Below are 121,896 nucleotides of genomic sequence, written 5' to 3'. Positions count from 1 at the left end.
GAGTGAAAAATATTGCTTCAGTAAATTTGGAGCATTGAATAACAATATCTAGTTACTGTCTTAGAATGTATACTGTAGTCGTGGATTAGCCTGGATGGACCCAGTGTAGCAGTATTTTAATCCAGATTAAGTTTTTTCTCTTTCTTATTAAATTGCTGCTGTGAAATGTACTGGGGCATTTTACTGCAGGAAGGGAACGATATATTTGTATTGGTTGTTCGTGGAATGTGGGTATTTCTGCCTAGGTCAATATTTATTGACCATGCCTAATTGCAGTGAACTGCCTGCTGGAACCGATACCGTCATGTTGTGCAAAGACCCTCACAGTGTTATTAGGAGGGAGTTCAAAAGGGTTTGGACATAACGTCAGCGAAAGAAAAGCCAATATATTTCTCCAGCCAGAATGATGTGAGTTGTTATAGTTCATGGGTCCTAGACGGTTTACTCTGCAGACAATGTAGCAAACACAGTGATACCAAGGTCAGATCACCAGACACAATGTGACAGATCGAAAACGCACTGCATTTTTGCAACATTGAACACAGAATTTTGACTCGAACCAACAACTATTCCTGGGAATAACTCGATAAGATCTGCGGAGCCACAAGTGAGGCTGTGTCTCTCTGGTTCAAAAAGGTCCCTATAGGGGGCCCACATCTCGCTTTCTGCACAGGCAAGCAGATTTATTGCCGTTTTAAGGAGAGCCTAGGCTGGGGCGCGTCCGCCTGCGTGATCGCGCTCGCTCCACGGCCGACGGCGCGCGTCTGTGGATCCAGGTGAATGAAGTAGTCGGGCAGGAACACCATGGAACAGAACTCCGCTGGCAAACTGCTGTGGATCCTCACTTTGGGGACAGTTTGTGTATGTAGTGTGGAGCCTACATCCCGCAGGGTAGGTACGGCGGGGGGAATAAACAGCAGCTTTACGGAAAATTGTAACATTGTCATCGTGTCCAGTTGTTGGAAAAAGTATACATGGTACAAGATTAGTACGCGGCTGTAAGACGGAATAAACCAGTGAAGATGCTGTTCATGCAGATAAATGCCACCAGGGAATAATCTTTCCATCTCGTTTTTACAGTATTGACTGTTCTTTGGAAAGCGACTCCTTTGTAAACTTGTGAAAACCGTTTGATGAGTTTTCAAAAGCTCGTTCAGTTTCAGCGAAGCCAATATTCGCGATATTAATCTGTTTCACTTTGAAGCAAAGTTTGTAAATCAACCATTGTGCCTGGGTAAGTAGATATGAGGAGGGAAAGTCATTAAAAAGGTTTGTAAATTCAAACGGAGTTGATGGCATCGCTTGGTCTAATTTATTGAAATGTAAATCTGTCCGCAATCCGCACTCAATTAAAAATAGCGGGGCTTTTAATAACTTCCTTTTTCCGAGGTTACATCAAGTTGAACTTATTTCCCATCCCCATTGAAAGCAGGAATGGAGGAAGGTTTTCATTATTCCCGCAGATTGGTCAGTGTACAACATCTGTTAAATTGTGAGCGTAGACGGTGGGAAGAAAGGAGAGGGATAATGAGAAGGGAGAAATATATCCGCGCCTTTAATGAACTGCTCCTAGAGAAGGAGGGAGCTGACTTTTTCCAAAGGTGTTCTGGACACTTGCCAGTTCCACGGTTTTGCCAACAGGAACATTTTTTTTATTCTGGTTCAAACGCAAACCGGAGCATGTACAACGTATCAAATGGCCACATTTTCAAGGTTTGTTTTGCGTGTTTTTCTAAACCACAGTCCCCTGCTATTCTCTGCCTGAAGCTGTGGGAATAGGCTGGGGAATGGGTCTCTCCTTGCATTAGGTAAAACCCATCATTGTTGTTGCCTTTTTGCTAAATACAAAGATATGTTACATTTCTATCTTGCCTTCATCAGCACTCTTCCACGAATCCCAAATTTCAAACGATCTCAATAACTTACACAAAAAGGTGCAGAATGATTGGAGGGTGATTCTGGTTGATCAAATCATTACTACGGAGACAGTAGGCTCCCCACGCTCAGGCTAATTCAAAACTGGGACACAGTCATTTTGGTTGAAGAAAACGAGTCCTTATGAATACCTGTGTAATATCAAATGAGAATTAATAAGGTTGAGGACAATCCAAACAGATTCTACAAATACATTAAGGGCAAAAGAGTAACAAGGGAGGGAATAGGGTCCCTTAAAGAACAAAGAAAATTACAGCACGGGAACAGGCCCTTTGGCCCTCCAGGCCTGCACCTGCATGTAGCCCATCACAACTAAAACCCCCTACCCTTCCAGGGACTGCATTCTCCTATTCCCGTCCCATCCATGTAAATGTCAAGCTGCCCTTTAAAAGCCACTATAGTATCTGCTGCCACTACCTCCCCCAGCAGCGAAAGATCAACAAGGCTGCCTATGTGTGGGACTGCAGGAGATCGGTGAGATACTAAACAAGTATTTTGCATCAGTACTTATGCTGGAGAATAATATTGAAGCTAGATAACCCAAATAAATAAATAGTCATATCTTGAAAAGTGTCCATTATTACAGAGGAGGAGGTGCTGGATGTCTTAAAATGCTTAAAGGTGGATAAATCCCTGGGACCTGGTCAGGTGTAACATAGAACTTTGTGGGTAGCTAGGGAAGTGATTGCTGGCCCCTTCCTGAGATATTTGTATCATCAATAGCAAAGGGGAAAGTGCCAAAAGACTGGATGGTGGCTAATGTGGTGCCATTATGATGATAAGGAAAAGCCAGGGAACTGTAAACCAGTGAGCCTGACATCGGTGCTGAGCAAATTGTTGGAGGGAATCCAGAGGGACAGGATTTACATGTATTTGGAAAGGAGAGGATTGATCAGGTTTAGTCAACATGGCTTTGTGCATGGGAAATCAAGTCTTTAACTTGATTGAGTTTTTTAAAGAAGTGACAAAGATTGATGAAGGTAGAGAGGTGAGCATTGTCTATATGGACTTCAGCAAGGTGTTTGACAAGGTTCTGCATATTAGACTGATTAAGTGAGGTTAAACCACATGGAATCCAGGAGAGAGAACCATTTGGGTACCAGAGGTAACAAAGTGCAGAGCTGGATGAACACAGCAGGCCAAGCAGCTTCAGAGGAGCAGGAAAGCTGATGTTTCAGGTCTAGATCCTTCTTCATAAAGAAACATTTGGATGCCAAATTGGCTTGAAGTTACGAGACAGAGGGTGATGGTGGTGGCCTGTGACCAGTGGTGTGCCACAAAAATCGTTGCTGGGTCCATTGCTTTTTGTCATTTATATAAATGATTTGGATGTGACTATAGGAGGAATGTTTAGTAAGTTTGCAAATGACACCAAAATTGGTGGTGTAGTTGACAGTGAAGAAGGTTATTTGAGTGAAACAGGACCTTGACCAGATGAACCTATGGGCTAAGGAGTGGCAGATGGGGTTTAATTTGGCGAAGTGTGAGGTTGTGCATTTTGGAATAGCAAATCAGTGCAGGACTTAATGGTAGAACTCTTAGGAGTGTTGCTGAACAAGGAGACCTTGGAGTGCGAGTTCATAAATCTTTGAAAATGGAGTCACAGGGAGACAGGGTAGTGAAGAAAGCATTTGGCACACTTGCCTTTATTGTTCAGTGCATTGAGTATAGGAGTTGGGAGGTCATGTTATAGCTGTACAGGACATCAGTTCGGCCACTTTTAGAATACTGCATGTAATTCTGGCCTCCCTGCTATTGGAAGGGTGTTGTGAAACTTGAAAAGGGTTTAGAAAAGATTTACGAGGATTTTGCCAGGGTTGGAGGGTTTGACCTGTAGGCTGGGGCTATTTTTCATGGAGCATCAGAGGCTGAGCGGTGACCTTTATAGAGGTTTATAAAATCATGATGGGCATGTATAGGGTGAATAGCAAAGGTCTTTTTCCAAGGGTAAGGGGAATCCAAAATTAGAGGGCATAGGTTTAAGTGGGAGGTGTTAGATTTAAAAGCGATCCAAGGGGCAACTTTTTCATACACAGGTTGATGCATGTATGGAATGAGCTGCCAGAAGAAGTGGTGAAGGCTGGTACAGTTACAGCATCAAAAGGCTACTGGATGGGTATACGAATAGGAAGGGTTTTGAGTGATATGGGCCAAATACTGGCAAATGGGACTAGATTTATTTAACGAATCTGGTCATCATGAATGAACTAGACCGAAGGCTCTGTTTCCATGCTGTGCAACTGAATGATTCAATGTTAGGAGCTCAACAGATTATCTTAAATTGTTTGGTAGAGTCTCTTGCAACAGACTCAGGATTGTTTAGCAATTGCTGACCAGTCATAAGGTAGGCAGCTTTAAACAATAGATCAAGCAGGCCGTTTTGTGCTGCTGCTATTGCTTGAGTTACACTTTCCACTAACAGGATGCTGTTATCAGTCCGAAAAGATATTCTGCCTTCCACACAGTTGAGCAATGTTGTGCTTGAATTTCTGAGCTGGTCCAATGCCAGGTACATAGGTCATACATCAAACAGTGAATCAATTAAAATATGAGGCTCTGCCAAGATACGAACACTTTAAATGCCAGGTATTGAGGGGTCTTTTAAGGTCAGGATATTGAGGGTTTTGGAAGCAAAGCAGGTAGATGGAATAAAGATACAGATTAAGCAGAATCTAATTAATGAAAAACCAAAGAGGCTGAACTATTTCCTTTCTTTAATCTCTAGGATCACTTTGCAGAAAAGTGGAAGACAGCAGAGCTCAGTCAGTACTGGGAATATTACGGGAAACTGAGAAAAGGAAAGCAAGCACTTAGTGAAAGCCACAGAGACGTTTTAAGAAATAGTTTGAAATTGCACCTATAAAATCTTTCAAGATGGCTCAATAAAGATGGAACAAATAGTTCTCTTAATGTATAATTATCATGTGACCTTGTGCAGTATAGCAGATTATTTACTGATGTGAGCTGGAACTCTGTCTAACAGCCAGTAGTTGATTCTGCAATCTAACTTCAGAAACCCCAGTCCCCTCCTTCACAATTCTGTCTCCTTCCTGCCAGGAGATAGTGCACACGCGTACAACCAGTATGAATCCTGTCAAAGGTTTTCTCTCCAGTTTGTAATCTCGGGATTGCCCTTCTTATACTCTTAAAAAAGAATTTTCATTTTATACAAAATAAAAAACCAAAAGAACTGAGGCTGCTGGAAATCAGAAGTGAAAACAGAAATTGCTGGAAAAGCTCAGCAGGTCCAGCAGCATCTGTGGAGAGGAATTAGACTTGGTTTTTCAGGTCAAGTGACCCTTCCTCAGAACTGTTCTCTATTTGTCTCTATTTTTCACTCGCCATGGCCAAGCAGGTCTTGGCCATGGCGACCTGAAATGATGTAAAAACCTAGATAATAAAGTGTGAAGCTGGATGAACACAGCAGGCCAAGCAGCATCTCAGGAGCACAAAAGCTGACGTTTCGGGCCTAGACCCTTCATCTGATGAAGGGTCTAGGCCCGAAACGTCAGCTTTTGTGCTCCTGAGATGCTGCTTGGCCTGCTGTGTTCATCCAGCTTCACACTTTATTATCTTGGATTCTCCAGCATCTGCAGTTCCCATTATCTCTGATGTAAAAACCTCTCTGGTTCACTAATGCCCTTTTTAGGGAAGGACATCTGTTGTCCTTCCCTGGTATGACGTATAAGTGATACCAGACCCACAGTGCTCTAGCTGACTCTCAGATGCTCTGAAAGGAAATCAGGAAGTGACAACAAATGTTGGCCTTACCAGTGAAGCTCACATCCCATGGAAGAATAAAGGAAATAAAAGATGCTAAATTAATGCAAGGTGTAGTATATTAATGGATCAGAAGAAAGAGTTTTCTATAAAATATTAAATCTATCACTTGTTACTCGTTCCAACTAAATCAGAATATGACAGAAAAGTATGACCTGACGAGGAATCCCATCGATTTTAAAAAATTGTTTCACTTTAAGAGAAGCCAATGTTGATTGTTTTGTAAAATCTTATTTTAATCAGGACTGTGTTTCTTTTTACAATTGGATCAAAAGAAGCTTGCTATCACTTTAAAAGCTCAGAGCTTGAAAGTTGCTCAAGTTTCCATTCAAACCAGAATTTAGTGAGTGATCTGAGTAAATCTTGTATTGCTTCAATATAAAGTTTTCTTTCTATTTACAGTATTAAAATGTCTGGCTGATGGATTTAAAAGTAACAAGATCTTCATTCTACATTAACAATTCCAATTCACACTTTCCTGGACAGGAGGAGTGAATGTAGATTTGGCAACCGTGGTAGCACCATTTATTGTATTTAGGAATTATTGGACAGAACAGCCAAAAATGTGGCATTCAGTTTTGATTAAAGTAGGGATTTAAGCAGTGTTAATCAGCGCTGAAAATGCAGCATCATTCCAGTTTGTTTTAAAAACTGTAAGCCTCAGTGTGCAGCATTCCCGTGACAATGGACAGGGAAGGAACAAACTTTGTGGCATGGAGTGAGAACAAAGACTTTGGGAATCCCAATGGTTAAATTGGATGAAATTGGGTTTCCTTCAGAAATGGGTGTAGTCTCATATCTCGCAGGCAGTGCAGGGTTCGAGAGAAATGCTGAAGACAACTAGCAGAAGGACGTCAGTTTTCTTGTGGAACCTGCCAATGTGTTTTCGGATAGTGTTGCTCTGGGAGAGACGAGCCGTACTAGAATGGGACTAAGTAAAGGAAGTTCTGCGTGAGTCGGTCAATGCAAGTGAGGATTGGAGGAGGATGATAATAATTGTTTCATACAGTTAGGAACTTCAATTTCCAAATCTAATTCCACCCTCAGCATGTGTTGCACTAATAGCTACCAATGTGTGCAGCCTAACTTACTCAATGTTCCAGCATAGCAAGCCATTTGATGATTTATCTATAAGCTTGTTGACAATTGGGTATCTGCACTAAGACTCAAATCAACTCAAATGTGAATGTTCCTTTAATCTCTCTCAAATCCAATTTGTTGGATTTGATTCTGCTGACAAAGATTCCTCTTCTGATTCTATTTTGTGTAAATGGGAACAACTTCAGTCAGTAGTTTACTCAGTTATGATGTTTTGTTTTTCCAAAATTGCTTGTTTTTCCAGAAGTGGGGTTTCTGTCTTGAAATCTAAGAATAACCATTCTCATTTTTTATGTTTTGTGGGGAGTACATGGTTCATACTCTGCAGGTTTATTGATATCTCCAGTAATAATTCCAGCATTGGAAAATGTTTTCAGTCAATTTAAGAAATGATCCTCTAGTCCTTAAAATGCAAAGATTTACCTACGTCAACATTTTACCCCCCCCCCCCCCCCGACTTTGCTGTCCTCTGCCAAGCCTGAATTCAAGTGTATTATTCAAGGGAGTCCTGATAATTCTGAGGTGACCTGAATAAGACTGACTATCACTCACCTCCAACACAAGTCCTCCTCCTGGACACCACCCCCAGGCCTCCTACCCTCCCTCGACCTCTTCATCTCCAACTGCTGTTGAGACATTGATCGCCTCAAACTCTCCACCCCTCTCACCCACTCCAACCTCTCCTCTGGAGAACGTACAGCCCTCTGCTCCCTCCGCTCCAATCCCAACCTCACCATAAAACCCGTGGACAAGGGAGGCACAGTTGTAGTGTGGTGCACATCATCTCCCAAACCATCCACAACCTCATCACCTCAGGTGACCTCCCAGCCACAGCCTCCATCCTCATTGATCCCCAAACCCTGCACTGCCCGTTTCTATCTCCTTCCCAAATCCACAAACCTGCCTGCCCTGGCCGACCTATTGTCTCCGCCTGCTCCTGCCCCACCGAACTCATCTCCACCTATCTGGACTCCATTTTCTTCCCATTGGTCCAGGAACTCCCTAACTATGTCCGTGACACCACCCATACCCTCCACCTCCTCCAGAATTTCCAATTCCCTGGTCACCAACACCTCATTTTTACCATGGGCGTCCAGTCCCTATACACCTGCATTGCCATGCAGATGGCCTTAAGGCTCTCTGCTTCTTCCTGTCCCGGAGACCCGACCAGTCCCCCTCCACTGACACCCTCCTAGCCGAACTCGTCCTCACCCTCAACAACTTCTCTTTTGATTCCTCCCACTTCCTACAGACAAAGGGGGTGGCCATGAGTACCCGCATGGGCCCAGGCTATGCCTGCCTCTTTGTAGATTACGTGGAGCAGTCCATCTTCTGCACCTACACCGGCCCCAAACCTCACCTCTTCCTCGGTGACTGTATCGGCGCCGCCTCATGCTCCCATGGGGAGTTCAAACAGTTCATCCACTTCACCAACACCTCCCACTTAGTGCTCCCCAGAGGAGCTCGAACAGCTCATCCACTTCACCAACACCTTCCACCCCAACCTCAAGTTCACCTGGGCCATCTCCAACACATCCCTCACCTTCCTTGACCTCTCTGTCTCCATCTCAGGCAACCAGCTAGAAACCGATATCCATTTCAAGCCCACCAACTCCCACAGCTACCTGGAATACACCTCCTCCCACCCACCTTCCTGCAAAAATTCCATCCCCTATTCCCAATTCCTTCGCCTCTGCCACATCTGCTCCCAGGATGAGGCATTCCACTCCCGGACATCCCAGATGTCCTCGTTCTGGACCGCAATATCCCCCCCGCAGTGGTCAAAAACGCCCCCGACTGTGTCTCCCACATTTCCCGCAACTCATCCCTCACGCCTTTACCCCGCAATAAGCGCCAAAAGAGAATCCCCCTCATCCTCACATACCACCCCACCAACCTCCGGATACAACGCATCATCCTCCAACACTTCCGCCATCTACAATCCGATCCCACCACCAAAGACATTTTTCCATCCCCACCCTTGTCTGCCTTCCGGAGAGACCACTCTCTCCATGACTCCCTTGTTTGCTCCACAATGCCCTCCAACCCCACCACTCCCGGCACCTTCCCCTGCAACCGCAGGAAGTGCTACACTTGCCCCCACACCTCCTCCCTCACCCTCCATCCCAGGCCCCAAGATGACTTTCCACATCAAGCAGATGTTCACCTCCCTACCTCCCCACATACACTCAACTCTACAGGCTCCATCCCCGCCCATTTAACTTGTCTGTCTCCTCTCCACCTATCTTCTCCTCTATCCACCTTCGATCCGCCTCCCCCTCTCTCCCTATTTACTTCAGACCCCTCTCCCTTCCCTCTTTTCTGATGAAGGGTCTAGGCCCGAAACGTCAGCTTTTGTGCTCCTGAGATGCTGCTGGGCCTGCTGTGTTCATCCAGCCTCACATTTTATTATCTTGGATTCTCCAGCATCTGCAGTTCCAATTATCTCTGACTACCTAAGACAACTGTTCCTGAATTCATTTTGTTTTGAAGCAGCTTATTTTTAAGCTGAAGATGATTAGAGTCATTTTATTTTAATTTTTTGTTGTGCTATTGTATTAATCGATTGGTCAATACTTTGCCCCAGTTTTGTTTCTGCTGCTCAAGAAGTTGCTGGAGGGAAGCCAACATTAAGAAGGCAATCATTAAAAGAATGTTCATTCTGAAATCAATTTCAAATGGTTAATGGCCCTGTCAAAAATGATACTTCATTGTAAAGTGGCTGGCAAAAATGTTTTGATGTTTAAGCAATTCCTTGTGTAGTTTAAATAATTTCTTCTGCATTACATTTCTTTTACACCTTATGATTCATGATTAGTGTAGACCAAATCTCTGCTGAAGACTGTCATCTAAAGATAATTTTTGGAAAAATACTTTCAAAAGTCCTTCTACATTTGATACTTCTAATTTTTTTTTTCCAAATTACGAATTAAGAAGAGTAGGCCACTTGGCCTTTGATCCCGTTCCACCATTCACTGAGATCATGGCTGATCTCTGGCTAACTCCATAAACCTGCCTTTGGCTCCTATCCCTTACTCTTTTTTTGTTAAGCAAAATGTACCATTTCTGATTTAAAATTAACAACTGATCCATCTGTGGAAGAGAGTTCCAAACCTCTACTGCCCTTTGTGTATGGAAGTGCTTCTTAATATCTCTCCTGAATGGTCTGGCTCTAGTTCTAAAAGCCCCCAGCCAGTGGCATTAGTTTATCTTTATCTACCATTTACTTTCCTGTTAATATATTGAAGACTTCAATCAGGTTACCCCTTAACTATCGAAATTCTAGAGCATATTGGTCCAACTTGTACAATCTCTCCTCATAATTTAACTCCTGAAGTCCAGGTATCATTCTTCTAAATCTATGTTGTACTCTCTCCAAGGCCATTTGCTCCATGGTGCCCTGGTCTGCTCTCAGTGCTCCAAATGGGGTCTAACCAGGGTTTTGTATAGCTGCAATCTAACTTCTGCATTGTTGGACTCCAGTCCTCTAGATATAAGGGCCAGCACTCCATTAGCTTTCTTGATTATTTTCTGCACCTGCTTCTGACGTTTTAATGATCTTTGCACTTGAACCCCCAAGTTTATTTGGACATCCACTGTATTTAACGTCATACCATCTGGACAGTATCCTGATCCATCAGTTTTAGGTCCAATATGGATAACCTCACACTTAAATTGAACCCCATCTGCTACAGTTTTGCACATTCACTTAGTCTATCAATATCCCCTTGTAATTTTATGCTACCATCTACAGTTCTGCCTAACTTTGAGTCATCGGTGCACTTGGAGATATGACTTTTTATGCTGTTATACAAGTTGTTAACAAATAGTGTGAATAATTGAAGCCCTAACACAGACCCTTGTGGGACATCACTGTCACATTCTGCCAACTTGAGTACCTACCCATTACCCCTACTTTCTGTCACTTGCCACTCAACCAATTTCTTGGCCACGTCAGTAATGTGCCCTCAATTCCATGGATTTCTGTCTTAGTTAACCACCTCTTAACATGGGACTTTATGGACTTCCAGAAGACATTTGATATAAACAAGTCCTGCAGACACTACCTTAGGCATGTCTTCAAATATTTCAGTGAAGTATGTCAGGCATGACCTACCTGCCATAAATCCATGCCGGCTATCCCTGATTAGTGGAACATTTTCAAGATTTGGTTCTCCTGACCTCAAGTATAGACCCAGGCATTTTCCCCCCCATTGATATGTGGCTAACAGGTCTATAACTCCATGGATTTTCTCTTCCACCCTTCTTAAAACGTGGAATGATATCTACAAGTTTGTGTGTTTATGTATTTCTAGGAACAGAAGAAGGCCATTCACAGCTTTGAAATATCTAATTAACAAATAGATCAATAGGTGGAAATGGTGACTCTAGCCAACAATTTCCCTAGGAAGTGGGAAGGCAATTAAGTTACTTGGTCTCAGTGAGTGGATATTTTGATGATGTTTTGTAGGCCTTGTGTCAGGAGACCAGCAGGATGCCATCACATTACACTCCTCCCCCTCTCCTCACATTTCAGCATTCCGATGGGGTTGTTTCCTTTGTGTTACACTGGGCCATCTCTTCATTCCTGTCTTCTGACCTTTTTGTTCCTTTTCCAACCTTCTTCCCCATTTCACTTGTCTAAGACACTAAAACCACTTCTCTCTCAGCTGCTGCCTGTCCTCTTGAGTATTTCCAGTGCTTTCTGTTTAGTTCTCCCTGGTGTTCTGGCCAATATTTATCCCTCTGCTGACTCCTCAAACAAGTTATTTCTTCATTCCCCGAGTACTGATAGTGGGAGTTTGTATGCACAAATTGACTGCCATGTTTACTACTTTACCACGGCCATTGCACAATTGAAGTCCTCAATGTCTATAGTTTTAAAGGCAGTACATAAATGTAAGTTTGCTTTTTGTTTTAACTTTTTAATCTGATGTATATCTACCCTCTTGTTACATGAATTCCTATCAGAAGGTCTTGCAATTTTCAGTGAAGTTACTATAAATACAACTGAAGCAAGGATGAATGTTTGGATCCTAAACCCTCCCTCCATTCCAAAGTTCAAGTCAATTAACTTCCTGGTGATGGATCCAGCCAAAGGATCATTTCAGACCTTGCTCCCCTGTGGAGATTTAATATGGAAGTCATTCAGGTATCTCTGCTTCCTGACATCAGACAAGTTGATATTTCCATTTAGGAGAAATCTCTGTTCTCCTGGTCTTCAATTCCTATTATACGTCAACCCAAAGAACCTTTGATATAGAACCCTTTCCATAAGATAGTTTTCCCTTTAGAACATGGAAGGGGACTGTTGATGGTTTTAATTCCATGGGATTTAAATTTGGTACAAATTTCAGACATTGCAGATCAACTTTCACCAATAACATAAACATTTCAGTTGTAACAAATTGAGGTTTTGCAGAAGAACTTCTATTTTCAGTTTGCTTAAATGGTCACAAGTAAGGGATTGTATTTATTTGGAGAGATTTGAGAAGCTTGTGTTCTCTTTGCAGGAGTTTGAAGTCATGAAGGGTTTTAATGGAGTAAATTGTGAGAAAGGAGAAGCTTTTTCTAAGATCAGGAGCCAAAGGATTAAAGATTAAAGATGATTGGCAGAAAGACCAGGGGTGACATGAGAGAAATAAATGTTTAAGCCATGAATGCTTGGAATTTTGAATGCACTGCCTATAAAGTTAGATGATTCCACTGATTCCACTGTAGCTTTTTGAAAGAAATTGGATAATATTGAAGAAGAAGAAATTACAAGTGTAGGGCAAAACTGCCAAGGGTTGGAATAACTTTAGATTCTTTTTGAAAGAGCTGTCCATGATTCAGTGATCTGAATGGCCCCCTCTTTGAGTAAGAGGTGACTTAATTGAACCATATAAGATCCTCAGGGGGTCTTAACAGAGTGGGTAGGGAAAGGATGTTTCCTCTTAGAACATAGAACATAGAACATAGAACAGTACAGCACAGAACAGGCCCTTCAGCCCACAATGTTGTGCCGACCATTGATCCTCATGTATGCACCCTCAAATTTCTGTGACCATATACATGTCCAGCAGTCTCTTAAATGACCCCAATGACATTACTTCCACAACTGCTGCTGGCAACGCATTCCATGCTCTCAACTCTCTGCGTAAAGAACCTGCCTCTGACATCCCCTCGATACTTTCCACCAACCAGCTTAAAACTATGACCCCTCGTGCTAGCCATTTCTGCCCTGGGAAATAGTCTCTGGCTATCAACTCTATCTATGCCTCTCATTATCTTGTATACCTCAATTAGGTCCCCTCTCCTCCTCCTTTTCTCCAATGAAAAGAGACCGAGCTCAGTCAACCTCTCTTCATAAGATAAGCCCTCCAGTCCAGGCAGCATCCTGGTAAACCTCCTCTGAACCCTCTCCAAAGCATCCACATCTTTCCTATAATAGGGCGCCCAGAACTGGACGCAGTATTCCAAGTGCGGTCTAACCAAAGTTTTATAGAGCTGCAACAAGATCTCACGACTCTTAAACTCAATCCCCCTGTTAATGAAAGCCAAAACACCATATGCTTTCTTAACAACCCTGTCCACTTGGGTGGCCATTTTAAGGGATCTATGTATCTGCACACCAAGATCCCTCTGTTCCTCCACGCTGCCAAGAATCCTATCCTTAATCCTGTACTCAGCTTTCAAATTCGACCTTCCAAAATGCATCACCTCGCATTTATCCAGGTTGAACTCCATCTGCCACCTCTCAGCCCATCTCTGCATCCTGTCAATGTCCCGCTGCAGCCTACAACAGCCCTCTACACTGTCAACGACACCTCCGACCTTTGTGTCGTCTGCAAACTTGCTGACCCATCCTTCAATCCCCTCGTCCAAGTCATTAATAAAAATTACAAACAGTAGAGGCCCAAGGACAGAGCCCTGTGGAACTCCACTCACCACTGACTTCCAGGCAGAATATTTTCCTTCTACTACCACTCGCTGTCTTCTGTTGACCAGCCAATTCTGTATCCAAGCAGCTAAGTTCCCCTGTATCCCATTCCTCCTGACCTTCTGAATGAGCCTACCATGGGGAACCTTATCAAATGCCTTACTGAAGTCCATATACACCACATCCACAGCTCGACCTTCATCAACCTTTCTAGTCACATCCTCAAAAAACTCGATAAGGTTTGTAAGGCATGACCTACCCCTCACAAAGCCGTGTTGACTGTATTTGATCAAGCCATGCTCTTCCAGATGGTCATAAATCTTATCCCTCAGAATCCTTTCTAACACCTTGCAGACGACAGACGTGAGACTTACTAGTCTATAATTGCCGGGGATTTCCCTATTTCCTTTCTTGAAGAGAGGAATTACATTTGCCTCTCTCCAGTCCTCAGGTACGACTCCAGTGGAGAGCGAGGATGCAAAGATCTTCGCAAGTGGCGAAGCAATTGCATTTCTCGCTTCCCAAAGCAGCCGAGGACAAATCTGATCCAGGCCTGGAGACTTGTGAATCTTAATGTTTGACAAAATTTTCAGCACATCAGCTCTTATGGGAGAATCCAGAACCAGGGGTCACTGGTTAAAAATATTGTCACCTATTTAAAACAGGGATGAGGCAAAATTCTTTCTGGTAAAGGGTCATGAATCTTTGGAGCTCTGTTCCTGAAAAGATGATGGGAGAGCATCTTTTGAAACTTTTAAAACAGAGCTACATAGATTATGGGAGGCAAAGGATTCTTGGTGTGAATGTCGATTTGGGAATGCAGTCAAATTAGCCATGATCTTATTAAAGTGGGGGATCTGGACAGAGGGGCTGAACAGCCTACTCCAGTTTGTTCTCAATGGCTTCTTTTCTGTCTGAGACTATTCTAGCCAACAGCAGTTATCTTAACTGTCCTGACATTCACCTTTCTGATTACACTTACCATTCCCATTGGTGGCTCTCACACTCTATAACCATTCAGTCCCTCCCCATGTGAAGACGATAGCAGCTTCACCCTCAGTTTCCTTCTTCCTTCTTATGTTGTTCATGTGTTAAAGATTATGAAGCAGGTTGATCGGGTAAATGTAGAGAAGGTGCTTCCATGTGTTGGACATGGAAAATAAGGGTCATAAATATACTGCCTCACTAATAGCAAGAAACTTAGCCAGTGAGTGGTGAAGACTCTGTCACAGTGAACCAAGATGAATAACATCAGTACGTTTGAGGAGAACCTTGTTAAGTGCAAAAAGCAGAAAGTAATAAATTATGTGTTGGTAAGGGTGGATGGTGTGAAGTGGGGAGTCTATATATCAATGTTCGGCTGAATGGCCTGTTTCAGTAACTTCAGTGTAATGCCTGCAGCATAATACCTCAGGGGGCTTGCATCTCGAGGGGGAGGAGTGTGCTTTTGCTGGTATTATTCATCCCCCATTGGCTGCCCCAGAGAATGTAGCTTTACAACATTGATGCCACCAAGGTCACACTGTAGTGCCATTCATACTGCACACACTCTGCTATGAACTTGGCAACATGTAAATACAGTTCCAAGTCATCCTTGTGGAAATACAGCGTTTACTCAACATGCAGCCTTCCTCTCTGATCTCTGCAAGCTTGTGCATAGAACAGAGGAGGTCTTTATAGAAGAATGTTTACACAGTAATTGCAACCTTTGGTGTGAAAAAGCTTTGATCTGGCCTCATTTCACCCGTTTTTAAAATCCAGTATACTGAGCGATCTTCTCCTCCTTTTCTGGCAAACATGATTTTAGTAGAAGCTGCTTTGGTGAAACAGGTTTGCTTTTACTTTCGTAAACCTCCAGAATTGCCACAGGTTCTGTTGGAAACTGATGACATGTTCATGCCATTGAAAGTGAGCCTTAACTCAAGTCAGTTTGTCATTGTACTTATTACATTGTCATTATTTAATCAATTTTATGTAGAGGTTCTTTTCAGGAGCTCTCATGAGATTCATTATTAAATCCATGGCTTATGCAGTTGCAAATTACAGTTTAAATAGGCCAAAAGAGGCATTCCTAATTGATACAAAACAGGCATCAGAGTGTGAAAAGCTGCAAAATTTAAAGATAATGTTGTTAAAAACATTATTTTGCTGGTTTTCCATTTCTAACTGTAACATTCAATTCTATTGACCATTAATGAATAAAAGCTGCTTCTCCTTCATTGATACTTACGGTGTTGAACTAGAAATCTCCTTTTTCCATTTTTGGGTGTTGGCAAGTGGAACTGTTTACAACAATTTACGATGAGGCTATGGGGCCAGGTAATGTGCTAGCATATTCCTGCAATCCAGTCCAGAGGGAACGAGGAGGATGGGATATGACTTGGACACTGCAGCAGTTTCTGCAGAGCATTGTTCAATGTGGCGTCTCTGTGGTCTCTAGGACACCGCAAGTAAGACAGGCTGTGACCAGCAGAGGGATGTTTGCTTTTTGCTGGAGTGACTGACCTGTGGAGATACTGAAGACATTTTCTGAGAGATTTGGGCCTCTCCAGGGGACATATTGTCCTAAAGACATTTCTATTTTCAATAGGATTTGGGTGGTCCTCAATCTACCTCTCACCCAGCACTTGCTTCATCTTTTTTGAACAGGTGGTCATGAGAATCAACCCTTTTGATGTAGGTACATACCCAACTTCATTAAACCAGGCCATACCTTGGTATAAAATTCAGATTCTAACATTGAAATCCTGCAAACCAAAATACAGCAGATGCCAGAAATCTGAAACAAATACAGAAAATATTGAAGAAACTGATCCTCTGTGGAGAGAGAAATAGAGTTAACATTTTGAGTCTGATGTAATGTTACCAGACCTGTTCACTTGCTCCATCATTTTGCTTCAAATCCTGCCATGCTTTCATTCCCTTTATCTCTAACATCTTCCTGCCATACAGCTACTCAGTACCTCTGCTTACTACTGTTTCTGGGCCTCCGTTGTGATGATGTTCAGGGAATTAAGAGACTTGCTTTCAATCTGGGGGAGGCAGTTGCGTAGTGTTAATGTCTATTGCACTGGCTTTTAATTGCTCCAATATCACTGTCCTTCAGCTGCCTGAGTCAGGAGCTCTCCAATTCCCTTCCTAAACCTTTTGTGTCTTTCAGGATAACTCTCCTGTGAAAGAACTTGGGATGAGCAGGTGCAGTATAAATGGAAGTTATTAACAGTAGGTGAGTTCACCCTGAACATACCAACTTCGGTAGGATCAGCAACAAATGTTTGTATTTACTGTGGGAATAACAGGGCTATGGAGTTTTCTTCACTTCCTTCCCCTTCACTCCATGACCATTTCAGCCCAGTGCATCACTTATTACTCTGTTCATTTCAGAGGTGGGGTCACCCTTAAGAGATTTTAAGGGCAGAATGTTGCTCAAAAATGAGAAACAGACCATTCTGGTCTTGTGTTTACATAGCTTGTTTTGGAAATGTAGAGGAATAATTATATCTTGTGATTATCTCTGTTGGATCAGAGAGTGTTTCAATTGTTTGTTGAAGTCAGCTCTTTAGTGTGGTGACAAGTGGTTTAAATTAAAATGGGACTTTGAAGGAACGTGGTATGCTTTAAGACAGAAGATTAAAGTTGACATGCTGGGTTTTGTTCTTCAGGAGATTGCCCAGTACATCCGTCACATCTGGTAGTTGTAAACTTCTTTTAAGTATGGAAAAATGTTAATGGTTTCAAAATGTGTTCTTTTATTGGTTTATGTACTAGTTGACACCTAAGATTGTGGTTTTGATACAGAGTGCACGCTACATCCCTGATGCTATCTGTAATCGTAATGTCAACACTCCTTCAGCTGTAACCATTTCTGTCCAGTCAGTGGTGGCTGGTAGGCTGGAGTGGGGTTGACAGGGTTTTGTGAGCTCAGTTGAAAGGGTTGGAATGGGGAATGAAGTCCGGGCCCAACTCCGCTAGATGTGTTTTTCCCACCAGAAGTCAACAGAGTGTTCGTAGTTGGACGTTCAGCCTGAATGTGTTGAAATATCTGGGACAGGATTCAGACCAAGTACTGTCTGACACAGAGATTGGAATGTTATCACCGAGCCAAAGACTTGTTTCTGTCTATAGGAGATGAGGGCAATTTTAAAAAATATCATGGGATATGGACGTCGCTGGCTAGGCCTAGTGTTGACTGCCTTTCTCCCTGTACCTGAAGGCAGTTAACAGTCACCCACATTGCTGTGGGTCTGGAGTCAGGCCACTGCAGGTAAGGATGGCAGATTCCCTTCTCTAAAGGGCATCCATAAACCAGCTGTCCTTTTTACAGCAATTGATAATGGCACTTGCTTGCTATTAGGCCAGCTTTTAATTTGAGGTTTTTATGGAACTCAGATGTCACCATCTGCCATTGCAGGATTTGAACCCATATCCCTAGAGCATTGTCCTGGGCCTCTGGATTTCCAGTCTAGTGACATAAACACTCTGCCATCACTTCCCTCAATTGGGAGTAAGTCCCTTTAATTCCCTTAACTGCTCCACAACCAGAGACAAAGAACTCAATCTCCAGTGAAACCACTCTGTCTGTCTGACCAGTGAAGACGGTGGGGGAGTGGATGTGGGAGTGGAGAGCTGGGTGAGGAGTGTGGGGGGTGCGGTGGAGGTTTTGGATGTGGGAAGGGAGTTTGGTCATGTCCATTTTACGGTCAATCTTAAGTGAACAATGACACGCCAACCACATAATTCCCGCAACCCTGCGCATCACAATTTATATCCGTTCCACCCAAAACTCTGATCTTCTTGGAGAGGCAAACACCAGGTTTTAAAAATCAACACCAAATTGGGAAGAAAATCTGGAAAGTTCCCCTCTCGAATCCTGCAGACGAACAGAACCAGCCCAGGAAATCATTCCGATTCCTGATCATTCCTTGCTGTCCTAAATTTTTTGTATGAGGTGATCTGTGTCCCAGTTAGAAGAAGGTCCAGCTCTTATTCGGAAGAAATCAGCAAACCTGGGGCCCACCGCCTGAGCTGTTACCTGTTTCAGAAACATTAACCCGTAACCAGCCTTTAGTTGTCAATGCCATTGAGCATATGATCTATACCCAGTATGATCAAACCAGGAAGCAATGATAACTGTCCTCCATGAGTATCTCCAAACTCCCCTCCAGCATGAATATGATTCATTAAAACAAGGGGTGCAAGTGGGAAGGGAAGTAGGAGCTGGAAGTAGTTGACCAATCTTGGGTTATCTTGGTGATTCCCTGCAATATTTTATTTTTAGGTTTATTACACATGTGGAGCTGTTGTTGATTCCGAAGCTCAAGGCATTATCCTCTCACCTGGTTTTCCCACAAGTTACGTTCCAGGCACTCACTGTTTGTGGCAGTTCTTCATCCCCGCTGGTGTTCGTCTTGTTTTGGAAGTTTTTGATTTTGACGTGTTTGAGAGTCAACATAATGCTAAATCTCTACTTGGTGACCAATCAACTCCTGTGATGACAAATGGAGGGAGATCTGTTTCTGGGCCATCAGAAAAAAGGGGAACTGTCCAGAGTCGAGAATCCAATGACTTATATCCTCACGCAAAGGAATATGTTCAAAGTGGAAGAAGAAGGATATTGTTTAATGAGACAAATGTGTCTAATTCGAAACGTTTTGAAGGAGACTACTCTATGACCCATTCCTATAAAGCTAAAGACAAACAAGTAGTGGCACAGGAAGAGTCCGCAACATTAGAAATGGTTAAGATGCCACCATTAAAGCAGGATTTCGTAAGCACAGACTCTTGGCTTGGCAAATTGAACAAGAATGATTCTGAAAAGTCAAATCTGAGTGTTCCACATACAGGTTTTGGCAGTTACCAAGACATGAATGCAGACCCACAACTCAACAGCGAATGGGTCCAAAAAGGTGAAAAGAGGCTTGCAATTGACCAGCGTCAGGAACAGCAAGTAAATGATTTGACTGAGTTCACAGTGACCCCTGTGACAAAAGTGACACCCCTCATCCCTCCAGAGATCTGCCCAAATGATGTTTTATACATTTCGGACCTGATTACATTCTCTGCCCGATTTTGTGGGGCCAATAGCCCCATCAACAAGACGTTGATGTTTGGCTCTTCCCTAGAGATGGTGGAGGTGGTGGTGGAGCTGATCACCACCACAGACCGGGGCCGTGGCTTCCTGCTACTCTACCAGTTTAAAACTGGCACAGACCCTGATCTTCGGACCTTGGTAAAGCACGGGGAACAAGACAACCTCATTCATTTCCTAGTCATTGCTAGCATTGCTATCTTATCGGCAGTTCTTCTGGTTGCGCTCTGCCATACCTGGAGGTAAGTTTAAACTATTAAGTTCTCTCTCGTTTCTCAGCACTTTATGCAAAGTCTGTTCCAGAAACTATTTTTTGTGCTGAAGCGTTAGACAACTCTTACCGTTTGAGGGAGATGTCTTTCAGGATCCAGCTTCAAGACTTGTTCCCAATGGGCATTCTTTAATTGAATAAAACTTCTTCATTTGAAAATAGAAGGAAAAAAAAATTTGCAGTGCCTATATAAAGCCTAAAGTTGCTCCAAAGTGCAAATGAAGTATTTTTGAATTGCAGTCACTCTTGTAGTATAGGAATCGCAGCAAGCTCCCACAAACACTACTGTGACACTCACCAGGTAATCCATGTTAGTAATATTGGTTGAAGGATAACTATTGTCCTCAGATACCATGCGGAACTCCGCTGAAGTTTTTTTCAGATAGTGACATGGCATATAGAACATAGAACATTACAGCACAGTACAGGCCCTTCGGCCCTCGATGTTGTGCTGACCTGTCATACCGATCTCAAGCCCATCTAACCTACACTATTTCATGTACGTCCATATGCTTATCCAATGACGACTTAAATGTACCTAAAGTTGGGGAATCTACTACCGTTGCAGGCAAAGCGTTCCATTCCCTTACTACTCTCTGAGTAAAGAGACTACCTCTGACATCTGTCCTATATCTTTCATCCCTCAATTTAAAGCTATGCCCCCTCATGCTCGCCATCACCATCCTAGGAAAAAGGCTCTCCCTATCCACGATATCTAACCCTCTGATTATTTTATATGTTTCAATTAAGTCACCTCTCAACCTTCTTCTCTCTAATGAAAACAGCCTCCATTCCCTCAGCCTTTCCTCGTAAGACCTTCCCTCCATACCAGGCAACATCCTAGTAAATATCCTCTGCACCCTTTCCAAAGCTTCCACATCCTTCTTATAATGCGGTGACCAGAACTGTACACAATACTCCAAGTGCGGCCACACCAGTGTTTTGTACAGCTTCACTATAACATCTTGGTTCCGGAACTCGATCCCTCTATTAATAAAAGCTAAAACACTGTATGCCTTCTTAACAGCCCTGTCAACCTGGGTGGCAACTTTCAAGGATCTGTGTACATGGACACAGAGAGATCTCTGCTCATCTTCACTACTAAGAATCTTACCATTAGCCCTGTACTTTGCCTTCTGGCTACTCCTTGTATGAAGCAATCAGAGCTTCTTGGAACCAGCCTGCAACCTTCATAAATAGCAAAAGCTGTAACTCAGTTATTGTGCAATTGATTTACAACCAACAAAAAAGGATCTTGTAGTTAGAAGGGTTTAATATACGGAAAATATAATGACAAAAACATTAATCAAATGAAAATAGTAAAGGACAGGCTGAGAGAATAAGTCTTTTGCTGAGGCAGCCAAACATCTTGAGAACGGTTTATGGTAGTTGTAATCTGTAATCATTGGAATCAATATAGTGAGATTAATAAAATTATCCTGTTGATGTTCAAAATGCCAACCATTTAAATACCAACAGCCTATCTGATATTCTGTTAAATGTTTCAACAAATACAAGGACATTATAGAAAGAGATGCTGGAAAAGCAGTTCTGAAGAAGGGTCACTGGACTTGAAATATTACTTTTGCTTTCTCTTCACACATGCTGCCAGAACTGCTGAGCTTCTGTAACAACAAAAAGCCAGCATACACCATTCTTTGTCTAATTTGGGACAATGTAAAGGACCACAAGCTACAACAGGTACATCAGCCTGGAAGAAAGTTTGATGGGAACATGATGAAGTTAATTGGGAACAATTGAAATTAATCAGTTGATTAACTAATCAAATTAATGAAATGTGGGATGAGTATACTCAACATTGAATTTGTACAGAATTTCCAAGTAGCCCAGGCAAAATGCGTTGTGTTATGAGAGAATCTAAAAAGTAACAATCAATCATCCAGGGATATCACTAGTGCTACAGTTGTGAGTTTCCTATCAAATCACAATATAAGAATACTTGACTGCCATTGAAAACAATCAGATACTGGGTGACAGGCACATAGAAAAATGTTTTGATCAGATCAAACCATGGTATATGACTAGGAAACATTGGTTTGCTTATTAATTCACATTTATTTTCCTAAGTGAAGTGGACATCTTATATCTACCTGAAAGGGCATGGATGGGTTAATTCAAACACACTTTCTCCTTTGCAACGGGTTCCTTGATCAGTTTTATTTTCCCAATAAAATGAACAGTGTGGAAAGTCACCACTGTTTAAGCTTACTCTGACTAACCATCATTAAATGCCCTTTATGTTAATTTCTTGGTATGGATGTGAATAAAGACATATCTATGATAAAGTAACTTAAAGTAATATAGTTTTAATTGTTGATGGTAATTGGGTTGTCTTGGGAATCTTAAATGAAGCAATCTTAATTGAATATGGCTTTGATAAATTTACACCGTCAACACCCATTAAGTTTCAAAATAAAACAGACCACCGGCTTTCTTCATTCGTATCTGCACTTAAGGTCTTGTGGTTCTTCTGTTGTATATTAAGAAATCATTTAGGATGAGGCAAGTCTGTGCACTGTGGAACAATAATTGACTTTAGTTTTCAGGCTATCTTCATTCAGTGAGACTGTTCCACAGGTCATCCAACAGGGGAATCCATAACACCACAGGAACAGAAATAGACCATTCAGCCCTTTGAGTCTGCCACACCATTCAACAAGACATAGCTAATCTGATAATCCTCAACTCATTTTCCTGCCTTTTCCCTAAAACCCTTGATACCTTACAGGTTTAAAAATCTCATCTTCTGGGCCTTGAATATATTTAATGACTCAGCCTCAATAACCCTCTATGGTAAAGAATTTCATAGATTCCCAATTCTTGGAGAGAAGAAATTCTTCCTCATTTCTGTCTTAAATGTACAACCCTTTACTCTGAGATAATGCCCTCTGATTCTGGACTGTCCCACAAGGGGAAATAACTTTTCTGCATTTAACCTGCAAAGCCTTTTAAGAATTTTGTATGATGAAGTAAGATCACCTCTCATTCTTCTAAACACCCAGTACAGGCCGATATGTGACTCCAGACCCACAGCAAAGTGGTTGACTCTGAACTGCCCTCTGGGCAATTAGGGATGGGGCAATAAATATTGGCCTATCAAGCTGTGCCCTCATCCCGTTAATGAATATTTTTTAAAAAACTCCAGCATAAACACTCTTTCTGTTAATTGGAGTTTCTCTATGTCTGGCTCACCTTGTGTTGTTGACTACTGCTCTCCCAGAGACAGCACCATCTCCAAGCTTTGGAAATGCCCTCTGGAACCCTGTACAATATGTGTTCTCAGGCCTTTCTGTCAGAACAGGAACCTACATCAGACCCCTCTGCTATCACCTAGGGAATGAGTTGGGCCTGGATTGAATTCTATTTTCCTTATTCCTCCCACCAAGGAGAGCGGACAGCGAGTTTCCAATTGCCTGTCAGCCAGAGTTCGATTAGCTGCACCTCAATTGGTCGGATTTCTGAGGGAGCTCTTTGTGCACTGGGCTGGCCCAGATGATTGAAAGATACCGTGTAGAAATTCTGACCCTTGCAGATGCTTCACTGCTGGCTATTTCTTTGTGGTTTTGGAGTTAGCCCGGGTGCTATATTGAAAACAGGTCCTAGCCCACCCTGAACACAAGAATTTCACATCAGATGTACCGATCAGTTCACAAGGCAATTTCCTGCCAGGAGCAGTGCGTCTAGACCTAGAACTCAAATCATATAACTCTTCTAGTCATTAATTGCCACCAACATCCTGAAAAATTAGGCTTTCAGTTAAGGTTAACTGACTCCAGATGGAATAATCTCACAAACATTGACTTGTGACTGCTTTGACTGACGTTTAGATTCCTGCATTTTTTTCTGTCTCCTGAGCCTTCCCCACTGAAAGCAATATTAATGCGTTAAGATTGTACTTCAGTTAATTGTTAAATGTTTACATCTGACTTTTAAAAATAGCTACAAATTGCACAATAATTATTCGCTCTGATTTAGTCAGTCATAGTCCTAAGATGTTATGATTAAAATGGTCTCAACATAAAATGGAAGCAAATATCCTGCCGTGTCAGTAATCTGTTTTTGTCTCTTCTCTGTGGATTAGGAACAGGAAGAGACTATTCAGCTGCTGAAGCCATCCAGTGAAATCATGGCTGATTATCATAAGCTTATAACATTGAAATGTAAAAGATTTATCATACAGAAGGAGTCCATGCACGGACTCAACCAAGGAGAGGGTAGGGGTGCAGTCCCCATGATGTTGGCAGTCACGGGGGTTACTCAATATGGGCAGGCTTGTGGGTGGCACTGAGCACTACCACAAGGGGAAGTCAGTGCCCCACCTTGCCGGCAGGTCCCTGGAGGTCCTGGTGGTACAGAGAGGGTTGACTTCTTCCAGAGGACTGCCAGGGTAGACCACACTACCAGTAGTGTACAGGGTGCAGGACCCGCTGCCTCAGTCATCTGGCTGCCTCCATGAGCAGGTTGGCAGTTGCCAAGAAGAACCAGCTCCAGTCTGTTCACCAACATGGAAAGGTGGGCCATGAAGCTCAGTGACTGAGTGACAAGTTTGAGAAATTTGAGGCATTTAAACAGCATCAGCATTACACAGACCCCCCCCCCCCCCCAACCCTTTACTGAAGCTCAAACACACGTCCAAGCACTACTGGTGATTCATGGCCGAGGAAGCTGTCATCCCAAGTGTTTTTCTCAACATGCTGAAACATTTTAAACCCCCTACAACGCAGTGTTTCCCCAAAATTCCACTCAATATCTTTACTAATTCTTCTACCAATTATTTCCATCTTGGTCGCACACTGTTCATAAAATATTTTGGAACGACCCATTCAGAAATGTTATGACACACTTCTAGTGCAGGTGGGACTCAAACCCTTCTGGCCCAGAGGTAGGTACTCTACCACTGCATCCTAAGAGCTCCAGGTACCTCAATATCTTTGGTTATCAACACTGTTGATCGCCAGTGATGATACAACCTCTTTGTTTTGGCCCTCTCCCCAGCTGTTTCTTTCTTCTCTCTTCTTCTTTCTTTTTTATCTTTCTTTTTCTTTCGTTCTTTCTTTTGTTTGTTCTTTCTTTCGTTCTTTCTTTCGTTCTTTCTTTCGTTCTTTCTTTCGTTCTTTCTTTCGTTCTTTCTTTCGTTCTTTCTTTCTTTCTTTCGTTCTTTCTTTCTTTTTCTCTCTCTGTTTGTTTTTCTTCTCTGTCCTAATGATTCCTTTATAATTCCCCTAAAATCTCAACTCAAAGCTCCCCTAAAGCTTTTATGTTTTGAGATAATCCATCTATGTAATCTCTGTCTATGAGTTAATCCTTGAAGCCTTCGTAACATTCTGGTCGTTCTGTATTGCACCCTCCCATGACTGAAATATTTAAGCTGTGGTTTCTGGTGATCTGTACATCATGTACCAGAGGGTAGTCTAACCAGGTCTTTGTACAGTAGCAGCAAAACTTCCATACCTTTTACATTCAAGTCCATTAATTATAAAATGTAAAATTCAGTTAACCTTGTTGTTTTTGTACTTGATGACAACTAAATGTAATAAATACACCCCTAAATAATCATGGATCTCTGTTTCTCGTGCTTTGCATCATTTGCAAGAGATTCTAGTTTCTGTTTCTGATCCAAAATAGCTGACATTATTTTACTGTGTCTACTGCAGTCTTGTGCATTGAATTAATCTTTTCATGTCTCTTTATAATTTTATGCTCCACTGTAAACTATTTCCTGTGCCACTGATTATTGTGTCATTAGAACAGCTCTCTATTGTCTTATATAAAAGTATTAATAGATAAAGTAGATAATTAAGGCCTCAGCACAAATCCTTGTGGGACCATTTTCCCCTTTCTGTCAGTTCAAATGCGGTTGGTAATAATGTAAACACCTGTGTAGGTTTGGGAAGTCTTGTCTCCCACACGATTCAGAGGAACAATTTGATCAGTTGTGAATCTTACTGCTCAGCTCCCTCCAGACATCCCTCCAGTCAAATTCCGAACACCTGGAATGGTCCCAGTCGGTGAGTAAGTGGAGCCCAGCTTTATTCTAGTTGGCTGTTTAATTTGGGCTGGGTAAAAGTTCTGCAGCACCCCCTAACTGGACCAGTCCTGTCAGTTTGTCTCACTTCCTACCCTTGTTTCCAAAGTTGAATGGTTCCCACTGGATTGGTCCAAATGTGTGGGCAAAGTGGATACTGCTGCCTCCTGCAGGATGGCTGCCTGCCATCAGGCATATCAGAAAAATGTTTTACAGGCTAATCATCAACTTCAATGGCCAGCATGTCCCAGAACTTCAGGACCAGAGGTAGAATGGCTCTATCCATTGTGCCACAAGGCTGCCTCCTCCTCCTGTCTATACATGGGGGGAACTCCTCACAGGCGTCATATCTGATCACTTTCTCTATTTTTTTTTCTCCTGTCTTAGGAGATCACATTGTTGTGGGCTGTGAGTGAAGTGTCAGTATTATGATGCACAATGGAAAAGAACATTTAAGATTCTGGGGAAAAGAGAAGAATGGCATTGAGTCAGAGAGCCAGTACTGAGACAATGACTGAATGGCACTTTGGGTTTGTGCTATATGGTATGATGGCACTATGGCTTTGAGGTATAATTTGTCCTTTTTTCTAAATGAAGAAAGGTTGAAACAGAAGTCTGAGTGGTCTGCTCAAAGCCAATAAAGTAAACAGCTTGTGAAGCCTTATATAAAAGTTGAAATAACAGAAGCAGCCTGAATGTGTGGCATCAAACTCCCACAGAACCAGGATTTTTAGTTCTGGCTTTCTGTTGTTGCTGGGTTCTTGAAGCTGGATCTGCAAATTCTATCTCTTTTTCTCTCTTACAGATAAAAGCTGGTGTTCTCTTGCTGGTAGAATTGCTTGTGAGACAATCTGTTTTACTGAATTTGCCTTTGCCAAGGTTGTGTTTATGGGGTGTTACTATATTGGAACAATGAATTAGTAGACATTAATATATATAATATGTTGTTAAGCATTTTGATGGAGTTGAGTTAAACCAATTTTATTTTTATTTTCTCTGTATTTTAACTGTAATGTAGAGATGATAAAGTGTGTTTTGTTTAAATTTGTTCAATTTGACCATTTGGATTGCAACTGGAACACAGCACCTTATATTTACCTTTTGAAATAAAAAAAAGTTGGTCTATATTATTTTCTTAATATATTTTGAGGGGGTTTTGTCTGGTTCATTACAATGACACTAATTAGAATGACTAGTTGAACTTTTCCTGCACATTTCCTCTTTAAATTAAAATGTGAGAAAGAAAGAGAGACTTAGATAATTCCTTCAGAATCCTACAGTGTCCCCAAAACACTTTTCTCAGCTAATAAATACTTCTAAATTTTGATTGCTGTTGTAATATAGGTCTGACAAACAGTCCAATGAGATAATGACCAGACTGTCTGCTCTTAATGATGCTGATGGAGGACTGGATGACAGCCAGGAGATTAGGGCAGACACCCCTGCTCCTCTACAGAATAGTGTGATGGGATTATTTTGCCTTCTCCTGAGAGGGAACACCTAGTTTAATTTCTCATCTAAAAATGGTGTATCTGACAGTACTGTATTTGGGTGAGTTTGGAACGTGCTGTTGAAGGAGCCTGCATGAGTTGTGCAGTGTATCTTGTGGACAGTATACACTGCTGCTCCTGAATGGTGTTGGAAGGAGTGAATATTGAAGGTAGTTTTGGTGATCTGGTAGCTGCTTTGTTCTGGATTGTGACATGTGTCTCAAGTGTTGTTGGAACAGCACTCGTCCAAGCAGGTATTTCATCGCATTTCTGACCTGTGCCTTGTATTGGGGTGAGTTATTGGCTGCAGTATTCCTAGCTACTGACCACTCCTCGTAGACATAGTATTTATGCAGCTGGTAAGCCCCATGATGTTGATAGTGAAGTATTCAGTGAGGGGTACCTGAGGAGTAACAAATGGTGTTGAACATTGTACAATCATTGGTGGACATTCTCACTTCTGACTCTGTGATGGAGAGAAGGGCAATAGGAAGCAGCTGAAGATGGTTGGGCCTAGGACACTACCCTGAGGAGGAACTCCTGCAGAGATATCTGGAGCTGAGCTGATTGACCTCCAACAACCACAGCCATCTTCCTATGTACCTGATATGACTGTGCTTTTAAAGGGGGTTCTGCATGACACCCAGTTGGACCCTTTCATAATCTTTAAAAAACTGCTTTGAGCCTTCTCTTATTTACAGGAAAGACTCCCATCCAAGTCTGTGGCTGCCTTACCAGCCTGGAGCTGCATTGCCAATCTCTCACTGTCACTGGGTGGAAATCCCTGAGAATCCCTCTCCAACAGCACTGTTCACTTCTCATGGACTGCAAGGTTCAACAAGGCACCTCACTACCACCACCTTGAGGGTTATTGAGCAACATGCAGCTGCTCAGAGGGTCGTGCTTGGCATGCCCACGTTGTTCCTAGCATTGACCTTCAGTTCCAGAAACCAGTGCCGCACACGGACCTCGGAGGGTGTGCTACAGGGAATGAAGCTGTAGAGGGTGGGCAGTAAGCGTTGGCCTTGCTGGTGATGCCTTCATCCGATGAAGAAATAAAATGGAGGGCATTTCGGTCTTTCCCAACAGTTGTAATCTCTCTTTGATCCAAGTTTTAATAGATTTCTGGGTGAAATATAATTTTGATGGCTGAGTGAGCCCTCTTATCTGTCAATGTTGTTTTCCGTCTAGGATGGGAACTCCACCTCCAAATGCATTAGTGCGTGTGCGTGTGTGTGTGCGTGTGTGTCTCAAACTAATATCACTGAAGCTGATTGTCATCTGATCATTCTTGTATTGCTTAAGAGCTTGCAGTGTTCACATTGGGTGCCATGTTTCCTAAATCAGTGATTAAAAAAGAGCAAACAAAGTAATTAATTGGTGTAACATGCTCAAAAGCACTTTGAGAATGTAAATGCTGCCGTTTAAAGGCAAGACTGTGGTGTAGAATGAATACAGCACTTTGAGTGGAGATCAGCTTTCTGGTTTAGTCTGAGGAAATGTCCCATTGTGAAGGAGAGGTGCTCCAATAAGGTAGTGGTTAAATTTGGCACAAGAGCTTTCATTGCTTGACTAGAACTATTCGTTGCTGGGATAATAATGGAGTAGGAGGACCCCACGGGGGCTAATCGTGTTAATCAAGGAATAAAACAGCAGCACTTGCGGTGAGTTTTTTAAAAAAAGACTCAAATCAATTTGTTATGTTCCATGAGAGAGACTTCCAAGAACAAAATCTGAGAGACCTCTCGCATGCTACTTTGGTTCAAATTGCTTTGCAATACTTTGCATCAAATTTCACATCAAGAAATAAATGGCAGATTGCTGAGAAGTTTACCTAACAATTGGTATCTCTGGCCCATCCCCATGTGAATCGGAGTCAGGCAGTAGTTAGCAAGAGACAGTTAAAATGTTCATGATTTTGATTGATGAACATGCCACCCAGCTGCAAGTGGACAGAGATAGAAGGAACTGCAGATGCTGGAGAATCGGACGTAACAAGGTGTAGACCTGGATGAACACAGCAGGCCAAGCAGCATCTTAGGAGCCGAGAAGCTGACGTTTTTGGCGTAGACCCTTCTTCAGAATAGATTTATTTCCGAAGAAGGGCCTAGGCCTGAAACTTCAGCTTTCCTGCTCCTCTGATGCTGCTTCACCTGCTGTGTTCATCCAGCTCTACACCTTGTTAAATGCAAATGGACAAATGTTGGATAAGGCCAAGGTCAGACCTGCAAGCTCCATGATCCAAAACGCCACCACATGCTCTCGGTCCACTCTCCTACCAATAAGAACCAGTTGGGCAAAGAATTAGAAGGAGATGAAATGAAATCACTGATTTCCAGAAAAATTCAACACTTTTGGGAATGTATGGAAAACTGGCCACAAATGGCTGTGGGTTGATGGGCAGATAGTTCACGCAACTACTATTCCCCAAAGAGGTTTTCCTATATTCCCAATCTATGGGTGTGCCACAGGGCTCTGTTCAGTGATGGGACAGTCTGCCGGACTACAGTTCACCGTTGTCACCCAAGCAAACTCCCCAGCAGCCTGAGCAATGTCCAGTGCACCATTTGCACAGAGAAAAGTAGGCCAATAATGTGAGGCAGTTCTGTTGTTGTGAGCCTGTTCTGCCGTTCAGAAAGCCATAAGACATAGGAGCAGAAGTAAACCATTTGGCCCATCAAATTTGGTCCACCACTGGATGAGTTCATGATTGATCTGATCATCCTCATCTTGACCAAACTGCCTTATTCCCATAACCCTCAATTCCCTTACCAATTAAAAATCAGTCGATTTCAGCCTTGAATATATTTTAATGACCTAGCCTCAACAGCCCTAATTCCTCCTCAGTGCTGTCTTAAATGTGCAGTCCCGCATTGAGATGATGCCTTCTGGTCCTAGATTTTCTCACTAGGGGAGGCAACTTTACTGCATCTACCCTGTCAAATTCACTAAGAAATTAGTATGTTTCAATAAGTGTGCTTGAGGCAGAGTAAAGGTGGGAGTGAACAGGTCATCCTTGAGCTGATCAGAGAGGATAGAATCAGTGAGATTTATCCATGCACAGAGCCTAAACCCTCGGTAGCATTTCTAAAATCTGCTTCCCCATCGCTGCCTGCCCCCCCGCTATATGGGCACTAAGCTGCCTTACCACTGGCCAGGTAAACTTGCAGATTCTCTGTGGAAGGGTCTGCAGCCCTGGGAACTCTGATTCGCCGTGATGTTGCGTGTTCTATGATCAAAGCTGGGTCCTAACACCCTCCACTCATAACTGGGACTTAACTGCATTTTTTTTTTGAAAATATTGCCTTGGGCTATGAATGTCACTGGGCCAGCCCAGTATTTTTGCCCATTCCTTTTTGTCCATGGGGCAGTTAACAGTCAACCACACTACTGTTGGTCTCTGTAGTCCGGACCAGGTAAGAACAGCAGATTTCTCACTTCTGACACACTGTTGGGTGGCACGGTGGCTCAGTGGTTAGCACTGATGCGTCACAACACCTGGGACCTGGGGTTCAATTCCAGCCTCTGGTGACTGTGTGGCATTTGCACATCCCTGTGTTTGCGTGGGTTTCTTCCATGTGCACCGGTTTCCTCCCACAGCCCAAAGATGTGCAGGTTCGGTGGATTGGCCATGCTAAATTGCCCATAGTGTTCAGGCATGTGTACATTAGGTGGGCTATAGGGGGATGGGTCAGTGTGGGCTGAAGGGCCTGTTTCCACATTGTAGGAATTCTTTTAAAAAAAATTTCTTTCCCTAAAGATCACTAGTCAACCAGATGGGTGTTTAAGATAATCAACACTGCCTGCATGGTCACTGTTAGGCTAGCAGCATCTCCCAGACTTTGTACTGTGTTCCTCCATTATTATGGGCTTATGAAAAAGAAAATCAACAGACAGAATGAACCAAATTGACTCCACCTGTACTTTAAACTTTCTCCATTTCTAATCCTGGGTTCTGAACAGTTTTAACCAGTTGGCACCATTACCACGTGCTCTAATAACAGTTTGTAACCATAACAGGCACATTGGAAAAAGTGTGCTGCTCCGGGGGCGGTGTTGGGCGGCCATCTGTTTGTTTGGCGAAAGCCAAAGTTTCCTGAAAGAACTCCAGGTTTTCGATGCGTCTGTCATTTGTTCGCTTACCAGTTTTTTGAATGAAGGACTTGGTAAACTGGACAGAGTCTTCTTGAGCGTATGGTTGTCATAGTGATGATGACACGTGGCCATTGCAAGAACCTGTGCTTTTCTTTAATGTGGGGGGAGCTGCTGTGGCTGAGGAAATATATTTGGCAATATGCCCCCAACCTTGATGGTGTGAAGCTCTTTGGCAGGTTCTAAGTTGCAAATATAATTCATAATTCTGTTCTTTTTTCAAAGATCTGAGATTTCAGATACAAGTCTAAACCAAAGTGTTATATTTTTTATTCAGGAAAAAGGCTCATTGTAAAGGAGGTCATTCCCATTGCTCAAGGAGGCATGAGGTAAATGTAATTTAAGATGTTGGTCTGATTTTATAAATAGTCTGTTTTTAAAAAAGAAATTAATGTTTGCCTATTTCTGCTCAATCAATGATATGAGGGGGAGACTGTTGTTTAGGATTTGGAATATGGTGTGTGATAATATGGTGGTGGATGCAGATTTAATTGTAGCCTTCAGAAAGGAATTGGATAAATACTTAGGAGAAAATATTGCTTGGTGTGGGGTAAAGATTTGGGAGTGTAATCAATGGAATGTTTTACGAAAATGATGGTGCAGACTCGATGTGCTGGATGGGTGTGGCATGAGGTCATCATTTGGGAAGAATTACTGTTGAAGTTGCTCCAACCAATCTGGTGATAGAACAGTCTTTAGATGGAGAGTTGGGTATTCTTGCACTGGGTTCTGATGAATACACATGTCTTCCAGTGCTGCTGCTGATTATAATTATCATAGAATCCCTACGGTGTGGAACCGGGCCCTTCGGCCCAACAAGTCCAAACCAAACCTTGGAACATCCCACCTGGACCCACGCAATCTACACCTCCCTGAACACTACGGGCAATTTAGCATGGCCAATCCACCTAACCTGCACATCTCTGGACTGTGGGAAGAGACTGGAGCAGACCCACGCAGACACGGGGAGAATGTGCAAACTCCACCCCGACAGTTGCCCCAAGGCTGGAATTGAACCCGGGTCCCTCGCACTAACCACTGTGCCACCATAATTATGCATAACTAGTTAATGTTTGTTTTTTCTATTGCTATAATGCCATAAATTACATTTTTTTTTGTAAGACAAGTACGTCTAGTAACACTCTTCAGTGGTTTATCCTCTTTGACCGAAAATTAGACAGACCCTTACATTCAATTTAGAAGGATTGTTGGCAGTGAACTACCACAGTCACAAGCCATCAGCAATCGACAACCAGAGCCTGACAATGGCAGCCTTGAGATGGTGTTTTATTCTATGATTCTAAAGCAAAATGTCATGGATGCTGGACCAGACAGTGGACATTTGATAGCTGTCCAGAATGGACTGGAAATGCTGAACTGGGCAATTAGCACCATGAAGATGGAGGCTTTATTAATGTAGATATCGAGCATAAGAGCAAGGAAGCTATACTGAACCTTTTAGTCTTCAGCTGGAGTATTAAGCGTAGTTCTGGGTACTACATGTCAGGAAGGATGTGAACACATTGGGGTTACAGATAGAACAATACAGCGCAGAACAGGCCCTTCGGCCCTCGATGTTGCGCCGACCTGTGAACTAATGTGACCCCATCCCCCTACACTATCCCGTCATCATCCATATGCTTATCCAAGGACTGTTTAAATGCCCCTGAAGTGGCTGAGTTAACTACATTGGCAGGCAGGGCGTTCCATGCCCTTACCACTCTTTGAGTAAAGAACTTAGAATTATTGCAGAAGCAGTTTGGTGGTTCCAGAGAAGTAAAACTTCTGTTATGAAGATACTTTGGAAAAGTTGGATGCATTTTCCTTGCAGAAGAGAAAGCTAAAACGATGATTTTTTAAAAGGTTTGCAAGTCTAATGGGACAGAATAAACCAGGAGGAACTGTTCCCACTTAGAAAAGGATCACGTAGAAGACCGCACAGATTTTAAAGTAACTTGCAGAAGAAGCAAATGTGATGTGAGCAAAAATGTTAGTTTCTCACATTTGTAGTTTGGGTCTTTTTCTTTCTTTATTCACGGGATGTGGGCATCACTGGCTGGACCAGCATTTATTGCCCAGAAGCAGTTCAGAGTCAACCACATTGCTGTGGGTCTGGAGTCACATGTTAGCCAGACCAGGTAAGGATGGCAGTTTCCTTCCCTAAAGGGCATTAGTGAGCCAGATGGGTTTTTTTCACCTGATAATTGGCAATGGATTAGTGGTCATCATTAAACTCTTAATTCCAGATTATTACTGAATTTAAATTCTGCCAAGTGTCATGGCAGGATTTGAATTCAAGTCCCCAGAATATTACCTGGGGCTCTGGATTAATAGTCTATCGATAATACCACTAGGCCATCACCTGCCCTCTGGAACGCACCTGGTAATAAGACGGAGGCAGATTTGATTGAGAAAGTTGCAGAGGCCGGGAGAGGGGGCATGGAGAAAAGAATGAAAACGAAGTTCTGTGATGTTGGGGTAGAGGAGGCGGGGCAGCAAGATTTAAAAGCACATGAACATCCAAAGCAAAAGGAGAAGGATTCTAAAGAAAGGTCTCGCGTGAAGCATTAACTGTTTCCATCTCCACACAGATGCTGCCTGAGCATTTCCAGTGCTTCCGGCTCGGAGTTCAGAATTCGACTCTTTGCTGCTTTTGCATTTGTACAAAAGGAGGTGGAAATTTGATAAGTACGACACAGAGGATGAACCTGGAAGAGGTGTAAATGATTGGTGCAGAAGAAAATTGGCAAAAGCAGCAGAGCCTCCAGTATCCTGGCAGTGTGATGTGCAAAGTTAGGGAAGAAGAGGGGATACAGACCATGCTGCTCGGCACATTAGCAATAGGTCCTAGTACCAGGATTATTTTCTGTGTTTAGGCTGACACTGAGCATTTCACCAATAATCAGTATAGTCTGGCTTGGAGACTGCAGATGCTGAAAGCTAGAGTCAATAAATGTGGGGCTGGAAAAGCACAGCAGGTCAAACAGCATCCGAGGAGCAGGTAAGTCAGGGTTTTGGACTTAAACCCTTTGTCTTGATGAAGGGTTTTGGCCTGAAACGTTGACTTCCCTGCTCCCTGGATGCTGTCTGACCTGCTGTGCTTTTGTAGCACCACGTTTATTGAATAAAGTCTGAAGCTGTTTGTTATTCAACACCAGCTACTGATGAGAACTTCGGAAAAGCTTGCTGCACCTGTACAGAACGGATAACCTGAATTCTCAAGAATTTAATGGTCTGGAGGGGCAAACTTTGGAAAATGTACAGTAGAATAATCCTTTCGCTGTCTACTTTTTAAAAAATAATTTGACACTTTGACCTTGTACCTCTTGCTCCAAGATACCACCACCACAATCACCAAAACTTTGCAAACATCTCCACTGGACATGGAGCTGGTCTTACTGCTGGGGGGCTTGGACATGTTCTTTAGAGATCTCATCAGCATATCTCCCATCCCCAGTCAATGGCTATTTTTTTCCAGCACCAGTATTTTTGTGGCTAATATTTGAATAAGTCAACAATCAAATACCAACATTATCTTTCATGGCAAGTTTATTTTTCTCTCTAGATTTCCTGCTATCATTTCTAGGAGATTCTGATTTTAATTTCAAGGCCTCAATCTGGATCTCCATTACCTTTATACAGAGGAGAGAGAAATGACCACTCCCCTGCTGTTTTCTTCTCCCTCTCTCTCTCTCTTTTTCTCACTCACCTGCCCCTCATCTCTCTCTCTCTCTCTCCCTCTCCTTTTTTTTCCTTCATCAATAACTCTGGAGGACTGCAGTCATTGTTGTCGCTGCCCATTTCCTCACAGGCCCCAACCACTTCGTCTATTCCCTCAGTCTCCACCCTGACTCATTGGATGGAATAGCAAGGTCATGGGTTCAAATCCCGGATCAGACATTTCAGGGTGACACTGCAGTACTGAGGAGGTGCTGCAGTTTTGGATGTGATGATAGACCAACGGTCTGTCTGCCCCCTCAGGCAGCCAGGGAGGTGTGAACAATTCTATGGCACTACATTGAAAGAGAACAACAGAGGCACCCTCACTGTCCTAGCCAACATTTATCCCTCAATCAAAATCTCAAAACCCATGATCACATTGCTATTTGTGGGGGCTTGCTTTGTGTAAATAGTTGCCCTATTTTCCTAAATTGCAACAGAGACAACACTTAACAGTGCTTCTTTAGTTGTATGCTTTTGGGATATCTCTGTTTTAAAAAAAAACAAGTCTTTTTCTTTTCTGCCTGACCAGAGGGTCAGATGATTAAGATCCCAGTTGAAAAAGGTCCAGTTAAAAGCATCGGCAAATCTGGAAATGTGTGTCTGACCTGCCAGTCCCAAATGGTTTCCTAGTCCAGTTTTTGACTGTTAGACCCAGTGTCTCTATTTGTGAACAATGGTTGTAATCCGTTCAAAAAGGGAGCGTGTCACCCTCTGTTTTGGGAACTGGTCCATTCTGAAATGGCAAGAACAAAGAAACCATTGACTTTCTACTGAAACTCTGTTGAATCACTAAAACAGGCCTTGCTATGTTTCTTGTACATATTCTCAATTCATGGCTGTGTTGGCTAATTCAGCATTTTCTGCCTGCCCCTAGTTGCCCTTGTGGAGGTGGTGGTCAGTTGCCTGTTTGAACCACAGCAGTCCATGTGCTAAGGTAGATGCCCAATGCCTTAGGGAGGGAATTCCATGATTTTTTGACCCAGAGATACTGAAGCAATGGCAACATTTCCAAGTCCGGATGCTGTGCAGCTCCGAGGGGAACTTTGCAGGTGTTAGTGTTCCCATGTATCTGCTGCCCTTGTCCTGCTAGACTGTAGTGGTCATGGATTTAGAAGGTGCTGTCTAAAGAGAGTTGGGCTACTGCATTGTATCAGCGCCCTTCTATATTAGGATTCCAGAGCTGCAGAGGAATGTTGATCCAAATCCGAGTTATAGTTTTTTTTTCATTTTTATAGAATGGGATCCAGAATTCTGCAGTTGATATCGGAGAAATGCAGCTTGTGGCCAACAGGACAAACCAGGAGGTCTCGTTAGAAAATGAAAACAACAATCACAGCATCAGTCTCGGGGGAATGGGTTAGTATGTGTGGAGATTTTTTTCAAAAAGTACTGGAGATCTGGTTAGGGTCCAAGGGAAAGCAAGGGAGGTCCTTTTCTCAAGAGTGGCAGCTGAACCATGAGTCCAAATTAATGTTACCACCACTTACATAAAATATTCTTTTTCTCATTGAATGCAGGAGGCATTCTCCATGTTTGTTTAACTCCTCGTCACACTTGGGAAAACTGACATTCCCAACAGTCAGAAATTTCCATGTGTACAGAAGGAATTCAAGTTTATCTGACTGTGAATTCAGGAATAAATAATATTTCTAATGGAAATGCTAAACTTTTGAGAAGAAATGTGGAACTGGCTTCTGTGAAACTAATGATTTGTAATTGTTTGCTTATTATTAAATTTGAAACCGCAGACTGAGATGCACAGACCTGTCTTCTTAAATAATACCAAACTGAACTTCAATTTATTTTAAGAGTTTAAAGAATTGTTTTAAAGCTCAGCTCTAGTAGAAATGCTGTATGTTAATGAAGTGATTCTGGCTTGTTAGGGTTCTCTTTAATTCCCGATCTGACTTGTTGCAGGTAATTCAAACCGCACTGATGTGGAAATGGCCTCCAGTGAGTCAGCAGTGACAGAGACTGGGAGTGATGAGATCTTTGTGATTTCAACTGGTCTCAGCCTGGGCAATTTACATTTCTCCAGCTTTAAAACAAAGGTACTTTAGAGGTGTTGGATGGAGGATAGAAGTTGAATCGTCAACTTGTGAATTATTGAACTTAACACTCTCCATGTTTGTGAACCACTCTTCTTGGGGTATGGTTTTATCTATGTTTTGGGGATGTTGACCATCATTGGTATGGCCAGCAGTTCCTGTACCTATTTGCCCCTTTGGAAGATGGTGGTGGTCTTGAACCACTGCAGACTTTGGAGTTTCTGGGAGTAATTCAGGAGATGCAGCAAAAATTCATCCCCAGGAAAAAGAAGCATGTTACAGGGAGGATGAGGCAACCATGACTGACTAAGGAAGTCGGGGATAGCTTAAAAGCAAAAAGGAAAGCATATTAATGTGGTGAAAGGCAGTGGGAAACCAGAGGACTGGGAAGCTTACAAAGACCAGCAGAGGGCAACAAAAAAAATGAAACAAGGAGAGAGAAGATTAAATATGAGGATAAGCTAGCCAGTAATATAAATGAAGACTGTAAGAGTTTCTTTAGATATATAAAGGACAAAAGAGAGGCAAAAGTGGACATTGGACCACTGTAAAATGACGGTTGAGAGATAGTGGTGGGGAACAAGGACCTGGCTGAGGAACTGAATAATTACTTTGCATCAGTCTTCATGGTGGAAGACATGAGTACTTTCCCTAAAATTCAAAACAGTTGTGGGCACAGAGATTATGGTGGCCATCACCAAGGAAAAGGTGCTAGTAAAACTGATTGGCGTGAAGGTGGATAAATCGCCTGGACCAGATGGACTACACCCAACAGTTCTAAAGGAGATAGCTGAAGGGATAGTGGAAGCGTTAGTGGTGATCTTCAGGAATCACTAGAGCCAGACAAGGTCCCAGAGGACTGGAAAATTGCTCATGTGACACCCCAGTTTAAAAAGGGAGTAAGGCAAAAGCCAGAAAATTACAGGCAGATCAGCCTAATCTCAGTCGTGGATAGGATTTTGGAGTTCATTGTAAAGGATGAGATTTCTGAATACTTGGAAGTGTATGGTAAAATAGTGCAAAGTCAGCAAGGTTTCATCAAGGGTAGGTCATGCCTGACAAATCTGCTGGAATTGTTTGAGGAAGTAACGAGCAGGGTAGACCAAGGAGGGCCAATGGGTGTTATCAACCTGGACTTCAAGAAGGCCTTTGACAAGTTGCCGCACAGGAGGCTGCTTAATAAGATTAAGGGTCCATGGTGTTAGAGGCAAGGTGCTAGCATGGATACAAGATTGGCTGTCTGGCAGAAAGCAGAGAGTGGGGATAAAAGGGTCTTTCTCAGGATGGCAGCTGATGACAAGTAGTGTTCCACAAGGGTCAGTGTTGGGATCTCAACTTTTCACTTTGTATGTTAATGATCTAGATGAAGGAACTGTGGGCTTTCTGGCTAAGTTTGCAGATGACACAAAGATGGATGGAGGGACAGGTAGTATTGAGGAGGTGGGGAGGCTGCAGAAGGATTTGGACACGTTTGGAGAATGAGCAAAGAAGTGGCAGATGGAGTACAATGTGGGAAAGTATGCGATCATGCACTTTGGTAAAAAGAACAAAAGCATGGACTATTTTCTAAATGAGGAGAAAATTCAGAAGTCTGAAGTGCAAAGATACTTAGGAGTTCTAGTCCAGGATTCTCTCAAGGTAAACTTGCAGGATGAGTCAGTAGTCAGGATGGCAAGTACAATGTTGACTTTTATTTTGAGAGGACATGAATATAAAAGCAGGGATGTACTACTGAGGACTTATAAGGCTCTGGTCAGGCCACTTGTGGAGTATTGTGTGCAGTTTTTGGCCCCATACCTCAGAAAGGATGTACTGACCCTGGAGCGGGTTCAGAGGAGGGTCATGAGAATAGTCCCAGGAATGGAAAGCTTAACATATGAGGAACATTTGAGGGCTCTGGGACTATATTCATTGGAGTTTAGAAGGATAAGGGGGGGATCTAATTGAAACTTACAGGATGCTGAATGGCCTGGACAAAGTGGACGTTGGGAAGATGCTTCCAGTGGTAGGAGAGTCCAGGACCTGAGGGCACAGCCTCAGAGTAAAGGGAAGACCTTTTAGAACAGAGATAAGGAGAAACCTCTTCAACCAGAGCGTGGTGAATCTATGGATTTCACTGCCACAGAAGGCTGTGGAGGCCAGGTCATTGAGTACATTTAAGACGGAGATAGATAGGTCCTTGATTATCAAGAGTTATGGGGAGAAAGCGGGAGAATGGGGATAAGGAACTTGTCAGCCATGATTGAATGGCAGAGAAGACTTGATGGGCTGAATGGCCTAATTTCTGCTCCTATGTCTTATGGGTACAGGCCCCCCCCCCCCCACAGTATTGTTATCAGAGAGTCTTATGGAACCAGGTCAGATTGGGATGTCTGGTTGGTGCAGATGAGTTGAGCTGAAGGGTCTGTTTCGGTGCTGTATGAGTCCGACTCTATAACGCTGATGAACAGAGACATTAACGCCAGGTTGGAATGGTGTGTGGTTTGGAAACAATCTTGCAGGTGCTGTTCCCACATTTCAGCTGCTCTTATCCTTCTCGATGGTAGAGGTTACAGGTTTAGAAGTGGCTATTAAAGGAGCCTTGGTGAGTTGCTGCAGTTTGTTGGTTCTCAGGTTCTTTAACTTGTTCCTCCTGGACTGAAAATGTGCCAATTACACAATGTCCTTGCAGTACTGAAATTCCTCACTTTTAATTAATCACTAGAATACTAACTTCAGAACAGATTAGCTTCATCATCACCACCCTCAACACAAACCTCCCAGTTGCCTTTTCTTCCTAAAGTCTATGAAGGTTTTTCAAACCCAAATGTGGTGCTTTCTGGGTCAGTATTTATTTATCATCTCTCATCTATTATTTAAATTCAGTCTTGGGGTGTGGGAGTCTATGGTAAAGCTGACAAATTAGTCTTAAGATGATGATGTTATGAATGAGTGACTTGCTTGGACATTTAAAGAATCAACCAAACCAGATTGGAACCATAGATAGTAGGAACTGCCAATGCTGGAGTCAGAGATAACAAGGTGTGAAGCTGGAGGAACACAGCAGGCCAGGCAGCATCAGAGGAGCAGGAAAGCTGACGTTTCGGGTCTAGACTCTTCAGAAATGAGGGAGGGAAGGGGGCTCTGGAATAAATAGAGAGGAGGGGGCCGTGATGGAAGGTGGATGGTGAAGCAGATAGATGGGAGAGAAGTCAGACAAGTCAAGGAGGCGGGGATGTAGGGGGGCACTGGTCTTGGAATGAGGTCAGGGCTGGGGAAATTTTGAAGCTGGTAAAGTCCACATTGAGACCATTGGGTTGTAGGTTTCCAAGGCGGAATGAGTTGTTGTTCCTCCAGTTTTCGGGTGGCATTGTTGGGACACTGGAGGAGGCCCAGGGTGGACATGTTGTCCAGGAAGTGGGAGGGGCAGTCAAAGCGGTTCACAACTGGGAGGTGTTGTCACTTGTCACAAACTGAGCATAGATGCTCCACAGAGTGGTCTCTGAGTCTCTGCTTGGTCTACCCGATGTGGAGGATGCCACATCAGGGAGCATAGTCATGTATCAACACAGACCACCTAAGGAGGGCAAACGTCCATCCCTTAAATAATAATAACAGCTCTTTCATGTCTAGATCCTTGAGTTCTTGACCCTTCTCGAGTATTTTGTAGAATAGCAGGACAGTGCAGAGTTGCCTATTGAGTCTATTCCAGCTCAACTAAAGAGCAATCCGGTTATTTCCAGTTGCCCATGAATTTTTGTCAGATCCCATTCAATTTTAACCCTTCAGGATTGATTTGATTCCCTTTTCAAATGCTCCCACTGAGTCTGCATTCATCACCAAATTCCTAGTACTGCCTTTCAAAATTTCATTCATTTTTCCAAAATTGATTGTGAAAGGTTCAATATGAAAATTTAAACCATGTTATAATATTTCTTGAGAATGGAGTAAAGGACAAATCAAATTAAAGTAGAAGAATCAGTCCAGAATCGGGCCAAGTCTAAGGATGGAGGATTTAAAAACTGCTCCCCTGGGAGAGAGCAGATAGGGCCTGGTCTTTACATCATGATTTGTGTTCAAATCCTGGGGTGGGGCTCAAACTCCCAGTCTACACTGGGTTGTTAATCCACGATCACTGTTTCAGGGGCACACCCATTTTGAACATCCTTTCCTCATTTTGCCAACATGGTTCACAACACCATGGATTTTCAACCTTTACCTAAATTCAGTCAATGCTCAGAGAGTCAGGGCAGGCACAATGGAGTTTTTGGTCTCTGGCTGCACCATAGTAATTCCAAGGTTCTGTGAAATTTAACAGAAAACTGTATGCCTCCTCAATGACAGATATTCCTGATTTTTTAAATAGTTTTGTTGTACTTTAAAATATAAAGACACTAAATAATGGAACCTAGATTTCTTTAAAATAATGTAGAATTAGATAGTCTGTTTTTTTTTAAAGAACATTTGTTACAGTCAGAGCAAATGTAGGTCTTTGCCCTAAACAGTGCCAGCTCTAGTTGATACAAAAGTACAAGGTTCTGATGTTGGCATGACAGCTGGTGAATGTTTTGGTTTGTAATAATGTCTAGACGAATAAACTGATGAGATTATCTCATTTTCTGGAAGGAAAACAAAGATTAACAGAGAGTTTCTGTTTGGGATCAGGATTTCCTGCCCAAATGTCACATTACAGTGATTACACTAACAAAAACATGCATTTATATAAAGCTTTTAACATAGCAAAACATTCCAACTCACTTCACAGGCAGGTTATTGCACAAAATTTGACACTTAGGGAGAAATTAAAGTAAGATGATCGTCAACTTGGTCACGAGCTGGGTTTTAACGAGTACCATAAAAGAGGAAAACAAGATTAGTAACATCCCAGAACAGATTGATTAGAGAATCCTAAAGAGATGGGAGTCTGACATCCAGGCAGTTATTTGCCAGATTTTCAATCTGACTGAGGCTCCCAAACATGGCTGCAGGAGGATTGCCCCTGACTTTCTAGCTCATGGATAGGGTCACTGCTGCCCTGTAATATCCTGGGCCCAAGTTTCAGATCTTGGGTTTTAAATTTTTTTAAAAAGAAGCATTATGAAGAAAAATACAGGATTTAATAATTAATTCACGATTTTTTGTGGCCTTTGAAATAGAGCCCCATACAATCATCTACATCTATTAATTATATATTAGATACTGTTATACACTTCATTAAGTCCCTACAGTATCGGAGCAGGCCATTCATCCCATTGAGTCCACATCGACCCTCTGAAGAGCATCATACCACCCCCACTTCCTATAACCTATACCCTATAACCCTGCATTTCCCATGGCTAATCCACCTAACCTGTACATCATGGGCAATTTCCCATGGCCAACCCACCCATCTTTGGACAGTGGGAGGAAAGCCACACAGACACAGGGAGAATGTACAAACTCCACACTGTCGCCTGAGGTTGGAATTGAACCTGTGTCTCTGGGGCAGCAGTGCTAACCACTGGGCTACCATTCTGTCCCATGCTGCATGTTGTTTGGGTTTATTTCCAAATTTTATTTTTTTCAGATGCTTAGTCTCATTTCCAAATATTTCTAAATGTATTTACACCCTTCCTTCTCCAATCAATCAGCTCAGGAGTCAGCGATCTTTCCAACCAGAAAATCCCTTTCAATGAACTTTCCCCTTTGAGCAGGCTAACGGAATGTCAAGGCAGCTTGATTTCACCCAGGTTAGCCAGAAACACACAATCTGGACAATTACCTTTTTAGAGCTGAAATTCAGAACAAACTTTCAAGAGGAAATCTGACTAATAGGAAAGAATGACTCAGCCTCATATAATCTAAACAGCAGTAATAGGGGCTGCTTAAAGCAGCACTGTCTGTTTGCAATCTTTCTCCAGCTGATTTGGTGAGCTGCAAAGGATTCTTGGTTTCCAAACAAAATCGTGATGGTCTCCCTTTTGAAACTAGCTGAGTTTGAAATTCCATTGTAACCTGCACCCTCTGAGATAGAAGGTCAATGTCTTTTATAAAATATTAATTCATGGTGTGTGGGCATCATTGGTTGAGCCAGCATTTATTGCCCATCTCTAACTGCCCTGAGGAAGGTGGTGGTGACCTACCTTTTAAACCTGCTGCAGTCCTTGGTGAGTAGATATTTTGATCCCAAAGCCCTTGAGAAACAGTGAAGTATGAATTAGAAGGGTACTGACCTGCTCTTCCAATTTACCCGAAATTGCCTTAAAAGAACTTGTAGAACCTTGGTTTAATATCTGAACTAAAACAAAAATGCACTTTGCACATCCTAATTATTGTAATGTCAGCCTGGAAGTCACTGGAGTGGGTTTTATACAGTCATAGAGTCATACAGCATGGAAACTGAGACCCTTCAGTCCAATAAGTCCATGCTGACCAGGTATCCAAAACTAAACTGGTCCCATTTGCTTGCTCCTGGTCCATATCCTTCTAAACCTTTCCTATTCATGTACCTTTCCAAACGTCTTTTTAAATGTTTTGACTGTACCCACATCCATCACTGCCTCTGGTAGTTCATTACACGCACTAACCACTCTGTGTAAAACGGTTGCCCCTCATGTCCTATTAAAAACTTTCTCCTCTCACCTTAAAAACATGCCCCCTTGTTTTGAGCTCCCCCACCACAGGGAAAAGACCCTTGCTATTTATGTTTAAATCTCTGTAAGGTCACCTCTCAACCTCATACACTCCAGTGGAAAAAGTCCCACCCTGTCCAGCCTATTTTTATCATTTAAACCCTCCATTCTCAGCCATATCCTGTTAAATCTTGTGTAAACTATCTCAATTGAATATTGAACAGAATTGAATTGAATTAGCTTCAGTGTCACATACTTAAATGAGAACAGTGAAAGGTTTATAGGTTGCCACTTACAGTACCATTTTAGGTGCAAAGATACCCAAGTACAACTTCGACAGTTACAAATTAGTTACAGTATAACAATGACACCTTGTTAGGTACAGGGTACCTAAGTACAATCCTTAGTTACAGTTTAGGGAAACAAAGAAAAAAAAATTACAGAACAGTTATATACAGTATAACCATAGGTCACAAAAACAAGAAGCAAAGTGAAAAAAAAACACAAACATCACAGTCTCTCTCCAGGAGCTCTCCACAGCAGACTAGCGTGTGCAGGACACCTCCACGTGGACTGGCCACTGGCTGCCACTATGCTCCATTATACCCATGCAGATGCCTTTTTAAATGCTGTAATTGTACCCATCTCCACCACTTCCTCTGGCAGCCCATTCTATACCCGCACCACTCTGTGTGTAAACAAAAATGTTCCCACTTAGGTCCCTTTTAAATCTTTCCCCTCCCACTTGAAACCTATGCCCTCTAGTTTTGGACACCTCTACCCCGGGAAAAGACCTTGACTATTCACCGCACCCATATCCCTCATGATTTTATAAACCTCAATAAGGTCACTCCTCAGCCTCTGACGCTCCAGGAAAAATAGCCCCAGCCTATTCAGCTTCTCCCTATAGTTCAAACCCTCCAAACCTGGCAACATCCTTGTAAATCTTTTCTAAGCCCTTTCAAGTTTAACAACATCTTCTCTACAGCAGGGAATGCACTTTTCCAAAAATGGCCTAACCAATGTCCTTACTATAACAGGGCAACCAGAACTGCACACAGTACACTTAGTCGAGGCCTCATCCAATCCTGTACAACCTCATTGTGACATTCCAACTCCTATAGTAACTTCTCTGAGCAATAACGCTGAACCCATAAACTCTGACTCCATGGGACATAGCTGCCAGCCTGAATCCCTATCCTGATTCCCAGGGATGGGATAATACTGGTGGACCTCTGCTGAGCTGGGCAATGTCCGCTGCTCCAGAGACATCCTGAGATGAGTGTGAAGACCTTTCTAAAAAGGATTGGTAGTGTTGTGGAAGAAGAACACAATGATTGCAGTGCATAAGGAGCCCATTTGGTTCATCAGGCCTGCACTTGCTGTCTGTAGGAGTCATTTTGTTTGTTCTCCTACTCTGCTGATTACCTATGGCAATGTTTTTGGGTGGCACTTATCCAGTTCTTTTTTGAAAGCCACAGCTGAATGTGGATCCAGTATTTTCTGAGGAGCTGAATTCCTAATTGTAATCGCTTGCTGTGTTTTAAGAAAATAAAATCCGTGTGTTGGCTCTGGTTAAATTTCCGTCTCTGTAATGGCCCATACTTCTAAAGATTCAAAATCTCTTGTGATCCTGTAGTTCCTGATTTTAATCATTACCACCATCAGTGGCTGAGAGTTCATCGGCTAAGGTCCTAAACACTTTAATTCCCTCCCGAACCTCTCTGCCTTTTTTCTAACAAAATAATTTTGGAATATACCAGTCACTCGGTGCTCTGTTACTGGTGATTCTGTGGCCCTCTCCCAAAACCAGCAATTGGCAAAATCAAAAGATTCGGTAAGAACATGGGTGCATAGAACAGTACGGCCCAGGAGCAGGCCCTTCAGCCATCATGTCTGTGCTGACCATGATGTCATTCTACATATGGTCTGTATCCCTCTATTCCATGCCTGTTAGTGTCTGTCTCTAAATGCCTCAAACATTGCTAATGTATCTTCTTCTATCACCTGCCCTGGCAGCATGTTCCAGGCACCCCTCTATCCACTGTGTTTTGGGGGGGTGGAATTTGCATCAACATTTCGTTTTAAACTTTTCCATCTCACCATCGTCCCCTTTTTTTGCTCTCATTTCTGTTGGAAGCCCCATAAAATGTTACACCTTGCACAAACAGATAGTTAGATTTTTAAGTGTTCTGAATATAAGCCACTGCTGAACAGCCTGTCTGATCCTGAAAAAAGTCTAGTAATTGTGAATATTGCTAAATTTCTACTAAATCAGTTACTGGAATTTTTTTTTAAAAAGTAAGAGTTTATTTACATTTAACTTCCATCATAATCGTACATCTTCGTCCCGATCTTTCAAAAATAATTTGTATATTACAGCTTTCACTTCCTGGTTGATTACCTATGGGAACTCTTTATTACAATTGATTGCTTGGACAGTTTGATATTACTGCAGCTTGACATGGGAATCCCAAATAATGTGGAAAATCATTGCATTTCCAGAAAGTTGAAGATCTGCCTCATTTCACAGCTGACTGCTAAAATCTGGGCAAAGAGCTCTAAATGAGGCCCGATGTCAAAGTTCTAAGATACTTTGAATGTTTTACCACATTTAATGCAAGTGCAATCTTGATGCAAATTGTTGTTGGAAACAGCAAGTTCAGCAATAAACGTAGCTGCACAAGAGAGTACTGTCTTTTTTTTTGCATGTTGGAATTTATCTTGGACTCTCTCTGATTCTCTTCCACAGGTCCCCAAGAGAAGCCCAATGCGTTCATCTCCCACATGTGATTGGCTCGCGCCGGATCTCCTGGTTTCGGAAGGAGAGAAGCCACCGTTGATTAGAAAAGGTGAAAGTGGAGGAGCCTCCCCAACCCAACAATGCGCCTGGAGCATCCGGAACTTCCATGATGCTTTGGGGCCATTGCCGCAGCCACCAAGAGATTGGCGTGACTGGATGAATACAAGTTCATTTACAAAACTGGTGGAGAATTGTGTAAGTAAATCTAAAGTCAGGCCTGTTTCAATTGTGAAATCTGCCAGATATTGAAACTCGACAAAATATGTACATGGGATATAATTCACTACAAATCTGGAAGAGCATGGCTTGATCAAATACAGTCAACACGGCTTTGTGAGGGGTAGGTCATGCCTTACAAACCTTATCGAGTTTTTTGAGGATGTGACTAGAAAAGTTGATGAGGGTCGAGCTGTGGAATGTGGTGTATATGGACTTCAGCAAGGCATTTGATAAGGTTCCCCATGGTAGGCTCATTCAGGAGGAATGGGATACAGGGGAACTTAGCTGCTTGGATACAGAATTGGCTGGCCAACAGAAGACAGCGAGTGGTAGTAGAAGGAAAATATTCTGCCTGGAAGTCAGTGGTGAGTGGGGTTCCACAGGGCTCTGTCCTTGGGCCTCTACTGTTTGTAATTTTTATTAATGACTTGGATGAGGGGATTGAAGGATGGGTCAGCAAGTTTGCAGATGACACAAAGGTCGGAGGTGTCGTTGACAGTGTAGAGGGCTGTTGTAGGCTGCAGCGGGACATTGACAGGATGCAGAGATGGGCTGAGAGGTGGCAGATGGAGTTCAACCTGGATAAATGCGAGGTGATGCATTTTGGAAGGTCGAATTTGAAAGCTGAGTACAGGATTAAGGATAGGATTCTTGGCAGCGTGGAGGAACAGAGGGATCTTGGTGTGCAGATACATAGATCCCTTAAAATGGCCACCCAAGTGGACAGGGTTGTTAAGAAAGCATATGGTGTTTTGGCTTTCATTAACAGGGGGATTGAGTTTAAGAGTCGTGAGATCTTGTTGCAGCTCTATAAAACTTTGGTTAGACCGCACTTGGAATACTGCGTCCAGTTCTGGGTGCCCTATTATAGGAAAGATGTGGATGCTTTGGAGAGGGTTCAGAGGAGGTTTACCAGGATGCTGCCTGGACTGGAGGGCTTATCTTATGAAGAGAGGTTGACTGAGCTCGGTCTCTTTTCATTGGAGAAAAGGAGGAGGAGAGGGGACCTAATTGAGGTATACAAGATAATGAGAGGCATAGATAGAGTTGATAGCCAGAGACTATTTCCCAGGGCAGAAATGGCTAGCACGAGGGGGTCATAGTTTTAAGCTGGTTGGTGGAAAGTATAGAGGGGATGTCAGAGGCAGGTTCTTTACGCAGAGAGTTGTGAGAGCATGGAGTGCGTTGCCAGCAGCAGTTGTGGAAGCAAGGTCATTGGGGTCATTTAAGAGACTGCTGGACATGTATATGGTCACAGAAATTTGAGGGTGCATACATGAGGATCAATGGTCGGCACAACATTGTGGGCTGAAGGGCCTGTTCTGTGCTGTACTGTTCTATGTTCTATATAGAATTGGAGAAATTAAAGTCTTGTAGGTAGGGTGAAGGGCCAGCAATCATTTATGGTAGCTGCAGCTCAGTTGAGTAACAGCACTAGTATGGAGGCAGTATGTGTTCTAATATTGACACAGCAGCATTTGGAGATAAACAACCTTTTCAGAGACGTTGTGAAGCTACACACCCCTCTGAAGGTAGAACTTGACTTAAGCCTCTTGGCTGCACGTTTACGTATAATCCACTTTACAGAGAGCAGTGAGGCTGTGAATTCATTACAAGAGTTAGTGATTGAAGCAAAGGCCAGGTCAATAAGTAAGGTTAGAAAGAGGTTGCAGAAAAGGAAAAAAAAAATGTTTCAATCGAAACAAACATTTAGTTCAAGAGCCGAGGGATCGACAATAAATGCCGGCTTGGCCAGTGTTGTCCACATCCAGCAAATGACTTTTTAATTGGCTTTTTCAGAAAGCAATACAAACTTGACAGCTTGAATGGCCTTTCTGCGCTGTAACCATTGTATGATTTTATCTCTAGCAACTAGATTCCCAAAATACTTTACAGCCAAAGGAATACTTTTGGAAGGCTGTGATCTAAAGTAGGAAATGAGAACCAACTGGTATACAGCAAGTTCTCATGCACAACAGTGAAATAATTAGCAAATATGTATTTTAAAATAATTTTAAATGATGTTGGTTGAGAGATAAATATTAGTCAGGCAAACTCTTTTGTCTCCATTTCAAATGCAACAGCTTTGACAGTGTAGCACTGCCTCAATGCTATACTAGAGTATCAGCCTATATTATACTCAAGTGTCTGGGGTGATTGTGGGGCTGCAAGTAACGGGCAGAGTAGTAGGGCAACCTTCTTACTCCAAGGGAAGTGTTGTATCTTCTGAGACTTGGCTGTCTAATGTTCATCATCGAAGGTCAAGCAATTTTTGTGCAATGCAAGTTTAGTGTGGAATACAAATCTATTTATAAAATCATAAGATGATAACAAAAGTTTGCTTCACTATTGCCCTTCCTTTATTTCATGCTTTGAAATTCATACAGGGCACTGGCAACTCACCAAGTGGCCACCACATTGAGAACAAGCGGAAAGTTGTGTCTGATATGCAGTTGGAAACAGAATTGGAGCAAACATATGATTCTTCAGGAAGTGCTGCTTCTTATCCACTCGCTCAATCTGCACAGAGCCATCGTGGGCTCTTCACAGGCACCAACCTGAGAAAAGCCTGGTTTGGAAGTCCCTGCTTTGGCTTCCGGCCAAACGCACGTCAGCACAACTTGAGCGTAACCACTAACTGTGACAACCGTACATGCCAGCAACCAGATCCACAACCTGTGCCATCCCATCAAGGTCCCAGGTTCTTCACAGACAGCTCTGTGTCCAACAACATCAAGAGTCTCCACTCTGACTCAACCAAAACCAGGCATCTGGCAAATCAGTCAGATCGAAAAACCCTGACAAAGCCAGTTTTTGTCATTTCAGAAGTGAATGAAGATCGACAACCTCTGGTAAAATCTCTACATCCTGCTGGCCTGTCTGGTAATCTAGCCCAGTTTGAAGAAGTTACACTTGACAAAGTTAAGAAAGCTTCAGATGTACAGGAACGGAATCATCCAATTAATGCGGCATCTTTAAAGTAATTCCAACCTACAATTCTATCCGGAGGATAAATTTGCAAGCTTCTCCTATCAACATAATGATGTCTGAGAAGGGCAAAGCTGTATCTTGCTAATTGAGACAACTGGGGCTGACCTACCAGGTCTGAGAAAGGCACCAGCTCTTAAAACAAAGTCATAAAAGTGATGACCTACAGCATAACCTATAGTTACTTGACATCAGTGATAAAATATTGTGTTAAGACAATAGTGCTATAGGAAGTGGTTTCAATCTTTCACTGACAACTGGTTGGATTCTCTCAAAAACAACTATCCATAGATTCTTCTCACCCAGATCCTGAAGATTGGGTCTCATGGCTAAAGTGACAAAATTTCATTAGACTTCTTCGGCTTTCCATTTAAGAAGCAAAGAAGAGGTCAGGATTACAGATCTATATTTAATTTGAGCTAAACAAACTTTACATCTCAACTATATTCTGCACAGCTTCTCCAGCTAGCTGACAATTTTAAAATATAAATAAGTGGACATCATCAAATCTCTTTCTCATGTCTGTGGTAAATGTTTATTCATGAAAATCCTGCCCAATTTATTGAGCAGCAGTAAAATTCTAGAAGAAAGCTGCCACTTCCAGTGCGAGTGATTTTTATTTTTAAATGAGTATTAAGATTTTTTTGAAGAGGTGAAATTCAATAAGAAACAGCAACAAGCAGACAGTTGATAAAAGGAAAACGGATTCAAAATCACCTGTGAACATTCACCAGTAAAAAAAGAGTCAGGTCGGAGAGGTGTGTGCACACTGCTCCACATGGAAATGTTTGTCTCATTTTTCTAGTACTCCTGCACCCTCTTGTCTATCCCGTTGTTTGCCAATCTTTGACAGGTGAAAACCAAATTGTAATAAAGCCACAGGACACGAAGCTAAGGCAAGAATCTAATTAATGATTTGAGGGTCGTCAGTTGGCAACTTATCTTTGAAATTAACTATTATTGCTTGTTTTCATTTTCATTCCAATAAACTGCAACTTATCTCAAAAAATCAAGTATCAAAACTGTGAAATGATTAGATTGTAAACAAGAATTTTATATTTTTACACATGACTGCACTTTTATCCACAGTATTTTCTCCCTCCATGTTGGTTAAAATAGTAAAATTCCACACATGGCACTTCGACTGGGACCAAATCAAAAGTTACTGGGAAATTACTGGCAGCATCTGTGAAGAAAAAGTAGAGTGTTAATATTTCAGGTCCAGTGACCCTTCCTTGGAACTGGAGTGGGACTGGACAGTCATCCAATGAAAAACAGGGTTTGAAACTTTAGACACTTTGCCAGTTATTTGAATCAGTTGTTTAATAGTAGGCTTCCCCCCTCCCCCCCATTGCATGTTTCACTTGCAGTTTAAAGTGAATGGCAGTGAAGAGTTGGCTCATAGACAGCTAAGTCATTTAATCAAATTTTCATTGGCTACGTTAACATGATAGACAAACTGTATTAATAGCCTAGTTCATGTTTTATATTCTCTCTCATAATTCTACACTAGTCCTTGGAATAGAACAATACACAAGGCCGTTCAGCCAGATGGGTCTATCAGCTGTCTATGCTCTGGTTACTTCCATGGCCTACCTTATTTTCCAGGATTTTTCATCCATATTTATCCAGTATCATTTCAAACACTACCACCAAATCTCCATCCAACGTCCTCAGTGGATTTTTAAATAGTATTCAAAAAAAGAAGCTCTCCCAATTTCACCTTTGGTAAAATGAACTTAAACTTAAATTGTGTCATCTGGTTACCATCTCTCCTGTCAGCAGAAACCCTTTCTCCTGATCACTTAAGAAATTACGAAAGGTTTTGATATTCCACAACCCGGTCCTCTCCTCAGTCAGCCAGTCCCAGTAGGAGAAGAAATAGTCAATTTCACTGTGGTGTGCCCTTCATTTAATAACTATTTCATCCTTACAAAACTAGTTTTGGGTCATTCAGATAATAGAAACTATTTCCAGCATGCAATAGGAACCTGGACTTGACAATGAAAATTTATTTGCAGCTCAAGTACCTAGAGACTGTGGCTGGGGTGAGGTACCAGTAAGAAGCTATTATTATGGGCTCTTACATCAATGTGACAACTGATCACCTGTCTTCAACAATGGCAAAGCTACTCAGTTATTGAACAAAAACCTCAGTTCTGGTCACCTTGTTATGAAGAGGATGATTATTAAGCTGGAGAGGGTTCTGAAGCGATTTACCAAGATGGTACTAGGATTGGAGTTATAAAGGAGAGACTGGGACTTATTTTTTCCAACCGAAGCATGGGAGTTTGAAGAGTGACCTTAGACGTTTAGAAAATCAGGACGGGCAGAGATAAAGGGAAATGACCAGGGTATTTTCCCTCAGGTAGGGGAATTCAAGACTAGGGGACATTTTGAAAAGGCATGAGGGGCATTTCTCCACCCCACACCCCCACAGTGTGGTTCACATGTGGCTAGAACTTCCAAAGGAAATGATGGATGCAGGTAGTTATATGTAAAAAGACATTTTGATAAGTACATGAATAAAAAAAAGTTTTGGAAGGAAATGCTCCAAGCACAGGCAGGTGGGATTATGGTAAGCATGGATGGGTTGGACCAAAAGGGTCTGTTTCCATGATGTATGACTTTGACTGTTTCCCATAAAGTCCCAAGATCAACAAAGTCCCTTTGCAATGGTGAAGAAAATATTGCACAGTCCCTTCCTTTTAAGTTCTTTAAAACCCACCAAATGTCTTATTCAAAAGGATACAACTTTCCCCTGTCTTACATAGACAGTGCCTCACCTGTCCAAAAAAAAATCACCCCAGCAACCACTGCTTCCAACAGACACATACTTGCCTAGTTTAATTAGCATGACTGCCAGAGACAGGGTACTAAAGAAATGGTTGAAAAGGACAGTAAATGCAATGCTGTGTACAACTTTGCAGCCTCATTTGAATGCTAATGAAGTAAACAAATCTAAAATATGTCCTTAATAACAGTGATTGTTTTGTGGTAACACTCTAATGGTAATAGGCCCATTTGTTAGTGCTGGAGACCTAGTTATAATTCTATTATCTCTGTGACCTCTAAGTAATTCATGACCTACAGCTAACAAGGACGATTCTGTTGTTAAATTGAGGTCACATTATAACCAATTTGTTCATCAGTCCTGAAATGAATCGTAATTTATAACTTAAACAAAAGCATTTGTAGGAATAAAAGAACTGTCATGCAATGTACTTGTGACTAATGATCAATCTTAAATAAATATAATTAAATAACAATTTGCATTTCAGGTCTTAATGCATCTTAAGTTGTTTTCCTAAGTCAGGAAGGAATTTCAAATTGAGCTGTTGATCTTAAAATAAAATGGAACTAATAAGTATATTGCCAAACTTCAGTGGGATCCTGCTCCCATTTCATGTTATCTTGTACATTTTCAAAAGGAAATATGTTTCTATTAGTTTCCTCAAACCCACACTCAGCACTGTCCAAGCAAATAATTGTTACTTGTCCCAAGAGTTTTAGTAAAAAGTTTATTGTTTTGGATAGCAGCCTTTCAAGTAACACTGCCTTCAGGTCCAGTTGAGGTACCGATCCACTCAACTAAGAACTCAACTCTGTGTACAAGCGATAGGTAAACAATTAGGTAATAGCAGATGTTTTCCTTCACTTTAACATATCCAGAGATTTGAAGAAAATGATAACTAGTTTTTATCTTTTGCTATCTTGTATAAAATGGATAAACAGAGTTTGAGAAATTGGATTTGAAGCACATTAAATATTTGTGTAAAGACAGAGAAGATTGCAACATATGACAATTTAAATTTTCAGCTTTCACAGTAATGCATTGAGCCCATTTCTTCCACAGGTTTCCGGTTGTCTCAATAGTGGACATTGAGAGCATCACTGTCAACAGTAGTTTTTCATAGAATGCCAACAGTGTGGAAACAGGCCCTTTGGCCCAACAAGTCCACGCCGACCCTCACAGCATCCCACTTTAGACCCATCCCCCTATGACCCAACTAATCTACATGTCTCTGAACGCTATACAGGCAACTTCACTTGGCCAAACCACTTAATCTGCACATCGGAGTACCCAGAGGAAACCCACACAGACACAGGGAGAATGTGCAAACTCCACACAGACAGCTGCCCAGTATATAAACAGTTTTTTTTATTCCAATAATTTTGGCAATAAAGGCAGGTTTAACATTTGGAAAGAGGAGAATATAATTTGAAGTGAGTCCAAGAGCCATAAACAGTTTCTGATTAGTCACCTTTGTCCACAATTTCCAAAGAACCGCAAGACTGCAGCACACTTAGAAACTCCTCATTCTGTCACCTCACCTGGAAGCAGTGTTCGAAGTTCTGATAAAACTTAAAACAGTTGTGGAAATGAAGGAATACAGACCGAAAGGAACAGAAGCCAATAGACTGAGCTAAACTAAATTAGCAAACAACCAACAACGTCACAATGATGCCACCCAGAAACTGGGAGGAGTGGCACCTCATATTCCACCTTGGGGCCCTACAGCCCAATAGCCTAAAATGTGAATTATTATCAATTTCAAAATCTCCCCACCCCAGCCTCATCCCATGACCAACCCTCCTCGACCTGACACAACCTGTCCCTCTTCTCTCTCAACTATCCGCTCCTCCCACCTCACTGATCAATCCCCACCACTCCCTACCTGCACTCACCTATCACCATCCCACCTACCTTCCCCAGCCCGACCCTCCCTCCTATTTATTTCTGAGCTCCCCTCCCCCATTTCTGAAGGAGGGTCTCAAACCAAAATGTCAACTTTCCTGCTCTGTTGTTGTCTGGCTTGCTGTATTCGTCCAGCTCTACACTTACATCAACAACATACAGCACTCCACATACAAATTATTCTGTGAAGATGTTTTGCCTGACTTACCTAGTGGACCTATAAAGATGAACACTAATAAGTTTGTCTTGTGGAATCCCTAAATGCAGAAAGAAGCCATTCAACCCATCAAGACTGCAACAACCCACTGAAGAGAGCATCCCACCCATACTAGCCCCCTACCATAACTTGATAACTCTGATCAACCATTCTCCATAACTTGGTTATATTGTATCCTGGACCACACGTGCCAGCCACATGATTTGAAGGCCAAGCTAGTCTACATCCGAAATCAAAGTACACCCTACAATCACCCACTCACAAAAGAGTCTTTAGTCAGAGGGTTACATTTCACAGATGTTTGCTTAGTTGACCATGCTGGAGGGATTACTATCTGAATGCCCTGAAGATATTAAAAAAATGAAATGATATTAAAAAGATGAAATGAAATAAGATGAGATGAGATTTCGGATGTAGACTAGCTTGGCCTTTAAATCATGTGGCTGGCACGTGTGGTCCAGAATACAATATAACCAAGTTATGGAGAATGGTTGATCAGAGTTATCAAGTTATGGTAGGGGGCTAGTATGGGTGGGATGCTCTCTTCAGTGGGTTGTTGCAGTCTTGATGGGTCGAATGGCTTCTTTCTGCATTTAGGGATTCCACAAGACAAACTTATTAGTGTTCATCTTTATAGGTCCACTAGGTAAGTCAGGCAAAACATCTTCACAGAATAATTTGTATGTGGAGTGCTGTATGTTGTTGATGTAAGTGTAGAGCTGGACGAATACAGCAAGCCAGACAACAACAGAGCAGGAAAGTTGACATTTTGGTTTGAGACCCTCCTTCAGAAATGGGGGAGGGGAGCTCAGAAAATGAGATGCAGCCTCTGCAATAATGGCTATTTCTCATGAGGTGAGGCACCATACAGAACACACTTGAACACAAAATACACCACATTATGTCTGAAAAGGCAGTGAAAATAGGTTCAATAATCATTTTCAAAAGAAAGTTTGATGCATATACTTCAAAAGAGAAACTGAGGGTTTATAGAGTAAGAACAGGGGACTGTAATTAAGTGGATAGCTATTGAAGAACCAGCACAGGTACGGTGGTCATATGGCCTCCTGTACTGTAAGGATCTATGAAAATACCAACACAAATGAAGTCAATCAGGGAGGTCGCACCAGATTTTCTGCTTGATTTTGACCACTGATCTTTCGAATGATGGTGCACCAACCTTAGATGCCTATATCCTGCACTAAACTATCATTTGGAACATATCAACCAGCCTGGAAACAAACTGAAAGAAAGACATATCCAAAGTCTGTTGTATGAAGCTTGCTGCCTTTATTATATAAATTCCAGGATTGAGGATTGTCTGTTTCATGGGTACTTACAGAAACAGAAGTCGCACTAGTCATTGAAATAGAGCAGTAAGAGAATAATTTTGTCTTTAAATGATCACAACATGTTTCACAAGTTTTGAAAGAAGTGAAATGTCACAATGCTAATGTTGAACCAATTGAGGTCATTTGCAAATGGTGGATTTATGCATTTAAAAGAATGCAGTTTTAATGTTTAACCAAAGATTAACACAAATTAAATCTGAGCAGAATTCATTATTTTTGGGAGTTTGTCAATAATCAACACCCAAGGTATTCCAGGCTGAAACCAGTGCTCTTTCTTGCTTTTATCCAGCGCTTTTATCCAAATGTACATAGTGACACTTATTTTTATTGAGAAAAAAAGCCACTGTCTCAGCTAAATTTTTGACATTAATATTTTTGAATTTATCATTTGCTGCAGAACCAAAAGAGGATCTGTGCTTCACCTTCAGTTTGAATTTGCTTTTAGGAGGAACAAAAATAAACCAGGTGGTGTACAGTTATTATTACCATCAGGGATGCAAGCTACTTAGTATTGTTAAACTATCTGCAGCCTTGGCCAATAAAAAAATTGTTACGCCTTTGAAACAGTTACATTGACTGCATGATTGTGAGAAAAGAATATGGCTGTGATGGGTTCTTAAACCAGTAGCAGAGAAATCAAGTGCTTTCAGAGATTCCAGCATCATATCCAGAGATAAAGACAACCAAAATGTTTAACTCAACTTCCTTTGGTTGGAATTAAAATGTTAAGAAGCCAACACAGAAAAATATTGGATTTGTCAATTTTAACCCTACACAGTTATGATATCATACCATGTATTGTTCTGATTTCCTCTGACATAGTCAGCTGATTCCAGTTTAAACAACCATGTCAGAAGAAAAATGCAACACAGGATTTAAGATAAGCAATAAACACAGCAATTTATTGAGGCATAAAGTTTGAAAAACTGCAGCCAAAAGCTTATTTGCAATTCCAAGACTGTCAGAATTGTGCTCAGAAATAAATTGACGCAGTAACACATAGTATAGATTTATAGAACACATATCTCCGAGATTGGAATTAAGTCAGATGTGAGTCCCTTTGGAATTGCTGGCCCACATTATTAACCATGCACACTGTCATTGATACAGCTAGTACAAAGGAAATAAATTGCACAATCTTGCTCATTTAAATGATTGCTTTAATTCCAAATTCAAAGGGGGAACTTAAAATTGAAATCTTAATTTGTCTGCCCACACATGCAATTAGGTCAAATTACAGGTCCTTTTATACCAGTTAAATAGGGATTCCATTGTCACAAGCACATACAACCCAATTAAGTGAACCAAAAGACCAGCTATGATCAGGATTAAATGCTTAAAAATCGGGACATGGGTTTTGGTGGGATGATAAAAATAAAACAAAATTCAAATTAGCCCTTCTCAATTTCAGATTTTTAAGTCTAAAGTTACTTTAATGTTAATTTTTTCAGTCAATTGTTAAATCACAGATGAATACAGATTATTTTGAGTTCATACGTATGCAGACACCATCCTAACTTGACACCGCATTCACTATCATGGTCAAAATCTTGTGTCAGCCTCTCTACCAGCATGGAGCATTTACACATGAACTGCAGTGGAAGGCAGCAGCTCGCCTCACCTTCAAGGGCGCATTCAGAAGGGCAATAAATACCCAAATTCCATGAATTAATAAAAACAAAAAACTAAATACAATCTCCCTCAAAACTGGCATTGCTTCCAGAAGGACTAACTACCAGTTCTCAAAGCATGTTTCATGCAACTTTGCAAACAGGTCAATTTCAGAATTGGTGGATATTGCCAAATTTGGCAGTAGGGGGAGGGGGTGGAATACATATAATACGGAGGAAGGCCTTAATAGTGGACATATAGTTGTTAAATAAATTTGGATTTGGTTAAAGCCGAGGTGTACACTTGGAAGAACAAAAAGAACTCAGGACTCATTGAAAATTAAGCATCCAACATGGGTAATGGAGCAGAAAAAACTGAGTATAGGTGTACGAATCATTAGAAGTGGCAACACATTAATAATGCCATAAATGAAATAAACATACCAAGCATTGGGGTTCATATCTACAAGATAACATTGAAAATTAGAAAAATTATGTTAAACCTGTATGGAATTTTGGCTACACTTATACATTTTTCTGTGAACAGTTCTGGTTTCCATTTTATACAAAGACTATAGAAGCACAAAAGAAGGTAAAAAAGTGACTTAGAAATGTGAGGTGACATCCATCAGGAAAGACTGAATAAGTTGGCTCTCTTCAGAAAACAAAAGATTGAGGTGTGACCTGATACAAAGCCATTTGACATCAAGGAAGAGGCTTGACAGAGGCGACATGAACAGGATTTTTCCATATGTAGTCTCCAAAACAAGGGGCTGTCAACAGAAAATAGTCACTAATAAATCCAATTGGGAATTCAGGGGAAAATCCAGAGCCACCACAAGCAGAGGTTGAGGGGAATAGCAGACATATTTAAGAGGAAATCGAGAGAGGGAAAGGAATAGAAAGTTACATTGAAGGGATTAGACGAAGGCTGAGAGAAGGCTCATTTGAAGCAAAAACAATTTGGACCTACTAATAGATCATTTGGCCTCTTTCAGTGCTCTAACTTTGTAACTTTTCTAACCAATGACGTTGCATTGGAAACCAGTTTGAAAGATAAAGGCATAGATTCCTCCAAAATGGTAAGCTAAGACTATGTAATTTAACTGAACTAGTAAGAGCAATTCTACTCTAAACAATTACAAATCGTGAAGCTCTCTAACAAAAGAATGGAAAAAGGAGAGTCAACAGAAGCTATATTATTGAGAAAATGGTTTATAAATCTTCAGCAAAATCTAAAGCAACAACTGGCACAGCATCTAGGGGAAGAAACCAATTGGACAAGAAAGCTTTTATTCAATTTCATCCCATCAAACAATGAGCAAAATTGAATGAGGGCAGTAACTCATTTGGTTCAATCACAGTGTTCCAAACCCAGGTCAGTCATATCAAAGTCACACCACAGGGTTTACAATTGAAGTAGCACTAATTGTCAGTATCATTTGATAGACATTTCCAGACCAAGACACAGAAGCATCTACTCCCAATTCCATGAGGCTCAACTGGTATACAAATTAAATAAATTATGTCCAAAAGAAAATTCTGTTGTGGTTGTAACTGAATCATGTAATAGCTACTTCAGCAATCACCTCTTTGTACCAACCTAGAGTCAAACAGAATTAAAGCAATTGTTTATTACATTCCTGCTTTTCTGTGATCTTTTCACTAAACATCCCAGATATCATACTGTGTTTAACATACCGAAAGCTTCAAAAGGTTTCTTAATTTATTTTTATTAATTTCAACATACCCAGTTTAAAAATAATGTTTTCTGCTTCGGTGGTTGAGGCTGAAATGACTGTTGTCAAGAAGTGAGGAAATTTGGAAGGCCAAAGGGGATGGATTACGTCACTAGACAAAGAACAAAAGTTCAACACTTCTTTATTTCAAGACTAGCTGAAATTTTAGAGAGGATAGGATGATTCATTGCTTTCATTGGCTACAAACTCCCTCGGTAGTTGTGGGAAATGAAGTTTTGATCTTATCTGCTACAAACATTTACTTTTCGTAAAGGGAAAAGTTGCATAGTAAGTTAATACAGATCCTAACAGCAGTTGAGATATGCCAGATCATTTACATGTTAGTGCTCTTGATTTCATTAATTTTATAATCCTCTGACATCCTAAAGAGCACCACAGGCAAAGGAGGACTTTTGATTTGTGCTTAGTGCTACAAAGCAGACAGACAATGTCAGTGATGTACCTGTAATCTCTTGGAATGTTTTTCCAAGTTAGAGACACAACATAAACATTAGCAGCTGTTGCTGGCTGCTAGTATTAGAGATGCTTTGGGAGCAGATCTCGGACATTTAAGACAAAGATAGATAAGTTCTTGATTGTCAAGGAAATCAAGGGTAGATCAAGGGTTACAGGCAGAAAGTGGGAGAATGGGGTTGAAAAACTTATCAGCTGAGACTGAATGGCAGAGCAGACTCGATGGGCCAAATGACCTACCTAACTTCTGCCCATGTGCGCTATGGTCTTATAACTAGTGCTTGCTACCGAGATACTGCAAAAGAAACAATTATGAAAAATCAGCTATGACAGGAACAAAACATTGTAAATCTTCTTTTTGCTTTGGTTTCGAGTACCACTGTGGAATTCCATAAACCAACAGGGAAAACACCACTTAGAAGCACTGATTCAGAACTTTAAAAATATACAAAATAATACAATATTGCATGGATTGAGCTGTTAGTTACAATGCCTACTTTAAATAAAGCTGCTTGTAGCAGCAGGGATATATAGTTGTATTCATTGTGGAACTTTAGATTAATGTTGAACATTGCACTGAAACATGGGCTTGGATTATGTGTGTTGACCACCAGAGCAATGTTTGAGATGCCAATTTGTGGGATACATCCCATATTCTATTTTACATTCCTTTCACCAAATCTCATCAAGCAGGCCAGCTGGTGACAAAATCTCTGCTGTTTGTGAGATCTTTCTGCTGGCAATCCTGCTTGCACAGAACAGTGACCATATAGGAAATGTTGTGCATTGTTGCAAAGCATTTGTATATTCTGACAACATAATAAAGTACTGCATAGATGAAAAGAATAAGAAAACGTGCATGTGACACAAGATTTGCCACGTTTGGCGATATTCCTGGATATTTAACAGTCACAGCACAGTCTTCTTTCAGAGTTTGGATTACATAAATCTAATTCTAATCACAAACAGCTCCTTCAATCCAGGAACCTTCCTTTTGTTTAGAGCATGCAAAATCTGAAACGTATGCCTACTACTTAACTTCACTGATCAACAAAATCAGAAATGGAATATTGGAGGTATGCAGAAAATGGCAGATGACAAAATCCTGGAAACACTCAGCAGGTCACTCATCATTCCTGGAGAAAGAAAGATACAATGTTTCGGGTCAGTAAAGCTTCAAACAATGTTTTTTGATTTATTTGTTTCTATTTCAGATTTCCAGCTTCTGCAACACCTCTGATTTGTTGAGGCAAGTTATGTTACATGCATGTTCTCTTCCCTGGATTGCTGTGGACTTGCAGCATTTTGTAAAAACTTCAGGGATACAAACCATGTACCCTAAAATGAAATGTTTTCTCTATACTTTTTTCCACATTTCCTAAAAATCTTAAATCTGAAGGAGAGGAATATGCAGGGATGTGGGGAGGGGAGGGGTCGGGAGTGGCACAAGGTGAATTCCCCCTAAAAACAGCAGAACAGACATTATGGGGTAAAAATGTCCTTCTGCTGTATTCCAGTTTCCTCGTTTTTTAAACCTGTTAAATCTCCCTATCTCTTTAAAGATGACTGTGAACAAGCTTTCACAAGAGTTTCACAGGAAAATATGCAAGCTGTAAAACCCATGAGACCAAGCAATCTGCAACTCAATGGGGATTAAATGATTGCTCTGAAGTCCAGTTCAAAACAGACTTTACACATTAATCAAATGTACAGCAAGGCGTTATAACTATTACTACTTATTCAGACTGCTTTCAATCAGCATAAAACACATTTTTTCCAAGCAACAGTCATCAGTTTAGCAGTGTCAATGTAGCATCGAAAAATTATTGCAGAGATTTGAGATTTCCTAAACCTCTCTGGAGCCGTGCCTTAGAATCACTAACCCTGTCACCCACAATTCAAAATCCAGCCCAGGTCCATAAATCCAACTTGGTAAATAAGTGTGATACTACTGAATAACAGATGAGGAAAGTGCCAGCAGTTATCCAAATGGATGCAATGTTAGGCCAGCTAGGTTATTTGGTGATGGCCTCAGTGGGAAGATATGATTAACTCAGTAGGAACTGCATAACGTGGGCAGGAGCTCCAACTTACGCAAATAAGATGGAGATCCACCAGACTTCATGGAATCATTACCTAGCTTCATAGCAGTTTTCTAGACAGGAAAGGTAAGGTGTCCAAAATCAAAGGGAACATGGACAAAGAACATACACCCCTAACAAAACAATGAGGAGGACAGCAGTAAACTATAGGAGGACACAGATTGAATGAACTGGGAATACAGATGGTAGGTGACATTTCACGCATAGAAGTGTTCAATGATATATTTGGAAGGAAGACAAGTGGTATTAAAGAAAATGGAACAGTTTATTATGGAGCCCTGAAAGAGAATGCAAGTTTCACATGGGCAAATATTTGTGAAGTTCAGTAGGTTGTTAAAAATGCCAATGGGGTTTTGGGCTTTATAATGACAGGCACAGGATACCAAATCTGGGCACTGTGCTCTAGCAAGGACAAAGCCTTATAGGGTGCAGGTAAGATTCACTACAAAAGTACCAGGGAAGAACAAATACTTATGTGGGGAAACTTTGCCTGTCTTTAGAAGAAATTTGGACAAAAGCATATTAAATGCGTACTTAAAATAAGACAAGATCTATTTATAGAGTTGAGTTTCTAGAGATCACAGGTTTCAGGTAATTGATTAAAGGTAAGAAGCGAGCAGAGAATTTCTTACAAATAAACACGGAATGTTATGGTGCCCTGATACATGCAGCCTGAAAGAATGGGTAAAACAGATTCAACAGAAACAAACTTTCGAAAGAGGCTAGATAAATACTTGAAAGTGAAATGTGCTTGGCTGTGGAGAAACAGCAGAGGAGTGAGGCTAACTGGACTGTCCTTTCAAAAGATCTCGCACAAGGATGATGGTATAAATAAACTTGTTCAGTCTAATATGATTATATGTTGTTTAAAGAAAAAAAGAGATCACTTCAATCCATTTGCATACATCTCTTTCAAAGCTCAGTTTCCAAGGGAATAGGCTGGATTCTATACTCCCTACCAAAGACAATGTATGCCAATTGGTGGAAAGTGAAAACCAACTTAAAACTTGGAAAAATTCATATTAAAATTGTCAATAGTGAAATAGTCTAGGTTCCATCAAGTTTTGCTTAAAATTATAGCAGTCTTAAATCAGACTGTAACGCAGCTATAAAATGTTCACACAAAATGGAACATTCCAGTGGTAAAACACTTGCTCATCTCAAATGATAAAAATACTCAATAGCAATTACAATTTATCCAAATAAAGTGCTTGTACCGGAGACCTAAACTAAGACATGGTTCACCAAGAAGCAACTGTTCCAGAGCAGCACCTCGAGCACTGAACCCGGTTTCTTTTCTGGCTTTTTCTCCCATTAATAAAACATTTATTTATCCCAATAATAATTTACAGATGAAACTGTACTTTAGATTGTTAAAATAAATTATAAACCAGTCTTCATTCCCTGATCCCTAGATTTAGATACAGATCCAAAGGAAATACTTTATTTCCTTGAAAATTGGGACAGCTGTCTAGACTTAAAGTGTTGAATAATGGCTTAAAATTTGCAGCACAGAAACAGCCATTTGGCTTCACTGATCTAAATAAGTGGTCATGCGCCGTAAATTCCATTTACTATCACCAAAAGTTATTTCCTTTTCCTTCTCATGTGCCTATCAATGTAAATGCTTCTATACTGTATTCATTTCATCGCAAGTAGTCCACATGATAGTACATTTCACACTCCCACTACACTCTGGATGAAAGCAGGTGGAAGTTATAATGCACACCTTGCCTAGCAAAAGAAAAATCGGAAATACTGAAAAGTAACTTCCTTTCTCCACCTCAATTTTCTTCCAATATCTCCAGAAATCTCCTCGCTGAATCAAAGATCCACATCTCACTCAGATGATTACTTTTTAATTGAAGACCAGATATCAAGTTAGCAGACTGGCCCAGCATGAAATGGATCGTACTGAACCTCCAGTACTGTCTTAACTGGACTACGAACCAGCAACATGTCAGTGAACAGCAGACACTTTGTCCAGAGTTTTTGAAATCAAGTGCAAAACCCTCCCTTCAGTCTCATACAAAAATCAGCTAACGCTATGAACTGGAAATCTAGCCTGGGACATTACTGCCTTTAGGGTTCAGTGCCTCACAATGAATTTATCCATTTAAGTTCCAGTTGATTGTGCCCATCCACTCTTAGTTTGAACTGCAATGATTTTACTCACACAGAAGATTCACAGCCCCCCCACACTCCAAGAAAAACACCTTATATCCAAAAGTACCCAAGCCACTCAAGTCAGGAAGGTTTCAGTACAGGGCTTCATTCCTGGGTTGTTGCAAATCTTAAAATTAGATTCAGGCTGTTCAGGAGAGGAATTAGGAAGGTTTTGTTTCCCCCACACGAGGGGTAGTATAAATCAAAATTTCCTGAAACCATAGAATTTACAATACCAGATTTTTTTTGATTGGGTAATGTAATCAAGATTCTAAAGCAAAGGCAAACATATAGATTGGAGCTGATCAGCCATGATTTCTCAAAATATTAGAGGAGATTTGATGGCCTAAATGACCTTATCCTATGCCTAAATGTTCTTAATGCCTTGATGTTTGATAAGGAGCAAAATACAAGTCAGCTAGCATTCCTACAGCTGATGTTGCAAAGGTAGTTTCAGGATTGTCTGTTAAGCTCCCAGAGTCAAATTGCCTATTGGCACCCAGTAATATAGCCTCCTCAAATGGAGAACGGTCCTTTGATCTGCATAGAACAGTGACTCAAGTGAAGAACCTCAAAAGAGGCGGCAAGAAAATCTGATAACAACTTCCAATGTTGGAGCAATCCCTGAAAAAATGAAAACTAAATCATTCCAAACGATAAGGCGTGACACTTATTTTTATGAGAAGATTTTGTTTCATCTAATCAACATATTCTAAACCAGCAACCATCACATATACCTGAGACATTTAGCTGCTGGCCCCAGGCCCTTTCAAAAAACCAACACTGCATTAGAAGGAAGTATGCAGTTGAAAGTAAAGGCAGGCTTTCAGTATAAAAACTTAAGGAAGTCTTTCACTTCAGATGCATCTTACTGTAATTTAAATGGTACAATGCTTAACTTCTTAAAAATATTGTTCACTTTAAGGTCAGCTGAGCAAGAAATGCTTCAGAATGTAGAGAATTTTACATTGCAACTCAGTTTCTTCCATGGTCAAGTCACTGAGTTTCCCCAGACAACTGTCCCTCAAAAGCACTTTTTGAGAAATGTTTCAGCTCCAGTTGTTCTAAGGCTTCAATAAAAAAACTATACTCCTACATTGACTGCACAGCAGTAACAAAAGAACATCAAGAATAATCAATTTTATGTGGAAAATGTAATATTACAGCAGTATACAGCAGAGCAAATATTTGCAGGTCTTGCTCTGAAACTGTGCGCACTTTTAAATATAGAATTTTTAAAAAATATCAAAGCACAAGATTTCCACCAAATGGCAGAGAAGGAGATGTACTCTCTCCCAAATGGTTAATCTTGGTTTCAACTTTTTGTCATAATAAACTTGACAACGACCCCTAGACCTCAAAAGGTTGATTGTATAAAAAAATTCCTAAAGACGACTTTTGAAGTTCAAAGTCACTCTAACTTCATCACCAGGGGCTATATGGCTCTGTTGTTCAGAATCTTCAGTTCTTGAAACGCGTTTGCTCACAGATGTGGTTAAATTTCCTGGAAGAAAGAAAGTTAGTAGCAAGATTTCCTTCATTTGACTTATTTCAAAACACACTTTTCATTCTCAAAACTAATTCCAATTCATGATACATGAAGAATCAATTCATATGTACAAGTCCTGTGCAACTTTGTATATAGTTGATGCACGTAACAACTTGCATCTGTAGTGTCTTTAGTGATTTACAATGTTCAAGGCATTGCATCAAACAACATTTAATAGTTAGCCACAAAGACAGGCTATAGGACAGGTGACGTAAAGCTTGGTCAAAAGTGTTTTAAGAAGTGTCTTAAAGGAGGAGAGAGGTGAAGAGATTTAAGGAAGCAATCACATGGTTTGGGTTTTAGGCACCGCAGTCAACCATGGCATGAAGAAAATTGGAGGTGCATAAAAGGCCAGTTGGGATATTTAGGGTTAAAGTATAGAACAGTAAAATACAACCAAATTCAAATTGTTTATTAAAAGGAATTCTTGGCTTCAACTGGAAGGGCTGAGAATTCACATATGAGTTGCCAATTCGAAACATTAGAGAAGCCAATAGTTTTCAGATTAGTCTCAGATGACACATTAGCATTTATTGCTGTTTCAAATTTAGTTTTTAAAGAAACATCCCTCAGCAAAGAGGGCATTTGGATCATTCTCTGCAGCAAATCCATATCTAACCAGACACTTGCTCTGGTTTGGTGAAACCGAGGCCCTAAATGAACAGGCCACAAAAGAGGACCCTCGCAGCTGCAAACAGGTTCCCTGAAGTCAGTATCTTTATGCTGATTAGAAACAGGTTCTCAAAACAAACAGCCTTTTCATAATATACTGACTGGTACATGGCGCAACCACCATTTGGGAATAACACATCTGCTGACTTGAGTAATGCCACTGGGCATTTACTAACTTCTGGATGTGAGTTTGCTCGCTGAGCTGGAAGGTTAGTTTTCAGACGTTTCATCACCATTCTAGGTAACATCATCAGTGAGCCTCTGAGCTGGAAGGTTAGTTTTCAGACGTTTCGTCACCATTCTAGGTAACATCATCAGTGAGCCTCTGACGAAACGTCTGAAAACTAACCTTCCAGCTCAGCGAGCAAACTCACATCCAGAACCTCAACCTGAGCTACAAATCTCAAAACTCGCTTGCACCTATGGGCACAATACACTAAAACTGGCCCGAAGATGGGAAACCAATGCCATCCGACAGAGGGCCACCCGCGAACAGCTGTACTTCCTGCATGAATGCCTAAGGAAACAGGTACTACCCAAATGTCTCAAATACAAACTTCCCCTTAACACCCCGCTAGCCAAAAGAATAGCTGAGCAAAATGGCCGCAGAATGCTTCGAGAAATGATCAATGATGCTCACAACAGACTCCGTAAGTACAACCAGGAAATTTCACGCCAAAAAACTTTACTAACACGACAGACCATGAATGGACAGACACCGTACAACGAGGCATAGACTTCAGACCGCGGCAAACACAGAAAATGGAAAAACTAGACCTGCAGAAAAAAACTAGACAAACTCACAAAATAACAACGCAGACAACACAGAAACATGGATAAAAAAACAACTTCTGACTGACCGTTAACAGACACTGAAAAAGCCGTCCGGACAAGAAAGATTTCTTAGCAGCGTTAGAAGCAACACTGAAAGACAACAAACTCACAGAAGAAACCCAGCAAAACCAGCAGACAGACAGTCGCACCAACACTAAGCAGGAAAAAGGAAGAAAACACACTCAATACACAAGAAAGGAAAGCCCTAAAAGGACTCAAAAAAGCAAACATCGTTATCCTACCTGCTGACAAAGGACGCTTGACAGTCATTTTAAACTGAACAGACTACATTGAGAAAGCGAACGCACTGCTTGCAGATACCGACACTTACCAACAGGTGGCGATAGACCCGACCCCACAACTAGAGAACCAAATCACCGCCTTACTCAAAAAACTTCAAAAATCTGGAGAATTAAACAAGAGAGACTTCCAAAAAATGAAACCAGATGGATCCAACACACCAAGCTTCTACGGACCACCAAAAATTCACAAACCAGGAGCCCCCCTCAGACCCATAGTGTCGCTACCTGGAACACCAACCTACAGATTAGCCAAGGAACTACACCAAAGACTAAAACACCTAGTAGAAGACTCCCACCACTCCATTCGCTCCACCCAAGAATTCCTGAACACCAAAGACACCAAGATAGAAGAGGATGAAATAATGGTCTCCTTTGACGTCACAGCCCTGTTCACATCCAACAACATCAACCTGGCCAAAGAAACACTGACTACACTATTAGAAGAACCGAAGGCACATTCACCAGACACCACCAACCTCATCAGCAAGGACAACATCATCAAGCTAGTGGACCTATGCCTCACCACCCACTTCACTTTCAATAACAAAACCTACAGACAAACCAACGGTACACCCATGGGATCTCCGAAATCAGGGTTCTTAGCAGAGGAGGCTTTGTCGGAGGCTCACTGATGATGTTATCTAGAATGGTGACGAAACGTCTGAAAACTAACCTTCCAGCTCAGCGAGCAAACTCACATCCAGAACCTCAACCTGAGCTACAAATCTTCTCAAAACTCGCCATTTACTAACTTGTAACCCTGGTTCTAAGTAAGTGACAAATAAATGACAACTTTTTTTGTTTCAACAGTACCTCTTTAGATTCCAATTCCATGAAATTTCCTTTCTGTTCCTTTGATAACATTTCTATCCTATGCCTCAGATTTCAACTCTTGCCATGGCATTTTCTCTCCATATCTCCTTTCCCTATTAACTAAACATTTCCCTCCTGGCCCTTCCCCTTTATTCTGAGCAGCATTTCATCTCCATTCATTCCATCTTTCATTCTCACAAGATGTCTCCTTGCTTCCGTCACTCATCTTCCCAAATCTCACTACACCTTCTGCACACTCCTCCCTCCTATACTAGCTCTCAAGCCCTTCTTCCCATCTTACGCCTTTCATTCTGCTCCACATCACCAGCAGTCTCCTCCCTCCCCAATGTCATCTCCTCCCCATACCCTGTCTCATCAAGAACCAACAACCAAGGCAACGGAATGCGAAGTGGCAAGGACTAGGGGACAGTAAGCAAGGCCAGGAGATGGTAAGAGAGAGAACCCTGTTATCGAGGTAGTGAAAGAGAGAGAACTGAAGGCCATTGGCAAATTGCATATTCCAGGCTCTACCTACCAAATCAACACACCGATTAATCAGAAAATGCAGACAGTCACAACTGGCACAGTTACAGATTATGAATCAGCAGTAGCAAAATCACTGATTTCTAGGTAGAGATTAATAGAAACATGCAAAATATTCAAAACTTTCTCAATACTAGAGAAATAATTAACCTGCATTTGATACTTACATAGCATGATGCGCCTTAACCTGAGTGCGACAGTTCCTGCCCCAGTAGCAATCTGGGCGTGCAGTTACAGATCCTACAAGATGAATTGTAATTTAGAAGAGCAATTTTTAAAGAGACAAGAGTATTCTGAATAGCTCTACATCAGTAAAATCCACAGGATAAAACCGAATGCAATAAAGTTAGGCCTATGCAAGTGTCCTGTTGAAAACTAGTGCATAACTAATACAGTGCTTTTAAATATATACATGCAGTCAAATAAGACACTGTACAATCTACACCCAACTTACGGGTGTGCATTTATATCTCTTTACCAGGTGCTCTTTTGTCAGATGAGCATAGATATTTATACCTGTTTAATTGTCACTCCATCCAGCAGAATTTAGTTGCTTTGTCCAGCAGACAAAAATGCCAAATTTCAAAGGGAACAAAAATTTATGCTGCATGAGAAAAGTGTGCTGATCGATTAGCAAAGTAACTATAATTGGTTAAGATATTGTCATGGGGAATACATTAGGGAATTATTGCTTCCCACTCTTTTGTTTTTTTTTAAAAAAAGGCACAATGCCTGAAGAGGAGCGGTTCCGAAGTATGAATACATGTAGCTTCTAGCAAGCGTGTAAGCATGTTGCGAGCCCAGCGACTAAATAATTTAAGATGATCAGTTGACTTCGCAATGTGACTCACTTATGCCTGCTAAAAGCCACATGGATTCACATGTAGCAAATTGAAAATGGAATATATTTGGGCAGTGAGCTTTTTTTTGTGTAATGTTGAAAATTTTGAAAAAAGTATGCTAACTTAATTCAACCTAATCCAAAAAAACTAAAATAGGATTCATGTTTTAAGAAATGTGGATGAAAATCAATTCCATCTTGAAAGAGAATTTACTTCGAAAAATTTTGTCTGATTTGCCACACAGTTCCTAAAGATGCTTAAGAATCAGATTTTTGGAACAGATGAACAAAATTAATTCATTTATGGAGAGATGTTTGTTCATTTATTGATGACCTTCCTTCCATTGTAACAATGGTCATCTTCTTAATCTTGCTCATATGACCACGGTGGCTCAACTTCATTGTTTCTATTGTTCCTCCAGTCCCTTGAGATATCCTGAGGATGAGTGAGAACAAACACAGTGACCAATTTCTCAAAAACTGCTGACCAGTTATTTAATAAGACTAACCTGGAAGTTCTGAGGCAGGAATATTCTGCCTGTACTGATAAGCCAGCTCACGGAAGTTATGCAGTCCACAGCAGTAGCACAGGACAACATTTGTTGTGACATGATAATCTGTTTTAAAAAGAGGTAAAAGCAACACAATAGTCCTTGATGGAATTAAATCCATGTTTTCTAATAAGCTTGTACAATTAAAAATTATTCCAATTTATTAAAGACTGGGCAATATCAAAGCAGGAGCTATTACCACATTTTCCTTTCACTGGAAATTTCCACCTATTGTAATCACCACCCACCACACGGATCAAACACAAGGATCAAGTTTGCTCTTTTATCTAATACATATGACTGCCATTCAGACGGTAAAGTACTGTTGAAAAAGTCAAAGAAAAACATGCATTCCAATATTAAAATAGATCCAATTTAAATGTTGCTGTGGTCACTTACTCCAAGTAATATCACTGCAAAATTGCATTATCGTTGAGTGTCAAGAATGGACCAAAAGGTTAAAGCTCATCTGTTCAGTATGATTACACTATCAGATGAGATGTTAGGACAGAGCAAACCTCAGTTTATCAGATGGAAGCACAAGGTACTGTTGCACATATCGAATAGCAAGGGAAGTTGCTCAAGTTCCTGGCCAATAACCATGCGTAGTGTATGATACCAGAAATAACATTAAAACCAATTATTAAGGCTAACTGGACAACAATAAGCATTTGACAGAGAATAGAAAAGTACGAGAACAGGTTGTCTTGCAAGGTGGCCTTGTGTGGAAACAGTGTTTTCCAGGAACACCTGGACTTGCTTGGGAATAACTCAAGACAGGCAATATAGCACATAACAACAAATCCCATATACTATTAATACCGTACTTCATTGTTGGACTGGGTTCACAACTGGTGCTGTGGTAATTAATACTGAGCTCCTAGTGCTAGCTGTTACAAGGTGCTCTAATATGTGATTCATTTGTTTTGAATATGTCTAAGTGCTTTAAGCAAATCACTAAGCTAATAATTCATTTTTAATATATATATTAAATAATTAAAGCTAACAAATCTTCATTATATCAAAGTGCATGTGTCTCCCTGTATTTGTTTCGATCAGATTGTAACAGACCAATTAAGGCACTTCACTATCCCTCAATCAACATCAATAAAATAGATTACCCAGTCATTATGCCACTACTATTTTTTGTTGGATCTCACCACATGAAAATTGGCTGTTCTAGTTCCTAAATTATAACAGTGGTTACATTTTAAGCATTTCATTTCCTGCAAAGTATTTGCATTCTGGGATTTCCTGAGGTCATGAAAGATGCCACTAAAATTCAAGTCCTTCTTTAAAGTTTTTGTTTACAATATCCCATTAATATTTCAATTACAATTGCACATACCTGTAAGAACAAACTTTTCTCTCTGAAGCGCTAAAAGACATTCTTGCAGCATATCTTTCCAAGTAAGGCCCTTTGATGAAAGGTAATTCTGAAAGGCAATGCCAATCATGAATATACTGCAAGTTTGGAGCGTTCAGTTCTCAACTTATTTTGCTCTGAAAATGCATGAAGTCTGAGATTTCACTTTTGATTGTTCAGCACAGATTACCAGACAAGACAGTAATTTTTTAAAAAGGTGAAACTGTGATTTCATGATGCGAGTTCAAAAGGTGTTAAGTAACACCTATTAGATTAATACAAGTTAAATCTGTTGAAGGGATGCTCTGACCCTCCTGCACTAACTGACTGTCGAATTCTTTAAAAGGAAAGTTAAGCTGGGTTTTGTACATTTGAAAAAAACAAAAATAGGTGGGTTTGTTTGGACAGCCCACAAGGGCAGTCAATGTGATCAGTCAGGTTTACACCATTGAGGGGATATAGACATAGAGCAGCACAGAAGGCCCAGGAGAGCTAACCTGCCTGTTCTCTCAGGTAGGATTGGCATTCTCAGGAGAAAATCTTGAATGCAATGACATATCAAAAAAAGCCAATGTTCTGCTAACTGAACTCACAGCTTAGCCCATTTGGTATCAGTCTCACCACTTGGGTCTGATGGATTCAAATCCAACTGAGGAAATTTAAAGATCCCACAGACCTGTTGGAAGTGTTCCCTGGCCGACCAAAATCTTTTCTTGACTAACGCCTAAAACACATTTTCTGCTGTTTCTCTGAATAGTTGAGAGAGATCATGCAATGCACAAAACTCTGTTCCACTTAGTTTCAAACAATAACTGCCTCTGAATTGCCTTCAGATGTAGGTATACCTAACCTTCTTCATGATTTCAATATTATCACCAAAATTACGATGTAGATCATACAGTAGTTCTTTGCATTAAGAATCCCTAATAACATAGACCCATTATTTTGCCTAACTGAACAGGAAATATCAGAGTCACTCCAGGTCACACTTTAACACCTCTCCACAATATCAGCAATAAAAAGGATGCGAAACAGCAGTCAGTCAATCTGCCTAACTGGAGCATGGAGAATATGCACTCCAGGGTTAACCAAATTCAGGCCTAGAAATTGAATGCATTCAAAAAATTGAAGCTTGTTTATGGAGGGGACCTTACCTTCAGGATATCGGATTCATAGCTGTTGTTGTTTATTATTCCATCCAAACATTTCTCTCCAAAATTTACATCTGTCACAAATATTACACACAATCAGTTTGAAACTCTAAGTTCAGTTATAGATCAAAATACTGAACAATATATTCACATAGGGTTGCCCCTCAAATTAGAGTGGCCTTGCATCAGATTCATTTTTAAAAAATAACTATGGTCACAGGTTATCAAAATGAACAAGACAGTGATTCTAGTTCCATTTTGTTCTATCAAAAATGTTGGCGTGGAAATATGGGCCAAATGGCTCTGTTGTACTGAAAATATCCAAGAGGTTTAGAAATTGGGAAAAGAAAATGTTCCATTTGTCAGCATGGATATCCACAACCAAAAACCACTTCAACCTCAGTCATCATTACAGTTTTCAAATGATACTTGCATTCAATCAGAAAGTAAGTTCCAGATCATTAGCTCCTCTGTCAAAGCGTGTGAAAAATATCTTTTTTCATTGAACACTCAGGAAACTAAGGACATCTTCCAATAAGCTCCCATGGTAAAGCATCCTTGCCATCCAACAAGAATTAAGACCAGTGGTGAGATTCCAGAAAATGTGAATGGTTTTTCCAAATGTTGGGAGACTCCTCTTGATAGAGACAAACACAAACTAAGAAATTCACCATAGGCTCCAATGTGTTTGCTCAGTCTTTTGTTGACTGAGATGAGTATGTTGAGTGCTGGATCTCAAACCTGAGATTAAAGACATGGTTTATCAAGCTGCAGCAATTCCTGTGCTCCTATACACTTCAAAAGCTAGGATTACCAACATCTCAAAGCTGGGGGAAGCAATGCCTTTGCAAAACCTTTCAAATACGAAGGCAAGAAAGGCAACTTAAGCATCCTTTCCAAGCTAACATGCTCAGCTCTGAGGCACTATTCACTCAAAACTAGTTCCACTAGATGGGACACATTATGGTATGCATGATACCAGACTCTCAAAACAAAATGAAAAACACAGAAGAACTGCAGTTGCTGTGAACCAGAAATGAAATCTAAGTTGCTGGAAAAGCTCACAGTTCTGGCAGCATCTGTGAAGGTAAAAACAGAGTTAACGTTTCAGGTCCGGTGACCTTTCCTCAGAACTCAGAACCCTTTGTTATCAGAACAAATTGCTGGGCTTGGGGCTTGGTTATAGCAGGAAATCCCTAGGAGGCCAGGGGAAACATTTTATGTAACTACTTAAAGGATCCCAGATGTGGTCAATGTTACAAGTAGATTCAAATAAAAACAAAATATTGCAAATGCTGGAAATCTGAAATAAAAACCATGAAGTGCCACAGAAACAGATCTGGCAGCATCAGTAGTGAGAAAAACGTAACTGAAGAGGAGTCAGACTGGACACGAAACATTAATTCTGTTCTTCTCTTCTCAAATACCACCAGACTTACAGTTTCTTCAGCATTTAGGTTTATTTAAAAATACAAGCAGATTCATGAAGACCCTGATAACAAAGTGTGAAGCTGGATGAACACAGCAGGCCAAGATGCTGCTGGGCCTGCTGTGTTCATCCAGCTTCACACTTTGTTATCTTGGATTCTCCAGCATCTGCAGTTCCCATTATCATTAAGATCCTGACTGGCTAAGGTGAAAGTGGCTCATTTGAGAAGGCACAAAAGACAAACTTTATCAGGAAGATGCACAGGGGCAAATTTGAGGCATTGGAGGAGGTGGAAAAACTTCCAAACAACTTATCTACTCAACCCTTAAGCACAACTTGCCACATATGTGGCAAATCTAGAAGATTACACACTGGACTGATCAGCCATTTCCAAATTCACTGGAAATGCAAATGAAAAAGACAGTCATCCTCCCAGAGATTGGAGAAAACTCTCAGACAATCATGGTTAGACACATCAAAATTCTACAGTCCTGACAATAACACTGGGGAAAAAAACAAAATCGACAAGTCACCAGTCAAAAATACTGTGTCAGAACTGCAGAATTTAGTGACACAATGATGTTAAACTGTTAGCCGAGGACCAAGTGTTCCTATATCATCAGTCTAAAAAGACTAACCCACTTTACTGTCTCATCTTTGTACTGTACTAAAAGGACTTTCTTAAAATGCAAGAAAGAAAATGTATCTACCACAAAATCTTGCCAAGCAGCCAGAGCATCCCACTCGAGTGCAGCCCCAGTACATGTGGCAGAAAGGCCGCAAACAAATCGTGCCTGGAACGAAGGACACATTTTCAGAATTACTTGTCTATTATGTTATTATAGGTTAACAGTGATATGAAAGGCTGAACAGAGCATTTGTTTAGGCTGAGGCAGTTCCATGAAGCAAGGCTCATTTGCTTTGAAAACAGATTTCACCGTAAACTTCTACACAAAATAACATTCTAGTGTTGAACAGGACCTATGGTTTTAAAACCATAGGCTGATCTGTTTCTTTTCTCACTGTTAGAGATCACAGTTTTGAATTTTTTAAGTGGGAAATGAATGCATTGTACACTTTAGATGTAAGCTTCCGTTATAACAAAGTTACAACGTAAAATGAGTTAGATTTATCCTTTTACTACCCTTTTAAAAATAATCACGTTTAGCAAAAAAGTAGCAAGCTGATGAGGAACGTTCAGGAATTTGCTGCCTTAAAATGACGTAGATCCTATAACAAATTGCAAAATTGAACTGGTTAGAAATTTGAAGAGTAAAAAAAAATTGTAGGATTATGGGGAAAGATCAGGGGTAACTGGTTAGCTTTGTAAAAGAGATTTTCAACAGACACATTGGCTTCTTTTATATTGCATTGTTCTATGATTCCATAAGAAAATGCTACATCACTGTGACCAAACTTTACCTTTTTGTTTTCCCCTTGCTTTACTGTTAATATTAAGTTATCTGTAAATGAACACCCAGTCAAGAATTGTGATCAGAGATAATGGGAACTGCAGATGCTGGAGAATCCGAGATAACAAAGTGTGGAGCTGGATGAACTGAAGGAGGGTCTGGGCCCGAAACGTCAGCTTTTGTGGTCCCGAGATGCTACTTGGCTTGCTGTGTTCATCCAACTTCACACTTTGTTACCCAGTCAGGAATTGTTTGGTTTCAAATGACCTATGATATAACATGACATTGGTCACTGGATCAATGAAGACCAAACAAGCTTAAACAATTCCATTCCAGTGTGAAAACACAATACACGTCCAGATCAGGGAAAAGGTTTACACAAGTTGGAGTACACTAACCACATCATTAAAAATACAACTTTGAATGAAAGATTCAGACCAACTGAAGACCTTGTTTGTGCTCAAGTCCTAGGACCTATTGCTGGTGAGATCATATCTAGAATACTGTGAGCAGTTTTGGTCTCCTTTTTAAGGAAAAATATCATTTCATTCGAGGCAGTTCAGAGAAGATTCACTGGGATGCTTCCTGGCATGGAGACATTGTCTGAACAAAGATTCTACTTATTGGTGGCCAGAAGAATGAGAGGTGATCTAATTGAAAAATATTGGATTGACAACATAAATGCTGAGACGGTATTTCCTCTCATGGGAGAGTCTAAGACCAGAAGGCACAGTCTCAGAATAAAGCGGTGCCAATTTAAGACTGAGATGAGGAGGAATGTCTTCTGAGGTTTGCGTGTCTGTGGAGCCTCTAGCCACAGACAGCTATAGTAGTATAGTCCTTGCGTATATTTAAGGTTGAGATGAAGGAATTCTTGATCAGTAGCGGAAGCACAGGTTACAGGAAAAGGGCAGGAAAGTAGACTTGAAGAATGCCACGTCAGTCATTCATATCAACCTACTGAATGGAGGAGCAGGCTCCTGGGGCCAAGCTACCTGTTCCCTTTTCCTATTTCTTAGTCTTATGGACCCTTAACAAGACCTGGAACTCTATTGAAAAGGGAGCTGAGCCAAAGGTATCAGTGAGTGAGGTCCTATAACCTTTTTTTCAAAACAGCCAGGCAATTCATTAAAAAAAAACTTTAGAATTCTGCAAGATGGCCACTTACATTGCTGAGGTGTAATTGTCGGGTTCTGCTCATGCTCTGCTCTCCGGTCAGGCATAGGCTGAAAACAGCAAGTGCAAATCAAGTGAAGACCTCGAGCAGGGCAGGTGTACTCCTGGACAGCTTAAAAAATTATTTTTTCACAAAGACAAAGATACAGTTAACAAGTTTTGGACATGGACAAAGTAATTCACAGGCAGAGATCAGAAAAATGAGTTCACTGCTGAATACAAAAGTATCTAAAACATAAATGAGAATCTGATTTCATTAACTAGTACAAGGTCAAAAGAGTAATCATTCTGTCATCTGAGCAGCCATTGTTCACAGTTAACGTACAAAGCAAAATAGTGATTGTATTTAAATCAGTTTGTTCATTCACAAGTAATAACAATGTTAGAGAAAGTTAATTAATTTATAGGTATATATCAGGTCAAGTCAAGTCAATCTAGAATTCTGTTTAAATATTATTTAGGATCTACATTTTTGCAACTCTCAACAGTTATGTAAAATGATCACAAATGATTAACATTTTAAAAAGACATTAAGGTGGACAAGTCCCCTGGTCCAGATGGGATCTATCCCAGGTTATTGAGGGAAGAGAGAGAGGAAATAGCTGGGGCCTTAACAGATATCTTTGCAGCATCCTTAGACATGGTCCCGGAGGACTGGAGACTTGCTAATGTTGTCCCCTTGTTTAAAAAGTGTAGCAAGGATAATTCAGGTAATTGTCGACCGGTGAGCCTGACGTCAGCTGGTGAAGATACTGAGGGATAGGATCTATTCCCATTTGGAAGAAAATGGGCTTATCAGTGATAGGCAACAAGGTTTTGTGCAGGGATTTTTCATGTCTTACCAACTTAACAGAATTCTTTGAGGATGTGACAAAGTTGATTGATGAGGGAAAGGCTGTAGATGTCATATACATGGACTTCAGTAAGGCATTTGATAAGGTTCCCCATGGCAGGCTGATGGAGAAAGTGAAGTCACAAGGGGTCCAGGGTATGCTAGCTAGATGGATAAAAAACTGGCTAGGCAACAGGAGACAGAGAGTACTAGTAGAAGGGAGTTTCTCAAATTGGAGACCTGTGACCAGTGGTGTGCCACAGGGATCTGTGCTGGGACCACTGTTGTTTGTGATATATGTAAATGATTTGGAGGAAGGTGTAGGTGTTCTGATCAGCAAGTTTGCAGATGACACTAAGATTGGTGGAGTAGCAGATAGTGAAGGGGACTGTCAGAGATTACAGCAGAATATAGACAGACTGGAGAGCTGGGCAGATAAATAGCAGATGGAGTTCAATCCGGGCAAATGCGAGGTGATGCATTTTGGAAGATCTAATTCAAGGGTGAACTATACAGTAAATGGAAAAGTCCTAGGGAAAATTGATGAACAGAGAGATCTGGGTGTTCAGATCCATTGTTCCCTGAAAGTGGCAACGCAGGTTAATAGGGTGGTCATGAAGGTATATGGCATGCTTCCCTTCATCGGATGGGGTACTGAGTACAAGAGTTGGCAGGTCATGTTACAGTTGTATAAGGCTTTTGTTCAGCCGCATTTAGAGTACTGCGTACAGTTCTGGTCGCCACATTACAAAAAGGATGTGGATGCTTTGGAGAGGGTGCAGAGGAGGTTCACCAGGATGCTGCCTGGTATGGAGGGTGCTAGCTATGAAGAGAGGTTGAGTAGATTATGATTATTTTCATTAGAAAGACAGAGATTGAGGGGGGACTTGATTGAGATCTACAAAATCATGAGGGGTATAGACAGGTTGGATAGCAAGAAGCTTTTTTCCTCCCCAGAGTGGGGGACTCAATTACTAGGGGTCATGAGTTCAAAGTGAGAGGAGGAAAGTTTAAGGGAGATATGCGTGGAAAGTTCTTTACACAGAGGGTGGTGAGTGCCTGGAGCACGTTGCCAGCGGAAGTGGTAGACGCAGACACGTTAGCATCTTTTAAGATATATTTGGACAGGTACATGGATGGGCGGGGAACAAATGGACACAGACCCCTTAGAAATAGAAGACAGGTTAGACAGAGGATCTTGATCAGCGCAGGCTTGGAGAGCCGAAGGGCCTGTTCCTGCGCTGTAATTTTCTTTGTTCTAAAAGGATGCTATGAAACAAGATTAAACGAGGCACATAGGTATGGGCAGGAGGGAGTAAATGGGTTCCTCCTGCAATGTTATCTTCATGACTTTATCACATCTGACATGTCAGTACAACTAGTTTTGGCTGTGGCTTTGATTTAATGTTAAATCAGAATTGGGCAGCTACTCAGAGCAAATGACAGGTAAAAAAGTATTAAAAAAAACTAAAATATCAAAAGTTAAATAACTTATAATCTAATCATTGCAAAATCCAAGTCCTGTTGCTGATGTGCATTAAGATCTTCAAAAATACAGTCCTTAAGATAAATTAGGGGTCTAAATGTTGGGTCACTTAACTAGTTTAGCATTCAGTTCCACTCACGTTATGACCTTTGTCTCATCTCTTACTCGTGCACTGCTTTTTAGAAACTTTTTGAAAACATTCTAAATATAAATTTTCTCTCATTCTGATTCATGCATCCTATGATGCAAATCTGTATTCATATGTATACCAGTTGTCCAAACAAAGATCACACTTCCCATTGAGACAGCTTGCTCTGTATTCTCTGGTCTTTTAAAATGTTGACTTTTACACTCTGATGATTAAACTGGTACAAATTACAGACGGGAATACTGTGAATCAGTCACAAAATCTTCATGCCATGACACACACTGCCAAATTTGGCTCACCAAACACAATCAGGTTCTGTCCTCTCCTTTCACATATTTTTACAGATTTCTCCTCTGTTTAGATTTCTGGCACTTTTGAATTTGTTCTTCAGCTGCCAACAGACAGCTGACTTTCTCTCCCATGTTTTCTAGCCAATTGATTTGTGTTACAAGATCAGTTGAGTAGTAAATTCATTGCCGGTCACTCTAAGGAAACACTATGTCAAACGTGCAGCAGAAACAGATAATTTCAATCAAATTCTCCATACTCCTGTTTAGACCTCACATAAGCCTCATTTTGCCCTACTCCACGTCACCCCATTAGTATATCCTACATCTTTCTTCTTCATCTTCAGTCTAATCTTCCACATTTTTGCATCTACAGGTCAAGTTAATTAACAAACACACTGAACTGGAAATTATAAAAAGACAAAACATTAACCATTACATCTCATCCACTTGAATTCAAACAATGCTAACATTCACACCATACACATACCAGGCAATGACCATTTCCAATAAGAGACAATCCAAGCACCACCTCTTGACATCCAGTGGTGTTATACCCACTATCAACATCCTTGGAGTTACCATTGACCAGAAGCTCATCCACCTAAATACAGGGGCTACAAGACCAGATCAAAGCCGGGGAACACTACGACGAGTAACTCACCTCCTGACTCCCCAAAGCCTGCCCACCATTTACAACAGCACAAGTCAGGGCCATGATGGAATACTCCCTACTTGCCTGGATGAGTGCAGCTCCAACAATGCTCAAGAAGCTTGACACTATCCAGGATAAAAGCAGCCTGCTTGATTGCCATTGCATCCTCAAGCATCCACTCCCTCCACCACTGATGCTTAGCAGCAGTACATACTGTCTGCAAGATGCACTGCAGAAATTCACCAAAAGATCCTTAGACAGCATCTTCCAAACCCAGAACTACTTCCATTTGAAAGGACATGGGCACCAGATACAGGGGGTCACCACCTGCTGCAAATTCTCCTACAAGCCACTCACTATCCTGACTCTTAAATATATTGCCATTCCTTCACTGCCGCTGGGTCAAAATATTGAAATTTCTTCAAGGTATTGTAGGTCAACCTACAGCATGTCAACTGTAGCAGTTCAGGAAGGCAGCTCACCACTACCCTCTCATGTGCAGCTAGGGATGGACAATAAATGACACCCACATCCCCAGTGAATATAAAATTAAACTGTGTAGTTAAGCAAGCAATTCAAAGCTGTGCTTAGAGATATGTAACTAATTGCAGTATTGTCAGTTATGGTTAACAGGCACTTACCAACAGGGATGTTGGAGGAAGTTGATGGGGCATCAGTAGTCATTCTGAAACCTGGCAAGAAAGTAGGCTGATTGCTATCAGACCGATATCCAGGACACTGCCTGCATAGAATATGCGGCTGACTGAAAATACATAGAAATATGAAATGCAGTCAACCATGGAGAGATAACAAAGTATATTTAAATTCTACTGTAGAGTTTGTGCAACTCTTAAGGAGCACCACGAAAATAAATGGAGAAGCAATTTATAATAATCAATTAATCAAATCAGAAATCAGTTCTCTTTGTATTTATATCTCCATTTCTCATTCCGCATACTCACATTTCATGTCTTTTTTCTCCATTAAAAAGCTGATCCATCACACACTAAACAAACCGAAGTAGTACCTCAAGTAATTTTATTCAAATTGTCAGTTGGTACCAATTTGGAATCCTAGCCAGAAAGTTTGAGCCCCATTGCAGAGAACAGAGAGGCTGATCTTCTGGTGTTGCACTGAGATATTGCTGTTCAATCACATGCCCTTCAGACGACATGTTAAAATTGCATTTGGTTCAGGAAAAAGTAAAAAAGATTTATGGCACTAAATAAAGAGCAGGAGAGTTTGTCGCCGCATCCTGACCAACATTTACACTGTAACAAATTATCCTGGAGTTTTGCGACATTCCAAGTGTGTGCAAGGTACTATATAATGCAAATATCTTATTAAATTTGCTCATTAAGCAGCTGAGCCACTGGCCCCAGGACTCCTTAGTCTATAGCAAATTAGTGGATCTTGACCGAGACACAAATCTGCAAAAAAATAACTCGCTTCAGTGCCCTGGATATAGGGGAGTGTAGATGAAAAGAAAATATACCATCCTGAGAGTCCCCTTACTCACGGATATTCAGTGACACCACACCTCATCATTGATTATCAGTTACATAATGCACTTTGAACATTTAGGGCAGGAACAGAATCAATCCTTGGCACAGTGCTCCCATGACTAAATTGGCCTGATGACACCCATTGCCAATGCTTGCAATGAAACAGGAGAATCAATCATTCAGCCCCTCAAGCTTGTTTCACCATATCATGACTCCTTGATAGCTCTGAGCTCCATTCACCCATTTTGCTCTGTATCCTCTTATTCTGTTGGCAGCAAAATCAGAGATTTACAATGAATTGAGCAAACATCTACTGCTTTTTGTGAAAGTCTGCTCCACACTTTGCCACTGAGTGAAGAAGAGTTTGCTAACCTATCCCCTGATGACCTGACTGAATTTGAGCTTACGTGCTTTTGTCAGAGACTCATCCCATCAACAGAAAAGGCTTTTCACTATCAACCCTATAATTTTATTTCAAAACCCTAAAAAGATGCTCAATCAAATCACTGCTTGGCCCTCCAAATTCTGATAACACATTTTAGGATAGCTTACACAGCATATAACCAGTACTGTCAAACCTGGAAACCAAAGTAGCAACAGCTTCAAGAAAAGATAGGAAGGGAACCATAGGTTTTTCCCTCCATTATTCACTACAAAAGGTGTATATATGCAACACAACAGCTGAAGCATTACAAGAGCATGGCCTGAATTATGTCTGCGTATTTTGCAAGAACATCTGCTCAACTGTGAATACTGAATTTTCAGGCTGTATTTTCCAAGGATGCCCACCACTTTGTAAAGGGCCAATAATTCATTACAAAGCAGGACACTCACTGCTGTTTCGTCACTGCTCCAATTAATTTGCTTGTTTTAGGAATCCTTAGACTTCAGCATGAATACTAATCAACAATTATACCCTATTATAAGGGATCATTTGCTCCTCATACATTTCCTTTGAGCACACAACAGCAGATCTTTCAAAAACTCACCTAAAATCAGAAGATTCACTATCAACATCAGACAGTTCCAGAAAATCCTCGGAGCTGACCTCTTCATCGGAGAATGACCGCTTAATCTTAGGCTGTAACATGTCATGTGTGATTTTATTTCGGGCATCCATGCTTTGCAGTTCATCTCCACTACGACACTTCTCTGAAATAGTAATTCATACACAAATGTGGCCAAAATAAATCACCACACCAGTATCATAATCTAGCACAGTTTTGACAGGTGTCTTGTGGTCCAATATTTTCTTTTCCTCTTTCCACTCGGACAAGCAAAGAAATTTTCCGGTAAGTCAAGCAAGAAATATGACTGGGACAACAAGTTTACCGAATTCTGTTAAGAAATTTGCAGACTTAGCATCTTTTCTGACAAGATAACATTTTCCACTCTGACATCTTAAAATTGTATTTCTTCTTCTTTGTTGCATTATTTCCTACTGACAATTTACATCTTTCTCAGAATTACATTCCAATCCAGTAATAGAAAGTTACATCTGTGAAGTTGACAATGTTCTGCAAAATTCAACAAAAGGAACCAAATTGGAAACAATCTTGCTTCTCACATCCATTTTGACCTGTTGGTTAGTCAAAATGAAACAGCATGAATTTACACACAGCCATTTCTGACTTGGCAACAGAATTCCTACATGAAATACAAGTTCCAACAAGATAGAGGTCCTTTTAAAAAACTTCTGCAGTCTTAATTCATGCACTGAGAAAATTCAAGCAACTACCAATATCAGTGACTAATAACCAAAAGCAAGGTAAGAATGAATTTACAATTTTGCTTTCCACATATTTTAAAGCTGAAAGCTGTAATTCATGTCCAAGATTCCTCTCGCTCTCCTCCAAATCACATAATATCAAACACTTGGAATATGTGATATATATTCTAACACAAACAAATCTGTGCACATGAATTTAACACAGCAATTACTTGCCTGGATGTTGCAATAGATAAGCCTCCACCAGATTATTCACCATGTGGTTCTTGCTGATGCGTTCAACAGGACAACGGCAAGTTGGGCAAAGTGACGAACGCTCCATCCAGCCCGAGTAACATGCCGCACAGAATGAATGCATACATGGCTGAAGGCTGAACAAGGTCAGGGGAGGGTAGAAGAAAGATGAAATTAGACATTTTGGGTTTTTTGTTGGATTAAGCTTCGACACCTTGTGCTGAAAGATCAAGGTTAACCACTTACTCATTTTTCAGAGTTACCATCGCTGAAACAATACATTTACAAAAATTACCAAGCAAACACATGCTAGAATGCAAAGCTCTTGTAATGCAGTGGGAGTACTCCTACCTCTGAGTCAGGAAGCTCGTTCAAGTCTAACCTGCTTCAGAGCTGTTAGCGACACATCTGAACAGGTTGGTCAAAACATTTCTACACCATAATGATCAATAACTCTCATTGATCGCTGCTGATCATAACCCAAACACACTATTCTTGGTAGCAATGTTGTTAATTCAGCAGCTAATATTTTTCTGCCATTTTTACATTGCCACCCACAAAGTCCACATTTAGAGACTACATCTGGGTCTCAGTTGCCACCAGAGAGAGACTATTCAAAATATTGTAATGCTGCAGCCTTGAGCACAATTTAAACAAACTCCTACTAAAACAAACTCTGTTTCAACTGGCATTCTTGATAAACCAGCAATTATATATCTCTAGAGATAATGGGAACTGCAGATGTTGGAGAATCCAAGGTAATAAAGTGTGAAGCTGGATGAACACAGCAGGCCACACAGCATCTCAGGAGCACAAAAGCTGACATTTTGGGCCTAGACCCTTCATCAGAGAGGGGGATGGGGAGAGGGTTCTGGAATAAATAGGGAGAGAGGGGGAGGCGGACTGAAGATGGAGAGAAAAGAAGATAGGTGGAGAGGACAGTATAGGTGGGGAGGTAAGGAGGGGATAGGTCAGTCCAGGGAAGACGGACAGGTCAAGGTGGTGGGATGAGGTTAGTAGGTCGGAAATGGAGGTGTGGCTTGAGGTGGGAGGAAGGGATGGGTGAGAGGAAGAACAGGTTAGGGAGGCAGAGACAGGCTGGGCTGGTTTTGGGATGCAGTGGGGGGAAATGGGATGAGCTGCGCTGGTTTTGGGATGCGGTGGGGGAAGGGGAGATTGAGAAGCTGGTGAAGTCCACACATTGATACCATTGGGCTGCAGGGTTCCCAAGTGGAATATGAGTTGCTGTTCCTGCAACCTTCGGGTGGCATCATTGTGGCACTGCAGGAGGCCCATGATGGACATGCCATCTAAAGAATGGGAGGGGGAGTTGAAATGGTTCGCGACTGGGAGGTGCAGTTGTTTATTGCGAACCGAGCGGAGGTGTTCTGCAAAGCGGTCTCCAAGCCTCCGCCTGGTTTCCCCAATGTAGAGGAAGCCACACCAGGTACAATGGATACAATATTCCACATTAGCAGATGTGCAGGTGAACCTCTGCTTAATATGGAAAGTCATCTTGGGGCCTGGGATGAGGGTGAGGGAGGAGGTGTGGGGGCCAAGTGTAGCACTTCCTGCAGTTGCAGGGGAAGGTGCCAGGTGTGGTGGGGTTGGAGGGCAGTGTGGAGCGAACAAGGGAGTCATGGAGAGAGTGGTCTCTCCGGAAGGCAGACAAGGGTGGGGATGGAAAAATGTCTTGGGTGGTGGGGTCGGATTGTAGATGGCAGAAGTGTCAGAGGATGATGCGTTGTATCCGGAGGTTGGTGGGGTGGTGTGTGAGAACGAGGGGGATCCTCTTAGGGCGGTTGTAGTGGGGACAGGGTGTGAGGGACGTGTTGCGGGAAATGCGGGAGACTCGGTCAAGGGCGTTCTCGATCACTTGGGGGAGGGGGGAGGGGGGGGCAGTGGGGAGAGTTGCGGTCCTTGAAGAACTTGGACATCTGGGATGTGCGGGAGTGGAATGCCTCATCCTGGGAGCAGATGCAGCGGAGGCAGAGGAATTGGGAATAGGGGTTGGAATTTTGGCAGGAGGGTGGGTGGGAGGAGGTGTATTCTAGGTAGCTGTGGGATTTGGTGGGCTTGAAATGGAAAAGCTGGTTGCCTGGGATGGAGACTGAGAGGTCCAGGAAGGTGAGGGATGTGTTGGAGATGGCCCAGGTGAACTTGTGGTTGGGTGGAAGGTGTTGGTGAAGTGGATGTGCTGTTCGAGCTCCTCTGGGGAGCAAGAGGCGACGCCGATACAGTGGGGAAACCAAGCGGAGGCTCGGGGACCGCTTTGCAGAACACCTCCGCTCGGTTCGCGATAAACACTGCACCTCCCAGTCATGAACCATTTCCACTCCCCCTCCCATTCTTTAGATGACACGTCCATCATGGGCCTCCTGCAGTGCCACAATGATGCCACCCGAAGGTTGCAGGAACAGCAACTCATATTCCGCTTGGGAACCCTGCAGCCCAATGGTATCAATGTGTGGACTTCACCAGCTTCAAAATCTCCCCTTCCCCCACCGCATCCCAAAACCAGCCCAGCTTATCCCATTCCCCCACTGCATCCCAAAACCAGCCCAGCCTGTCTCTGCCTCCCTAACCTGTTCTTCCTCTCACCCAACCCTTCCTCCCACCTCAAGCCACACATCCATTTCCTACCTACTAACCTCATCCCACCTCCTTGACCTGTCCGTCTTCCCTGGACTGACCTATCCCCTCCCTACCTCCCCACCTATACTCTCCTCTCTACCTATCTTCTTTTCTCTCCATCTTCAGTCTGCCTCCCCCCCCTCTCCCTATTTATTCCAGAACCCTCACCCCATCCCCATCTCTGATGAAGGGTCTAGGCCCGAAACGTCAGATTTTGTGCTCCTGAGATGCTGCTTGGCCTGCTGTGTTCATCCAGCTTCACACTTTATTATATATCTCTATACATATTACGGTATTATCACTACCTCCACAATGTCAGAGTAGTCAGTTAAGATTGTGAGCGAGATGCCTCTCTGCTGCTAAGTTTTATTTAAGGGAAAGTTGCAATATTGTTTAAGTGAATTTTGTTGTAAATGAAGGATGACAGTGATGTGTATACCTCCTATAATACGTTTCTACCAGTGTGTGCTCTGCCATCAATAATGTGGACCGCTTGATCAACAGCACGGTGGCTCAGTGGTGAGCACTGCTGCCGCACAGCACCAGGGACCTAAGTCGCTGAGGCAGGAATCAATGTGAAGTTTGCACATTCTCCCTGTGTCTGTGTGGGTTTCCTCAGGGTGCTCCAGTTTCCTCCCACAGTTGAAACATGTGCAGGTTAGGTGGATTGGCCATACTAAATTGCCTGTAGTGCCCAGGGATATGCTGGCTAGGGGGATTAGCCATGAGAATTGCAGGGTTACAGGGTGGGGGTGGGTGGAAGGGGGAGTCAGTCTGTGTTGGAGACTGGTGGGCCAAAAGGCCTGCTTCCATACAGTAGGGATTCTATGAACCAGAATATTTGATCAAGCAGTATACATCTGGTCCTGTAGGTACCTGTTAATAAGACATCTGCTTAGTTTCAAAGCAAAGTAATCAAGTGTAAATAACTTAGCTCATTCCATATAGAAGACTGTGTGTAAAGCGTTCATATCTTAATGTACCTGACACAATCATGCAACAAGTCTTGACAGATGATACAGGTGAGTGTTTCCTCCATTTTATCTGGCTGCTTTCCTTCAGGGGTCACTTGATCCTCATTTGTAATGTTTGAACTTTGACCCTCATTGAGTAGCAATGGATCTGGAACTCTGCAAGTCTCTATCAAAAATATCATAAGATAAAAGTGTTTTATAGCAGATACAAATTTCTCATTAAAAAAAATTGCACAAACAAAAACAGAAACTAATCTTTGAACTTAAAAAGTAAGTAAATGCTGGAAATGAATAATTGATATATTGCCATAGGAATAGAAAAAGGTCCAGGACAGGCACCATCAACCAAAGGGCCTTCTGCTGTGTATGATTCTATATATTAGTGCACAAACAATGGGCCCACAAAAATTGAAAAATGATTGGAACTGAAACTGGTGCACCCATCGTATTTTTCTTCCAAGTCTTCAATGTAGGACAATTCCTTATCCACCCCCTCTTCGGGTAGACTGTGCTGCTCTGGAAACAGGTACCACAATCTTCATTAATATCCATGATTTGTGGCGTATTAGGAAAGCAACTGGAAGTTGAAACACTATCTAAAATTTCCTTTTTCACTCAGACAGAGGCCTGGATAGATTCATGGAATGGGGAAAAGCTGTCTTAAAGAGGTTTTGGGGTCACGTCGCGTCATTTGGCTATATTAGTCAACTCAGGAAATAAAATCCAAATCCTAACAATCGAAGTTGCAAAATAAACACTTGCCCATTTTGCGTTTCTTTTTGGTTGGTTCCAGGTCTTCTTTTTCCAAAGGACCTGGATCAGATGACTTTGGGGCTTCAGGTCCTGATGTGTTTTCCATATTCACTTGAATCCTTGAAGGTGATAAAGCAGGATTAGGCAGCTTTGAACATGAAGTCCAAAACGTTGGTAAACAATTAGGTCCATGTGCAAACATTGAAGATCTAGCAGTAGTGGGCACAGGTCCTGTTGAGGAAGTGCATGGCTCCACAATGGAAGCATTAGGCTGATCAGTGTCGGAGTTTGCTCCAGAGGTACAGAATGGATCGTAGTAAGATGTGCATGGCTGTGGTTCCTCTCGGGAAGGGTGTTCAACTTGTTTTGAACAAAGTGGGGGAATAACTGCTGCTTGGTCGTTGTTGCTGCCCAAGCTTGAGGTTTCTTTAATAACCTGCTCAACCATACTGCAAGAGGATCCTGTACACAAAAATTATTTGTAAGTACATGGTAATTCATTTTCAGACTGACATTAAGTCAATTCATCCCACACTAAAAAGCCTTCTTGTTTATGGAGTACTAACTACATGTAACTTTACAAACTGTGAAGATATATAAACAAAATAGGAGAAATCCCAGAATGTTACAGCACAGAAGGCAGCCATCACCCCTGTACTTGCCCTCTGAAAGAGTTGATCAACAGACTAACTCAGCCAATTTTAGCGTACTTTTAATTTCTCAATTTTTCAAATATTTATCCACTTCCCCTCCTATCATAGATTCTGATCAACGCCGTGCCAACTTTCTTGACTGTTTTCTGCAACCTTTTAGGAAAATAAAATTCCATGCCTTTACCATAACAGATCTATACAGATTTTATTTAAAAAGAAAATAGGTCTAATGCAAAGGATCAGAGAAAATGGGTCTTGACTATAGACCTGCAACAATATTTTAGATACCTTCTCCTCCATCAGGTGCTTAATCCTGTTCCAGCTTATCTGTTTACAGAGCTCAGGCTCTGAAGAAAGCCTACACTGAGACCTGGGCCTCCACAAGAACAAAAACTTGCAGCCTGACACTCATCAAAAGTGGCATTCCTTGAGTAAGGCAAAAGGGAAAAAAACAGAAAGAGGGGAACGGAGTAGCACATACTACTCTGCCACTTACTGCTGCTAGAGAGTAGTGTCCAAAGCAGCTAATCTGATGGGAAAATTTGCAGAAAGGGAAAACCTAAAACTGACCTGGATTTCTGGCATATGAGGCAAAGTAACCAATTGGTACCTCTGTGTGCACTGATGCTGGTGGACCATAGAAAAAGTTTGGAATTCTGTCTGTTGTTCAAAATGTCCCTCCCCTGTCTTTACAAATTTCCATGATTTTTCACTTACTTGGACATTTTTTGACATTTTCATCACTTCAAGTTTTCCATGACCCTTGAACCTTGTTGGGGCTTAAATAGTCACAAATCTTTTGTTATTTGGTGAACATTTTACAGATATGCCTTTCAGTTGCCAGGTGAAATAGGTTTTTCCAATTTACTTCTAACAAACTCAATTCTAAATATTTAACTCTGACTTGTAACGTAAATACCTACAATTTCTCAAGTTGAGCTAACGTTAAGCAACACTGCAATATATCTTGTAACCCTTACAGCATAGCAACAGACCATTTGACCAAACTATTCTACGCTGGTGTTTGTTCTCCATATGAGTCTTCTCCTAACCTGTTTCATTCATATGAAGGAAAATGTTTAATTCCATAATAGGTTATTACAACTAAAGAAAATTCACATCTCTTATCCTATTTCCATTCAAATCTAACAAACAATTCTTAACTACCCGTTGATTCTTCCATGTTTTCCTCTTCGGCATTCAGTGCTTTGTACAAATAGGCAACATCTAGAAAGTAAATTGAGAGAGAAGATGATGGAAAAAGCTAGTGTTTTTTTTTGCTTAAAATTAACACAGCACCCCTAGCCAAAAGATACAGCGCAAGAACACTGAACTGCAAAACATCCTTTGAGTTGACTGATGGTATTCAAATACTTCATTTACAATAACTTTCTACAAGAAAAGTATATGGCATATGCACAAGTGTCAAAGCCAAACTCAGGTACAAATCTTCCTCGAAATTTTGGCTCACAAAGGGAGCTATTTGAACCCAACATTGACTGGCATCGTAGAAGGTAAGGTAATGTTTTGGGCTGTTTACCCAACACAATTAAATTTTAAAAATACAAATCAGTCTTTCCTCAATGGCCACAAACAAATAATGCTTAGCAATCATTGTCACTGTCAATAGTAAGATGTATTTCTTGTAATTTACAGGAAGATTAGCTAGACTATGCAGTTCTACATGTTCCCATATTGATTTTCTCAGGGGCCTAAGGAAATGGCAGAGTTAAACAGATATTTTGCATCAGTCACTACCTTTGAAGATATTTCGAACATCTCATTAATGCTAAATAATATTGGGAAGGGATTAAGTACCATAACTAGAGAAGCAGTATTAGGCAAACTAATGGGACTGAAAGCAGATAAAATCTCCTTACCCTGATGGCTTGCATTCTAGGAGCTTAAAAGAGGTAGCTACAGAAATTGTGGGTGCATTGATTGTAGTTTTCCAAAAAAAACTTCAATTCTGGAGAAGTACCAGAGGATTGGAAAAGTGCAATATGTGACATCCCCATTCAAAAAGGGAATGGGATGGGTCGGAACAAATAGGATAATTGGCCTAGCATCGATCATTGGAAAAATATTAGAATCAATTGAGGTGGTATTAGCAGAACATTGAGAAAATCATAATCTAATCAAGAAGAGTCAGCATGACTTCATGAAAGGGAAATATGATCTGACTTATTTATCAGAGTTTTGCAAGGAAATCTCAGAGTGGATACAGGGGGAACCAGTAGATGTGTTGTATTCAGACACCTAGGTGTTTGACAAGGTACTTTACAAAAGGTCAAATCAAAAGGCAAAGACCCCAGGGGTTTTTTTAAACAGGTTGGCAACCTGTAACCAGGGGGATATTCCACAGGGATCACTGTTTGGACTGCCACTGTTTACAACATATGTTAATGACATGGAAGAAAGCAGTGAATGGACTATAGCTAAATTTGTGGATGACAAAAACAGATCGAAAGGCAGGATGCGAGAGGAATACAAGCAATTTACAGAGATATTGATAGATTAAATAAATGGCCAAAATGTTGTTAAGTGAAGTATAATATGGAAAAATGTGAAGCTGTTTATTTTGGATAAAAACAACAGAACAGGATTATTTAAAAGTGGTGAAAAACTGCAGAAAGCTTTGACACAAAGGGGCTTGGGGAAACTTGTGTACGCAGCACAGAAAGCTAGTACACAGGTGCAGCAGGTAATCAGGAAGGCTAATAGCAGTTAGGCATTTAGGTTGGCAAATGAAACGTTAGCATTCATTTTGGAGAGAGCTAGAATACAAGAGCAGATATGTATGACAAAATGTTTGTGAGGCCATTTTTGTATATGGCTCTCGTCAAATTACAATTGGAATTTTGTCGGCAGTTTTGGGGCCCGTATCCAAGGAGTGATGTCCTGGCCTAGGAGGGAGTCCAGAGGAGGTTTACAAAAATGATCCTGGGGATGAAAGGCTCATCATGCAAGTTGTAGTTGAAGACTCTGGAGCTGTACTTGATGGAATTTAGAAGGATTTGGGGGCGGGGGGGGGATCTGACAAACTTACAGGATTCTGGGGGCCTGGATAGAGTGGACATAGAGATGACGTTTACACTTCTAGGACAGGCTAGAACCTGAAAGCACAACTTCAGAGTGAGGGATGACTTAGAAACTAAAACAGAAATTGCTGGAAAAGCTCAGAAGGTCTGGCAGTATCTGTGGAGAGAAATCAAAGTTAACTTTTTGGGTCAAACGACTCTGCCTAGAGCTTTTTAGCAGTGACAGGAGGAGGAATTTCTTTACAGAATGGTTAATCAGTGGAACTCATTGCTTCAGAGGTCTATGGAGACAAATCATTAAGGGTATTTAAAACAGTGACAAATAGATTCTTGATTGGTAAGAGCATCAAGGATTACAAGGGGAAAAATGATAATGGGATTGACAAACATATTAGCCACGTCTGAATGGCAGAGCAGACTTATGCTTCTATATCTTATGGTCTATAGTCTTACTTCAATCCCTTGAAATAAGGGCCAGAATTGTATCAAGGAAAGGAAAGTCTTACTGCAAACATACAAGGTGCTGGTGAGATAGTTTTAGTCCCCTGATTTCAAGATTTTATTTCATTGGAGGCAGTTTGGAGAAGGTTCACTAGGATGACCCCTGATTTGGAGGGATTGTCTTATGAACAAAGGTTAATGAGTTTGGGGCTCTACTCATTGGAATTTAGAACAATGAGAGGGTGGCCTCATTGAAACATACAGAATTATTAAAGGGCTTGACAGGTTACACCTAGGATCAGAAGACAGTCTCAGAATAAAAAGGGTTGCCAATTTAAGGCTGTGACGGGCAGAATTTCTTCTCTCAAAAAGGTTGAGTCTTTGGATCTCTTTGCTACAGACAGCTGCAGGGACAGAGTTCTGGTGTATATTTAAACAGAGATGGATAGATTCTTGAACCATAGGGGATTCAGGGGTTATAGGGAAAGGGCAGGAAAACAGGTATGAGGATTGTTGGATCAGCCCACGTTCTTATGGAATACTACAATGGGCTCAGGGGGTCAAATGGCCTACTGTTCACTTTTCTTATGGTTTCAGGTCAAACTAAATTCAAACTTTGTCAAAGAGGTTGGTTTGGATAAATTTGAAAAGGATAAAAGCAAGGAAGATAATAGTTAAAGTTTAAGGAGGAAATTCCAGGGTTTAGGGTAAAGGTAACTAAAAGCACAGTCACCAGTGGTGAAGTAAATAAAATTGGGATGTACAGAGATCAGAATTTGCAGAATTCCGATAACTCAAACAATTGTGGAGTTGTCGATGATTAGAGATGGAGAAGGATGAAGTCGGGGAAGGATCTGTAAGCAAGGCTGAGAATACTAAAATCAAGACTTTGCTTGACCAGGAGTCACGGTTAGGTAGTGCTCCTTCAAAGCTGCAGAAGTTCCAATGTCCACGCATACTGGTTGGCATCAGCCTGTGATCTCAGCACTGGCTTCTGGTTCTAGATGTCACGTAGCTGGGAGGGAAATTAGAGGGAACACTGGTGAATGGTCAAAGGGACTTGGCAAGAGTTAGAGCAACAGAGTTTTGGATGACTTCGAGTTTAAAAGGACAGAATTTAGTAGACTGGCCAGGATTGCGATGGAATAGTCATGTCTCAAGGAATAAAAAGCTTGATTAAGGGTTTCAGCAGCAGACGAGCAAGACCAAGTGGACTAATGTTAGAGGTAAAAATAAGTGAGCTTAGCGAAGGCATATGAATACAGTCAGTAGCTCATCTCAGAGTCAAATATGCCCACTAATGTTGCAAACTGTTTTGATTTTGTCTCAGGGAGAGGTATGAAAAAAAAAAAATCAGAAAGGGGCTTGGAGCAGGGATCAAAAAAACAAAGGCATCAGTTTTTCAATATAGGAAATTTAATTTTAACAGGAAAATTTTGCTAATTCAGTACCAGCTATCGAATAAGCTGTCTGACATCTTAGCAACAAATCTTACTTAGCAGAGTACAATAACAAACCAAAAGTAACAGCCAATTGTGAAGCAGGTTTCTGACTGAGGCTGCTTCACAGGCTGCAATCCAATCACATTTAAACAAACTGGAAATGAGATAATTCAAACTATGGACAATACATCTAATATTATCCTTACTCTGATCTGGTTCATTCTTCCTGTAGACAACATAAATGGCATCACCATTTTGCAACGGATAAGTCTGTTTCTTCACTACTTTAGATTTGTTGATGACCGTTCCATTGGTGCTGAAAACAAGAACACAAGTTAGGTTGTCTTCGACCTTCTTGGTAAAGTAGTCATATCAAACCTGCACTCACATCAGATTATCAAAGCCCATGGCTTTCACCATCATTTGGAAATTGTGCCAAGTTCAACTTTGAAACACTTCATTTCTTTTAAATATTACAATGAATAAGTTTATATTCTGGTGATTTTCTCCTCACCAATTCTAATAGCCTAAGTCAAACACAAAGTATAACAAGGTGTCACTATCGTTAGCTTGTGTTCAGCACCAATGTGCTTGTTAGGCCACAACAGTGGTGCTCACACCTAACCTGCATAGGACAGTGATGTGGTTTCACAAACAAAAACAACCTCCAAGCTCAGGAAGGTAAAAGTACCTCAGAAATGCTGCACTGTGTAGAACATAGAACATAGAACATAGAACAGTACAGCACAGAACAGGCCCTTCAGCCCACAATGTTGTGCCGACCATTGATCCTCATGTATGCACCCTCAAATTTCTGTGACCATATACATGTCCAGCAGTCTCTTAAATGACCCCAATGACCTTGCTTCCACAACTGCTGCTGGCAACGCATTCCATGCTCTCACAACTCTCTGCGTAAAGAACCTGCCTCTGACATCCCCTCTATACTTTCCACCAACCAGCTTAAAACTATGACCCCTCGTGCTAGCCATTTCTGCCCTGGGAAATAGTCTCTGGCTATCAACTCTATCTATGCCTCTCATTATCTTGTATACCTCAATTAGGTCCCCTCTCCTCCTCCTTTTCTCCAATGAAAAGAGACCGAGCTCAGTCAACCTCTCTTCATAAGATAAGCCCTCCAGTCCAGGCAGCATCCTGGTAAACCTCCTCTGAACCCTCTCCAAAGCATCCACATCTTTCCTATAATAGGGCACCCAGAACTGGACGCAGTATTCCAAGTGCGGTCTAACCAAAGTTTTATAGAGCTGCAACAAGATCTCACGACTCTTAAACTCAATCCCCCTGTTAATGAAAGCCAAAACACCATATGCTTTCTTAACAACCCTGTCCACTTGGGTGGCCATTTTAAGGGATCTATGTATCTGCACACCAAGATCCCTCTGTTCCTCCACGCTGCCAAGAATCCTATCCTTAATCCTGTACTCAGCTTTCAAATTCGACCTTCCAAAATGCATCACCTCGCATTTATCCAGGTTGAACTCCATCTGCCACCTCTCAGCCCATCTCTGCATCCTGTCAATGTCCCGCTGCAGCCTACAACAGCCCTCTACACTGTCAACGACACCTCCGACCTTTGTGTCATCTGCAAACTTGCTGACCCATCCTTCAATCCCCTCATCCAAGTCATTAATAAAAATTACAAACAGTAGAGGCCCAAGGACAGAGCCCTGTGGAACCCCACTCACCACTGACTTCCAGGCAGAATATTTTCCTTCTACTACCACTCGCTGTCTTCTGTTGGCCAGCCAATTCTGTATCCAAGCAGCTAAGTTCCCCTGTATCCCATTCCTCCTGACCTTCTGAATGAGCCTACCATGGGGAACCTTATCAAATGCCTTACTGAAGTCCATATACACCACATCCACAGCTCGATGAGGCTACTGGGCAGGAAGTAGGTTTGGGGATTGGTCAGTGAGGTGAGAGGAGTGGAGAAAAGTGGAGGTGAGAGAAAAGATGTTCAGGCCAAGGAGGTGGGGCAAGATGGGCTGGTCTTTGGATGAGGTCGGGGGTGGGAAGATTTTGAAGCTTGTAAAGTCCACGTTGAGACCATTGGGTTGCAGGGTTCCCAGGCAGAATATGAGGTGCTGTTCCTCCAGCCTTCAGGTGGCATCGTTGTGGCACTGGAGGAGGCCCAGGGATGGACATGTCATCCAAGGAGTGGGAGGGGGTGTTGAAGTGGCTCGCGACTGGGAGGTGTTGTTGTTTGTCATGAACAGAGTGTAGGCGCTCCACAAAGCGATCTCCAAGCCTCCACTTGCTTCCCCTGATGTAGAGGAGGCCTCATCGGGAACAGCAGATACAATATACCACATTAGTGGATGTGCAGGTGAACATAGAACATAGAACATAGAACAGTACAGCACAGAACAGGCCCTTCAGCCCACAATGTTGTGCCGACCATTGATCCTCATGTATGCACCCTCAAATTTCTGTGACCATATACATGTCCAGCAGTCTCTTAAATGACCCCAATGACCTTGCTTCCACAACTGCTGCTGGCAACGCACTCCATGCTCTCACAACTCTCTGCGTAAAGAACCTGCCTCTGACATCCCCTCTATACTTTCCACCAACCAGCTTAAAACTATGACCCCTCGTGCTAGCCATTTCTGCCCTGGGAAATAGTCTCTGGCTGAAGAATAAGTGCAACTTTCAATTGGGAATATTAGGGTTTAAGAATATCCCATTTGACTCTTCTAGCCGGTCCCCCATTCAATGGGATCACAGCTAATCTGGTTGTGGTGTCAGCTCTGCTTTCCAGTCTCCTACTACATTAATTTCAAGTCCCTTGTCTATCCAGAATCAGAATAGCTCTACTTTGAGCAAACTTAATGCCCCAGCCTTCGTTGATTACTGGGGAAGAGAATTCTATAGGTTAACAACACTCAAAGAAGAGATTTCGTCTCCATTTAAGAATGAAAGGTCTCCCTCTTAAGGCAACACATCCTTGTCCCTCTCTCCCCCACAAGAGGAAATACCTTTGAGTCTCCACACCATGAAGTCCCCTGAAAACCTTCTATGCTTCAAATGGGTCACCTCTCATTTTCCCAGACTCCAGTGGGTATATAGATCCCCTTATCTTCCTAAGGTAAGCTCCTCAGGAATGGGTCCAGGAAATCTTTTCTGAACTGCCTCTAAAGTAATTGTTATTTTTTTGCAAATGAACTGGACACAGCACTGCAGATATGGTTTAACCAAAGCTGCAGTAAAACTTCTCTGCTTTTATATTCTACTATCACAAATACTATTTGCCTTCCTAATCACTTGCTGGAACAACATACTAACATTTCATAATTCACGTAAAGGGTCACATTGAGCACTCTTTACCTTAGATTTGCAACCTCTCTCCATTCAACTGGCATATTGCATTCTGTTGTACTTCCCTGAAAGTGGACATTAACTGTCTACAATTATAACCCACTGTCAAACTTTTGCTCACTTCAACTAGTTCATATCCCTTTGCATGCTCCTTGCACGTTTGATGACTTATTTTCCTACTTTGTAATTTAATTTTGTGGGACGTGGGCATCACTGAGCATCTTTTGCCCATGAGAAGGTGGTGGTGAGCTGCTTTCTTGAACCGGTTGACACACAATGCCATTACGGAGGGAATTCCAGGATTTTGACCCAGTGACAGTGAAGGAACTGCAATATATTTCCAAATAAAGATTGAATGTGACTTGGAAGAGGAACTTTCAGGATCAGTATTCCTATACATCTACTGCTTTGTCTTTCTACAAAGAAGCAGTTGTGGGTTTGGAAGGCACTGTCTGAGGAACTTTCGTAAATTTATGGAGTGCACTGTGTAGATAAAACACACTCCTGCCACTGAACATCAAAAGGTGGGTTAGGTGGATGCAGCGCCAATCAAGCGGGCTGCTTTGCCCTGAATGGTGTTGAGCTTCTTGAGTGTTGTTGGGGCTGCGTTCGTCCAGGCAAGTGGGGAGTATTTCATTATACTCTAGACTTGTGCCTTGTAGATGGTGGACAGGCTTTGAAGAATTAGGAGAGTTACTTGCCGCAGTATTCCTAGCTTCTGGCCTGCTCTTGTAGCCACTGCATTTATGTGGTGAGTCCAGTTGAGTTTCTGATCAATGATAACCAAAAGAACTACGGATACTGTAAATCAGGAACAAAAACAAAGTGGGTGGAAAAGCTCAGCAGGCCTGGCAGAATCTGAGAAGGAAAATGTCAGAGTTAACGTTTCGTGTCCGGTGACCCCAGACCTGCTGAGTTTTGCCACCCACTTTGTTTTTGTTCCTGATCAATGATAACGCCCAGGATGTTGATACTGGAAGATTCAACGATGGTAACACCATTGAATGTCATGGGCAGTGGTTAGATTGTCTTTTGTGGGGGTTGGTCATTGTCTGGCATTTGTATGGTGTGGTCACTTGTCAGCCCAACCCTAGGATATTGTCCAAATCTTGTTCCATTTGAACTTGGACTGCTTCAGCGTCTAAGGACTCACGAATGGTAAACATGTTGCTAATGATTGCACAATACCCACTTCTGACCTTATGATGGAGGGAAGTTCATTGATGAAGCTGATGAAGATGGTTGGGCCTAGGAAACATCCTGCAGAGATATACTCGAGCTGAGATGACTGACCAACAGCAATGATCAGCTTCCTATGTGTCAGATATGACACTAACCACCGGACAGTTTTCCCCTGATACCCATTGATTCCAGGCCCCATAGTACTGCACTCAATCAAGTGCAGCCTTGATATCAAGGGCTGTCACTCTCACCTCACTTCTGGAATTCAGCTCTTTTGTACATGTTTGAACCAACGCTGAAATGAGGTTAGGAGCTGAGTGGCCCTGACAGAATCCAAAATGGGCATCACTGAACAGGTGCTGCTCAATAACATTGTTGATGACACCTTCCATTACTTTACTAACAATCGACAGTAGGCTGATGGGGAGTAAACTGACCAAGTTGGATTTGTCCTGCTTTTCATGAAATTGTAGACTTGCTCGCCGAGCCAGTGGGTTTGCTTGCAAACATTTCGTCACCCTGCTAGGGAACATCACTGGGCCTCCAGTGAAGCATCAGTGTTCTGTTCTGCTTGTTATTTATATGTTTCAGTTTGCTGGGGTGGTTAGTATTACTTCCACTTCTGTTTCTCAGCGAATTGGACCCTGTGTACAAACCAAGGTGTTTGTTGATGGAGGCCTGGTATTCCAAGAATTCCCTGGCATGTCTCTTTTTAGCTTGTGCGATTATGGATGTGTTGTCCCAGTCGAATTCATGACCCTCATTGTCAGCACAGTGAGACAATAAGACCATAAGGGATAGGAGCAGAAATTAGGCCATTCGGTCCATCAAGTCTGCTCCGCCAATCAATCATGGCTGTTAAGTTCCTCAACCCCATCCTCAAGAACCTATCTATCTCAGTCTTAAATGTACTCAATGACCTGGGCTCCACAGCCTTCTGCGGCAGTGAATTCCTTGGATTCACTGTTCTCTGGTTGAAGTAGTTCCAAGTGAGGATTGGTCGTGCCTCTTTGGTGGCTAGTTGGTGCTTGTGCATCTGTATTGTCAGTTTTCTTCTGGTTTAGCCTTTGTACTGTTTTTTACAGTGCTTGAATTTTGTATATTACACCGATTTTGGGTATGGGATCCTTTGCGTTTGTCACCAACTGTCGTAGGGTGGTTGTTGGTTTGTGGGCTACTCTGATACCTAGGGGTCTGAATAGACTTGGTCATCTCTGAAATGTCCTTGATATATGATGGGTGATTAGTGATTCTGGTCATGTTGTGTCTTCCTGTTGTGATCTGTTGTCTTGGAAGTAATGGCCAATTGTGCTTTTTGGGTATCCGTTTCTTTTGAAGACTTGTATAGGTGCTCCTTTTCTGCTTTAGATCGCTCCAGTTTGCTGCAATGCGTTGTGGCTCGTTTACATAGTGTCCTGATGCAGCTCCGTTTGTGGGCACTGAGGTGGTTGCTAGTGTAACTGAGTGTGTGGTTCGTGTGATCTTTCTATATATGCTAGTCTGGAGTTACTCCTTGTTTTCGTGTTCTATACTATGTTCATGAAGGGTAGTCGGTTCTCTTTTTCTTTTGTAAAATTTTATCCTGGTAAGGATGTTGTTTATGTCAGTGGGTTTCTTCTCATTGTGTGTTTAATAGTCACGAAGGTGTCATCTACACATTGGGCCCAAAATTTGGGTTGTAGAGTGGGGAGCACTGTCCGTTCTAACCTTTGCATTACTGGTTCTGCAATCAGTCCTGATATTGGGGATCCCATTGTTGTTCTATTGATTTGTTTAAATATGCCATCGTTGAAGGTGAAGTGGATTGTGAGGTGCAGATCTAGTAGTTTCATGGTGTCCTTATTGATGTTGTTGCCTGCCTACTTGATTCATCCATTAGTGTGGCAATTGTCTCTTTGACTAGGTTGACATTTATGGACCTAAATAGTGCTGTTACGCTGAAGGATAGCATCTCGCTCCCTTCTATCCTGGTGTCATTATTGATGTTGAGGAATTATTGAGATGAGTGGATACAGTAAGTAGCGTTGGCCACTAAGTATTTTAATGTCTTTTGTTGTTCTACATTAATAAGGACACCACTGTGAAACTACTAGATCTGTGCCTCACAACCCACTTCACCTTCAATGACAGCATATACAAACAAATCAACGGAATAGGAGTGGGATCCCAATTATCAGGACTGATTGCAGAAGCAGTAAAGTAAAGGTTAGAACGGACAGCGCTCCCCAATATACAATGCAAACTTTGGGTGGCACAGTGGTTAGCACTGCAGCCTCACAGCGCCACGGACCCAGGTTCGACTCCAGCCTCGGGCGACTGTCTGTGCGGAGATTGCACGTTCTCGGAGCGTCTGCGTGGGTTTCCTCTAGGTGCTCCGGTTTCCTCCCACAGTCCAAAGATGTGCAGTTTAGGTGGATTAGCCTGCTAAATTGCCCGTAGTGTTCAGGGGTGTGTGGGTTATAGGGGGATGGGTCTGGGTGGGATGCTGCAAGGGTAAGTGTGGACTTGTTTGGCCGAAGGGCTTGTTTCCACACTGTAGAGAATCTAATCTAATCTAAACCATCTCAAGTTAAACCTCCAGAGTGCTCTACTGTAGTTGTCTGGAAAAATGGCGACTTTGCCTTAACAAGCTCCAGTTATTTTTTTCCCCTTATTAAATATTTGTAGAAATTCGGTTTTACTGAATTGTTTAACCAATCTGTGCTCTGTAAATTTAGCATATTGCAATGAGGCTAAAAATTTGATTTCAGAGCTAAGCCTGGAGAACGAAACGACATAATTCTTGGATTTACTATTGTACAGAGTACAAATCCATTTGGTGTGGGCATTGTTTTTAAAAAAACACCCTTAGATTGGTCCACTGAGCATTCTTTAAACCAAACTGGCTTCAATTTAAATGTTCAGATTAGGGCTTGAGCTTTCTAAACATATTTGTTGGAAGATAGTACATTCATATCAAGCTCTAACCTGGGCAGAACAATTTGAAGTTCAGCCAGTCAAATGCTATCAAATAGCACCATAAATTCACTCACAAGTTTAATGAACTCTACGGCCATCTACTGGCAACATGGAACAATTTCAACAAAAAACCCTCCAGGACAAAATCTATTTGTCGAGTCAGTCATTTCAAACAGGGAGTCAAATAATTCAATTGGGTTAACGAGTCTTTTGTGAAATTCGATACATGTTGCTGTGTTTTTCACAACCATCTACACAGAGTGTATAATCTTTTCAGTCTTCTCATCAATGGCTAGAATTTGTGTTAACTTACAGTTTTTGAATCCGTTATCATCTTTAGATTTACTCTAAACACCATCACTGTCACTCAAAAAAGTAATTCCACAAAATCACATCAAACCACTTGATAATAATGTTTCAGTCATTTGTGTAATTTAAATTTTCAAACTTAAAATTTGTTATTTTTCAAATAGGAGAGGTTTGATCTCAATGTGACCAATTTCTCCAGTACTAAAATCATTGGACTAGTTACCTTGTAACAATAGAACATGATCAGAAGATAATAAAGCTCACTTTACATAAGTAAAAAATCTGAAATTCAATCCCAGTACAGCACCTCTATTCCACTAAAATGTGCTTTTATATCTTCAAAAAAGTAATTGTGTATCGGATGTGACAGTCACTTTAATGTGAAATTGTTAATAGTTCTGTATATAGGTTAAATTCTGATACAAACAGGATCAAGCACACCTAGTTTCTGTCAGGTTGGGCCCTCACATTCAAAACAGAGGCGAAAACTTTCACAACGGTATTGGTGAGATTGGAGTTTCTGCCCAAGGTTCGACAGCTGCATTCCAAATCACTGACCCTCTACTTCAGAAACAGACAGACGTTCACAAATAAACAAGTGGTCTGTGGTGGAGACATTGGTACCATCACAAGATAAACAATCTTCACTTTCAGAATATACTAAAAAACCTAAACAAAATGTTCAATCTAGAAAAATACACAATTTACCTTGTATCCTCTAACCAAACTTGTCCAGTTTGCTCTCGAATTATTTTACAGTGGTCTCCGGACACAAGTTTATTGCCAGGAAATGACAAGTCACAACCTGTAAAAAACAGAAAATTGATTTTAATACAAGATAATTTATTATATTAGATAACAAGGTGTAGAGCTGGATGAACACAGCAGGCCAAGCAGCATCAGAGGAGCAGGAAAGCTGATGTTTTGGGTCTGGACCCTTCTTCAGAAAATTATATTATGTGTCTAATTCAGGACTAGTTAGGTACAAAACTCTTCACAAATTGAAAGAATTTTTCACCATTAATCAATTTTCAATATAGAATGGAATTCCTCAAAAAAAGATGGTGGAAGCATTCAATAGTAGTATACTGAAATGAAACTTGACAACGACCTGAAGGGAAAAACTAGGTGTTTATATGAGTTGCTCTACTGAGGATCATAGAATCTACAGTGTGGAAACAGGCAGTTTGGCCTATTGAGCCCACATAGACCCTCCAAACAGCATTCAGCCTGATCCACTCCTCTACCGAAAACTGAACTGAGATTCAAAGTACGTGTTCCAAATCTGCATGTCAAACCAAGTCAGAGTTTCTCTTTTAATTAAGAGGAAGCAGAAGCAAAAAATCTCAACACAACATTCCTTCTGTCAATCCCGTAGATAACTCAATATATCCCTAACTTGTGTTGTACGCAGTCCCCTTTGAACTGATTTAAGTCCTTTTCTTTCTTTACCTCAATATTGAAACAATTTCCAACCTGTCCATGATCCAGGAATAAAAAGGATACTAACCTCATCTTTAATTCATTTCGGACATGACTAATCAGAAACAAGACTTGATAAAGGAAAAGGGCCACTTACTAACCAACTCTCTTCTCTATATTAAGTCAGTCTATTAAATGTAATTTTAAATACCATGGTCATCTCTCTAACCACAAATGTCAAACTTCATTATACTGTAAACCAATTTTAAGCAGTGAAAGCTTCTAGCCTCTTGCCAGTGTGACGATACTATGGCTTTTAGAGGTGTATTTTGTCCTTTTTTCAAAAAATGGAGGGGTTTGGACCCATAGGTGTCAATCTGTATAACTGACCTGGAAAGACAAACAGCTTGCGAAGCCACAGATTTGTGTTTTTTTTTCGAAAAACATCGGACCAATAGGGCATGAATGGGTGGAATCAGGCTCCCACAGAACCAGGGTTTTAGTTTAACTTTCAGCAATTGTTGCAGCTTTGAATTTGCTTGTGGAAGCTGTTTCTCTGTACCAGAATTTTCTGTTATTGCTAAAAGCTGGGGTTCATTTTCTACAGCCAGAATCACACGAGACAATGAGTTTTACTGATTTTGCCTTTGACAAGCATGCGTTTATGGGATGTTACCACATTAGAATGGTTGCTGTTAAATAATCTGTTATTCTGTCAAGTTTTCCAGCAGAGTTAGTTATATCTATTTTTCTTTTGTTTGTAATTTAATTGGAGATAAGAATAAAGTGTGTTCTGTTTAAGGCCAAGTAGTGTGACCGATCGAATTACATCTGGAACACAGCACCTTACACTTGCCTTTAACTAAAAGTTGGGGTTTAGGTTGTCTCCTTCATATATTTCTGGGGGTTTGGTCTGGTTCATAACAGGCCGTCAGACTTCCAACTGTAATTGGTCTAATTGTTGAAAAAGAGGCGCTATGACCTTACAGGGACACAAATAACACCACAGGAGAATATGTGCATTAGATGCATTGAAACAACACAGTTAGTAGCACTCTCATCTTCAAGTCAGAAGGTTGCGGGTTCAAGTCACACTTCAGGGATCTGTACATCCAAGGGCAACATTCTAGTGTAGTACCAAGGAATGTCTCACAAAACACAGTTATCCCTCGTGCCTGGGTCAATATCCCTCAATCATCACCACAAAAACAGATTATCTAATCATTGTCACACTGCTGTTTGTGGAAGCTTGTTGTGCAGATTTTGGCTGTTGCTGCCCCTTAGTTATAAATTATTATCGATTGTCTCTAATGTACTTAGATGTCAAAAGATTGTGAAAGGTGTTAAAGAAAAGCATATCTTTATTTCTGAAGTGTGTCTGTGCACCATGAAATAACCATAGACTGCATGCGGTTCCTTTTAGAGCTGGGTTCAAAAAAAGGACAACAAATCAGTACTTAAAGCAGAAAGTGCTACATATTTTAAACTGGTCAGTCACATTTGGAAATAACACAAACTCTGGAAGAAGTAAATAAAATCCAAAATTGATAAGATTTGGACACTCACCCTCAAGAGAAAACGAAAGATGAGTAAAGATGATTGGAAAAGAGGATTTTAGAGATGTCCTTGAGGAAACAGAAACTGAATCCGAGGGATTAATAGAATTTGCAGAGTAAGACACAGAAGTTCAACATGAGAAAAAGAGAACGTATAGGAAAGGTGCAAGTTCTTCATACTTCTTGCATATATGGAATAGCCTGCAAGGAGAGTGTATGAAAACCCAGGATGATACAGGCATTGACAGTAACATTAATTAGCAGTACGGAGGTGAGCCATAAATTTGTGAACTCCATGCATTAAACATTTTATTGAAGTTTCCTACAACTGCATGGTTTCAATAGACAGTAGTAGATAGGAAATGACAGACTTACTAAACATGTTTTATCATGTTTAAGATGATTTATAAGTGTAAGTTGTAGTGGTAAATTATGGTCATGAACGCTGCTTAAAATTAGATGTTCTGCAAATTGTACATGGACACTTTACCCATTACAAGCAGGGGGAAAACATGATGCCATCAGACAAGCAGGACAAATACTGCCATTTACAAGATTTCTTCCATTTTGTATGGAGGTGTTACCCCTGATAAGCCTGATTTTAACATAACCTTCCTAGTTCCCTCTACAAATCAATTACAATGCTGAGTAACTGATGAATAAAGCTATTAGGTCCAAACACCAATTAGTGATAGGTTAGGTAAAGGCTGTTGGTACATCTCAGTAATACAGGCACAAAAAAGTCTTTATAGTAAGGAACTGGTTACAAACTTCCCCTAAAGACAGGGGATAAAATGCCATTATTATAAGCTGCCGTTTGAATTGAATTTGAATACATCTAGAAAGTTGAGAGACCTTCAAAACCTGCATTTTCATCTGAAAAACAACCAAGTTATTCAGGAATAGATATCTGTCCCCACCACCCCTCCACCCAAAGGTGATCTGAACTACAGGCAATTCTACATACGTGTGGATTTTGCATTAATGCTAATAGGAAAACTATGAGCATTTGCCATCATAACTCCACTAAGGAGTTTTGGGAATTGATAAAGACAACAGAAATCTTGAAGTGGCTCTCAAATTTTAAACTTGCTGTAAAAGCCCTAGAAAATAACACCTGTTGAAAGATGTATAATCCGGCTTTTAATGGCATACTAAGATTAAATTAGTGTCAAAACAGCCTCACTGGCCCCAAATAACAAATCTTACATTTCCAGGACATCGAATTTCTCCATTATAGAGAAAGAAATTCAACATATTTATGCATTTTTTCCAAAGCATTTGATGTTTCAGCTCTAATTTCATCCAATTTTAATAACTGACTTTGTTGCTTGAAAATAATAGTGAAAGGCAGCATCATTTGTTCTAACATAATACTTCAACGTAATGGTTGGTTATGCTACTTGATGACATCAAACTCTTTAATGCCCTTTGGAAATGGTATGCCAAAACAATTAGTTGTACAACTGCTCCAGACAATCTACCATCTTCCCAGCAGAACTAGGGGGATTGGCAATGAACATAGCATTTTGAGAAGTCCTTGTGACAGTGACATAATAAAGCAACATTGTAATAGATCTCAGCACCTTAGCTTGGAAAAGATGCAAAGCAAAAGCTAAAAGAAGTTCTGGCACCGATTATTACGGTGTTGAAAAAATTAGTTGAGTTCAGTAGTTAAACCAACATTTGCCATCGTGCTCAAACACAAAGGAGCGAGACATTATCTGAGACAACCACCTTTTTAAACAGTAGTCAGTCTTTGGACATCCAGAAGAGTTGTTGGCATGCAAATACCTTAAATTGGTGATCCATTGAGAACGAAAATCCTTCAGTATGGGGCGGGGGGAAAGAGAGAGATAAACATTGTTTGAGAAAAACACTGGGGCAGAAAAATTTTTTAAAGAATTGGTCCATAATTTACAGATTGAAAAGGAGCCAATTAATCTTGGTACTGCACAATGAGGAAACAACCTACGACACAGACCCTATGGCTCGCACAGGTGGCATGTGGATTGCACTCAGCGGATTAACAAACAAACAATCTTTCCCCCAGGGGAGGAAGGAACTCTATTAACATCAGTTTCCATAAAAAGTAAAGGGCAGAATCTGAGCAACTCTACACAAAGGCATCATTTATAACCAGTTTACAGCAAAAAAAAGGATCAAGAGGTCAGAAAATGCTACTCTAAGCGCTCCATTAAACACCAGTCAATCACTTACTGAAATTCATCATGGCTTTTTTTACAGTAGAAAGTGTGTTTAATGTCAAGCATTGGTCTTTTTTGATAGCTGTTCAAATCTTTAAACAATACTATAAAGAACTCTGTTCTAATTGTGACAGATACATGTGTAAGCAGCACCCAAGAATCAGTTTTGTATCTTGGAAAGCTTTCCCATGGAACCATTAAAAGGGGTGAATACTTTCTCGACATTACATTTAAAAATGACAGAAGACATATTGGGACTTGCACCTGTGAATCAAGATAAAAACCACTCATTCAGTAGCTGGAAGATTCCACCAAGGTAATTCAAGCAAAATATATTTGTGATCCAATTGAACTGATAAAGTAATTCCCCAACATCTCAAGTGATAGCTTGACCGAGTAACACCAACATGTCATTATTTCTTTCTCACCATTGTTGCATATGACTCCTCTTGAGCTGTTACACATTCTTCCAGCTAACCAACTGACTATGGTTTTGACAATTTTCTCAGCTAATAAGTCACGTTACATTAATATTTTAATTTACATCTGGTAGAATTCAACTTATGCAATGATACTGAGATATGTAGGGTAGGGAAAGAAGGCAAGTTAAATCCGACAAACAACTGCTGACGATCAAAATTTGTAAGACCATCTACCTGGAGTCTGGATGCGAAATTCAAGAAATCTTGGATTTATTTGGATAGGACAGGGTGGGACTAAAACAGCTGATTAGATTGCTGCTTTAACCTTAATTATAAAAAGTATGCTCCAGAATATTTAGAGATAGTAAGAACCGCCGAATCTGGAGTCAGATTTTCTGAAGAAGGGTCCCTACTCGAAACATCAGCTTTGCCGCTTCTCCTGCCTGGCCTGCTGTATTCCTCCAGCTCCACACTCATCTCCAGTATATTTAGCTGCATTTACTATTAGGACACAAGAAGGTCTTACACAAAACAGCTAGGTTATACCATAGCAAAAGAGGCAGCTTGAAGGCGTTCCATACAATTGTATTCCAGCACAATCCACAATTCATGGCCTGGCATATCCCCCACTCAACCTTTACCATCAAACCAGTGGATCAACCATGGCTCAATGGAGCGTGCAGGAGGACATGCAATGACCAGCACTGGGTATACCTAAAGAATGAGAAGCTACCAAAACATGCTGAATGGCCTAAGCAAGTGATTAACACAGCTAAGCAATCCGACAACCAACAGATCAGATCTAAGTTCTGCTGGTCACCTCATCCTTTCATGAATGGACAGTGGTGAACAAAGAAACAGCTTACAGGAGCAGGAGGAGGCTATACACTCAATGATGGGAGGGCCCAACACATTGGTGCAAAAGTTAAGGCCGAAGCATTGGCAGTAATTTCCAACTGCAAGTGCCAAGTGGATGGTCCATCTCAGCCTCTTCCAGTGGTCCCCAGCATCACAGATGCCAATTTTCAGCCAAGTCAATTCACTCCACATATCAAGAAACGGTTAGAGGCACTTAATGCTGCAAAGGCAAAGGTCCCTGACAACATGCCAGCAACAGTACTGAAGACTTGTACTCCAGAACTTGCTGCTACCCTAGCCAATCTCCTCCAGTGTGGTGATAACACTGGAATCTACATGACATTGTGGAAAGTTGCCCAAGTATGTCTTGTATACAAAAAGCAGGATAGCCAATTACTGCCACATCATTAGTGATGGAAAGCGTCATCAAAAGCCCATCCAGCAGCACCTGCAGCAACAACCCACTCACTGATGCCCAGTTTGGGTTCCACCAAGGCATCTCAGCTTCTGACCTCATTAGTCTTGGTTCAAACATAGACACAGGTGTTGAATTTCAGAAGTGAGGTGAGAGTGACAGTCCATCAAGGCCACAATCAACAGTGTGTGTCATCAGGAAGCCCTTTCAAAATTGGAACTAATGGGAATCGGGGGCAAACTTGCCACACTTAAGACAATAGTTGTGGGTTTTGGAGGTCAATCATCTCAACTCCAGGACATCTCTGTGGAAGTTCCTCAGGGTAGAGTCCTAGGCCCAACCACCTTCAACTGTTTCAAAGATTTTCCCTCCATCATTAGGTCAGAAACAGGGCTGTTCAAAAACAATTGCACAACATTCAGCACCATTTGGTGACTCTTCAGTAGCCGAACCAGTCCATGTCCAAATGCAACAAGATCTGGACAACATCTTGGTTTGACAGCAGCAAGTATAATCCACATCATACAAATGTTTGTCTCCTACTGGAGACAATCTAACCACAGACCCTCGACATCCAATGATGCTACAATCACTGAATCCCCTTAATAACATCCTGGGGATTACCATTAACCAGAAGTGCATTTAGGCTCACCATATAAACACAGTGGCTACAAAAGCAGGTCAGAGGCTAGGAATACTGCAACGAGTAACTCACCTCTGGACTAACCAAAGACTGTCCACCATCTACAAGGTAGGAGTGTGAAAGAATACACCCCACTTGCCTAGATGGATGCAGCTCCAATAACACTAAAGAAGTTTGAAACCATCCAGGAAGAAGCAGTCTGCTTTTGGTACCATACCCACAAGCATCCACTCCCTAATAAGTATCCATGTTTAGTAGCAACAGTGTGTACTGTCCAAAAGATGAACTGCAGAAACTCACCAAAGATGCATTGACAGCACCTTCACAACCACGTCCATCTAGAAGGATAAAGGCAGATACATAGCAACACGACCACCTAAAAACTAACCCCCCAGTAAGCCTCACGTGGAAATAAATTGTCATTCCTTCACTGTCGCTGCTTCAAAATCCTGGAATTTCCTGCTTAAAAAGGTATCGTGGACCTACCTACAGCATAGACCACTGGTGTTCAAGAAGGCAGCTCTCACCAGCATCTTCTCAAGGATAATTAGGAAAGAGCAATTAATGCTTTCCAACCAGCCAATGATGCCTATGTCCCATGTTTAAAAAGTGAAAAAAAGTAGAGGATAGGAAGGAGGGAAGAGAGAAGGTCAAAAGGAAAACTGAATCCAATGCAAAATGGATCTATAAACAACTGATTTGCCAAAGATGATGACAAAGCAGAAATACAGGATTCAGCTCTCAATGAGCAGCCCAATTTATTTCAGAACCCCCTTCCCCTCCCCCATTTCTGAAGGAGGGTCTAGGCCCAAAACATCAGCATTCCTGCTCCTATGATGTTGCTTGGCCTGCTACTATCTCTGAAATAAAATATCCTAATATCTAAACAAGGAAGCAAAAAGAAATTTCAACTTTTTTTCCTCAGGAAAACAGAGTCAGGAAGAATCCAGGAATTCTCAGAACTTTAAAATTGGAAGAACAATGCTGAAGGAATTAGTATAGTTGCAGATACTGAATCCTGTCACAAGAAATTTTTCCACTAAACGTAAGTGGTAACATTCATGTCCCAGATAAAAGGTAGAACGGATTCAGGTCCCAGAACAAAGACTTGACACGACAATACCAGGAGTGTTATGAATTGTCAGTGGTGCTGTCTTACAAGTCAAACACAAAATCAAGACCACATTTGTCCTCTGGAGGTAGAGGAGGTCATCCTGGGACATCGTTTGAAGAATCACACAGTTGTCAGTTTTTCTGGCCAATATTTTTCCCCTGATCAACAGCAGTAGAGGTAGACGATCTGGTCAATGTTAGATCTCTGTTTGTGGAAACTTGATTCATAGTTCCTCAACTTCCTATCTTGCAACAGAGACTGCACTTCAGAAAACTTACCTCATGTACTGCAAAGCACTTTGAGTCATTCTGAAATCAAATGTAATCAAGCTCAGAATGTCCAAACTTGCAAAAATTAACCAGCTTAATGTCTAAACTGTAAGAAATGTCCCGCAAAATAACAAGACACTGGATGAAACCTGGAAAATCCAGCAATAGATACATTTTTAAAAACAAAAAGCTGAGGAATGGAAAGGAAAAATAGACTTCATTCACTCACCCCCATCCCAGGCCCCATGAAGACTTTCCACATCAAGCAGATGTTCACCTGCACATCTGCCAATGTGGTATACTGCATCCACTATATCTGTTGTGGCCTCCTCTACATCAGGGAGACCAAGCGGAGGCTTGGGGACCACTTTGCAGAACACCTCCGCTCGGTTCGCAATAACCAACTGCACCTCCCAGTCACGAACCATTTCAACTCCCCCTCCCATTCCTCAGATGACATGTCCATCCTGGGCCTCCTGCAGTGCCACAACGATGTCACCCGAAGGTTGCAGGAACAGCAACTCACATTCCACTTCAGAACCCTGCAGCCCATTGGTATCAATGTGCGTTTCACAAGCTTCAACATCTCCCCTCCCCCCGATGTATCCCAAAACCAGCTCAGCTCATCCCCACCTCCCTAACTGTTACCTATCCCCTCCTTTCACCTCAAGCCACACCTCCATTTCCTACCTACTAACCTGATTGCACCCCTTGACCTGTCCGTCCTCCCCAGACTGACCTATCCCCTCCCCACATACACTCACCTCTACTAGCTCCATCCCTCCCCTTTAACTTGTGTCTCCTCTCCACCTATCTTCTCCTCTAGCCATCTTCGATCCACCTCTCCTCTCTCCCCATTTATTTCAGAACCCTCTCCCCCTCCCCCTTTTCTGATGAAGGGTCTAGGCCCAAAACGTCAGCTTTTGTGCTCCTAAGATGCTGCTTGGCCTGCTGTGTTCATCCAGCTCCACACTGTTATCTCTCTTTATTTGCCTTACCCTGTTCAATGTAGAAATCTAATTTCCCTTTTCCTTCTAACCAGGAACAAGTTAATCTCAAAACACATTTATAATTTAAAGGAAAAACAATCGTCTGCAATCCTGGGGTTCTTTACTCGTCAGAGAATTTACAATAACTAGTAACTTTTAAATAAGACTCTTTGGCCTTCTTTTGCCAGGGGGACAACGAAGCCAGTGGAGGCTGGATCTCTCCTTCCCACTGCCCTGTTAGCAGCTGCTGTCAGCCCAGCCCCGAGGCCTCACTCACCCTTTTTCCTACCAATGGTCCACTCACTGTTCACCAGGAGGATGTGGCTCTCACTCTCTCTGTCGATACGGCTCAGGCGGCCCCAGGCCTGGTTCTCCAGTGACTGCATCCCGCACTTTCCTGTCCGCGGGCCCAGGCCTGCGCCGATTAACTCCTCATTCACACCCCGCGGCTACACCTCCCCCCGCCCCCGGGAAAGGGTGACAGGACTCGCTCAAAGACTCCACAAGAGCCAGAGATCACAACATGAGACCCACTCGTCGGCCCGGCCTCGGGGTGTCACTCCTTTCCTTCCCCTCCCCCACTAACAGCTGACGGTTGATCCGGGAGACATCCTCAACCCATCACCGGAGAGCACAGGCTCAGGCCCCGCCCCCGTCGGGTCGTCCCACCTCTCCCGCGCGTCTATTGGCTCACCGCTAGCACACCCTGTACTGCCGATTGGTGAAGGAAGACGTCAATCACATCGGGCCCATGTTCCGAGCCGGTGTGTCACGTGACAGAGTGGAGCCCTCATCATCTCCTCTGCTGCCCCCACACCGCAGTTGGTGGCAATGCGGCTTCAGGACGGCCTGTGGCTAAATGGAGAAAGCCTTGTCAACGTTATCCTTTTCCAGTACTTGGGGATCAGTTAGCTCGGTCGGATGGACGACTCTGCGATGCCAACAGCGTAGGGTTGAGGTTACCTTTGAAGAACTTTCCTTCTCAACCTTTGCTCCTCGGCTGAGGCATGGTAACCGGCAGCTTAAGGCAGCATTGTTCATCTTCAATAAAAACAGAAATTGCTGGAAAATCTCTGCAGGTCTGACAGTAACCCTTCTGCAGAATCCTTGTTAATCAGAGCCCTTGTTCACCATTGTTCATCTCTCCTTCTCTATAACTAACAAGCAACCTGATTGTCTGATAATAAAGTGTGAAGCTGGATTCTCCAGCATCTGCAGTTCCCATTATCTCATTATACCTGATTGTCTGATGGTGACTTTACCTTACTTTCCCAATGCACTTTCTGTTTCAACGATTAAAAGTGAACACAGTCCTCATAAATCGGACAAAAAAGAAATTCAATTCTTAGTGCAGTTTGAGAAGGATACAGATATATTTGTTCATCTCCACAGAGGAGAATCATAACATCCCTACAGTGCAGATAGACGCCATTTGGCCCATTGGGTCTGCACAGACCCTCTAAAACAGCATCCTGCCCAAATCCACTCCAGTAACCCTGCATGGCTAATCCATCCAGCCTGCACATCCCTGGACACTATGGGGCAATTTAGCATGGTCCACCTAAACTGTACACGTTTGGACTGTGGGAGGAAACTAGAAAACCAAGTGGAAACCTACACTGATGTGGGGAGAAATGGCAAACACTACACAGTCACCAGAAGTTAGAATTGAGAAGTTCCTTGCACTGTGAAGCAGTAATGCTAACTACTGTGCCACCTTGCCACCTCATCTCCCTACATATTTTAACCAAATCAATAGCAGGGAAGTAAAACCAAAGTTTTGTTGATGGCTTTTCTCCTGTGCAATTTGTGAGCTTGTCTCATAAGATGCCCTTTAGGCTTGGTTATGGCTGTTTTAAATTTTGTGCTGCAAAAGCTCCTTTCTAAACATGTTCCTTGTGAATGGTCTTCCAACATCAGTTAAGCTTTTCAGGCTTCATGCTTTCACCAGACAGCTCTTGGAAATAACTGAGGCATTTTCAATTTTCTTCAGGTGTGATTAAAACACTCATGCACTCATGTTAAAGAAAAGTCCCATTCTACCATCTTGTTTTTTTCTCATTTGCAGAAGAGTCAAAAGTTCAAGAACATAAGAACTAGCAGCAAATTACTGCAGATGCTGGAAGCCACTGAAAACAAGAAATGCTGGAGTCACAGCTGTCAGGCAGCATCCACGGAGAGAAAGATCAAGCTAACAGTTCAAGTCTAGATGACTCTCCATCAGAGCTAAAGTGAAGTGTGGAAGAGGCAGCATTTGTGCTATAGTTGAAGGGGAGGTTGTCTGGTGGGTGTAGAGTGCTGGTGGAGAAAAGATGTTGATAGTTCAGATTAAGTGATTGGAATGTGAGAATGACAGAACAATGGTGTGTCTAACTGCCAGACTTGAAAGAGCAGACCCACTGGGGAGGTCGAGGGGAGAGAGGACATGGTGAAATAGAATGTAGCTTGGCCTGCTGTGTTCATCCAGCCTCACATTTTATTATCTTGGAATTCTCCAGCATCTGCAGTTCCCATTATCTCTGGGAATAAATGGGAGTTGGTTCACAATTTGAATGATTTGAACTCAATATTAAGTCCAGAAGGCTGTAAAGTGCCTAGTCTGAAGATGAGATGGTGTTCCTCCGGTTTGCGGTGATTCATTGGAGCGCTACAGCATACTGAGCACAGACAAATGGGCATGTGAGCAGGACGCTTTGTTAAAATGAATGGCTATGGGAAGATCAGGATAATGCTTGTGCATGAACTGGAGGTGTTCTGCAAAGCGGTCACCCTGGTCTGCGTTTTGTTTCTTGGGTGTAGAGTAGGCCACATTGGGTGCAGCAAATACAATACACAAGATTGGAGGAGGTACAAATGAAATGCTGCTTCATCTGGAAAGACTGTTTAGATCCTTGGATGGTGAGCAGGGAGATAGTGAAGGGGCAGGTGTCCCATCTTCTGTGGTTACATGGGAAAGTGCTGTGGGAAGTGGGTGTGGTTGTGGAATGAACTAGGGTGTCCAGAGGGAATGATCCCTGTGAAATGCAGAGAGGGGGATTGAAGGGAAGATGTGTTTGGTGTTGGCTTTCTATTGGAGTTGTCTGAAATGGTGGAGAATGATCCTTTAATTTATCTGTCAAATCAAAGGAGTAGCTGTAGGCACCCGCTATGGGTCCCAGTTATGCCTGCCTCTTTATGGGGTATTTGGAACAATACTTGTTCCACTCCTACACTGACTCCCATAACTCTTTTCTCAGTACATCAACAACTGCTTCATGGCTGCTTCATGCTCCCACTAGTACCTTGAAAAATTTGTCCATTTTGCCTCCAATTTCCACCCCTCTATAATTTCCACATTATCAATTTCTGACACTTCCCTTCGTTTCCTTGATCTCTCTGTCTCCCTTTTGGGGAATGAACAGTCCACTGGCATCCACTACTAAGCCACTGACTTCCATAGCTACCTCCAGTACAGCTCATTACACACCATGTCCTCCTAGGACCCCATCCTATTCTCCGAGTTCCTTCACCTAATTCGCATCAGTTAAGATGATGGCCCCCTCCAAAACAGCACTGCTGAAATGGAGAGATAATGGGAACTGCAGATGCTGGAGAATTCCAAGATAATAAAATGTGAGGCTGGATGAACACAGCAGGCCAAGCAGCATCTCAGGAGCACAAAAGCTGACGTTTCGGGCCTAGACCCTTCATCAGAGAGGGGGATGGGGAGAGGGAACTGGAATAAATAGGGAGAGAGGGGGAGGCGGACCGAAGATGGAGAGTAAAGAAGATAGGTGGAGAGAGTATAGGTGGGGAGGTAGGGAGGGGATAGGTCAGTCCAGGGAAGACGGACAGGTCAAGGAGGTGGGATGAGGTTAGTAGGTAGCTGGGGGTGCGGCTTGGGGTGGGAGGAAGGGATGGGTGAGAGGAAGAAGACGGCGGAAAAACTGCTCTATGTCCAACCGTGACTGCTAGGAAGGTGATGTGGCTGTGGTGAAATGAATTTGCTTCTTCCATAACCGTAACTTCCCACCCACTGTGGTTAACAGGGTCCTCAAATGTATCTGACCTACTACCCGTGCTTCCGCCCTTGCCCCTTCCCATCATTTACAATCGTGCGATTGGGTTCCCCTTGCCCTCACTTTTCATCCCACCAGCCTCTGCATTCAAAGGTACATTCTCTGTCATTTCAGGCAACTCCAGCAAGAACGCCACTGCCAAACACATCTTCCCCTCACTCCCCCTGTCTGCATTTCACAGGGATCATTCACTCTAATGCTGAAATACAATGGGACTATAATGTTAAAAATACTAGCCTTACAATCTTTGTGCCTTAATGCATAGAACATTTGTAATTAAGTGGATCAATTAATCACACAAATAAATGAAAACAGATACAATATAGTTGGGATTGTGGAGACACAGTTACAGGGTGACCAGGGTTGGGAACTGGATATCCAGGGTTGTTCAGTATTTAGGAAGGACAGACAAAAAGGAAACAGTGGTGAAGCTGCATTTCTGGTTAAAGAGGAAATTAACCTGAGAGTGAACAATCATTAATTGGGTTATATTTAGACCCCAAACTGTCTTTGGGGAATGGCATTAAACAGGAAATTAGAGACAAATGCAAAAAAGTAACACCTGTAATTATGGGTGACTTTAATCTTCATAGAGACTGGACAAATCAAATTAGTAACAAAACCAGAAAGGAGGAATTCCTGCAATGTATATGGCTTGGTTTTCTGTGCCAATACATTGAAGAACCAACTAGAGTACAAGCCACCTTAGACTGGATATTGTGTGGTGAGAAAAGATTAATTTACAGTCTTGTGAGACACCTTGGGGATAAGTGACCATAAAATGATGGAATACCTCAACAAGGATGGAGAGTGATATAGTTGATTCTGAGACTGGGGTTCTGAATATAAATAGATGGTATAAGGCATGAATTGTTACAATAGATTGGGAAATGTTACTTAAAGGGAACAATAGTGGAAATTCAATGGCAAACATTAAAAGAGCACACAGATGAACTGTAACAATTGTTCATTCCTGTCTAGCACAACAGTAAATTGGGAAAGGTGGCCAAACCAAGGCTTACAAAGGAAGTTATAAGTACTAATACATACAAGGAAGAGGCTTACAAATTGGTCAGAAAAAGCAATAGATGAGTCGGAGCAGTTTAGAATTCAGAAAAGGAGGACTAAGGGATTGATTAAGAAGGGGAAAACGGATTATGAGAATAAACTCATGGGAACATAAAAAACGACTATAGAAGCTTCATTATGTATGCGAACAGAAAAAGACCGGTGAAGACAACTGTAGATACCTTATGGTCAGCAGTAAAAACTTATAATGAAAGAAATGGCTTGCCAACTAAATAGATTTTTAATTTTGTGTTCATAAACGAGGATGTAAATAACAGTAGATATGTTGGGCAACACAGGATTTAGTGAGCGAGGCGATTTGAAGAAAATCAGTTTTAGTAGGGAAATGGTATTGGGGAAATTGATGGAATTGAAGGCCAATAAAACTCTAGGCACCGATAATTTACATCCACAGCACCCAAAGCAGTGAGCTCACAAATAGTCGATGCATTGTTGGTCATCATCCAAGATTCTCGAGATTGTGGAATGGTTTCTACAGATTGTGCGTAGCTAATATAACTGCTCTTTTTAAAAAGGGAGATAGAGGGAAACTGGGAATTATAGATCGTTCAGTGTGATGTTAGTAGTGTGGAAAATGCTAACATTCCATTATAAAAGAATTAATATTAATAGCATTTGAAAAATAGTGTCAGGATTTGGCAGAGTCAGTATGGATTTATGGCAGGAAAATCATGCTCAACAAATCTACTGGCATTCTTTGAGGATGTAACTAGTAGAGTTGAAAGACTGCAAGAAAGCTGCAGAACAGAAAGATTTCACAGTCCTCATCCATAAATCACAAAAAGCTATCATCAAAGTTCACTGGGTAACAGGGATGGCAAATAAAATGTTGGCCTTTATTTCAACTGAATGGAATATAAAAGTACTGAAGTTTTGCTAAAACTATACAAAGCACTAGTCAAACCACTGCCGGAATATTGGAAACAATTTTGGTCCCATTATCGAAGGTGAGAATATACTGGCAGAGAAAACAGTCCGAAACAGGTTCACTTGGCTGGTATGGAGGGACTGTCTTAAGATGAGAGGTTGAGTAGATTGTGACTGTAGTCATTGAAATGTGGAAGAATGAGAAGTGGCTTATTGAAACACAAGATTTTTAGAGGATTTGACAGGGTAGATGTGGTAAGGTTGTTTTCCCTTGTGGGACAGTCTCGGACCAGAGGGCGTGACCTCAGAATAAAGGATTGCACATTCAAGGCAGAAATAAGGAGGATTTTCTTCTCTTAGATTACAGCGAAGCTGTGGAATTATTTACCACAGGTGGCTGTTAAGGATGGTCATTAAATATATTCAAGGCTGAGATCAACAGATTTTCAATTTGTAAAAGGAATCTGTAATGGTTAGGGGGAAAGGCAAGAAAGATCAGCTACGAACTCACTGAATAGCAGTGCAGACTAGATAAAATGAATGAAACCAGAGATTGCTGGAAAAATGGCAGCATCTGTGAAGGAAGGTCAGAGTTAATGTTTTGGGTCCAGTGACCCATCCTCAGTACTGATAAAAGAATCAAAGAAACCTACAACACAGCAACAGGCCCTTCGGCCCTCCAAGCCTGCGCCGATTAAGATGCTGTCTAACGTGTCATTTTAGCAGGTTTACACAGTTTGCTGAATCTATCTACCAAGAAGAGATATAAACCAAGATAACAAAATGTGAAGCTGGATGAACACAGCAGGCCAAGCAGCATCTCAGGAGCACAAAAGCTGACGTTTCGGGCCCAGACCCTTCATCAGAGCTAAGATGCTGCGAAGCTCTCTGATGAAGGGTCTAGGCACGAAACGTCAGCTTTTGTGCTCCTGAGATGCTGCTGGGCCTGCTGTGTTCATCCAACTCCACACTTTGTTATCTTGGATTCTCCAGCATCTGCAGTCCCCATTATCAGAGATATAAACCAGTTACTTTTCTAAGAAACACGAAGACTGCAACTTGCATGGCTCTGCTTTTCCTCGGGCCAACACAAATGAGAAAGAACGCCGGTAGTAGGTGAGAAATTTCAATTGGGCCCTCTGCCTGATTGCCAGATGCCGTTGCCAATTGGACTGCAGATGCGGTGCAGTCTGGCCACTGACGACTGGGTATGGGCGGGAGCTCTTGTCGATGTCATTTTCTGGAAGCATCTCGCGGGAAAGAGGAGGCAGGTGATAAGCGCCGTCTTGTGTTAGTACAAGGTTAGTCCCGGTTTTCGATGGGACGATGAAGGTCTCTCTGTCTTTGACGATTGTTTATTGGTGTGAAAGTGCATTTTGTTTAATTGTTTTTTTTTAAAGAAAAGAAATAATGCTTCAACAATTCGCATCTCAGGAGCGCAAAAACTGACGTTTCGGGCCTAGACCCTCCATCAGATTGTTCTCGACGACATGAGGGTGGGATTGTGTAGCATCGAGGTTCTTAGCACGATTAGCCTGGGGCAGCCTGAATCGAATCCTGTGTGTCTATCTGAGGGGTTTGGGATGTTTGCTTTGACTGGACTATTCATGGCCAGAAGTCACAACACCAGGCTTTAGTTTCACAAGTTTATTTGAAATCACAAGCTTTCATAGCTTTCTGGCCATGAATAGACAACATTACATTTGCTTTCTTAATTACGGCCTCTGCCTGCAAGTTAACCTTCAGAGAATCCTGGACCAACACTCCCAGATCCCTTTGCACTTCTGATTTGCATATCTTCTCACCGTTTAGAAAATAGTCCTGTATTCTTTTTTCCAAAGTGCAAAACTTCACATTTACTCACATTGAATTTCATCCACCATTTCCTGGACCACTCTCCTAAACTGTCTAAATCTTTCTGCAGCTTCCCCACCTCCTCAGTACTACCTGCCTGTCCACCTATCTTCGTATCATCGGCAAACTTCACCAGAATGCCCCCAGTCCTAGGACAGTGCGCAAACCTTGAGCTTTTATGGCACGGTATGCAACAATATTAGATTTTACAGGGTTACATGGCTTGAGAGTTTGCTGAGGATGTGTGGTTGAGTGGGATCTATGGCATGCTTTTTTGATGGGGTTGGGAGAGGCACATATAACTCAATTTAGACAAAGTGCATTGGATCCCATAGAAGGTTTTATTATTTATCTTTTATTCTTCCCAAAAGACTTTTTTTGGTGGAGTCACTCACAAACGCTCTGACATGACGAAAGAGCAGTGAGGTGTGTACAGAGCTTATCTGGTTCTGGATCAAACGATATGATGCCAACATAAATCAATTGGTACAGAGTAAAGTTAACCAGAGAAGCTTCAAACCACAGCAACAAACAGTGGCATTGGGCATTTATAAAGTAATAATTTCAATGTACTGTTCATCGCTGGAGTAATGGAGTGCAGTGTGTGTGCCTCTCCAGCAGACCTTGTGGGTGCTGGACCTAGTTCTTCACAGTAGCCGTTAACATGTCTACAGGGGAGTCAGCTGCATCGCTTGCTGCACTGCTGCAGCCTCTGGGCAGTGAGGGTCAGTGAGTCTGCTGTTCCTGTTCCTGTTCCGGTTTGCTGACACCAGGATGCTCTTCTGCCTGGGCCTGACCAGGTGCCTGGTCTCCGGCAGTTCTCCGAGTGCTAGCTGCAGAGCTGTCACAGTGGGGTGCTAACCAGATTATGGTATCTCACTTTCTAAGCTTAATGTTCCTACTGAGGAGTCATTCATGGGCTGGTGTTGGTGACCAGGAGGCAGCTTCCTTATTGCCCCTGTGCTCTTGTCCTCTGAAGCCTCCTCAGGGGACACAGATGTTCAACTGCAGTGGTGTTATGTACATACTAGCAGCAACTGCAGAACAAAATAGAGAGCAGATATTGGGACTAACGGTTAGGAATAGTGAGCAATGAATGACACTAACTGCAGGATTAATATGAGAGTTAGAGTGGAATGAAGAGTGGTTTGTACTCAGTTGGTAGGGTATGAATGTTTCAGATTCCCTGCAGGAGTTGTCCCAGTAATTGCCTGGGAGGGTCAGGATTCTCTCTGTAGGGGTGAGGAACCTAACATCAAGCTTCCTTCCACCCATATTTGCTGTTCGGCCAGGTTATGGGCTGATTTCTTCTCATTAGAGAGAGGGAGAAACTGAATAAAATGAAAGTAGCTAGCATCTGGTGCTGGCGTAGGAAGGTGAAAGGTGGAAGGTGTCCTGGGCAAGTAGACTGCAGGGTTAGTGATGTGAGACATTGGGGCCGGTGAGGGGAAGTGTTGCAGTCAATGGTGTGAGTTGTGGAGCATGAGCCTTGGTGGGAGGTTGGTTCAGTAGCAGAGATACAGGGACATTGAAGTGTTGGAGAAAAAGAGTATGGTGCCTGGTGCAGCGATGTCTCAAGAAGATCACAGCACCACTGATTATTCCTCCCCACCATGGGGTTAGCATTGACCTAGCTTGCAACCACTGACCAAGCTATGGGATTATGCCCTCTTCTGCCAGTCCTCTAGGAAGAGAATTCCTCTTCTTTCCAAAACCCTCACAACCAGTACATGCAACAGTGTCAGATAATTGTGGTACTATCTTCCCCTTTACCTGACATCTACTGGAGATGTCCAAGATTGAGCAAGGTAGCTTAAGATTACTAGGGCTTTTCTGGGTGCATAGTAAACTTTAAAAATGGCGTGGATGCCAGGGATGCTGGTTTTCCAACATATCCAGTTGAGTGGCATGTTGTTCTAAGAATGGTGCAGAGTAAGATGCATCTGGAATTGGACGAGTGATGTCATGGGCATAGGTAGTCATTAAGGCCTGTTCAGTACGATACAGCAAGAAATCTTTGTGGTGGAAATTTCTCAATTTGACATTTTTTTTTGGTTACATCTGAAGAAAGATTCTTCCCAATGCCAGAGAGATCAATATTTCCTTCAACATAATTTTTAAAGAATCACTGTGGAGATAATATGTAATTCCATTATTAATGTCACCATTGTAATTATTATGTCCAGGTTCAGAGTTTCTGATGACCTACATGTTCTATGCCGTAATATAGATGACACAAATGTTTAAACAACTGAATGAAGGAAACTTTTTTCTCACTTCAGGTCTTGGGGCACAGGTGAGAACAGTGCTTCTGCAAATGCTGTGCTCATGAATGTACCATTTGGAGAAGTACCCAACATTGACACATGTTAACGGGATG

General features: G+C 41.7%; 2 protein-coding genes across 6 annotated transcripts; one reads left to right on the top strand and one right to left on the bottom strand.

Moving 5' to 3' along the window:
- Nucleotides 1-273: 273 nt before the first annotated feature.
- si:dkey-112e17.1 (uncharacterized) lies at nt 274-53,379 on the top strand. 2 transcript variants are annotated; one of them, XM_048555757.2, is made up of 8 exons: nt 277-891; nt 1,081-1,234; nt 19,014-20,065; nt 32,060-32,111; nt 36,741-36,861; nt 37,423-37,556; nt 46,896-47,141; nt 49,553-53,379. In XM_048555757.2, exons 3-8 carry the CDS (start codon nt 19,227-19,229, stop codon nt 50,147-50,149), a joined length of 1,989 nt encoding a protein of 662 aa, XP_048411714.1. In that variant the 5' UTR covers nt 277-891; nt 1,081-1,234; nt 19,014-19,226; the 3' UTR covers nt 50,150-53,379. The 2 variants fall into 2 exon arrangements, with proteins under 2 accessions (XP_048411713.1, XP_048411714.1); XM_048555756.2 differs by lacking the exon at nt 1,081-1,234 and having other exon boundaries at nt 274-891.
- Nucleotides 51,184-112,280, bottom strand: chfr (checkpoint with forkhead and ring finger domains, E3 ubiquitin protein ligase). 4 transcript variants are annotated; one of them, XM_048555759.2, is made up of 16 exons: nt 111,926-112,280; nt 102,462-102,558; nt 94,172-94,281; nt 90,209-90,268; nt 88,398-88,850; nt 87,645-87,801; nt 84,010-84,164; nt 83,054-83,216; nt 81,201-81,322; nt 77,144-77,263; nt 75,274-75,357; nt 73,138-73,208; nt 71,966-72,053; nt 70,576-70,683; nt 69,393-69,465; nt 51,184-51,339 (listed from the first exon to the last, which is right to left on the bottom strand). In XM_048555759.2, the coding sequence occupies exons 1-16, from the start codon at nt 112,032-112,034 to the stop codon at nt 51,327-51,329; spliced, it is 1,983 nt and encodes a 660-aa protein (XP_048411716.1). In that variant the 5' UTR covers nt 112,035-112,280; the 3' UTR covers nt 51,184-51,326. The 4 variants fall into 4 exon arrangements, with proteins under 4 accessions (XP_048411716.1, XP_048411715.1, XP_048411717.1 ...); XM_048555758.2 differs by lacking the exon at nt 51,184-51,339 and adding an exon at nt 55,878-66,016; XM_048555760.2 differs by lacking the exons at nt 51,184-51,339; nt 75,274-75,357 and adding an exon at nt 55,878-66,016.
- Nucleotides 112,281-121,896: the final 9,616 nt, after the last annotated feature.

This window comes from Stegostoma tigrinum, chromosome 26 (assembly GCF_030684315.1).
Source record: "Stegostoma tigrinum isolate sSteTig4 chromosome 26, sSteTig4.hap1, whole genome shotgun sequence".
Taxonomy (NCBI): Eukaryota; Metazoa; Chordata; class Chondrichthyes; order Orectolobiformes; family Stegostomatidae; genus Stegostoma; species Stegostoma tigrinum.
The sequence above is the reverse complement of the archived record's forward strand: the minus strand, read 5'-3'. Positions and strand labels throughout refer to the sequence as shown.

Coding starts and splice junctions, on each gene's coding strand:
- si:dkey-112e17.1 (XM_048555756.2), top strand. CDS start 805: ATGGAACAGAACTCCGCTGGCAAACTGCTGTGGATCCTCACTTTGGGG. Junction 20,066..32,059: donor GCGCTCTGCCATACCTGGAG/GTAAGTTTAAAC, acceptor TTTTTTATTCAG/GAAAAAGGCTCATTGTAAAG. Junction 32,112..36,740: donor ATTGCTCAAGGAGGCATGAG/GTAAATGTAATT, acceptor TCATTTTTATAG/AATGGGATCCAGAATTCTGC.
- chfr (XM_048555758.2), bottom strand. CDS start 112,034: ATGCAGTCACTGGAGAACCAGGCCTGGGGCCGCCTGAGCCGTATCGAC. Junction 84,165..87,644: donor TTGTTGCATGATTGTGTCAG/GTACATTAAGAT, acceptor GACCTTGTTCAG/CCTTCAGCCATGTATGCATT. Junction 77,264..81,200: donor TTCCTCCAACATCCCTGTTG/GTAAGTGCCTGT, acceptor TAATTTTTTAAG/CTGTCCAGGAGTACACCTGC.